The sequence below is a fragment of the Callithrix jacchus genome, chromosome 13, assembly GCF_049354715.1.
Source record: "Callithrix jacchus isolate 240 chromosome 13, calJac240_pri, whole genome shotgun sequence".
NCBI lineage: Eukaryota > Metazoa > Chordata > Mammalia > Primates > Cebidae > Callithrix > Callithrix jacchus.
The window spans coordinates 114,071,422-114,215,600 of record NC_133514.1 but is presented as its reverse complement, the minus strand read 5'-3'; the positions used below and the strand labels follow the sequence as shown (position 1 = coordinate 114,215,600).

The window sequence follows — 144,179 nt, the reverse complement described above, 5'->3', positions numbered from 1 at the left end:
TCTGTGTTTGCTTTTCTTACTAGTGTTTACCACCATCTTCTAACAGATAATATATTTACTTATTATGATGATTATCTCTCTTTTTCCAGGGATCACAGACTGATGTTTACATTAGTGAATTCTGAGAGTTCATGCCTATGATAAGCATTCAACATTTATTTAAGTACACACTCAATTCTCTGAGGTGGATTACTAGTCTCTGCCACTCTACAGCTTCTAACCTGGTCTACTCACATTCAGTAATCTTTATGATTCATGCCTAGCCTCCTCCAAAGTACTTTTTCTTCCATCATAAGGGAGAGCTTTCTAAATCACATTTCTGATCCTGTTATGTGCTTTAATTAAAACACCTGTAGCCGTTTAGTGTGTTAGTAAAATAACATTAAACCATTAAATTTACTTATGTGTTTTGCTATTACTTGGCCATTTTTTCTTTCCTAGTTTCATTTTCTTATTATAGCCTTTTTTTTCAAACCAGAGTCAAATCATACTGAACTTTTTTTCCCTCGAAAAAAATATTATCTTTATTTATTTTTGTTTGTTTGTTTCTGATACTTCTCATGGGAAGATTTTTTGCCTGGCTCTTTACTTGATTAATTCTTACTGTATTTCACATTATCTTCTTTTTTTTCTCCAAAAGAAAACCTGTATTGATGCAGTTCAGGTTAGCTGCTTAGCTATAGTTTACATCTTTAAAAATTTGTCAGTGAATATGTTGCTTGTTCAATGAACTTATAATATCAAAGTTTAGAGAGTATATGTATACTTTAAATATGAAAACATTTTATTTTGTATTTTAAAATATACATATACTTTCTATAACACATTCATTACCTAGGACAAACTGTTCTCTCAACATGTATTTATTGACTAATTTATATGAAATTGTGTTGGCCAAAGTGTATGAGTTTATGGGTCTTGAAAATGATTTCCTTTTCTTCTTCTTTTTTTTTTTAATAAATCTTTTGTTTCCAATAAACCATTCCATTATGTTGTGATAATGGTGAACCATGTTCATGAACTACAGCTATAGAAATAAAACCCAGGAAATTTTCATCAGAATTAGCAAGAAATGTGGCTCTAGGATTAAAGACTTAAATCAGAGCCCAGAAACTATGAAACTACTAGAAGAAAACATTAGGGAAATGCTTCAGGATATTTGTCTGGGCAAGGTTTTATTGTGTAGAACCTCCAAAATCTTAAAAGGTGCCTCCCACTTATGGTTAAGTAGAGAATTGTAAAAGGCAGAATTCAAGGCTAATCCCCAAGATTTACACCTACTGCTCTACACTCCTTGTATAATCACCTCCTATATAAACTTGGATACTTTTCATCTATCTACCAAGGCCTGGATTTCATATATTTATTTAATATTGTTTCTTATAATAAATATTAACCTAATTTTGCATTGCCTGTTTTAAAACACTAAAGCACACCATTTGATCCTAAAGTTGCAAAGGATGTGATCTTAATTAACAGTTCATTGGGGATGCCTACGAAATTAAGTTCAATAAATCGTATGTTAACTGAGAAATAGGTACAACAAATATTTGACAGAATTGCAATTTTAGTTTGACAGTCCCTCTATTAAACTGCAATGTATCACTTGCTGATGCTCTGTAGGACAGAGCACAATATCTTCAAAGGTAACTTTCCCATAATATTTTAAGCCACGTGACACAGTTAATATACAGTATTCGAGCTAACAAAATATTTTTGAGAACTAAACATTGTGCTTAAACTTTAAATAACCCACATAATTTAATATTATTACCTTAAATATAATATAAATTATACTTTTTCTTAGGTAATGTACATAAATATTTTGAAATTGAGATTGAAATCCATTCTACTCCATTAGAATAAAATATATTAATTTAATTTCTTAAGTTTATTTTTCAGGAAATTTGAATTAGTCACAGTAGTTTAAAATAGTAACTTATATTTATATAATAACAGCACAAATATATGTATTATATACATATATTTATATAATAGCTGCAATAGATATTGATGGCAGCATTGGCCTGTCTGGAGCAGCCACTGCAGGGACACAAGCTGCAATGGGGGAGGCATGGCTGGGGCTTCACACTCTGCAAAGCTGGTATGGGCTGGAAAAAGGTGGGAGTCCTGTGCACTACCAAGTTGGCATGGCAGGAGCCCCATGCTCCCAGGTGCAGCTGCAGCCACTTAGCCACAGTACTGGACATGAGACTCTCTGCACTCTCAAGGGTCCAGAAAGCCTTCTGCCCCTCCAGTTAAGAAGTGCCTGTTCCCACTCCCTGACCTCTCTCTACTCCCAGCACCCTCTCCACTGCACAGCAAAGTCATGGCCAAACCTGGGCATTTTTGTAACCCAGCTGGGTGTGCATACACTTGGAATGGTACTGACATGCCAGCCTACTTCTACCTTGGTCTCCTCTGGACTTTGAATGCCAATAAGCATAGGATAGAGGCTGGGGGTATCTGAGGGTAGCTTGGCACAGGACTGCAGGTGCCCCTTTGGCAAATACAGCCTGGGTACCATGGACAACTTGTTGATGGTGGCAGGAGGCAGATAGTTTCCTAGCTGTGAAGGGGCAGGTCTCCCATGAAGCATCACATTCAAGCCAGGAGCCACTTGAAGCCTGGCAGCTGGGCTACCAGTTCTTATTAGAGTCTGTGACCCAGAGCACCAACTTAAGGTGTGTTTTCCAGGCCTGCCCATGGCCTCTCATGGACCAATCAGTCAGCACATATGTCCACCCTCTGAGCCCATAAAACCTCTAGACTCAGCAAGACTCATACACTCTTGGGTACAACTTGCCTGTCAAAAGAAGCTACTCACTTCAGGTCTCCCGAGTGGTTATGTCAGTCAATATAGCTCCTCTCCATCTCGTTCACCCTATAGTTATCCACATAACCTCATTTTTCCTGGATGCAGGACAAGAACTTGGCACCCTCAAAATGGCAGGAGTGAAAGGAGCTGTAACACATTCCTGGTCGGCTTGCTGTGCTGCAGGTGGTGACACACTCCCTGGCTGTGAAAGTGAAGAGTGGCAATCCTTCTGGGGGCCCAGACCTGGGAGTCCCCCAAGCCAGAGATGCTGTAACACTACAGCCCTCTCACCCTCCACCAGCACCCAGTGACTGCGCCACACAACAGAAGCAGCGGTGGGGCCCTGCCAGCCCAGGAACCATAGGCTGGAGTGGGGAAGCAGCATTGAAACAGCTGTAACAAAAACAAGCCAAAACATGCTCCCCCACTCGCCATGCTGCCAACAGTGAGAAGGTGAAAAGAGCTGTGGCCCTTCCGGAGGTCCAGACCATGGGGCTCCCGAGTGCTGGGCTATGATATGCTGTAACACCTTCTTTAGGGCTCTGTAGTTCCTGGCATCTCTAAGTTTTTGGCCACCACAGTGTTCCCTGGTGTCCACACTGGAAGCCGCTTGCAGTATGCCTGATCCAGCCACAGTCTGTCATGGAGCTGGCACCTTGCTAGCCCCTGGAGCTGCTCTTCCCACGACAGCTAGTGCTCCTGGCTGTGCACAGTGGTCAGACCCCATGCTTGCATGCTCACACACCTCTCACTGCTCCAAGCCTGTCTCATCTTTGACAGGTGTGGGATCCAGGCCAGTAGCTCAAGCTGAGTTCAGCCTGTCAGGCTGAGTGGACAGAATCAGCCCAGTAGATGTGACTAAAACTCCAGCATAGGTGCAACTAGCCACAGAGGTTTCTGGCTGGCAAAGTGACACCCTAAGGATCCTGTGACAGTATTATATATATATATATATATATATGTATAATCTAAGTGAGGTGGTAATGGTGAAGAGAAAAGACAACTCTCTCTTTATCTGTGCATTCCTCTGTAGACAGAAACAGTTCTCCAGTGGGAACGTAAGGCTCTCACTTATTTAGGAGAAAGAAAAGTTGTGTAGTGTATCTAGGAAGAAATGAAAGACAATTGACACACTGAGCGAGGACCCTATTTTCCCTACTTTAAATAAAATCTTAATGCAAAATCACACACGCAGAAACTGTTGATTCCCCAAGAGAGACAGAAGACCATGTTAAGAAGAAAAAAGAACTAGTGATTTTGCAAGAGAGCACGTGGCACCTAGGGATGCTTCCTCTTTTAACAGAGCTATTTATGACTCAGGGTACAGGATCGGGTAATTCTGTAACTCGAATTTGGAGGTAGTTAATAGAATTAGCTCCATTGTTGTGCAAAATAATGTGGCAGGAATACTTTTACTGTTGCTCTGAGGCAGCCAATGGGAAAAAAAATACACATTTGATTGGCTTGAGTGTTTTAGGGTGCGGATACTTAATCCTTGATATCATTTAATGCTATTTTCTACTCATTGTTTTTAGCCTATGTGGGAGAATATAAAAAGGATTTTAAGTTCTACATTCAGGTAGGTATAAGTCAAAAAGATGCTAAGAGACGTTCATAATAGATGAGATACAAGTGATAATAATTACTACTGTGAAGGCAGAATTCTCAGCCAGAAACACCCTTAAAAATACACACCTTGAATCTGGTGAAATGATGAGGTGGTTGTGATTTAAAAGGCTTAAGTAATGGAGGCATGACCCTCTGGTGCCATTGAAGGACGGCTCCTATGTACATAGGATCATGTGGATAAGGACACAGTATTTTTCAAGTACTATGAGTGATTATATAAAACAGAGACACAGGTTTTCGTCAAATGCTATTTAAGTATTGTTTTTAGTGACAATGAATGATTGAGTCTGCAAAACGCTCATCTTACACTGTTCTTATGATGAGCAAAACCATTGACTGTTAATGCTTAATAAAAAACTTGCTTAGCATAATTCCTGAATGTTAATTTTATCCAAATGATTTAAGAAAGATTTTTTTACCAGTATAATACAGTATAAAGAATGTTGAGATGCTTGCTTGTAAACATTTCAGAGGAAAAATAAAAATTAAATGTGATTGAAAGAAACAATTACTTCATTACAGTTTATATTAGAGTAATATATGCTATATTAGTCTATTGTATATTTTCTAATTATTCTGAAATTTATTTCTACATGTACATTATAATGTCAGTTATAGAATATAATATTACACTGTATTATCAAACCCCAAATAAATTTCAATCCATGGAACAATAATGTATGTATAATATAAGCAAATTTGGTTTCATAATCATCCATGCCATTGATATCATCTATGTTAATTGAATGAATTAGCGAAGAAGTCAAAAATATATCCTATTTTTCAAGTATTTTTTGCTCAATTTTTGCTTTTTTATAAAATGAAGTATTTATACTCCTAAAAATTATGTGATAAAATTTAAAAGGTTGTACCCATATGGCTAATTACTTAAAGTAATAATTAAATTAAGTAATTAAAATATTTTTATTATTTTCTGATGTATATCCAAATATACTTTTTGCTAAATCATTCATGGTGAGTTTTATCACCATGTGGCATTTTGATTACTTGATGGTACATTTATTCACTTATCATTTTCACATGTTTGTAGATCATCCAGTATTTTTAACTAGGAGTGATGAATCACCCAGATGATGCTTCTTTTGATGCATCAACAGTAATTGAGTGTACCATCACTATTGTTTATTCACAATAATCAAACCAGTTATATAAGAAAGCACAGAATATAGGGGAGATGCAGATTTGGAACTATTAAATAAATTCAAGAATGGTCAACAATCAATTAAAGATGACATTTAGTGGTTTTCACTCTAAGAAAGTTTACAGGATGTGACCAAGGAGACAAATAAATTTTAAATGAAAGGAAGACTTTTTCAAGAACCATCAAAGACTTGGTATCCAGAGCATTGTTAGGTAGTTTCAATCGTTTCTATGAAAGGTCAGACACTCTCTTGTGCTGTTATTTTAAAAATACAAAATGTGCTTTATAGGGGATAATTAGTTTATAAAAATATATATACTGTTAGTAGGGGATTTTGTATTAGTAATTAACATGACACAATAGTTTGAAATGTTATACTTTAGGGTTCATAATCAACTATGTTAATTGAATGAATTAGCGAATAAGTCAATGCTTCACAGGAAATATATAAAGTATTGAATATTATATTTTCTAAAATAAAAGGAGATAAAGAAAAACATTATCTACTCTTTATAGAGTAATTGAATAGATTGTTTATTATAATTTACTAGGTTAAAGGAAGCTGCTACAAAATTAGATATTTATGCAGGTGAATATGATCTGCTTTATCTCTGCTTATAATAAAAGTAACATCATAACCAAATGGCAATTAAAACTCTACATTAATATCTCACAGTACTACACAATCTAGGAAGAATATTAGATAAATGATGAACTCCTTGATTTCAGTTCCTCCATTAACAAAATAAAGGGTGATGTCACTTCTAGACATAAAGTTTAACAATTTATTATTCTCTTTTTGAATAAGATAATGGCTATATTTTCCAAATGAAAATAAGCCATTTTAAGAGACTTCTTTTATATAACAAAATATTATTTAAAACTGCATACCTGTGTATACCACTTAGTTTGCTATATAATAATGTAAATCACATCTCAAGTTTATAGGCTGCTAGTAGCCTGAGATCTAAAGTGTGTCAACTTATTAGCCTATAAACATTTATAACATTCTAATATTCTTATTATTTCAAAATTTGATTTGTATTTTATTGGCTGAAAAATGTAATGTAAAAATAAAGTTAATTGAATTTTTTAAAGTCAATTATTTACGGTAAAAAAATCAAAATGTAATAATAAATTAAGTGAAATCTTACTGCAAAATAGTACTATATTTTAATTGACAAGTATTGTCAATTAAAAATAAATTGCAAAGTTAAAAAATTTAAAATAAAATTTAAATTTATTTTAAAATATATTTTAAAGTAAAACTTTGAGTAAATAAAAGTATAGGTAATTGGTAATCCTGAACATCCTCCATTGAGAAAAGTTACAACAGTATTGAGATTAAACTCTCTCTACCACTTAAACCTCCCATGCCATAATGAGTATTTTTCATAGTTTAGATGCTGCATCTTAGGAAAATAAATTAGGTACTAGAAATTTATCGTTTATTTTCATGCAGAACATGGCTTGGAAATATCTAACATTTTCATCCACACATGGTGGCTTATGCTTGTAAGCCCAGCACTTTAGGAGGCTGAGGCAGGCAGATCACTTGAGGTTAGAAGTTCGAGACCAGCCTGACCAACATGGTGAAACCCTGTCTCTACTAAACTTTCAAAAATAGCGTGGCTTCATAGTGCATGCCTGTGGTCCCAGCTACTCAGGATGCTGAGGCAGGATAATTACTTGAGCCTGGGAGGTGGAAGTTGCAGTAAGCTGAAATTGAGATCCTGCCATTGCACTCCAGTCTGGGCACAGAGTGAGACTCCATCTCAAAATCTAAAAAAAATTAAAAAAGAATAAATATCCCAAATTTCCAATGTCATTCTCACTGGCATATATCAGTGATGTACTTTGGTTTTTGCCCCATTTAATATTTGTCTGCTGTTAAATTTTTTGTTTAATTTAATTTTGTCTACTGTTAAACTTCTGTAAAACAAAAAAAAAATTTGCCTCAATGAAGGCTATACATTTTGCCTTTGAGAACATTTTCTCTTCTTTCAACTTTAAAGAACATACAGTTAAGTATATCAGTCCTTAATTTTTAAACGGTGCAAAGAAAAGGAAGAAATTAATTTGTTAGTTTTCCTTATCAAAATGAAATGTTTCATCTTACATACTTTGTAATATTTTGAAGAATGCTCAGAATATCATTTGATTATGCTTAATAAAGAAGTGAGAATGTAATTCAAAGATGAGAGTGATGAAACATATATAACTCCCCCCAGAATATACTGAGTTAAGAATTAAAGTTTGCTGAGTGTTAGTGAAACACTTTAGAATAAATCCACAATAATGAGTAAATCAACAAAGATTCAATGGGCAAGGGTTTTCTGCTACAACATCTCAATAAAAGACAGAAAGCTACTCAGCATGTTAGTTCATAAACAGTCCTTCTAAAATCTTTTTAAAATGAACTTGTTCACGTTCAACTAAAAAAAAGAGATTTTTTTCAGTTTTATTCTGAAATAATTTCTGTGGAAAGGAGAAAGTGAAACATAATTCTATAAAGGAAATTGGTAAGAAGAATGTCTATGAGAAAGCTTCTCAGCCAGGTTATTTTAGAAATATTTTAACAATAAAAATAAAATATGTTCTTTATGTCTGCTAGAGCTAATGTACAATTAATTTAACAAAGTAAATTTTAATTGAACAAAGATTGTCATAGACGGTGATGGTCAACATTGACTGTCAACTTGATTGGATTAAAGGATGCAAAATATTGTTCCTGGGCATGTCTGTGAGGACGCTGCTAAAGGAGAGTAATATTTGAGTTAGTGGACTAGAAGAAGCAAATCCAACCTCAGTCTGGTTGAGCACAATCTAATCAGCTGCCAGTGTGGCCAGAATAAAAGCAGCCAGAAAAACCTGGGAAGACTAGACTTGCTGAGTCTTCTGGCCTCCATCTTACCCTGTACTAGATGCTTCCTGTCCTTGAACATCAGAATTCAAGTTTTTTAACTTTTGGACTCTTGAACTTACACCAGTGGTTTGCCAGGGACTCTCAGGTCTTCAGTTACAGATGGAAGGTTTCCTCACTTTTGAGGATTTGGGACTCGGACTGGCTTCCTTGCTCCACAGCTTGCAGACCACCTACTGTGGGACCTCACCTGGTAAACATGTGAGTCAACACTCCTTAATAACCTCAACTTTATATACATCTACCCTGTTAGTCCTGTCCCTCTAGAGAACCATGACTAATACATAGATTATGTATGTCAGTTTGCATAATTTTTACCTGTTATTTTTCTCATCTCTAAATTTAAAACAGCAGTACCCACAACCGTACAAATACTATGTTCTCCACAAGAAAAAATTATTGAATGCATTTTAAAGAGCATTAAAAACTTGAAAGCAGCTGATGTTGTATTTGTTAATTAATTATTATTTTGTATATGTACATAGAAGAATTGGCAAATAGGCTTAGTGTGAGAGTTACAACCTCAGATCTTTGTGTAAAGCCATGTGACATACCCTTCCATTGCACTACAGGGCTGGGTATTATGGACAATATTGAAAAATATTTTTTAATTATAAATTTTAAAATAAATAACACTAAAACTATATATTTTCATATTCTTTAAATTTCTAATTTGATGCCTCTGGAGACTGTAATCTTCATTACCTATTTCATCAGGACCCAACGTCTCCTGCTAACCTTTGACAATATCTGAACTACATCTAATTGTGCACTTTAAAATGAAGACGACAAAGAAAAATAGTTTGTAACAACTAAATATACACATGTCATTAAAATACACTAAACTACACATGTGATGCCTGAATGCATATTTATATTTAATTATTGTCAATACAATGCATCAAGTTAAAAATAAATATACATAGTAATGTACAGGTACATAAACAATAGAATATACATAGTAGAGCGTATTATTTTGTTTTCACTCTATTGTTAACTTTTATGAGATTAGCATACTTTTAGATTCCATGTGTAAGTGAGATCATGAAGTATTAGTTGTCTCCTTAATATAGTAGGAAACATGTCAGTCTCATATCTGAAGGTCCTGAGTCTATGGGGCTGTTAATATGGGAGCTTGAGGCAACCTAGCCAGTGGTTCAGCTGGATTTGTGTTCTTTTATTGCCATTAACTTCTGCTTCTTTTTGCTTTCTGTGATGCCTCCAGTGCTGAAGACTTTTTATTCTGTTCCTGCTCCAGCTTTCAGCAGGCCCTGTACACAGCCCAAAGGGGACTTATTTTCATCCCTTGCTCCTCCACATTCAGTAGATTGCTGCCATAGTATTAGATGCAAACTAATACTATGATGGGGCAGGGGAACTACTACCAGGTCTTGCAATGTAGGCTGAATTTTAGGAAGCCAGGTGTGCCCAAGTGTCTAGGACGGGACTTTTACAGCATTTCTGCCTCACCCTTTTATGGAAAGCTTGATTGTGATGAAGAAGTCATCAACACCTGCTCATCAGGAGAGAAACGGATCTTACAGCTGGACCCCAAGCAACTTACCAAAACAATGAACAAGCAATACAACGGTAACAATAACAAAAGCCTCCAAAAAATAGAGCCCCAGTCTCTTTATAGTGTATTACCTGGGATGTCCAGATTTTAAGTAAGAACTTTCTAGAAGTGAGAGAATCCCAGGGTATCTAAGATGGAGTAATAGAAAATGGATGTACTTTCCCTTATTAAACAACAAATCAATCTGGAAAAACACATTACACAATATTTTCAGACCTTGGACATCAGTTAGAGCAAGGCAGAAATCACTAAGCAAAGAGACGCTAACAAAACGAGCCCTATAATTGTCCAAGCTTAGTACTTGAGAGTTTCTGAGAGGGACAACCAAATAGAATTAGGAAAAAACAGATTTCAAGGCAGGAAGCCAAATGAAATGATTTTCAGACATCTTGGAGATGAAAAACCTCATCACTAGTGCACTTGCACTTAAAATGAAGTTAAGGGAGATCTTTTAGATAGAGTGAAAATGACACCAGATGGAAATATGTACATGCACAAAGAATGAAAACTACTTCGCGGTGTAGGGTTCAGCCTTACAGGGACATGGTGAGTCCCCTATCGCTGTGCTGAGGTGCTGGATCCAAGAAATAAGGAGACAAGACACAGAAGGACAAAGAAAGTACAGCTGGGCTCAGGGAGCCACGCCACTCATAGCAGAGACAGGAGAGGCCCAAACAACGTACAGGAGCGTCTGTATTTACTGGGTATAGGTTAGGGGGCAGGGTAGTGAGTGAAATCATCTTAAAGATAGAGATAGGGTCAAGACAATCACGTGAGCAATAAACAAGGGGCCTGCCCCCATTAGGTCACCTGGCTAGGAGGTGGGCAGTGTGCAGCTGGGGTCCACCCCCATTAGGTCGCCGAGGCAAGGAGGTGGGCCGTGCGCAGTGAAGAGGGTGCAGTGTGCAACATCTCTTATCTAGGGGCAGGCTACTTCTAAGGAGTTCTGTGGGAGGTTGCTTTGAGTCAGCACAGTAGCTGAAGAGCTGACAAGGTATACAGCCACTTGCTGAGAACTTCCATGGTTTCTATAGGAGGATGCTTTGAGTCAGCACAGTAGCTGAAGAGCTGACAAGGTTATACAGCCAACTAGGCGAGATTATATACGGACGGGTTTTAAGCCCTTGAATGCCTCGGCCTTGCCAACCTAAGGCCAGCTTTCCATAAGAACTGGATGCATGACACAGTCTTAACACAGGTAAATGTAAAATAAATTATTATTAGTTATTTAAAATCTTTAAAAGATAACTGACCAAAGAAAGCCAAAAATATTAACTATTAGTATTTTTTGTTGTGGTTATATCTATATATCTACACACACACACACACACACATTTAAGGGCCTAAAATATATACGCTCTCCCTCTAAGCACTGTCCTCTTCCCTCATCAGGGTGAAGCTCTTCCTTCAAGGCTACACACACACACACACACACATACACACACATACCCTTATATATGTGTGTATGTGTATATATATATATATATGATACCCATATACTTTGAAGGTGTATATATATATATATATACACACACGCACACACATATATATTTAAGGGTATGTGTATATCATATATATATATACATACGTACACACATATATTTAAGGGTATATACTTTGAAAGTGTATATGTGTGTGTGTATACCATATATATACACACACACATATATTTAAGGTTATATATGTGTGTGTGTGTATGTATATATATGATACACACACATATATACCCTCAAAGTATATATGTATCTCATATATGTATACACGCACACATATCTATTTAAGGGTGTGTGTGTGTGTGTGTGTGTAGCCTTGAAGGAAGAGCTTCACCCTGAAAAGGAAAGAGGACAACACTTGGAGAGGAGGTGGAGGGACGGTGTTCGATCACTGCTCTGGTGCTGGGCGGGGGCTTAGTCAATCCAAAGGCACTGGAGACACTGGCAGACTCTCCTCAGGGATCAGCTCCAATACGGGCAGTAAGAAATCTGTGAAGCCAGCTGCCTCTTCCTGAGACTACTCCTATTTCTCCACTAGAACCTCAAAAACCCCCAAGGTTTTCAGCTTTGTGATGTGTTTCAGGTAACATTTTTTGTAAAACATTTCTTGGAATACTTCCCTGTCACAGTGAGCTTGCAAAGCACCTTCCCCAGAAGTTCTATGATCAATGCAATGTGATCTTCATCATGAGTGTGCTCTTCCCCCGACAGGGGTTCAAACGAAGAGTCACCTGTGGCCAGCTCAAAGGCCAGGCATGCTGGGCTCCAAATGTCAGCAGGGTGTTATAGCCAGACTGAAAAACATACAAAGCAAGGCCCTGTTTTCACAATTGACAGGGCATTTTAATAAGGAGAGAGAAGCTGGAGATTCCTTTGGAAATGCTACTTCAGCAAATAAGCGCTTTCTCCACTATCACTTAAGGAGCCCAGTGAATCAGAAGATGTAGAAAGCAGCCGCTGTAGAACCTGCTCTTCCAAATACTCCATGCACCTTCACTGAGCTTAATTATAATACTGTCAAATTGCCGTGATCTCACTAAAAGATTTCTATCTGCTGTCTGTTAAAAATAGAACCCTGAATACATTTATTCTTTCCACTGAGTGCATTATCTCCTTTCTTTGTAAATGCAATACAATAAATAAATTACTTAATAACCTAAAAGTTATATTAAATACTACGGATCTTAAAACAACAAAAAAGTAGAAATTCCTGGTAAATTATCAAAAGTGATAAAACCATCCATAAAAAATTAATTCAAAGAAAATAAAAATGAGGGGGGGAAAAGAAAATAAATTCAATTAAAAATAATTACCAGTATGTTGATGTTTTGATGTTTGGAATTAATTCCATCACATGCAAATAATCTAAGCACTTCAATTATATGATGATTCATCCATGAGATCAAGGTCAACATCAAAATGTTATGTTGATATTTTATGTGTTTAAACATTGTTTATTCATTTTATAGTCAATGACCTTTTTTCCCCAATTACGGGCTATTAAGTCTTCTATGAGCGTTCACATGTAGGTCTCTGGAAATATATGTTCTCATATTCCTTGGATAAACAGAATTAGCATCAGTGCCTTGCATGGTGGCTTATGTTGATCAACTTGTTTGCTCAGCTTATGTGTAGTTTTCAGGGATGTAAAGCAACTGGTGTCCATACTTTGCTTGCGGTTCTTATGGTACATTCACATTTTGTTGAAAGCAGCTTTGCGGTTTCTTGTAAAAGTAAACACACACTTTCTTTATGATCCAGAAATTCTCCTTAAGGTATTAATCCCGGACAGATAAAAATGTACATGCATGTAATGGTTCACCACAGTATTGTTACAAATGACCACAAACTTGGTGGTTAACACAATTTAGTTTTCCTTTGTAGGTCTTGAGGCCAGAAGTCTGTTTCACTGGACTAAAGGTGTCAGCAGCACTGCACTCCTTCCAGAGTCTCCAGTAAAGAATGAGAGGTCTTTGCTTCTTCCACCGCTGATGGCTGCCAGTGGAAGCCATCACCTCCATGGCCACACTGCATCTTTTTTAGCTTGTGTGTGGTGTCTCACACTGTCTTTTCCTTCTTTTTTTTTTCTTTTTTTGAAGCACAGTCTCACTCTGTCACCCAGGCTGGAGTGCAATGGCGAGATCTGGGCTCACTGCAACTTCTGCCTTCTGGGTTCAAGTGATTCTCCTGCCTCAGTCTTCCAAGTAGTTGGGATTATAGGCATGCACCACCACACCCAGCAAATTTTGCTTTTTTAATAGAGACAGGGTTTCACCATGTTGGCCAGGCTGGTCACGAACTCCTGACCTCAGGTGATCGACCCACCTCAGCCTCCCAAAGTGCAGGGATTACAGGCATGAGTCACTATGCCCTGCCTCCACTGCCTCTTTCTTATAAGTACACTTGTTATGGCAATTTGGGGCCCATCCAGATAATCCAGGGTGATTACTTCATCTTGAGATTTTTTATTTAACCACATCTGCAAAGAACATTTATTTTTTTCCATGAAAGGCAATTAGGTCCTAGATACATTATGAGTATATTTTTCAGTGTGTACTAAAATACCATACTTGAAATACTATACTGGCCTGGACTTGAATGCTTATTAAACTTTATTTATAAAAGCCTCAAATTGAAAATAGCCCATATGTCAACCAGCCAGGGAATACATGAATAAATTGTGGTCTATCCCAAAAACAGAATGCAACATAGTACTGAACTTGTGATGCACACATCTACATGAATAGATTTCGAAAGCTTCATGCAGAATGAGTAAAGGCAGACCCAGAAGGGTAAACACATGATTCCTTTAAATGAAATACTAGAATTATCTTGGCATTCATTTAAAAGTCAAGCACATTTCTGTGGTGATAGAAATCATCTATATCTTGATCAGGGTATAGTTACATGTTGCATACATTTCTGTAAACTCATAATTTTGTACACTTACAATATTCTTTTAGTTGTATATAGATTTTACCTAAGTAAAGTTGACTTGAATTTTACCTAAATCATATTGATTTAAAATATTAAAACTATACAATCTTTGATAAACCTGACAAAAACAAGCAATGGGGCAAGGATTCCATGTTTAACAAATGGTGTTGGGAAAACTGGCTAGCCATGTGCAGAAAGCAGAAACTGGACCCCTTCCTGACACCTTACACTAAAATTAACTCCAGATGGATTAAAGACTTAAACATAAGACCTGGCACCATAAAAACCCTAGAAGGAAATCTAGGCAAAACTATCCAGGACATAGGAGTAGGCAAGGACTTCATGAACAAAACACCAAGAGCATTGGCAACAAAAGCCAAAATAGACAAATGGGACCTAATGAAACTCCACAGCTTCTGCACGGCAAAAGAAACAGTCACTAGAGTGGATCGGCAACCAACAGAATGGGAAAAAATTTTCACAGTCTACCCATCTGACAAAGGGCTGATATCCAGAATTTACAAACAACTCAAGCAGATTTACAGGAAAAAAACAAACAAGCCCATTCAAAAGTGGGCAAAGGATATGAACAGATACTTTACGAAAGAAGACATATATGAGGCCAACAATCATATGAAAAAATGCTCATCGTCACTGGTCATCAGAGAGATGCAAATCAAATCCACATTGAGATACCATCTCACGCCAGTTAGAATGGCGATCATTAAAAAATCTGGAGACAACAGATGCTGGAGAGGATGTGGAGAAAAAGGAACACTTTTATACTGTTGGTGGGAGTGTAAATTAGTTCAACCATTGTGGAAGACAGTGTGGCGATTCCTCAAGGCCTTAGAAATAGAAATCCCATTTGACCCAGCAATCCCATTACTGGGTATATATCCAAAGGACTATAAATCGTTCTACTATAAGGACACATGTACACGAATGTTCATTGCAGCACTGTTTACAATAGCAAAGACCTGGAATCAACCCAAATGCCCACTGATAATAGAGTGGATTGGAAAAATGTGGCACATATACACCATGGAATATTATGCAGCAACCAGAAATGATGAGTTCGTGTCGTTTGTAGGGACATGGATGAATCTGGAAAACATCATCCTCAGCAAACTGACACAAGAACAGAAAATGAAACACCGCATATTCTCACTCATAGGTGGGTGATGAAAAATGAGAACACATGGACACAGAAAGGGGAGTACTAAACACTGGGGTCTATTGGGGGGAAAAGGGGAGGGCCAGTGGGAGGGGGAGGTGGGGAGGGATAGCCTGGGGAGAAATGCCAAATGTGGGTGAAGGGGAGAAGAAAAGCAAAGCACACTGCCATGTGTGTACCTACGCAACTGTCTTGCATGCTCTGCTCATGTACCCCAAAACCTATAATCCAATAAAAAATGTAAAAAAAAAAAAAAAAAAAAATGTAAAAAAAAAAATATTAAAACCTTATAAAATATTTTAAATATTCTTACGTGTAAGGGAAATTCTAAGTGTAAGACAATTAGACACCAAATATTTTTTAAAATGGCAGTTTAAAAATGGCTCCAAAGATGGCATTGAATGAATTAAAGATGTGCATTGACAGATGAATAAATAAAGGACATGTGGTATATAGAGTGGAATGTCATTCCACCTTACAAAATAAGCAAATCCTGTTGTAAGTGACAACATGGATTAACACAGAGGACATTATGCTAAGATAAGCTACTTGCAAAAGAAAAAATATTGCATGATTCAGTGTATACAATGTTATATTAATCTGTTTTCACACGGCCATAAAAAGTACCCAAGACTGGGTAATTTATATTTTAAAAAATAGATTTAATTGTTTCACAGTTCTGCATGGCTGGGGAGGCCTCAGAAAATTTACAATCATGATGGAAGTGGAAGCAGACACCTTCTTCACAAGGTGACAGGAGACAGGAGAGTGAATGAAGGAGAAACTTGTCACTTATCAACCATCAGATCTCAAGAGAACTCACTCACCATCATGAGAACAGCCTGGGAGAAACCTCCCCTATGATCCAGTAACTTCCCACTAGGTTCCTCCCTCAACACCTGGGTATTACAACTCAAGATGAGATTTTGGTGGGGACACAAGGTCATACCATGTGAGATATATTTAAAATAGTAAAACTCGGCTGGGTGCAGTGGCTCATACCTGGAATCCCAGCACTTTAGAAGGCTGAGGCAGGTGGATCATGAGGTCAGGAGATCAAGACCTTCCTAGCCAACATGGTGAAAGCCCATCCATACTAAAAATACAAAATTAGCCTGTAGTCCAGCTACTTGGGAGGCTGAGGCAGGAGAATCACTTGAATCCAGGAGGCAGAAGCTGCAGTGAGCCAAGATCTTACCACTGCACTCAAGCCTGGTGACAGAGTGAGACTCCACCTCAAAAAAAAAAAAAAAAAAGTGAAACTCATAGTAACAGAGAGGAGAATGATGGTTTCTAGGAGCTGGTAGAGAGAGAGAGAAACAGAGGGTTGCTGTCCAACAGGTGTAAAGTTTCAGTTAGATGAATACCTTAGAACATAAGAAAATGTGTAAGTATAGAACTGTTTGCATATGTGTATAACAATTATTTTTATGTAAATGTTGGTTGCAAGCAGTGCCGCATCATCCAGCAACCCAGTGTTTCTCAATCTATTTCATTTGCAAAGGTATATTTAAAATTTAGGCACCTGTAAGATTTGAGGACTGAAAATATTTCAGGCTTCATCAGTGAATTAAGTAGCCATGTGAGGAAACTGGAATTAAGCAACGTTACATTCCTCATTTTACATTTTTTTCATCTATTCATCAAATTTATGTCAGTCTAATCATGACAAGGTAGAATTAGACATTAGTCTAATCCAAAATAAGAAAGCATCTCATTCCAAATAATCAGAGATTCCTGAGTGTAGGAAAGTGCAACTTCCTGCCTGACTGGCCAGGAAAACTTCTTGTGAAATAAGCACCAAGTGAACAGTGTAATAGTTTAAGGTCTTATAGTGTGTAAGTTAGCTAAACACTACCAGGATCTCAAAATAATAATTTAATCTTAGAAGTGACTGATCTTTAATTATTTCTTCCAAATGCTCATGGATGGGCAAGAGCTTCAGTAGTCTATTCACTCCACATCTAGTACAGCACTTATGTATCTGTAACTTTTGGCAATAATAAAAATAATAACGTTTATAAATGTATCGTTATGGTGGTGTTAGAAAGTCCAGTGTAGCTACCACATCCAGAAAGAATAAACAGTGGGAGAGAGGATGGAAAGGATAGCAGGGCAAGACAGGATCCTTCCTTTCCCAAATTCTGAAATGTGCACCAGACTCTTTCCTACCAGTAATTTTGCCGTAGTACATCAGTGCCCATGATAAAGTTAGTGGGAATCTATATTTAGCTAGGTGAACGTAGGCTGTAAGCGATTACTTTTCTTAGAAACAAAGGCCATGTAAAGCTCAAGGACAATAAACAAATAACCTAATGTTCTTGCTGGTAGTCTTCTCTATAAGCTTTCAAATAGTAATACAAGTGAACGTGGCTTAAAATGGACTACAGCTCGAGTTCCTCATGTGTAACATGGGCTGAGAAAACCTAGGAGCATTGTTTTTAGTTAAACACTTGCCAGAGAATGTTGGTAGAGCTCCCCAAATCTGATAGAGATATATATTTTGGGGTGGAGGTGTTCATTTTCTGGGGGTATAAGGGATCAACGGTAAAAAACATTATATCAAAGGATACTGCTCAAAGTGTTATTAGACAATAATAAAGCATGTGTCGTCTCTTTCATTTTAATTAGTTAATTAAACAAATATACCTGAGCAAGGCACTTTTATAAGAGCAGGGTTATAGAAGTGATGTGATTCGGGTGTGTCCCCACCCAAATCTCATCTTGACTCGTATCTCCCGTAATCCCCACACGTAGTCAGAGGAACCCAGTGGGAGGCAACTGAATCATGGAGCGGTTCTTTCCCATGCTGTTCTCATAGTAGTGAACAGGTTCCAGCAGATCTGATGGTTTCATAACAGGGAGCTCTCCTGAACACCCTCTCTGGCCTGCTGCCATGTAAAATGTTATTTTATTCCTCATTCGCCTTCTGCCATGATTGTGAAGCCTCTCCAGCCATGTGGAACTGTGAGTCTATTAAACCTCTTTCCTTTATAAATTACCTAGTCTCATGTATGTCTTTATTAGCAGGGTGAGATCAGACTAACACAAGAAGAGAAAAAAAATAGACAACTTTTTCTGGCCTCATTGAGCTTATATTCTGCTGTGAAATGCCTGTGGATGAGTGCATTTTAATAATATGTCAGTAGAAAAAAGCTAAACAACAAAATAAATCAGTGAAGGGAATTAGCAAGTTGGCCGGTACTGAAATTTTAGAATGGGCTTATAGCACAATCTTTGCAAAAAAAAGTGACTAGAAAAAAAGTTGAATGATGTCAGGGAGCATTCCAGGTAGAAGAAACATGCCAGACACTGAGTTCTAGAACGTTCTTTGGTGTTCAGTATGCCTCAAAAGAGTAAGTAAGGATGAAATTACTTTGTCAGAACAAATTGGGAAAGGAAAAGGGTCATAGTAAACATAGAAATGGAAGGGAATGTGGTCATGTTAATAACTTAGGCTTTTGTTATTTTCTGAGTAAATTTGGGAGTATTTTGAATCGAGAAATAAAAATGATTTGGAATTTGTCTTTACATTATTACTGTGGCTTCTATTTTGAGGATATCCTGAAGGGAAGTGGGTATTAAAAGCAGGAATACTCTTTGGAAAGGTTTTGCAATATGTCGGGCAAGACGATCTCATGGTGACTTGAATCAGGGTTTAGGCAGTGATGACAGAGACGTATTTATATCCTTGATATATTGAAAGGGTATAAAATAATAAACTACATGTGGAATGGGAAGAAAGCAGAAGAGTTGAGGATGATACCCCATGGCTTATGACTGAGAAAGAGTAGAAATAAGTGGCCATTACTGGGATAAGAATCTATGAATTACTGTTTGAAGGGTAGAAATGATGAATCAGTAAATTCAAATGAAATAGTAAGTTAGGCAATTTAGATTCTCATATATGGAGTTTAGAGAGGAGATTTAGACTGGAAACTTACACACACACACACACACACACACACACACACACACATATATATGAATTACCCAAAACATGAAATGCGAGCCTGAATAATATCACCTGGGGACTGGATATAGACAGAAAATAGAAACTGACTGCTCCTGAACAGAATCCTGAAGTTCTCCAGGATATAAAGATCAGATTGATGAGAAAGACACATTGAAGGAAAAACAAGTATTTTTTAAAAACTAAGTGGTAGGAAAGCAAATATGGCATTCCAGAAGCAAGATTTTTTAAAAAATGACTCAATGAGGAGGGAATAATCAACAACCATTGCTTATAAATAAACTATGATGATGAATAAAAAATTAATGTTGGATTTATCATAGGATTGGTGAATGTTAATCATGACAACAGTATTTTTTCTATAGTGGAAGAAAAAAATCATGAATGGAATGGGTTTGAGAAAAAAATTGAAAGAGGAAAAAATTCACGTAACTCTTAGAGGGAGTTTTTGTCTGTTGTCGGGGGGCAAGGGAGGGATGGTGGGGGTTAGGGAGGTTGGGGAGGTATAACACAGAGATAAATGACAGATGTAGGTGACAGGGGAATGGAGGCAGCAAACCACATTGCCATGTATGTACCTACGCAACAATCCTGCATGATCTGTACATGTACCTCAGAACCTAAAGTACAATAACAGAAAAAAAAGATTAGAAAAATAGAGTTGTGGCTCAAAGGGAAGTGTCACAGAAGCAGCTCATTTTAAAATAAAAGTCATAGCAACATTTTATATGCTAATGTGAGTAATTCAGTAAGAGATAAAAAAGTTAAAGCAGAAGATCAGAGGCATTTCTAGAACAAGAGAGGATGAATCTATGCATAATTAGAGATGTGGAGCTTACCTGGACATGGCAAAAATTTATTTAGGAGTGAAGGGGGAATATGTGGGCTCAGCACCAGGTGGTGAGTTGCTTTCCAAAGTTCTCTTTAAACTGCTTCAAATTCTAAGTAGGAAACTTGATGAGCAACTGAAACTAGAAGGGGAGGTTCGTAGAAAGGCTAGAAACATTTAACAGTCATGTATGCTCCTATGAGAATCTAATGTCATACTGGTTTGGCAGGAGACAGAGCTCAGGTAGTAATGCTCGCTGACCTCCTACTGTGTGGCTGAACTCCTGACAGGCCATGGACTGATACAGGTCTGTGGCCTGGGGCTTCGGACCCCTTCTTTGGCCAACAAGTCCTCAACTCTCTTCACCTTCAGACCCTGGTAACCATCATTCTACTCCCTGCTTCTTTCTGAGCTTGAATTGTTTCACTTAACATAATGTCTTCTTGATTCATCTATGTTGTCCCAAATGACAAGATTTTCTTCCTTTTTAAGGCTGAATAGTATTTCATTATGTATGTATAACATGTGATCTTTATGTATTCATCCAGTGATGAATACTTAGACTTACTCTATATTTTGGTAATTGTGAATAGTGCTGCAATGAACATGGGAGTACAGATACCTCTTCAAACAGGTATTCCTGGTTTTAGTTCCTTTAAAACCAGTTGATTAATCTGCATATATCCTAACCTGGATATTTCTTTTTAGGGCACAGACATTTCACATTCATTGAAAACATGCCAGCAAAGATCAGTCCATAATCTTCCTGATCTGACCAGGGGTACCCTGCCCTCTAGGCAGCCCTCAGATGGAGTCATTTTCATCCATAGTAAAAAGCAGTGGTTGTGCCCAGAATCTTCTGGGCATACGTGAGGTGGTGAGAAGCCATTGTCACCTCTGTGTGGCTCACAACACACAACCTAGTGGCTTACTGGAGAAGATACCTGAAGTATCTTTTGGTTTAGATGCTTTTGCTGCCTTCTCCTCTTGGTAAAACTGTGACCCTGAAATAGAGCAAGTCAATGTCTACTTATCTAAAAAAAAATAACAAAAAATAACACAGGAGTTCTCCTGCGGAAATAAGCTGATTTTCCTTACTCGAGAGTTGCTTCTGACATGTATTGACTGCCCAGGGTCTGAATTAAAGTCTCTAGAGTCTCCCTGAATTTTATGCAATTGCTAATACAATCAAATGACAAAATTCAACTACCTTCTGAATCACTACATAAAATGTGATAATGAAAAGGAATATTTATTTCATCCAGTTTGATCACAGGTTTTAATTCAAAAAGATGTGAACCTACACCTGACAGCAACTGGCATTTGAAATAACTACAGGTTTAGATGGTGTTGGCCTTTTGATAATTTTTGTGACTTGCCATTTTTCTTAAAAAATTAAATGGTCAAAATTGTTGCAAGTCTACAATAAGATCATGGATATTATCTTCTGCTATGAACTTTTGATGGCCTATTAAATAATGAAAGTTGCTCTTTATGAATATCCAAAGATAAAAATGTAAGCAGTATTATCTTTCTTTTCAGATGTAGTAGTGGATCATTTATGAAAATATAAATAATAATCTACAACTATTTCTAGACACTTTTCTGATTTTCTAAGGTTAAAAGATATGCTTTGAGTAGGACTCCTTGGAGAAATGGCTGAATAATGGACCAAGGCAAAACAGATACAAAATAATACTGGATTATTTGGTTATGACAAAAAGTAATTTGCTGACCTCCTAAAAATGAAGAGGACATGCCAGATGGACAGAGGAGCTAGACACAACTGGGTCAATTTGAGCAACATCATGAGAACATACAATAATAAATTAAAAAGCATTCGATATTTGAAATCCGTAAGTCTTAGGTTATAATCAGTAAATAAATAATATTCAATTAAATAGAGACTTAAGAGTACTGTTACTTACAGAACTTGAGTGGCACTAGGTAAATCCGTATGGAAGGCTCAAAATAGAAAAGTATTTTGTGACATGGCTGTGAAGATTGACTCAGGCAAACCCATTAATGGATGCTAATTTTCGGGGAAACTGTTGACAAGAATATGCACACAATCTTAAAATGTCTTTCCATAGATTGCTTACTAATTCCATGAGAAAAGAAGTCTACAGTGGATAGATCTAATGACATTGACCAGAGAATGAGAATTAGCATATCACTGATGGACAGATGGCCATTCTGTGCCTCCAGATGGATACTGTGAAGACACAACATAGCTTACGTAGCATAAAAGTGTGGAACGCAGAACCTAAACTTAACCATGAAGAAATGACCTACAAATCGTTAATACAAATATTTTATATTAAAAATAAAAAGACAGAATGATTCTATTTCAACATACTCGATGTAAAAGATAAAGAATCATTGTGGTAATGCTCCAGGGTTAAGAACACTAAAGCTATGTGGCAGTGAAATGAGAAACTTAATCTTTGATCAGACTCTTAGAGAAAAATAAAATGCTAACAAAGCATATAGTATGTCCAATTAAAAAATATTATAAGCCTGGCCAACATGGTAAAACCCTGACTCTACTAAAAATCCAAAATTAGCTGAGCATGGTGGCATGCTCTTGTAATCACAGCTGAAGTGAAAGAAACTCAGGAGGCTGAAGTGAAAGAAACACTTGAATCCAGGAAGCAGAGGTTGCAGTGAGCCGAGATCACTCCAGCCTGGGCAACAGAGTGAGATCCTGTCTCAAAATAATAACAATTAATAATAATACTATGGATGGTAGATTAAATAAAATATTATGTCAATATTATGTTTACTGAAGTATTGTGGCTATACGATTTCTCTATTCTTAGGAAATACATACTGAAGTATTTAGGGGCAAATGTCCAGGGTGCAACTTACAAATGGCTTAGAAAAAATGTGTGTGTATATATTTGTATATAAACATAAACATATATGCAACTACACCTGTGTGAAACAGAATTCAAATCATGAAACAAACGGTAAAATAATAATGAGTCTATCTGGGTGAAGCATATATGGCAGCTGTTTGTACTGTTTTATTTGTAACACATTTTAAACTGTTATGTTTACAATTTTTGAACATAAAATATTTAAAAATATTTTAAATGACTTGTAAATATGCTCTCAATAGGATTATAATTCTACGAAAATGTGTGAGCTCCTATTTCATCTGTCATTATATATCTTTTCAAATTATCAAACTTGCTATCCAATAGATGAGCTCAGGAAGAAGAAGAGATTCAAAGTTTCAGAGCTCTTGAATGATCTCACATAGTGTATATCAGACAAATCAAATACATGATATTCCTCACCCAGCAGAAAGTCTCCATTGACAAAAATTAATGATTTATGAATAGTATACATTTGATTTATAAAATTATTTAATTTTGCATGTTGTATAATTAATTATATATTTTTTAATATTAGGGTTCAAAATAATTTTTATCTGAATTTTTCCAACTTTAATTTTCTATTTTAATCTTAAATGTGACCATGCAATATTTTTTTAGAAAAATGAGCTTTATTTTATTTATTTATTTTTTTAATTTTACTTTAGGTTTATAAACTGATTGTAATTTTTTCTCAATTATATTTATGACAAAGTGAGCATATGCTGTTTATCATGTTCTCTATTTGTAAGGGTTGTTCAGAGAAACAGAACCAATAGGATGTATGTGTATACATATATGCATATATGTGACATTTATTATTTGTATGTATACAAAGAGAGTGAGTGTGTGTGTGTGTGTGTGTGTGTGTCTGTGTGTGTGATGGGAATTCTCTCAAGCCATTATGGAGGCCTAAGAGTGTCACCATCTGCTGTCTGCAAATTGGGGAACTAGCAAAACTAACAGCATAATTTAGTCCTGATTGGAAGGCCCAAGAATCAGGCAAGTGAAGAGTGCAATTCCCAGTTTGATTCCGAAGGCTTAAGAATCAGATGCTAGAAAGGCAGGAGAAGATGCGTGTCCCAGCTCAGAAGAGAAAGCGAGAATTTATCCTTCCTCCACCTTTATATTCTGTTCAGGCCCTAAAGGGATGTGGGTGCCTTCCCAGCAGTGAGGATAGGTCTTCTTAACTCAGTCTACTGACTCACATGCTGATCTTGCCCTAAACACCCTCACAGTCACATCCAGAAATCATGTTCTACCAGCCTCTGAGTATCCCTTCACCCAGTCAAACTGACACCTAAAATTAACTACCACACATTCCTGGACAGAAAGGCTTCCTGGTGTACTCTTCACTCTTTTGGTCTCTATCTCTCTCTCTTTTTTTTTTTCCTTTAGTTAAACTCAGGTCCATTCAATGCTGACTGAATCGTGCTATAACTCTCTAGTTAGCCCTTTGAATTCCTGTTGCATAGAGAATAGAATCACCACTGGTCTTGAACCTTTCTTTAAGATTTTATCAATCCATTCTTGCATTGCTATAAAGAACTATCTGAGCCTGGGTAATCTACAAAAAAAAAAAAAAAAGAAAAAAGAAAAAAAAAGAGGCCTTATTGGCATAACCCTGCAGGCTGTACAGGAAACATAGTAGCTTTTGTTTCTGGGGAGGCCTCAGGAGGCTTCTAATCACAGCAAAAGGCAAAGGGGGAGCGAGGTGTCACACACGGTGGGAGCAGGGGCAAGGTGTGTGTGTTGCGGGGTTGCTACACACTTATTTATTTATTTATTTATTTATTTTTTGAGATGAAGTCTTGCTCTGTATTCCAGGCTGCAGTTGCACCATCTTGGCTCACTGCAACCTCTGCCTCCCAGGTTCAAGCATTCCTCCCACCTCAGCCTCCTGAGTAGCTGGGATTACAGACTCGAGCCACCACACCAGGCTAATTTTTGTATTTTTAGTAGAGATGGGGTTTCACCATATGGGTCAAGCTGGTCTCCAACTCCTGACCTCGTGATCCATCCACCTTGGCCTACCAAAGTGCTGGGATTACAGGCATGAGCCACCGTGCCCAGCCCATATTTTTAAACAACCAGATCTCTCAAGAACTCACTCACTATTGCCAGGACAGTACCAAGGGGATGGTACTAAATCATTCCTGAGAGACTCACCTCAATGATCCAGTCATCTCGCAGCAGGCCCCACCTCCAGCACTGGGGATCACAATTTGACATGAGATATGCATGGGGACACAAATTCAAACCGTATCGTACATATCTAAGACTTGGAATAGTAACTGAAAAGTTGACCTGACAATATGTCCCAAGAAACTTTCTCAGCTGTAGCTGCTATGATCTTTTGTCCAATATAGTTTCAAACAAGGGCATTATAGGTTTTGCTACAGTTCTGCTTCTACTCAAAGGTTTTATATCATCCATAAGTTTATCTTCTTTTTTATTGTTACTTTTTTAAAATCAGATTTAAGACATTGCAATAATTGTGCTCCCAACACATTGAATTACATTACATCTGTGCAAGGTCTTTCTGGTTAATTGATTCATTAATTGGAAATTGCTCCTTTCTTTGTGACATCATTCCTTTCTGCCCAATACCTACTCCCCATAAGTGACTGTTTTCATGCATTTGGTATGTCTCACTGAAATTGTGTCCTTTATAAATAGTGTGATTTTTCTTAACAAAATGTGTGTGCGTGTGTGTGTTTTAATCTATGTTTCTTAGGGTAAATCCAATGCTTCTAACTGCTATATTGTATTCCATATATGATATACACCTGATTGGATTCAGTAACCCTAACAATAATGAGCACTTTAAATGTCCTCATCACTCACAACCACCACTATAGGTGTAAACGTTGCAAGATCAACCTTTTAAATGGACCACTGTGAACTCATGACTAGAAGAGTGGTTTACTGGCCAATAAATATAGCCATAAGTTCTTGAATATAGGACATAATTGTTTTATTTTGTGTGTTTTGCTTGTTTGCTCTTTTTGAGATAGAGTCTTGCTCTGTTACCCACGCTGGAATGCAGTGGTACAATCTAGGCTCTCTGCAACCTCTGCCTCCCAAGTAGCTGGAATTACAGGCAACGGCCACCACACCCTGCTAATTTTTGTATTTTTAGTAGAGATGGGGTTTGACCATGTGGGCTGGTCTAGAACTTTTCTACAACTACTGACTGTAAGTGAACCTCCTGCCTCAGCCTCCCTCTTGGGATTACAGTCATAAGCTACCATGCTGGGCCTTATTTTGTGTTTTCAGTTAATATAACCCATGAATCGAATTGTTCAACAAATAACAATGTGATGTGGAAACACTTTGCAAAAAGTAGAAAGCCAAAAATCAAAGATAAATTAAAAGTATTTGCAAATAATTTTGCCAAAAGTTAATATTTTACTTGTCAAAAACAATGTTTAATGTTGAGAAAACCCACAGAATTAGGTCAATCAGAAAACAAAATTCTTAAATCAGGATTATGCCTATAAAATTATCTCATTTAGCAAATACTGATGAAAAATCACTTAGCTTCTTGGCTGTCTACTAAAAATCTTTTAAAAATATCTATATAATTTTGGAATGGTGTGTAAGGGTTATGATTTTATTCTATATTTTATTAGGATTATATATGTGCACAGATATACATGCACACAATTAATCCCATTTAAGAAAGTAAATAAATGTTTTTGAATTCACATGAAAAGCAAATTTAGTTATATTTAATCATAAAAGTAAATAAAGACACATGCACACATACGTTTATTGCTGCACTGTTTACAATAGCAAAGACTTGAAACCAACCCAAATGTCCATCAATGATAGACGGAATAAAGAAAACGTGGCACATATACACCATGGAATATTATGCAGCCCTTAAAAAGGATGAGCCCATGTCCTTTGCAGATACATGGATGAAGCCGGAAACCATCATTCTCAGCAAATTGACACAAGAACAGAAAACCAGACACCACATGTTCTCACTCAGTGGGTTTTGAACAATGAGAACACATAGACACAGGGAGGGGATCATCACACACTGGGGCTTGTTGGGGGGTGGGTGGGCTAGGGAAGGAATAGTGGGGATGGGGAGATTGGGGAAGGCTAACATTAGGAGAAATACATAACATAGATGATGCTGGGGGATGAATGCAGCAAACCATCATGGCACGTGTATACCCAGCACATTCTGCACATGTACCCCAAAACTTAAAGTATAATAAAACAAAACAAAACAAAAACAAAAATACATTTTTAAAAAGTAAATAAATAAAAGTGGTTTAAAAATATGCTACAAATATTCTTTTTAGAGCAGCATGTAATTTTCCCTATTCAGGACATCATCTTTAAATGTTCTTTAGTCTTCAGACTTCTACAAAATAACGTGTAGATATACATTTTAACATTCACTATTTAATAATGTATATTTTACCCATATTCTATACTACTGTGAACATTTTAAAATTATACTTTTATTCACACAGGATTATACTGAGCTGACATATTAGAATAGCATGTTTGGTGATTTGAAGATATGTCTAGTTACAGCTGCAAGGAAAGGAAAAAAACACTTTCTCAAACCTGCCAGAAATATTTTTTGGGAAATTTTAAAAAAGTGAAAAGTTTGACATATTTTCCAAAAAATTTGGCAAGAGACACAAAATATTTCTTGAATGTAAAAATTGCCTTTTGTCCAAGAAGTATATTTCTAAAAAAGGAAAAACAATTAAGAGTAGGAAAAAGAGTCTTTTTTTTTTATCGTCTTGTAATCAATGTCCAAAAAAAAAAAAAAAAAAAAAATGAAAGAAAGAAAGCAAGGAAGAAGGAAGGAAGGGAGGGAGGGACGAAGGGAGGGAGGGATGGAGGGAGGGTGTATCGCTATCACCAGCCTGAAGTTCTCTCTTTCCTTCTACTTTATAAATTGGGTTATTAATAGTGAGTTCATTTAGGAGAACAGAAGCTTTTTCCTTTAAATAGTTGACCTTATTGATTTTTTATTATTTCTTCTTTTGTATTTTGTGAGATTTATTTAACTCCTATGTATTCTTGAAATTATTACTCCACCTGCAGTTGGCTTTTGCATATCCTCACAAAAGAGCAGCAGCGTGGGTGTCTGGAGTGTTTCTGGAAGCAGCAGGAGCAGCAGGTAGAACATGAGGTGTGTGAGTCATGAGACCAGGTGCACAGGGACTGGGTGCAAGCTCTCCTGTGGCCAGGTGTCCTAGCAGCCAGACCACTGTATACCTGATGACGTGGCCTTCATTATGAAATCCACAATGGTGCCCTAGTGCCATTACTTCAGCAGAGGGAGAAATCTCCTTTTTGATGTCCACAAGACTATGATTTGCACCTCCTTTGGAGGACGTTCAGTGACAACAAAGAGTAAACCACCGAGCAACAAACCAAATGTGCTCTGTGCCAAATATCTTGCACTTTCTGCTTCAACTCAACTTGTATGCTTATTTCTATAGTTATAGCTGGACTTAATGCTAGTGCCACTGTTGACATTACATAGTGGAAATGAATGTGTTATTTTAAAGATTTTTCTGGTTTTACTCAAAATAATGTCCTTAAAATTTTTCATAAAGCATTTTGCTTGTTCAGTTAAGGTCCACTCATTGCCATGTAAAAATGATCTACATCCTAATTTCTGCCAAATATTTTTGTCTCACTGAAACTATCCCCAACTGTGCTAGACTATAATACTTCTTTTATAATTAAATATTCTCCCGGAAACATCAGCTAAGGAGCATAAATATTTAATGACTTCATGCCCTATATTTTGTGTGTTACAAAAGCAGTACACAAGTCCAAAAGGTTATTTTTATTTTACTAGAATCTCAACGGAACTTCCAAAGCTATCTGGTTTTTTTTTTTCTGTAGTTTTGAGTAGCCTACTTCTTTCTGTTAAAATCTACTATTTTTTTTTACATTTTCTTGTTTAATTTTATCTCATAGATTAACTCTTTACAAAGTTGCAATAAACTGTTCATTTTTCTTATTTTCATCTAATCACCAGCATACCTCATTGTATGCTTCAGGCAAAGGTATCCCCAGCCAATTGGCACAGTGGCTGGACCTGCGCACCAGTGCAGCTCAAGTTCTATGAGGGACTGCATGCTTCAGTGCCCTACAGAGAGGCTGTACAGCTTTCACAGGAGGTAAAACTAATTCCACCCACCCTGGAATATTATCACTTTCTAGTATCCCAGTGAGATAGGTCATACAGCTGTAATTATATGTGATTAAACCCATAAATACTGGAGAGCCACTATGTGCAAAGCATATATCTTTCATGTCTCTGCCCCTGCTTACTTTTGGTATTTGTGACCCAAGGGGCACATTCAAGCGATTACATCTAATATCTACAGCCCAGCATCAGGGAAAAGAATGACACCCGCCAATTCCTCCAGGTACTAAGAAGGATATATGTGATTATTAATTGAGGTAATTATACTAAATTAAAACTTCAAGAAGTATAGAACCATCAAATTTTACTTCACAGAGAAAGACCACAGAAAAATAAAGTTGTAACAATAACTTATAATTGAAAATAAAACAATAAATTTGTTAGCTCCTGTTTGGTGGTTGTTTTGGTACATTCTTCTCGCTCTCTCTTTTTTTAATGAGACTTAGTCCAGTTTACCAAAAAAGGTCTTGAATACATTTTGTTCCCAAGATATTTTTATTAAAACAAAAATCAAATCAAAATAAATAAGTGTGTGTTTATTCAATTCTTTGGTTCTCCACTATCACATCTAAAACGTTTTCTTCTGAGTTCCTAAAAAAGAAATCCCTTTGCAAAAAGGGAAGTTAGATGCATTTTCCGTTTTTAAGTATATATGCGTTGGTATCATTTACCTATTTGTAGAGGTGGTGGATAATAGACAAAAACTGTTTAATAATTCTACAAGTTTTAAAGTTATGATTTAAGTAGAGATAACCATCAATAAATTATGTAACAAAATTTAACTAGACGTTTTAGTTACTTTCTTCTACTATGTACTACATCTAAATTATTTAGTGGTAATACAGATACAAAGATATTTTGAGAAAAAAATTAAATTTTCTAATTATAAATTACTAGAATAAAGAGTATTTATCACTAAGAAATTAACCAGAAATAAGAGAAAGGGGGAAATTCCACTTTCAATAACATTTTTTGACATTAGCAATCTTCAGTTATTCCATGGGAAAACCCTACAGGGCCAGTGAAACTCAGTTAGAGGAAATCAGAGAATTACTATCAGAAAACTGTAGGTGCACCTCTCACATAAAGTGGCAAAATGCATTTATTAAAAAACTGCACGTGGCATGCACCTGCAGTCCCAGCTACTCAGGAGGCTGATAAAAAACTGCACGTGGCATGCACCTGCAGTCCCAGCTACTCAGGAGGCTGATAAAAAACTGCACGTGGCATGCACCTGCAGTCCCAGCTACTCAGGAGGCTGATAAAAAACTGCACGTGGCATGCACCTGCAGTCCCAGCTACTCAGGAGGCTGATAAAAAACTGTACGTGGCATGCACCTGCAGTCCCAGCTACTCAGGAGGCTGATAAAAAACTGTACATGGCATGCACCTGCAGTCCCAGCTACTCAGGAGGCTGATAAAAAACTGTACATGGCATGCACCTGCAGTCCCAGCTACTCAGGAGGCTGATAAAAAACTGTACATGGCATGCACCTGCAGTCCCAGCTACTCAGGAGGCTGAGGTAGGAGACTTTCTTAAACCAGTGAGCTAAGACTGCACCACTGCACTCCAGCCTGGTTACATAGTGAGATTCCACCTCAAAATATATAAATGAACAAACAAATAAATCAATCAAAACAAAACTGCGTGATGTACTGGGAGTAAAACCAACAAACTTTGGAAAAATGAGTTGCATAGAATATAAGATGTTTTTTGAAGTTAATGTTGACACCACTTGGTAATGTAGAACTCATTGAGAAAATGTATATTCTTTATACATAAAAGAAAATTTATGAAAATAAGTTTCCTAGATTTTGAATTCTGAGAAACTTTGTAGCAGATGTCTTCACTGAGGTAGATACAGGTATAATGTGTACATACATATACATACAAAGACACAGAAACACGCACTCCATAAGATACCACCATTAGATGATTCACTGTGACCCAGGAAGCATTCCTGTTAGCTGAGGACATAATTATTCCTATTTTGTCTTAAATACAGGCTTCACATTTTTTTAAAGAAACAAAGAAAAAGCCAACTGGAATCCATCATATTGTAACTAGGCTCTTAGAAAAAGAAATGAAGATTTTACCTGGGAAAATGTCAGAAATTGCCACATTCAAAATATGCAATGTACTCACAGGTCTTAGTGAAAGTAGCAACATGTTTGTGTCGGAGATATAATACCTCTGCAAGAGCAGGCAAGGTCCAGAGGAATTACAGTGGAGTGGGGATGGTTAGGGTAAAGGTGGTAATTGAAAGGAAAATAAACAGCAGTTACAAATTCCCTAGGGGAAGCAGCACAAAGAATAATCTTATATGTGAAAAGCACAGTAGACAAACAAAACAAAAGGGAGTATAACTAACACACTTTGAATTTTTAGGTTTAAAAAAAAACTTCTCGATCAAATCAAAAGAATGCAAAAATGAAGACAAAATAATATAGATCATATTACATTAAATAGGCTCAAAATTTAAATCCAAAAAACATTCAGTAATTATGTTAAATACAAGTGCTACATATACTTAAATAAAAAATTAGGCACAATACAATTTGTTATAACTCTTTGGAATGTAATTTTCTTGCACAAAAGCATAAAGAGAGATGAGTAAACAAAGTACTCACAAAATATTTATTAGTAAATCGTACTTTTAAAATTGGTAAATAAAAATTATATATATGTACCGTGTGACATGACATTTTGAAATACGTATACATTGTGGAATAACTAATTGAATTCATTAACAGAAGCATTACCTTACATACTTATTTTTGGGGGGGGATAAAAACACTTAAAATCTACTCTCCTGGTGACTTTCCAGATGACAGTACATTGTTATTAAGTGTATCCACCTCTTTGTATGATGAACGTTTTGTACTTGTGGCTCCTGTGGAGCTGCAAATTTGACTCTAACTAACAGCTCCCCAGCCCCAACCCCATGCCAGCTCCTGGTAACTGTCATTCTGCTCTCCTCTTCTAAGATCAACTGCTTCAAAGTCCCCATAAGTGAAGTCAAGTAAACTGGCTTTAGAAGAGAAGCAGAAGGGAAAATTTGTAGGCAACTCATAATCTAAAAATTTTCCAAAAAGAAAAAAAAAGATAGAGGCAGCTTGGCCATTTTGCTTCACAACAAACAAGGGCTATTCTCATGACTTTTTACTTGAAGAAAAATGAAAGAGATAAATAAAACTCTTTTAAAGGCAAGATCCCCATCAGTAAATAGAAATGTAGCAAAACAGCTAACAAAAGAAAAAAAAATTTAAGATTTTTTTTGGAAAGGCAGGGGGAAAAAGAACCTCCAATTATTATCCCTTCCCCACTTTTATAAACTACTGAAGCAAGATCCAAGAGGAAACATTCACATGTCTTCATCCCTTCTTTATTTCTTGGAACGCTGCAGGCTCATGCTCATTTTGGGTAAAAATATGTAAATATAAGGTAACTCTCTTTGAAATCAGATTTTCTCAGATCAGTAGAGGAGGAAACATTCTGGAGCTCAGTGTTTCCAAATTTTGGCATACAAACACCGGCAAAGTCTGTCTAGTTTCTATACCTCCTCTGGGAAATCAAGAGCTCTGGTTCTTAAACTACAAAGCTGTTGAGGATCCCATAGGCCAAACTCAGATACCCAGTGCTCAATTAGTCAAACATGGAATCAGCAGCACTGAGGGGCAGAGAAAAGTTTACTCAGTATGGCCAAAGCAAGAGGACAAAGGAGGCAAACTATCAAATCCTTCCTGCCTTTGAAAATAGCTGGAGTTTCATGAGTAAGGTAGGAATGCCAGATCCCGGATGATCAAGGCTGCCCATGCCTCTCAGCAGATCGAACTTCTGGATGCAATTAATAAAGCGTGCATGACCTCAGGATCATTGTTATTTGGAAGAAAAACAATTTCATTCATCATTGCGGGCAACCCCTGGGGGTCAGGATATGAAGGTAATAATATGTATTTTTTGTCTTATATTTGTCCCATACAAATCATTTCTTTTCTCTTCTATTTATGTCTTAATTTGGAAAGTTTTAACTATTCTGTTTTAATATCCATCAATCACTTAACTGCGTATTTTACAATATGCATCCTAACACAGTCTGCATTCAAGTTATACCTCTTCATTTGTGTCTTTATTGCAGTATATTGTACTTCTACTTATGCTATAAACGTCCAAAACCATTGTAATACTTTTTAATATAAGTAGTTAAAATTAGTTATTATAGTAATGGGTAAAATTCTTTTTAAGTAATTAAAAGTTATGAATAAGTATTTTATATTTATGCTCTATTTATTATTCCAATCACTTTTATTCCCTTGTATAAGTCCAGATTTCTATCTGGCATTATTTCTCTCTTATATGCAAAAACATAGTTTAGTATTTCTTATAGCATGAATACAGTAGCAACGATTTAGCTAAATTTTAAAACTTGATGAGTTTTTTAACTTTATATTTAACATATATTTTCTCTTGGAAAAAAGTTTTAGATTTAACATTGTTTCTTTGTTATTGTTTTCTTTCTTTAATACTTTAAAGATGACATTTCATCCACATTTGACCTTAATGAAAAAAATTGCACCTGAGTCTGCTGGAGTCTTTGGATTGAGCAGTTCCTTGGGAAAAAATAAATAGCAGAGAAAATCCTTGTGCAGTCAACAAATTCTACATGTCAAATACCTCAGGTTCTTTTAAAAAGAAATTTTAAGAAAAAGATAGAAAGGAAGGGGAACTTACTGGTTTAAAGGGATTTATGAGTTATCTCTAACTGAATAAGAATAAAACTGATACACAATTGAGTGATAAAATACATTTAAAATGTTAGGAAAGAATTCTATGATAGTCTGTATAATTGTTAAGATAAACTATGACTGTTACACAAAATGGATACACATACCTAAGGACGTTTTATATTACATGGCAGAGTTTTGTTTCTTAACCATTGTGTTCTCATTTTATTTTATAATGATAATAATAATGATGATAATCGTGATGACAAGAGATCTTTAATAGGCTATTAGTTTATATATTTTTTAATAGTGAATATATAAGAAAATTTTGGCAGATAAAGCCATTCAAATAATGACAATGAAAAAAATTTTTTTTGAAAAAGCAGCTAATTTCAACTAACATTTAAGTCCAAAGTAAAACAACCAGAATTTCTGTGTATATGGGTCTCCCCCAGAATAATTTAAAATAATCTAAACTTTTATTTCGATTTATGTCCTAATATAAATTTACTTGAAAAAAATTTATATCTATAGAACTATTATATTGGTACATATGATAGATTAGATAGATAGATAGATAGAGATTTAGTTCTGTTCAGAAAATTCAAAGTGGTGTTTGGTTAAAAATGTAAGCAAAACTACCTTTTGCCAAACAAGGGAGTATGTTTCCCTTCATGTGCTTTTGTCTCTCCTCTTAATTAATATAATTAGTTCAATTAGGCATCTAATTTCTGTTATCAATGAGAGACTCCAATTACCTATGTACCATTGAATTTTTGTGCCTATTTGAACCCACAACTAGCTAGCTATTCTGCTTATTTTATATAGGAATTTTTCCCTCTGGCTCTGTACACACCTTAAAAATTCACTTACCCTTTGCAAATTCCTTCACAAATCTTTTAGTGGCCAATTATTTAATATGAAAAATCGGTTACATTTCTAATAATGACAACTATGATTCATTGAATATGTAGTGTTAAGTTCTCTCAAACTGCCCTGTATATATCATATGCGTTATATAAATTAATAGCTACAAGCTACTGTGAGGTAGACATAATTCCCCCAATGCAGAGCCAAAGCTAAATTCAGAGGATTTAAATAACTGCCTAAGGGGCCTAGAACCAGGAAGTTTGAAACTATGTCACTCACTCGGAAGCCAATGTTCTTTCAACCATGCTGTGTTAATGGATGATGCCCCAACATAGCACACTGATATTAATACACATCTCACCAGCAGTGATATCTGTATTAACAGGGCTAGCCTGAAGGGTTATTTAACTTCCAGAAATACCATTATATTGTGTTACATTAGAAACTTTCTCATCTTCACTTCCATTTAAAGGTCAGTCAGATTAAGGCGAGTAAAACTCACGACACAAAAGGAAGAAGCCACCTGTTTTCTTTACCCAGTTTTCTTAAGCTCCTTCATAAGGACTCACAGAGAGAGGATGATGGTGACGCTTACTGTGTTACCCTAGCTCAGACCAAGGCTGGGGTCCACATACTCGGCGGAACTTGTTTATAGTGTGTGTTTGTGTGTGTGCGTGCATGTGTTTATCCAGGTCCATTAATTCCATTTCAGTTCCTCTTTTTATATGTGTGTGTGTGTGTGTGTGTGTGTGTGCGCGCGCGCGCGCGTGCGTGTTTACCCAGCTTCATTAGTATCATTGCAATACCTCTTTCACACCCTCTCCTCTTATTTGTCCCAAGGCCTACAGTGAAAACTCTCAGTCTTAAAATTGAGCTTCTTTTAACTGTCCTTCACTTATAAATGAATCCTTCTGAAACGCTGGGACTTTTATTCTGCAGACTATATTCTCCTTTTGCAGGTGATTTCCTATGATGCCCATGTATAGTGGACAAGAGAAGGATCCTGGAAGACTGGAGGAGAGAATGGGATCGTGTTTTCCCTTTTGCTTTCTCTTCCTGTAGCTTCGCATAATGGCCCATTTTGCTGGTGGTGCGAGCCTGCTCTTTTCCATCACTGTAGTGATCGCCATCGACCTTCCTAACTCTCGTCATGGCAGGTACCCTAGGCTTCCTACAGGGTATGATCCTGTGGTCACGGCCAATGCCCTCTGTTTTTTCCACCTTCAGACTGTCTCTTCTGTGAATTTCTCAGAAAAATAATGTACTGTTGATCAAAGAAGTCATTACCTTTTTCCCTGAAAAATGCACATTTCAGGCCACAGAATCCCAAGTTCCCGTGAGAATCCAATCCGGAAGACTTGTAAACACCTTGTGTGTCACGCAACTTGCCATGTCTTTAGAAGAAAGCCAGAATGTGCTACTGGGAAATTCATTATCGAAAGCCCCTGATACCTCCCTGAAATGTTCTGTAAAATGTGTGGTCTCCTTAATAAGAAGCTGTACCACCAATTGCCACTTTTCACTGACATTTGTCATGCAGGGCATATGAACCTTAGAGGTTTCAGATCAGGGTTCATTTCAAGGATGTTGGGACCAGTAGATTACTACGTATCCCACTCTCAAGACTCTGGTGAGCATAAGAGTATAAGCATGGTCCGTGACATGTTTATGGAACTTTGGGATCTGGCTACTTTCCTGAGAATCTACCCAGACTGTGACCTATAAAGCACTTCTGCTCTCTGCTCTCATAGGCTGCTCATGGGTAGAGCCTGACATCTAAAGCTTGTGACCTCTTCCTTAGGGCCAACTAATTCTGTGTTACAATAATTCTGTATTCCCTTCTTTACCCACAAATTCACCCTGTCAGAACGTGGCTGGGGCAGGGGATTTTTGCTTTGTTTTTTACGTATAATCCCAAATCCTTATATGTGTCCTTTCTTTTTTATGTAGGTGATTATACTTTAGGGGAAAAAATTAGCCTGCCCGTGTTATATTCCCTCTCTGAGAAAATGAATAAAATATAAGGTGCAGCAGGGATGAGAAAATGCCAGAAGTTTTAAATATTAGTTTGTCTTACTTGATAAGAACTCTTTAGTAGCATCCTGTTCTCAAAATAATGACATTTTTAAGCATACACGATTAAGCATTGAATGACCTCATCTTTTTCTGGACTCCTCTTGTTCCTTGCCTCTCTGCTTGCTGTACTGAGCCTCAGTGGTCGTACTGTCGTTCCCTGAATGTGTCCTGCTCCTGCTATGCACACAATCCTTTCCATTCACTCTTGCCTCTGCCTGGATGGCTCCTCTCACAGATCAGCCAACCCCCTTGCTGCACGACATCCAGAAACCCACTTTCACCTCCTTAAATAGCCAGTAATTCTCCAATGAAAATATTTTTCTTTAGAAATATGCTCCTATGAAATCCAGTCCCTACACAGCATGTTTTCCTACAGAAACTCTAGATTCATTTTTCAATGATATTTTTGTCAATATTATTGAATGACCAGTGTCTGTTATCAGTGCTTGATGGGACACTCCAAGAGGCAAGGAACATATCTGCATTCACTCAATATGTTATCTTCCACCTCCAGTTTGCTCCTTAGGACTTATGTGCTAAAGAAATACCTGTTGTGGCTCACGCCTATAATCCCAGCACTTTGGGAGGCCGAGGCGGGTGGATCACGAGGTCAAGAGATCGAGACCATCCTGGTCAACATGGTGAAACCCCGTCTCTACTAAAAATACAAAAAATTAGCTGGGCATGGTGGCAGGTGCCTATAATCCCAGCTACTCAGGAGGCTGAGGCAGGAGAATTGCCTGAACCCAGGAGGCGGAGGTTGCGGTGAGCCGAGATCATGCCATTGCACTCCAGCCTGGGTAACAAGAGTGAAACTCCGTCTCAAAAAAAAAAAAAAAAAAAAACAGAAAAGAAATACCTGTTAAAGTAATGAGAGAATCAATTCAAGGAAAAGACTCAAGGCTTCAGTGACACAAATGACTGATGCCACCTTGGAGAAATACCTCCATACTTTTTCTGAAGGACGAAGGAAATGGTTCCCAAAATGTTATGTTTGGCATTTAAGGACATGGAAGGTATTTTTAAAGACAGTAATATTAATGAACTTTACTTCTTTTCCTACCACCACCCCCATTAATTTATCAATGTAGAAGTGAATTCTGTGTGGTCACAGATCTCTTGTGCAAAATATCCTTTGTAATTTTTTCAAACTCTTCAGTAACCTTTTGACTGTGAAAACCATCCATGTCCCACCATTTTTAAGCAGCTTTTTTTGAGATAGAGTCCAGGTATTAAATAATTCATCTATTTAAATTGTGCAATTCAATGCTTTTAGTATATTCACAGATTTATACAGCCATTACCTCAAACAGTTGCAGAATATTTTCATTAACTCCAAAAGAAAGTCCATGTCCGTTAGCAGTCTCTCCCCAGCACCTCCACTCTCAGTCCAACTCTAGGCTGTCACTTGTCTACTTTCTGTCTCTTTTAGTTTGCCATTCTGGACATTTCATATAACTGGAATTACATAACACGTGACTTTTAAAGACTGGCTTCTTTGGCTTAGATAATGTATTCAAGTTTAATTCATGTCAAGATGTGCATCAGTGCTTGTAATTTAATTTTAAGATTGCCAAATACCATTCCATTGTACGGATTTATCACATTTTGTTAACCTGTTTATCAGTTGATGAACATTCGCATTTTGCCTGTTTTTTTGACTAATCTGAATAACAATGTTATAAATAAATGTGAACAAGTTTTTCTGAACATGCTTTCATTTATCTTGGGTATACATCTAGAATGCAATTACTGTGTCAAGAGGTAACACTGTGTTGAACCTTTTAAGAAACGACTAGGGAGGCCAAGGCGGGTGGATCACAAGGTCAAGAGATCGAGACCATCCTGGTCAACATGGTGAAACCCCGCCTCTACTAAAAAATATACAAAAAATTAGCTGAGCATGGTGGCACGTGCCTGTAATCCCAGCTACTCAGGAGGCTGAGGCAGGAGAATTGCCTGAACCCAGGAGGCGGAGGTTGTCGTAAGCCGAGATCGCGCCATTGCACTCCAGCCTGGGTAACAAGCGCGAAACTCCGTCTCAAAAAAAAAAAAAAAAAAGAAGCGACTAGATTGTTATCTGAAAAGACTGTAAAATTTCACGTTACCTTAAGCAATATATGAGGTTTCCAATTTTTCCACATTTTGTCAACAGTTGTAACTGTCTCTCTCTTTTAAAAAAATCATTATTTTTTTTGGGGGGGTCTGATCTCTTTTCGATAGTCATCCAAATGGTTATGAAGAAGTGTCTCAATGTAGTTGCTATTCCTATTTCCCTAATGGTTAATAACATTGAGCATCTTTTCTTGTGCTTATTCACTATTTTTACATTGAAGAAACGTCTATACAAACTCATAGTCCACCTTTTAATTGGACCATAAGCCTTTTGATTTTTAAGTCACAAGCATTTTTACATACCTTGGATAAAAGTCCCTTATCAGATAGATGATGTGGTAAGCAGAATAATGCCTTCCCTCTGCTAACGATGCCCACATGATAATTCCTAGAACCTGTAAATATGTTACTTTTACATGGTAAAATGGACTTTGAAGATTTGATTCACTTAAGGGTATTGAGATGGAAAGAATAATCATATGGGTGCTTAGAAAGGAAAGTGGGAGGATACAGGAGATTACAACAAATACGTGAGATGGAAGCAGAGGATGAAATGAGGCATCTGCTGGCTGGAAGGCAGCCACAAGCCAAGGAATGTGAGCAGCCTCTATGAAGGTGGAAAAGGTAAAGAAATGGGTATTCCAGACATTCAGATGGAATGTAACCTTCTGACTTCAAGAAATCTAAGATATTTCATTTGTTGTTCTTTTAGCCAATTAAGTTTGTGTTGATTTTCTACAGCAGCAATAGGAAGCCTAGATCTAAGATTTGCCAATAAAGTCTTTTATTCACTGTTTGCCTTTTCTCTATCTTGATGCTGTCTTCAAAGAATAGGTTTTTAAAAATTTTTGATGAAATCCAATTTATGTATTTTTTTGTTGTTGCTTGTAATTTTCATGTTGTCTATTAAAACTAAATTCATTATGATTTCATCCTGTATTTTCTTTTAAGAGTTTTATAATTTTTCTTCATAAATATGAGTCTATGACTTATTTTATGTTAATGTTTTTGGATGCAGTGAGGCAGGGGTCCATATTTATTATTTTCCATATGGTTATCCCCATACTAGTTGTTGAAAAGGTTGTTATTTTCCCATTGTATTTTTTGGCACTCTTTTCAAAGAAAACAATTCAAGATGAATGTAGGATTTTATTTCTGGAGTGTGTATTCTATTTCTTTGATATGCATGTCTCTCTTTATGGCAGTGACACACTCTCTTGATTACTGCAGAACTGTAATAAGTTTTGGAATATGGGACTATTAGTTCTCCAACTTTGTTTCTCTTTTTCAAGACAGCTTTGGATATTTTGTATTCCTTGCATTTCTATATAAATTTTAGAATCATTTGTCAATTTATACAAAAAAACTTGATATGGTCATAATACAGATTATGTTAAATCTTTAGATCAATTTGATGAATATTACCATCTTAAGATTGCAAGTATTCTTACTTATGGACATGAGATTTATTTCCCTTTTTCTGTGTCTTTTTATAATCATTTCACTAATGTTTTGTGTTATCTGATGTACATGATTTGCAAATATTTTGCTAAATTTATTCTTATGTATTTATTTTTTGCAATGTTACAGTAAATTAAAATGATTTTATAATTTTCTTGATCTACTGATCATTGCTACTATAGAGAAAACTGATTTTCGAATATTGATATTATATCCTGCACTCTTGCTGAACTTTTTAATTAGTTGCAGTAATTTTTAGTGGCATATGCACTATTTTCTATACATAAGAATATGTCACTTGGAAATAGAAATATTTTAATTTATTCATTGCCAAACTGAATGCTTTTAAATATTATTATTGCCTAATTTCTCTACTTACATCCTCCAATATAATGTTGAAGGCAAGTGAACAGAGATTGTTATCTTTTTCCAGATCTTACAGGGAAAGAATTCCTAGAAATATTATGTTAGTTGTGTTAGTTGTGCATTTTTCATAGCTATCAGGATGAGAAAGTTACCTAAGGCACTAAATCTAAAGTAGATGTGGGAAAAAATATTGAAGTTATTTGCCTAGGTACCAAAGAAAATGTGTCATTAACAAGATAAGAATAATGAATAAAATTATGAAATCTGGAATGACATAGATTCCAGTTCACTTTCTGGCTTCACTGTATACTGAAGTGAATTATCTGTCATTTATTATGAATGACATGGAACTGGATTTAATGGGAAATTAGTTTATGTTTGCATATGTCAAGTTTTTGAGGTTTGTGAAACATTCTGATGGGAATACCTAGTAGGCTCCTTTGACTTTAGATAGATAATTTAGGGAAAGAAATTAATACATATAATCATCTGAAATTCCTGATATGTAATGAAAGTGATCCTCTTTGGATTAAACTTAACAAGAACGTCATAGTAATTAAGAAATGTTAAATCATTTTCTGAATAAAAGAATAGAATCTAAAGTAATAGGACCCGTGTTATATCTATTAAATAGAACTCAGAAATCAAATTATACATTTATTCATCCAAGGATATTCTGGGTAAAAATGCAAGCATTGTGCTCTCCTTGTCACATACATCTCTGTGAAAGTGGTACATAACTCATTAGTCACTGTAATATTCCTTTTTCTTAGATGTTACTGTGCAGTATTCCAATAATCATTTGTTTCTTCATTTGTTTTTCCTACATGAATATAATGCGGTAATCAAGTAATGTGAGGCTCAGGATCAGCTTGACATTCCCCTTATAGCTTTTTTTAATTGCACTTTAGGTTCTGGGGTACATGTGCAGATCATGCAAGATTGTTGCATAGGTATATACATGGCAACGTGGTTTGCGACCTCCATCCCCTGGTCACCTACATCTGGCATTTCTCTCTATGTTATCCCTCCCGACCTCTCCATACCCCACTGTCCCTCCCTTGGCCTCCCCAACAGACCCCAGTGTGTGATGCTCCCCTCCCAGTGTCCATGTGTTCTCTTTGTTCAACACCCAACTATAAGTGAGAACATCCAGTATTTGATTTTCTGTTCTTGTATCCGTTTGCTGAGAATGATGGTTTCCAGATTTATCCATGTCCCTACAAAGGACGCAAACTCATCAATTTTTATGGTTGCATAGTATTCCATGGTGTATATATGCCACATTTTCCTTGTCCAGTCTATTGTCAATGGGCATTTGGGTTGGTTCCAGGTCTTTGCTATTGTAAACAGTGCTGCTATGAACATACATGTGCATGTGTCTTTATAATAGAATGATTTATAATCCTTTGGGTATATATCCAGTAATGGGATTGCTGAGTCAAAAGGCATTTCTATTTCTAGTTCCTCGAGGAATCGCCACACTGTCTTCCACAATGGTTGAACTAATTTACACTCCCACCAACAGTGTAAAAGTGTTCCTATTTCTCCACATCCTCTCCAGCATCTGTTGTCTCCAGATTTTTTAATGATCGCCATTCTAACTGGTGTGAGGTGGTATCTCAATGTGGTTTTGATTTGCATTTCTCTAATAATCAGTGATGATGAGCATTTTTTCATATGTTTGTTGTCCTCATATATGGCTTCTTTTGTAAAGTGTCTGTTCATATCCTTCCCCCACATTTGGATGGGTTTGTTTGTTTTTCTTGTAAATCTGTTTTATTTCTTTGTAGATTCTGGAAATTAGCCCTTGTCAGATGGGTAGACTGCAAAAATTTTTTTCCCATTCTGTTGGTTGCCAGTTAACTCTAATGATTGTTTCTTTTGCTCTACAGAAACTCTGGAGTTTAATTAGGTCCCATTTATCTATTTTGGCTTTTGTTGCCAATGCTTTTCATGTTTTAGTCATGAAATCCTTGCCTATGCCTATGTCCTGAATGGTTTTGCCTAGGTTTTCTTCTAGGATTTTTATGGTGTTAGGTCTTGTGTTTACATCTTTAATCCATCTGGACTTAATTTTTGTGTAAGGTGTAAGGAAGGGGTCCAACTTCCGCTTTCTGCACATGGCTAGCCAGTTTTCCAAACACCATTTATTAAACAGGGAATCCTTTCCCCATTGCTTGTTTTTGTCAGATTTGTCAAAGATCAGATGGTTGTAGATGTGTGGCATTGCCTCTAATGCCTCTTTTCTGTTCCATTGGTCTATATGTCTTTTGTGGTACCAGTACCATGCTGTTTTGATTACTGTAGCTTTGTAGTATAGTTTGAAATCAGGTGGCGTGATGCCTCCGGCTTTGTTCTTTTTGATTAGGATTGTCTTGATTATGCTAGCTCTCTTTTGGTTCCATATGAAGTTTAAGGTGGTTTTTCCCAGCTCTGTGGAAAACGTCATTGGTAGCTTGATGGGGATAGCATAGAATCTATAAAATACTTTGGACAATATGGCCATTTTCACGATATTGATTCTTCCTAACCATGTTCATGGAATGTTTCTCCATTTGATTGTGTCTTCTCTTATTTTCTTGAACAGTGGTTTGTAGTTGTCCTTGAAGAGATCCTTTACATCCTTTGTTAGTTTTATTATTTGTTAGTTGTTTTATTTTGTTAGTTGTACTCCTAGGTATTTCATTCTCTTTGTAGCAATTGTGAATGGGAGTTCACTCATGATTTGTCTCTCAGTTAGTCTGTTATTGGTGTATAGAAATGCTTGTGATTTCTGCATATTGGTTTTGTATCCTGAGACTTTGCTGAAGTTGCTTATCAGTTTAAGGCAATTTTGGGCTGAGATGAAAGGGTCATCTAAATATGCAATCATGTCATCTGCAAATAGAGACACTTTGACTTCATCTTTTCCTAATTGACTATACTTTTTTTTTCTTGCCTAATTGCTCTGGCTAGAACTTCTAATACTATATCAAATAGGAGGGGTGAGAGAGGGCATCCTTGTCTAGTGCCAAATTTCAAAAGGAATGTTTCCAGTTTCTGCCCATTCAGTTTGATAGTGGTTGTAGGCTTGTCGTAAATAGCTTTTAGTTTTAGATATGTTCCTTCAGTATCTATTTTATTGAGAGTTTTTAGCATAAAGGGCTGTTGAATTTTGTTGAAGGCCTTCTCTGCATCTATTCAGAAAATAGTGCATAGAGTTGTTTGTAGTAATCTCTGATTGTAGTTCTTATTTCTGTGGAGTCAGTGATGATATCCTCTTTATCGTTTTTTATTGGATCTATTTGATTCTTCTCCCTTTTCTTTTTTATTAATCTGGCTAGGAGTCTATTCTAGTTTTTGTCTTTGGTTCTGTTTATGTGATGGATTATGTTTATGGACTTGCATATAGTGAACCAGCCTTGCATGGTTCCATGAATGAAGCCTACTTGGTCATGATGGATAAAAAATTAATGTACTGTTGCAATCAATTTGCCAGTATTTTATTGAAGATTTTTGCATCTACGTTCATCATGGATATTGGCCAGAAGTTTTCTTTTCTTGTTAAGTCTCTGCCAGGTTTTGGTATCAGGATGATGTTGGTCTCATAAAATAATTTGGGAAGGATTCCCTCTTTTTGTGTCATTTGGAATAGTTCCAGAAGGAATGGTTCCAGCTCCTCTTTGTACGTCTTGTAGAATTTAGCTGTGAACCTGTTTGGACCTGGACTTTTTTTGGTTGCTGGGCTATTAATTGCTGCCTCGACTTCAGCCCTTGTTATTGGTCTATTCAGGGTTTCAACTTCTTCCTGGTTTAGGCTTGGGAGGGTGCAAGCGTCCAGGAATTTATCCATTTCTTCCAGGTTTCCTGGTTTAAGTGCATAGAGTTGTTTGTAGTAATCTCTGATTGTAGTTCTTATTTCTGTGGAGTCAGTGATGATATCCTCTTTATCGTTTTTTATTGGATCTATTTGATTCTTCTCCCTTTTCTTTTTTATTAATCTGGCTAGGAGTCTATTTTATCTTTTCAAAAAACCAGCTCCTGGATTTGTTGATTTTTTTAAAGGACTTTTTGTGTCTCTATCTCCTTCAGTTCTGCTCTGATCTTAGTTATTTCTTGTCTTTGCTAGCTTTTGAGTTTTATTGATCTCGCTCCTCTGGTTCTTTCAATTTTGATGATAGGGTGTCAATTTTAGATCTTTCCTCACTTCTCTGGTGGGCATTTATTGCTATAAATTTCCCTCTAGATATATCAGAATTCCATAGATTCTGATATGTTGTGTGTTTGTTCTTGTTGGTTTCAAATAACTTCTTTATTTCTGCCTTCATTTCATTGTTTATCCAGTGGACATTCAGGAGCCAGTTGTTCAGTTTCCATGAAGTCGTGAAGTTCTGAGTTAGTTTCTTAATTCTGAGCTCTCATTTGATTGCACTGTGGTTTGTGAGACTGTTTGTTATGATTTCCATTCATTTGCATTTGCTGAGGAGTGATTTTCTTCCGATTATGTGGTCAATTTCAGGGTAGGTGTAATGCAGTGCTGAGAAGAATATATATTGGGTGGATTTGGGGTGGAGATTTTTGTATATGTCTATTAGGTTTGCGTGGTCCAGATCTGAGTTCACGTACTAGATATCCTGGTTAATTTTCTGTCTGTTGATATGTCTAATACTGACAGTGGAGTGTTAAAGTCTTTCACTATTATTGTGTGGGAGTCTAAGTCTCTTTGTAGGTCATTAAGAGCTTGCTTTAAATATCCGGATGCTCCTGTATTGAGTGTGTATATATTTAGGATTATTAGCTCTTCTTGTTGCATTGATCCTTTTATCATTATATAATGCCCTTCTTTGTCTCTTTTGTTCTTTGTTAGTTTAAAGTAAATTTTATTAGAGACTAGGATTGCAACTCCTGCTTTTTATTGCTCTCCATTTGTTTGATAAATCTTCCTACATCCCTTTATTTTTAGCCTATGTGTGTCCTTGCACATGAGATGGGTTTCCTGAATACAGTCCACTGATGGGTTTTGACTTTTTTTCCAATTTGCCCAGTCCATTTACATTTAAGATTAATATTGTTATGTGTGAATTTGATCCTGTCATTTTGATGCTAGCTGGGTGTCTTTCCTGTTAGTTGACATATTTTCTTCATTGTGTCGATGGTCTTTACCATTTGGTATGTTTTTGGACTGGCTGGTACTGGTTGTTCCTTTCTATGTTTAGTGCTTCTTTCAGGAGCTCTCATAAGGCAGGCCTGGTGGTGATGAAATCTCTTGGCAATTGCTTGTCCATAAAGGATTTTCTTTCTCCCTCACTTATGAAGCTTAGTTTGGCTGGATATGAAATTCTAGGTTGAATGTACTTTTCTTTAAGGATGTTAAATATTGGCCCCCACTCTCTTCTGGCTTGTAGAGTTTCTGCTGAGAGATCCTCTGTGAGTCTGATGGGCTTCCCTCTGTGGGTAACCTGAGCTTTCTCTCTAGCTGCCCTTAGCATTTCTTCCTTCATTTCAACCCTGGTGAATCTGATGATTATGTGCCTGGGGTTGCTATTCTTGAGGAATATCTTTGTGGTGTTCTCTGTATTTCCTGGACTTTAATGTTGGCCTACCTTGCTAGGTTGGTGAAGTTTTCCTGGATAATATCCTGAAAAGTGTCTCCCAGCTTGGATTCATTCTCTCCATCATATTCAGGTACACCTATCAAACGTACATTAGATCTTCACATAATCCCATATTTCTTGGAGGCTTTGTTCATTTCTTTTCACTCTTTTTTCTCTATTCTTGTCTTTTCATTTCATTTCATTGAGTTGATCATCAGTCTCTGATATGCTTTCTTCTGCTTGGTTGATTTGGCTATTGAAACTTGTGTATGCTTCACGAAGGTCTCCTGCTGAATAGAACACCTCCAAAGTGCAATTCCCAGCAGGAACAGTGCAGAGGGTGAGTGCTCACCACATTTCCAAACACAGTTTCACTGCCCACAGAGCAGGAGATTCTCAAGCCGAAAAGGGCCAAGAGTTTTCAGAGCAGCGGTTTCAGCCAGTGCCAAGTCAGTTCATAGAAACCTACACAAGCCTGGGCAGCTGTTTTGACTGGAGCACGGTATGCCTGGGAGACAGAGCCACCCATTCAACTGAAAGGGAGGGGGCTGAGACAGGGAGCCATAAGATCTGGCCCAGTGGGTACCACCCCCACAAAACAAGCAATCTGAAACACTCTGTTTTGAGAGTTTTGCAACAAGCACAGCTGGACCCAGGACAGTCCAGCTCAATGAGGGGAAAGGTGTCCCTCATTACTAAGGTAGTCCACCACTACCAAGGCAGTTAACACAGCAGCTGGGCAGAGCCTGAGGCAGCTCAGCAACACCTCTGCTGGCAGACTGTGACGAGACTACTCTGTGTGGGGCAGGGCATCTGTGAAAAAAAAGGCAGCAGCATGACAGGAACTTATAAACAAAGCCGACCTTCCTAGAACAGAGCACCTGGGAAAAGAGGCAGTTATGAGTTTAGCTGCAGCAGACTTAAAGGTACCTGACCAGCAGCTCTGCACAGAACAGCGGAGTTCCCAGCATAGCACTTGAGCTCCTATAAGGGATAGACTGTCTCCTCAAGCAACTCCCCGACCCCTGTATACCCAAGGAGGCACCTCATAAAGGAGAGCTCAGGCTGACATCTGACAGGTACCCTTCTGGGACGAGGATAGCAGAGGGAGAATCCAGTGGCAACCTTTGCTGTTCTGTAGCCCCTGCGGGTGATCCTGAGCCGAGTGGGGTATGAAGTGGACCTCCAGCAATCCTGTAGCAGAGGGACCTGACTGTTAGAAGGAAAACTAAGAAGCAGAAGGAAATAGTTTCAACATCAACAAAAAGGACGTCCACTCAGAGACCTCATCCAAAAGTCACCAACTACAAAGACCACAGGTAGATAAAGCCACTAAGATGGGAATAAACCAGTGCAAAAAGAATGAAAACACCAAAACCCACAATACCTCTCCTCCTCCAAGGGATCACAACTCCTCACCAGCTAGGGATCAAAGATGGATGGAGAATGAATCTAATGAATTGACAGAAACAGGCTTCAGAAGGTGGGTAACAACAAACTTCTCAGAGCTAAAGACACATGAGCTAACCCAATGCAAAGAAACTAAGAACCTAGAAAAAAGGTTAGATGAGACACTAACTAGTGTAAACAGCTCAGAGAAGAATATAAACGACTTGATGGAGCTGAAAAACACAGCACGAGAACTCCCCTTATGTTTTTAAGACTACTGGATATGATACTGGCTACACATTAGTCTAACTCTAGTAGATGGACAAAATTTAGTTTTCAAACCCCAAAAGCGGCAAACCCTAAATTAGATGATAATAGAAATTTGATGATACTGTCAGTGTCTATCTGGCTTGATAACTGCGCAGGTGTCACACTTAATTCCCACCATCTGATAATAGCTATATACATCTTTATAATGAAGTATGATCATAAGTACCTTTTGGCTATATTAAGTAAATTTATCTCAACTAAAATATTCCATGATTTATTACACTGATTGCAGATATGTGCATCCCTTAGAATTTCAAACTCTTTTAATCCCTCCCCACCGTCCTCTTTTCTCTAGTTTATTTAGCTTTACTCATGATTAGAAAAAGGGCTCAAAAGTAATACTTTTCTGGTTGTTGCATATTGAATGAGAGATAGTCTTCTAAATGTATCATACCTATAGATAGAGAAAAAAAGCACATTAGTGTGCATTTCAAGTGAGCCCTCTCTTTATGTTAGCACTTAAACGATTGAATTGCAAATGAAATTCCAGGCAAGATGTGAAACCTCCTTTTTCATTTAACAAGATATCTTTAAAACTCATGAGATTCATAAGAAATTGGATGCTACCTGAACAGCAAGGATTTGTATTAATGGCCCAGGCATTATGAGGATTAGAAGAATCTGAATGAACAATCCCTTAGCTCATAAAGAAAATGATAAAGGATAAAAGGTAGCGTTAACTGTTCAGTGATGTGGGATGTTCACTGTATGCACAGCTGCATCAAATTAAAAGTCACTTACTTGATTAGTTACTGAATAGAACAGCTTTTATTCTGCACCTACCCAAACAGTCTCCTAAGTCACTAAGGGCCTGTGTATTGTGATATAAAAGGAAAGTTTTAAATATCAATCTTTACTGAAAAATAATATTTAACATATTCTTTTGTTATTTCTTATTATTTATTTTTAAAAAATATTAAAGAGGTGGATGCAGGCTTACCTTGGAAAAAATTCTAAATATTTGGTCAAACTTTCATTTGAGGGTATCTATTTGACCAATATTCACCACTGTCAGTGTAAACCAAGCAGTTATGAATAGTCTGTCTTAAAACTTGCTAAGGGCTTCTTCACTCTCCCCTTTAGGGAGAGTGATCTAAGTTACCTATCATTCTTGCATGGTGGTGAAATAAAATACTAATTTCACACAAGTGCCAATCCTTTTCTGAATTAACATTTTAAAAAAATTCTTGGCTCTGTTGAAGGATATTGATGAATTAAGCTAAAAATATGTTGTCCAAGAACCTACCTTGGCATTTGTAAAATTAGAATAACCTAAGATCTCTAGTGTTCTTTCTTTCTTTTCTTTTCCTTTTTTTTTTTTTTTCTTTTTGAGATGTAGTCTCTCTCTTTCCTCAGGTTGGAGTACAGTGGCACAATCTCGGCTGACTGTAACCTCCACCTTCCAGGTGCAGGTTATTCTCCCGCCTCAGCCTCCTGAGTAGCTGGGACTACAGGCGCATGCCACCTGCTCAGCTAATTTTTGTATTTTTAGTAGAGACGGGGTTTCACCATGTTGACCAGGATGGTTTCGATCTCTCTGCCTCATGATCTGCCCATCTTGGCCTCCCAAAGTACTAGGATTATAGGTGTGAGCCAATCTCTAGTATTTTCTACACTAAAATGTGAGTGTTATTTTGAGTAATAAAATGGCAGATAGAAAGTATTCATGATGTAGCAATCAGGAGACCCTTCCTGACCTTGCTTTTCAAAGTAACCTGGTTTACTTTTGGATAAAGATAATAACACGTTTTGGAGGAAACTCTTGTAAATGTTAGGGTTTTAAAAATTGGACATTTTCCCTATTTATATAATTTTCTTGATTTAGCACAATATCTACTTCCATGAGACAGTGAAAAAAAAAAACCCTAATCTGTAATTACATTTGAATCCCAAATACCATGGATGTAAAAAGCTATTTCTCAACCCATTGTTATTATTATTATTATCTTACTAGACAGAGAACATAAGAGCTCCCCCAGAGCCAAGGCGCTGAAGTACTTGGTGTTCTTCTCTGGTAGCCAGATGCAGCTGTTTGGCCTGTTTCAGCACATAGGTGTCACTTGTGTTTTGTGTTCTTCTCATTGCCACTCCAGAACAAATAGTATATTTAGAAAACACAAGAAAACAGTGTAGGAGCATTATAGGCTTGTGATTAGATAAGCTGTCTAGGAAGGTAGGAGGGTGCGTTCCAGGCATTGTTTAGGAGCCCAGGAAACTAGAGAGCCTCAGTGTTCTCAGGCTGGCTTCTCAGCCCTCGTGAGACTAACAAGCTTACGCCACCTCGCTAAGAACCAGATCGGCAACCTGAGCCTACATTCCTCACAAGCAGGAATTCAACTTACCTGAAGCAGCATCCATCCTCTTATCAGCCTCAGGTAGACATCTCCACGGATCGCCAGCTGCTATGCCCAAAGCCGGGCTGTGACTTGTACCAGACCACCTCCAGCACTGCAGTGAAAGTTCCCACCTGAGCACAATGTGAGGGTCCCGAAGTGAACAAGCATAACATGGTGGAGGGTGGTGTGAGCATCACTTCTGGCTTTGGCTCTTCATATCTATTACAAGAAATACACGAACCAACAGAGGCTGAATCAGAGTGATATGGCTATCTTACCTACTGGGTTATGAATCCCATCAATAATTTCTCATTCAAGTTTTGTCACTATTGTCAAAAAAAATATTCAAGAGTTTCTAAAGCATGGCTATAACCATTTACTTACTTTTCCATGATTTTATGTTAAGTTTTTAATGATTAAGCATTACTGTTGTGGTTTTTAATGACAAGGTTTAGTTTAGAAACAATTTTCATTTGCTAAAAGTTTTTGTTTTGAATAATTTTATAATAAGCATAAGAAATATAAATGTTTACTTCTGGTTAGTTTTCATTTCCCTGGACATTTTTCACTAAAAGTCTTATACCCTTTAGTTATGATCACTTTGAAAATGATGACCTAATTCCTTACTTCTCTCCTAAGTTGATATTCAGCATCTCAGTGGATACTTGTGTCTTCCTTAGAACGTGCTGTAGTTTTTGACACCCAGGCTTTACCTACATAGTCAATCCAGTCTCTTACCATTACACATATCCTAAACTCCAATTAAAGGGAGTGGAAATAACTACAGCTTTCCAGCTGATTGTATCTCAGAGACTCTTCCAAGAATAAACATTACCCTATTTAATCTTCTTTTAAAACCCCTTAATTATGACCAATATTCAGAAGAACATAAATATTAGATAACCCAGTATAAATATAAAAATACATAAAATTATAAAACCACAATTTGCAATCAGACAAATACTAAGGTCTTATTAATGGACTCTGTTCATTATTCTGAAAGCAAGTAATACTGATGGCTCAGTTGTCCTCTGTATGCGCTGAAGGAAAATAAGGATTATTATGGACTAAACTGTGCTTTTTCCCAATGTGGCTGTGTTTGGAGATTAGGCCTTTAAAACAGTAATCCAGGTATAATGTGGTCATAGGAGTGGGGCCCTAGTCCAAAGCACTAGTGTCTTTATGAGAAGAGGAAGCCACATCAGGAGATCATGCTCACAGTAAAAAGGCCATGTGAGGACACAGTGAGAAGGTATTCTCTGCAAGCCAAAGCAATAAGCCTCAAATAAAGCCCAACTTCTGACAGCTTGAACTTGGACATCAGTCCTTAAAGCTGTGAGAAAATAAATTTCTGTGCATGAAACCATCAAATCTATGATATTTGATTATGGCAATCCTAGCAAACTAATACAAGGGTGTCTTAGGTCATTTTCTGCTGCTGTAACAGAAAACTACAGACCAAGTACTTTGCAGACAGAAGTGCTTTGTTATTTCTCCCAGTTCTGGAAGGTGGAAAGTCCAAGAGCATGATGCTGGCCCCTGGGGACGGTCATGGCATGGCCAGAGGGTGGAAGGCGAAAACGAGCACACAACACAGTTAAAGGAAATGAAGGCCGGGCTTGTCCTTTTACCGGCTCCCTCTCCTGTCACAATGGCACTCATCCACATATGAGGGCAGAACCCTCATGACCCTTCCACCTCAAAGGCCCCACCTCTCCATGGTCACAGTGGCAAAAAGATTTCCAACATGCAAACTTTGGGGGTTATAGTCAAGCCATAACAAAAGATGCAAACACTTGAAAGGAAAAATAAATGAACCAATAATTATCAATGCATAAGTGGCAGGCTTTTAGTTTAAGAGCAGCCTGGGTGTGTACTACACTCTTGCACGCTCCAAAACAGATTGTGAAACTTCTTTTGAGGGAACAATTTGCCCTATTGGAGACATCTCATGTTTGCCCCTAAATCTTTTCATTCTCTCCTCCCTTTACCTCATTGTAGTGTTATCTTCCACCTCATCACGTTATCTACACTCACCAAGATAACCCATAATATCAAATTTTATTTTATGACATTATAACCTACAATAATTAAAAATGAAACCTCATGAAGATAACCCAAGGTGTGTATGTGCGTCTATAAAATTTCATCATTTCTTTCCTTGTATTACATGATGCTGTTGTGGCATATGACACGATTTTCCAACGCTTTTTGATACAATTTTGCCCAAGGCAAGTACCTCTGCTAAACAACAAGTGTCTCTGCTTCTAGCGATTGTGTCCCTTGACAGCTTCGTTTCTACCTGCATGGGAAGTACGGGGGCACCTCATTTAAATCTGTCACTACATAATCAAGACTTCCTGGCAGCACCCTGGTCCACAGGGCTCCTCAGACTGGAACGAAATTTTCCCCAGTCAATAAGGGGGAACCGTGTTTTATTGCACTTTGCTATCCTGGGTTTCACAGATATTGTAGAGATTTTCTACCAACTGAAGATCTGTGGCAATCTGCGTAAGGCAAATCCATTGGCACCACTTTTTCCACAGCCGATGCTCATGTCTCGGTCATATGTTGGCAATTTTCACACAATTTCAAACCTTTTTATTACCATCATATCTGTCATGGTGATCTGTAATCCATAATCTTTGATGTTATTATTCTAATTGTTTGGGGACACCACGAGCCACACCCATGTAACACAGTAAACTTAATAGAAAACTGTTCAGTGTGTTTGGACTGCCCCACCGACAGGCTCTTCTCCTATCTCTCTGCCTCTCCTCGAGCTTTCTTATTCCCTGAGATAGAACAATATGAAATTTAGACAACTTAATAACCCTACATTGACCTCTAGGTGTTCAAGTGAAAGGAAGAGTCACTCATCTTTTACTTTAGTCAAAAGCTAGAAAGCTAATTAAGCTTAATGAAGAAGGCCTGTTGAAAGTTGGGACAGGCCAAAAGCTAAGCCTCTTGGACAAACAGTAAACCAAGCTGTGAACGCAAGAACAATTGCTTGAAGAAAATTAAAAGTGCTACTCAAAGAACACACAAGTGTTAAAGTGAGACTGCCTTTCTGCTGCTAGACAGAAAGTTTCAGTGGCTTGCATAGAAGTTCAAACCAGACACAACCACCTCTTTAACCAAAGCCTAATCCCGAGCCTATAAAATCCATAGCTACGGAGGCTGAGAGAGCTGAGGAAGCTGCAGAAGAGAAGCATGAAGCTAGCAGAGGTTTCAGTGAAGTTTGAGAGACTAAGCCCTCTCCATAACATCAAAGTGCAACGTGAAGCAGCAAGTGCTGAGACAGAAGCTGCAGCAAGTGATTCAGAAGATGGAGCTAAGATAACGGACGAAGGCGGCTGCACTGAACAACAGCTTTTCAGTGTAGGTGAAATGATCTTCTCTTGAGAGAAGATGCCATCCAGGACATTCATAGCTAGAGAGGAAATGTCAATGCTTGGCTTCAAAGCTCCAAAAGAGATCCTGACTCTCTTGTTAGGGGCCAGTGAAATTGGTCACTTTAAGTTGAAGTCAATAGTGATTCACCATTCTGAAAACCCTAAAGCCTTTAACAATGATGCTAACTCTACTCTGCCTGTGCTGTAATGGAAAACAAAGCCTGGATGCCAGCACGGCTGTTATAGCAGGTCCGACCATATATTACACGCTCACTATTGAGGCCTCCTGCTCAGAAAAAATATAAGATTCCTTTCGAAATATTACTGTTCATTGACAATCTATCAGACCAGGCAAATATCTGACGCAGATGTGCACTCCGGATGAACATTGTCTTCATGCCTGGTTACACAATGTGCATTCTGCAAAAAACTGATCAAGCGTTTATTTTTGACTTCCAATTTTTTTCCTTTTAGAAATACATTTCATAAGGCTATAATTGTCATAGATATTAATTCTTCTGATGGGTCTGGGCAAAGTAAATTGGAAGCCTTCTGGAAAAGAGTCGCCATTCTAGATGCCGTCAAGAACATTCGTGATTAATGGAAAAGCGTCATGGTGTCAACATTCACAGGAGTCTGCATGACGTTGCTTATGGCGCTCATGGATGACTTTGAGGGCTTCAAGACTCCAGTGGAGAAAGTAACTGCAGATATGGTGGAGTTAAGAGCAGTTCACTTGCATCTACAGCCTCCACCTCTAGTTCTAGCTCTCTTACAAATAGCAAGAGAACTAGAATTAGAGGTGGAGGCTGTAGATGCAAGTGAACTGCTCTAATCTCATGACAAAACTTTAACGGATGAGAAGTCACTTCTTATGGATGAGCAAAAACAGTGATTTCATGACATGGAATCCACTCCTGGTGAAGACGTTGTAAACACTGCTATATGGCAATAAAGGATGTAGAATATCACATAAACGTAGTCGACAAAGCAACACAGGGTGTGAGAGGATTGACTGCAATTTTGAAAGCAGTTCTGTGGTAGGTAAAATGTGATCAAACAGCAACACATGCTACAGAGACATATTTTTTGAAAGGAAGAATAAATTATCCTGGCAAACTTCACTGCTGTCTTGTTTTAAGAAATTGCAAAAGCCACCCCGTTTCGGCAAACCGTCATCCTGATCAATCAGCAGTGGTCAACACCAAGGTGAGCCCTCCACCAGGAAAATGGTGATGACTTGCTGAAGGCTTCCATCATTACCCGCGTAATTTAGCAATGAAGCATGTTTAACTGAGGAATGTACACAGTGTTTGAACACACTGATTTTGCACACTTAATAATTGCAGTGTAGCATAAACATAACTTTTGTCTGCACTGGGCAACCCAGAAACTTACGACTAGCTTTACTGTGAAGTTGCCTCTGTTGCGGTTGGGTCACAATGGCTCCCAAGCAACAAAGATGTTGCTTTGGCAAAATTTACAGAATTCCTGTACCACGGGGACACATTGTGACTTACATGGTAGAAGAGGCCACTGCGTGCATATAAGCCTCATGAGCTTTGTGGGAAATGCACTCTCCGTGGCTCCTAATTTCCACCAGAGAATGTCGAAGTACAGCCGATTTTATCAAGGTCATTCACAGTTAAATCTGTTCCGCATAAACCTTTTCAAGTGATAACAATATTTTCCCTCTTAAAGCAGGAGTTGCAATTCTCATACTTAATAAAATAGATTTCAAAGCTACAAGGATGCAAGGGTAAAAGGATTAATGTAACAATAAGAGATCTTAACACCCAGATACATAAGACACATAATGAGATTTAGATTCAACGAGACAACAAATTGACAACGATATCTAGGACTTGAACTCAGAGCCAGAACAAATAAACACAATAGAGGTCTCCATTTAAAAAAAAAAAAAAAAAAAAATTTTCCCTCTTTAGTCATTCCCCTTAATAGTTACAATGCTGTGCTTTTGAACTTTCCTGGCATTTGTGCTGCTTCTCTCTGCCTCTTTGAATCATCTTTTTCCTTTATGGCTCAGTCAAAACTCCAGTGTTCTCTGAAACTTAGATTATCATTTTAGTTTCCATTTGTTTCTCATGGCCACAACGCAGGTAGACTACTACAATGTTTCGGACTGTTTAATCTCACTTGGTACAAGATCACCTTCCATTTGCTTCTCCTAGGTGGGCAGAATGTAGAAAATATTTATCTGGTTTCTTTCCTCTTAGTTCCCCCAGTTTCCCAAAGCGTAGAATGCACACCCAATATATAACAGGCACCCAGCGCATGCGCACTGGTGGAAGGCTTTTCAAGATCGGCTTTCTTGTAACTACTGGGTTTTTTGTTTTTGGTTTTTCTTTAAATATCCTATGTCTCAGGCTGAGCATGGTGGCTCATACCTGTAATCCCAGAAATTTGAAAGGCTGAGGTGGGAGTTTAGGAGTTCAAGACCCGCCTGAGCAACATGGAGAAACCCTGTCTCTACAAAATTAAAAAAATTAGCTGGCCATGGTGGCACATTCCTATAATCCCAGCTTCTTGGGAGGCTGGGGCAGGAGGATCGCTTGAACCCCCGGGAGGTAGAGGTTGCAGTGAGCTGAGATTGTGCTGCTGCACTCCAGCCGGGGCAACAGAGCAAGACTCCAGTCCCCAAAAACAACAAAAAAAGATTTTTTTAAAAAGTCCCAATACACTGCCTATATAAATAACCTATATTAGTTACTTATTGCTACTTTTATATTTCAAATGTTAAGCCTACAATTTAATATGATTCTTGTAGTATGCCTTCATTTTAACAGAAAAGAATGAAATTTGTTATGAAAACTCTACCTTCAATGCACATAGCTACTCAGTTGTGTCATGCCATTTTCTTAAATCAAGATAAAATTATCTTTTTTCCATCACCTTAGAGCCATCTAAGATTCTCTATTTTGCATCATATAGATCGTGACATACGTAAAACACACCCTCCGGTTCAGGTATGCTTCGGAATTGCTGAACTTAGAGATCCCTACAACTTGTTGAAAGACAGATTTCTGTGGGTCTCTAACCATCTCTACAAGTCTTGAAACAGCCACCTAGGCCTTTGTTCCAAACGATCTTTGCACACTATCTGTGTCTTCCATGGTTGCTTCCTACATAGATGTTCCTGAAAAGGGTAAAGGGTAGGCTGGCCTGTAGCCTGGGAAGATAGAAATAGTGTTTATCTCTAGAGCTACGGGCATTCATGCTTCCTGCATATTACTAAAGATTCGGGTTTCTTAAGCTCAAGATTTCTCTTCCAAAGCTCGCCCTGCTTTGCGTGATGACATTCATTGTGACCAGTCCACATTTCCCTTGTAGGATTTTGGTGCAAGACAAACTGACACAAATATTCTGCTCAGGTTAACTTTTTTTTTTTTTTTGCCTTGAGTAATACAGTCCCTCTTCCCTAAACCAGGAATCTTACTTCTCCAGCATCTGTGAAGCTGTCATGTTAACTCGATAGCTTGTAGGTAGGGTAAAAATCTTAGACTCTCATAGTTTTTAATTTTTTAAAAATTGATACATATTAATTGTACAAATTTATGGTTTACATGCGATACTTTGATATATGCACACGATGTGCAACGGTCACATCAAAGCAGTTAGGATATCCGTCACTTCAAACATTCATAATTTCTTTGTGTTGGGAATATTTCAAACCTTTCTTATAACTATTTTGAAATATAAAACGAATTGTCATTAACTGTGTTACCGAACACGAATTTATCTCTTCTCTCTAACTGTATGTTTGCACCTATTAACCAGTCTCTCTTCATTCCCCATGCTATTCTTCCCAGATTCTGATGACTATTATCCTACTCTCCATTTCTATGAGATCAACTTTTTTAACTATCACATCAAGTGAAAACATGCAATATTTGTTGTTCTGTGCCTGGCTTCTTTCACTTAACATAATGAACCTCAGCACCACCTATTTTGTTGCAAATGACAGAATTTAATTCCTTTTATGGATGAATAAGATTCCATTGTGTCTGTCTATTGTATTTTCTTTATCCATTTGTCTGTAATGGGCCCTTAGGTTGATTCTATATTTTGCCTATTGTAAATAGTGCTGCCATAAACATAGAGGTGTAGGTATCCCTTTGACAGACTGACTTCCATTCTTTGGATAAATGCCCAGTAATGGGATTGCTGGATTGTATGTAGTTCTATTTTTAGTTTTTTGAGAAACCTCCATAATGTTTTCCATAATGGCTGTACTAATTGACATTTTCACCAATAGTGTATGAGTTCCCCTTTTTCTGCATCCTCAACAGCCTTTGTTTTTTTTTTTTTCGTCTTTTGTCACAGCTCTTTCCACACATCTGAGCACCTGAGAGAAAAATACTACTTGGACGTTTTGGAAGCTTTAACTTTTGCTTAGCAGTACTGCTGCTTTACACTATGTATGATTCCATATGTCATCCCAACTTATGTTTTCTGTCTTTCTCCCCAGCCAGCTAGACTGTTACTATTTTTACAAAACCTTATGACATTTCCTGCATATAACCAATCTCTAGCAACACATGAACATCTGCAAGATATCCTTTAAATAATAACTGACTATTTAACCCATATAACCTGGGTTGAGCTTTCTAATTAGTCTTAAGAGAGAACTTACACTGTCCCTGTCCAATCTTGAAGCAACCTCTTGTTACAAATTATAATAAGGAATATGTAGATAGAGACTCATTACTATAAAGGTTGCCAGAATTGTGTTCCCCATCATGGAATAGGTACATTGTGTTCACGTGCAGTGTAACGTGTTTTAGTAGCAAATAACATTTAGTGTTCCTCCAGGAGACACAAAATTCTTCAACATTCAGTTTTCCTTATAGACGACAATACATAGAAGGCATCCTGCTAGCTGAAGAAGACACCAATCACATGAAAATATAATAGAAAAAATAATTAAAGCACAGGAATCTTCTTTGTGCCTAATCATGAAATTTCAATACTTGAAAGTCTTCCTTCACCCACAGTCCTCCTCTTCTCTTTCTTCTCTCCACATTTAATACAGGAGAAACTAGAGACCAAAAGATCTTTAGCATCCTCTCAAAGTCCCAAAATGTGCCAACCGTAGGGTTGTGTTATGAAAGGACTTTAGACATTGGTCTACTGGCTGATGGATTCATCACGCAACAGTTACTTCAGAGACACTTATAAGAAATTCCATGCGTAGATTCTGTGGGCATCAGTTATTCCTAGTTTTATTGCAACACTAAGCAAAAAAGAAGGTATAGAAAAAAACAGCTGAAAATGGTCTTTTGATTTTTTTTTTTTTTTTGGTTCTACGGATTTAGTTTATGTCAACAATAGATAAAGCAAATATTTACCATTATACTCAGGTTCCATAACTAAAAGTTGTTTTAATAATTTTTATGTTGAAAATTTCTATTCATTCATTTCAAATTCATGGAGGTTAGACCAACTATCATTGGGTTTTTAGATTTATTCACTCTTTCTATTTAGTTCAAACTCTGGGCTTTTATTTTAAATTCCCGATTTTCAAGTTAATATAACAAGATATTAGAAATTCTAATGTTCTCAGAAATGCTTTCCAAGGTGTGAAAATCAAATCTGAGAAAAAATGGTTCTTAATTTCTTTTCTAAATCTTTTCACTGTAGGTAATAAAACTACGAACTAGTTTGCTAGGTACCGGAAGCCTGAAAAGTTGTTGAATGGTAGTGTAGAATCCAAATTAAGGTATGAAGAGGATAATAATTAACTATAAAACCACTTAGGAGAAAATCTTCCCAGCAATAAAAAAGAGTTATATAGAAACAGCAGCACATTTGGGGCCAAACTGCAGTCATTAGCATATCTTAAAGAGAAGTGTTCTCCCCTGCATTCTTCTTATTTTAATATCAGTTCAGGGTGCAAAACATAAAGTTTAGCTAAATGCAGAAAACTATATTCTTCCCAAGATTTTCTGCATTTTTTAGCCTGAAAACATCTCAGAGTCTAATGAATCTGGGGACAGAGAACAAGCAAGATTTATAAAATAGGAAGCCTGGGTATAAGGAAAACGCTTAAAATAAAAACCCCACCAAAGTCTAATGAGTTGATGAGAAGTCTCTGTAATACAAGGCTGCTTCCTCTCTCAGCACAGCAGGAAGTTTTTCTGCGTGGAACTAGGTCACTGTTTGCTTCAGTGGACTCCGTGCTAAGCAGCACTTGAGGGTGGGTCATTGAACTGTAATGAAAATATATTCTGTTTTTGGAATCAACTTGATTTGTCAGGCATATTATCTTCTAAACAGAGATTTTGCATTAATCCCAAGAAAGACCTTCTAGCATTCAATCTCAGAGGAATCCAGTCGGGAGCCATTTCTTTTGAAAAGATACAAACCAATAAAAGCAGCTTAAAAAATACAACCCTTCGGTGACATTATTATTTTCTTCACTGGAATATTTTCTGATACATTGGAGAGAGTTTTGAACAAGCTGCAAAACTTCATCCACTTTTTCCTAACCAACAATCGGATAAAAATATGCACTGCCCTCATGGTTCAACTAATCTTAAAACAATCTAGATTTTGCAGAAAGACCACATACTCGGGAATACAAAATTACTAAAAATAGAAATATGACCATCTTTTTATAAATGCTCTACATTGTGATAGCTAAAAATAAGTAAGAGGTAGCACACAGATTCAGCTTTCCAGAGCTGTCTAGCTGGTCAGGTTAGTTAAATCAACCTTATCCATCCAGGAAAAGATAACTTAGAAGTAACGTTTCAGCCACACTCAGCATTAGAGATGGGATGCCAAAGTAAGAGAAGTTGTTTTTAGTACAACGTTAATTTGTTGTGTTAACTTTTTTTCCTTTTGCTGAATACAAACAAATTTAATATCTGTCCTTTTAAGTTTGATAAAAATCAACCTTAATACCCTTAACCCTTCCTTAGCTAGAAAACTTCATTTCAGTCTCCTTCGTAGCAGGGTACTTTTCTATCTGGATCTCAAATTCAGTCTCAGATGACCCTAAGCAAGTATGAAATGTGCTCTCACTACACACTGTGCTTTAATTCTTAGTTGATTTGTCTGCCTTTCTTAACCATTCAGGATCATTTAATTGACATTTTTGACTTTGTATTACTGGGAACTAGCACATTCTTGGCATATAGTACACAACATGTTTATTTTTCTAAATGAATAATTGAACTGGTGTATTAATTGGGATTGGATTCCTATACATTATTATATTCAGACTATTGATTTTTCCAATTAGCTATTCTTAAAAAAAAAAACATTTAGCTAACACTGACAAAAGTTTACATTACACACAACATAGTTTTCTTTCTCAGAAATTCTTAAAATGTATTTTTAAAAATTTACCAGTCATTAATAAATTCCATATTCCTAATAACTATGGCATGCTTTATTTTAAAACAATCCAGAATAATAAGTTTAATACTTTAAATATCATTTCTTAAACATAGGTAAGTTACTCAAAATAAAGGTTTGATTAGTGTGAAACATCAAAACAACAAACCCATGGAGTTTTAATAGATATAAATTATAAAATATAACTGAAGCAGATTCATTCAACCAAAAAATAAAGTTTCACACAAAGGGACAAATATATTGGAGAATAAGAAGAATATAACACAACATTGCCACCAGTGGTTTACAGTACCTTGAAATGAGTATAGCAAAGGGTACATGAGCTAAATTTATTCTCTTCAAGCCAATTAGGCAATGAGGTAGACGTAATATATAGAGTCAAATTTAACTCTGTGGAAAATCTTATCTGCGTTAAATAATACATTTTTAGTATAATGTTTATTATATAAGTAATATGTATTTATATGTAATACAAATTCTGTACCCCTCTTTATACTTCCTGATATGTGTAACTGTTGTGTGTATTCAGATAAGTAATGACAGACATGATTGTCATGACCACAAACATACCCTGTGGTTGTTGATATCTAGTCATTCTGTTGGTAAGAGCAAAGCTCTTTATGTAGACAGAACAGACAGTGTAGAAAGGGCAGCAGGTGATGTAAAAACATTGTATATCAATATAATTCACAACTATAATTAAATTTACTCATTATCAACATAGAGTATATTTGAAGAAAATTTAATTTTTGAACTATTTACAGCTAAGTGTATATTTACTTCTTCGCATGCTGTGAATTTATTTCAGCATACATTGTCAAAAACATTTGAAAAAAACATTGTTTTATTTAGACCTAAGACATCTAATAACTAAATTGAGTTATCACTTTCCAAGGCTGTAAACAGAAGTTCAACTGTTATTTCAAAGTTTGCCAACCCAGATTGATTTTCATCATTTATATCAGCATTATAAGATCATCTACTGGAAAAGTCATGATAATATTTCTAGGTAATTTTCTCAGTTAATCATCTATTCATGATCTACTGGCCCCAATATATCTGAAGTAATTGTAAATGATCCTTATGCAACACTCAAGTTTAAAAGAGTTGTTAAAATATGCATTCATCTCAAGTGCAAATATTTTTTGCATTTCAATAACTGCATCATATACTTTCTTAAGGATCCAGATAAGGTGAAGTCCCACAAACACCTTACCTAAGCAACCATCATTTACTTCATATCAACGACAGGGTCAGTTTTAGAGCAGTCACCTGAGTGGCCACCAAGGGCCTGGCACTCAGAAACGGCTTTTGCTTTGAGTTTAATGCTCTCAGTCACTGTTTCGAGTTTTGATGGTAAGATTTGATGGGACAATGTGCGTTTTCTGGAGCTTGAATCCTAGGCCCTCAGAAGCATAATATTTCCTTCTGGAGTCTCACAGGTGGATTTTGGCTGCCTGCTTCATGGCTTCTACTCCCAAGTCCCAGCTGGCCTCCCGTTAAACTGTTTGAGCCCCATCACCACCTCTACCTGACTTTGCCCAGGGAGGTAACTAGGCCACCTGGGGGCAGGTAACTGATGTTCTATCATTATCCTCTACCGTTAGTGGGGGCTTGGATGCAAAGCAGAATTAGGTCCCATGCATGCTCTGGTAGAGGCAGAAAAGCCATTGCTTGTCCTCATTCCAGGATGGCCGTGACACAGCACATTCACAGAGGCTACTTATGGGGTCCTCATCCAACCGTCATGCAGGTCCTGAGAGTTTTGGTTTAGAGATTGCAATCCCATAATTTCCTGTGTCTGTTCTGGGCTGGAGAAATGAGCAGAAGACATTGACTTCCCAGCCCTAACTTTAGTCCTGAATTTTTATTTTGCTCTAGATCCTGCAATTTATGTTGCTAGAGTGGATCTAATACAAGAATAATGTGTGTTCGAGTCTTTAATCCATTTTGAGTTGTTTTTTGTAACATGGTGTGAGACAGTCTAGTCTCATTCTTCTGCACATGGATATCCAGTTTTTTCCTCCACCATTATCAAAGAGTCTATCCTTTCTCTGTGTTGTGTTCTTAGCTCCTTTAACAAGAAACAGTTGGCTGTAATTGATGGATTTACATCTGGGCTCTCTATTATACGACATGGAGATTATAGTAGGTAATAATATATCATATTCTTGAAAAATGCAAAGAGGGTGGCTATTAAGTGTTCTCACCACAAAAATAACTATGTAAGGCAATGCATATGTTAATTCGTTAGACTTAGTCCACTATGATGTGTATATATTTCAAAACATTATGCTGTCCACAATAAATTATATAATTTTATCTGTCAATTTAAAAAATAAAATAATAAAAAATAATAATATACACTAGTACACTGTAAAGGACATCTATATAAAACACAACCCTCATGTTTAGATGTAATTTATAATCTACTAGGAGTGATATTAATTGTTGTGCAAATAACTCATAGTAAGATATGTTAAGAGTATTGTGAGTGTTCAACCAATTACTTAAGAAGACAGAGTAATGCAAAGATTTATTTGAACAGATAATATAAAATCTGAATAATCTAAAAGATGAGTGAAGTTCAATAGGCAGAAATTAAACAGAAAAAGCTATTGTAGGTATTGGAGTGAAATGAGCATAACTGAGAACATGGGAAATCCAAACTTTTATGTGGTAATTCACTGTTTGGAGTCCAGACTGCCTGTAGTAGTAGTAGAAAATAGGAATGGGCAATTGTAGACAGATGAGAATATTATGTCATTGGACACTAGAAAGTATCTCATAAATTGTATCGAGCCAGAGTAGCCTACCCCTCTGGGGGGATCAGCAGCAAGGTTGCTGTGAACTTTGGATGAACTCCAGAGAAGCGGAACCGTAATAGGTGAATGTGTATGTCCTGGAGAAGGGCAGATGGACCTAGTGAAAGATAACCAGCTTTCACTGACCTTGCTGCAAGATAGTTGTTAGCTGAGGTATGTTAACTGAAGTATGAGGATTATAACCACAGGCTGTTCTGGGTAACTGCACCCTCTCTCTGCTATGTGCTTTGTGAGCATATAAAGTACTCTGAGGCAGGACAGGGCCAGAGAAACTGGTATTTTCACTTTCCCGCACCACCTGGCCCCACTTTTCTCTATGTCTGTGTTTTTCTTCATCCCCTACCGTTCCCTCTTAGGTCTTTAAACCCATGAGCAGTGTGGGACACAGCACACACCAGAATAAATAATATTTACCATCAAAGAGTTAATAGAGAAATGGTATAATCATTCTAGTAAAAGCACATATTTGAAAACTGGACTACAATTGTAGGTCAACATTCCCAACAGCATGGACATGTTTTAGGTTGATTTCTTGTAATTGGGCATAGAACCATCTCTTCCGTCCTGACTATCAACCTCTTGGGAGCTGTAGTCTGAGCAAACCAGCTCTAAGATATAAATTAAAATCTCTCTGGTCCTTGGGCTGGGTGTGGTGGCTCATGCCTGTAATCCTAGCACTTTGGGAGGCTGAGGTGGGCAGATCACAAGGTCAGGAGTTCCAGACCAGCCTGGCCAATATGGTGAAACCACGTCTCTACTAAAAATACAAAAATTATCTGGGTGTAATGGTGGGTGCCTGTAATCCCAGCCACTTGGGAGGCTGAGGCAGGAGAATCACTTGAAATCTTGAGGCAGAGGTTGCAGTGAGCCGAGATCATACCATTGCACTCCAGCCTTGGCAACAAAGCGACACTGTCTCCAAAAAAAAAAAAATTCTGGTTGTCAATGGCTTTGACACATAGAGTGAGCTATGTGAGATGCATTAATTGGTAGAGAAAATGTTGATTATTAGGAATTATCTTTTACTTTCTTTACGAAATAAAGCCTTTAATGCTTAAGTGCAGTAAAAGATTAATTACCTTGTACTGGATCCCTGGTGAGTCTAAAAGCAGAAATTTTTATAGAATCGTTATAAAACAAACATCATATTCAATAAGACAGCATATTTAGGTGGCTTCTGCATCATGATGAATGAACAATAAGTAAAGTCTACACTCATTATTGACAAGGACACATAATCTTATGAATTCTGAATTCCCTGACACTGAGGTAAACCTCTCAACTACTACTTAGACTCTGCTGATGTCTTAATTTTTCTAAAGCCTATAGAGAGTTCTGAAATAACATTTCACATATTAGGAAAGTGATTTGCTATATAGATGCCTTCACTATCTACTCATCCACAGTTGACAACACCAGTAACAAGTTATATGAAATTCTTTGCAATTATATGACTAAGGGGTGTTTCTGGGTATCTTCAGTTTAAAATCAAGAAATTTCCTTTAACACAACAATTATTTCGGTTGGAATGCAGATATGGACAAATAATCCCATTGGCTCTCATGACAATAAGCATCATTTTTAATGCAATCACAGTAGTCGTTAGTGTGCTGGAACAATCCAATAATCACAATTTATCTACTCGGAATACCAATAAATATGCTCTTGGTGTCATCTTACAAAAACTACAAAATTTCAGTCCAGTTGGCTCATTTAAATCATGTATTAACTAGAATCAAGGGGTGTGGTCATCACACTGGGTCATGAGAAGCAGCTTATTTGTGTCATGGAAAATGGTTCTGATACTGCAGGCACCTGGCTTGGCTAAAACAGAATACTTTTATATGAGGCATAGAATTATTCTACAGTTTCCACCGTCAGAATCTAGCACACGTCCTCTAAGTACTCTGCCTGAGGAACTATGTTGTCAAATACCTTCAAAGAAGCTGTGATACTTAAAGTTCATTTAAGGCCAAGCGAAAAGAAAATGAAACAGGACCTCAATTGATGCATTCTCCCTCTGCAGGGTGGGTGGGTTGCAATTTCCCCTGCCTAGAATGCTCTCCACAGATGCTTCACTTGAGATTTGGTAAGAAAAACGAAAACCACTATAGGAATTCCAAGTGGACACTGTCTCAATAAAGATAATTGGAGACTTACTCTACACTATTAGAATGTCATTGAATGAAAACAAAGGCGACAATATGACAAACGGGAGCTCACTATTTTAGGTGCTCAGTAAGATGCTTATGTGAAACTCCAGAATTTTAGTTAGTGCTGGGGATTGAGTGGTGGTGGTTACATGGTACCACCCTTAAGAGCTTTCGGCATGAAAGCTAGTAAGAGTGACTTACTATGTGCAAGTGTGGTGGTGCTCGGAATGAGTTCAGGTAATAATACCTTCTCTGTTTCTTCTGTTTTCTTTCTTTTTTTTTTTTTTTGAGATGGAGTTTCGCTCTTGTTACCCAGGCTGGAGTGCAATGGCGCAATCTCAGCTCACCACAACCTCCGCCTCCTGGGTTCAGGCAATTCTCCTGCCTCAGCCTCCTGAGTAGCTGGGATTACAGGCATGCACCATCGTGCCCAGCTAATTTTTTTCTGTATTTTTAGTAGAGACGGGGTTTCACCATGTTGACCAGGATGGTCTCGATCTCTTGACCTTGTGTTCCACCCGCCTCGGCCTCCCAAAGTGGATTACAGGCATGAGCCACCGCACCCAGCCCTGTTTCTTCTGTTTTCTAAGTCTCATGGGAAATCCTCTCATTGGAAGAATCTTTTCCATACCTAAAATGGAAATCCGATACTGAGAAAGATTCTTCCTAGATTTTCCTCGGCCATCCAAGGAGACTTTAAATTGGGGTGTTAGAAAGGTTAGGGTAACCACAAAAAGCCCAGTATAATTCATTCCTTTGTCAATTCAGCATCCATATATGAACTTTTAACAAAATTTCAGCTACTGAACAATTAAAAACTGCATTTTGTTTCTGTAGAATATGACATAAGTTTTCCTCAAAAAGCAAAAGTTGGCCGGGCACAGTGACTCATGCCTATAATCCCAGCACTCTGGGAGGTTGAGGTGAGCAGATCAAAACGTAGCCTTGCCAACATGGGAAAACCCCATCTCTACTAGAAATACAAAAATTAACCAGGCACGGTGGCATGTGCCTGTAGTCCCAGCTACTCAGTAGGCTGAGGCACGAGAATCGCTTGAACACGGGAGGTGGAGGTTGCAGTGAGCAAAGATAGCACCACTACACTCCAGCCTGGGAGAGAGAGCAAGACTCCATCTCAACAAGCAAAGATTGCACTCTCATAAGTCCCTGTACCCCTCATTGAGTACTTTTTATTTTCTTCTATCTCATTTACAAGGTGTCTTTCGGATATCCAGCAACTTAAAGACAGGGTTATGAGTTTAATCACCAGCAGTACTTTACAGAAGAGTAGAGGAAGGGTATTAGAAACTCTGGTTATAATACAAAACATATAAAATTTTTATTTATTTATTTTTTTTGAGAGGAAGTTTTGCTCCTGTTACCCAAGCTGGAGTGCAATGGCGTGATCTTGGCTCACTGCAACCTCTGCCTCCAGGGTTCAAACAATTCTCCTGCCGCAGTCTCCTGAGTAGCTGGGACTACAGGTGCACACCACGGTGCCCAGCTAATTTTTGTATTTTTAGTAGAGACAGGGTTTCACTTTGTTGACCAGGATGGTCTCGATCTCTTGACCTCGTGATCCACCTGCCTTGGCTTCCCAAAGTGCTGGGATTATAGGCATGAGCCACCACGCCCAGCCCTACACAATTTCTTAAATACACTATCATCAATCTCTCTATCAATACATATATATTTGTATATATAGATGTATATAGGTGTGTGTTTGAAGAGAGAAATTAAATATATCCATGTAGTTCTGTACTTCTCTTCTTTATTAACTGTTCCTATGGTAATAACTGGTCTGCACAACTTTGTTCCCTGTCCAGCCAGTGTTTCCTTTGGCCTCAGCAAGCTCCTCAGCTGACAACACTTTATTTTATGGCACAGTGACTCCAAACTCCTGCTCCTGAATAGATGAGGTCATTTGTGGTTCTGCCTAAATTGATTTGCTGTTGCCTTTTGGTAATATTTACCAATGCCCATAGGAATCTAGTGAACACCTCAGCTTACAGATATCCTCAAAACGCCAACATTGTTTTTCCAGATAATCGCAATCCGTCACCGCAGTTTGTGCAGTCATCGCTCACATGCTTGCTTTTGATAGTGCGGTACGTGGAGCCCAAAGTGGCCAGGTTCGCAGTTTCAGCTTCAGGTGCAATTGAACTGTTTTGGATCCCCTGACCGAAGCATTTCTCCTTTATTACTATGACATCTAGACCCACAAATCCCAAAGATAAAAGAAAAATTTTGCAAATAAGAAGTGAGCATTTGCTGTAATGAAAACAGTTACGCCCTCTCTTCCGCTGTTCGCTTTGCAGAGCCCGTCTATAGAAAAAATGGCACTACATATGGGTGGCAAGGTGAAAACGTCTATGTCACCTTAGCGGACAGCTCTGACCAAGTGTCTATCAACATCGAGTGCCATCACTGAGTCTTCAATAGGCCACCTCACCATTCTGTCAGCTGCTCAGACTGAAGGGGCTCATAGGAAAATCAGCTAATCTCATAACGGAGAGCCGGTGACTTCTATACTTTTGTTTTGTTGTAACTGAATTCAAGCTTTTTCTTCATAGATGAAGAAACTATAAAATAATCATCACATCCAAAAAATCAAGCAAAGCAAATGTGTTCATAATTTACGGCTCCACGTTGAATCTATTTTGAATTTTTTTTATGCCTGTGCTACACAAAACAGAGGTTTTTCCCTTTCCCGTCGTATCACATCTTGTATGGAACCTGCTTCACTTCCTTTGCTCTCCTTATCATCACTCGATGTATTTTATACCTACTTACTTCGTTTCTCTCTTGAGGTTTCTCTCTCACCCCAAAAGACGTATATACTGCATATAAGCAGTACTGCTTTTTGCTATTTTACTAACTGTTGAACAAATTAACGAACATATTAATCTGCCTTATTTCTACCCTTCTGCAACAGGAAAAGAATGTAGAGTAGCAGCAATTTCAGCAGAAAAGTCAGGTAGTTTTTGGCACAGAGCAAGAGTATATGGAACATCAATTAAATATAAGTGAGAAAACTAATACTTAGAATACGGTAGCTCTTGACTTGACCATTGAATATCCATGGTGTTAGCATGAATCTAAAGATTTATTTAAGTTTATCCTTCATGACTTTACTAAGAGACAAATTTAAATCTGCTTCTTCTTGAGCTGCATTATGTAAACGCTGACCCTGAAGACGTTACATCAGCATTTTACAATGAATAACCTGGGTATGGTTTATCTACTTGCTGTTGCAAAAATTTACCACCCATCTCGGATTTAAAATGTTCCTACTTTATAAAACACAACCATTAAGTAAGGTAAAACATTGGAAGTAAAAAGTCGAAATGGTCTTGTATGTGATAGAAGGAGATGTATTGTTAAGAGATAGTTTTGAACAGAACTGTATCATGAAATAAATCTAAGAATTCGCACCTTTGTTAATGGGAGAGTAAATATACGCTATGTCATTTGGCATTATGTAGACACTACCATTACCAGAAAATCACAAAAATTATTTAATTAATCACAGTATTTAAGGCAAAAAGGCAATATATTGTATACATTTTCTTCAACTTTTATATCTTAAACTGTCTCTATGCTTGTGTGTTTGTATATATGTTGACATACACACACACACACACACACACACACACATAGACACAAAAACACACATAAATTCATCATATCTCTCCATCTTACATGAACACATACTACCAGAATAATGCTGAGATTAGGTAGAAGGTTCTACCTTCTTACAAGAAGTGCAAAAACTGTCATTCTGGCGCATGGGAATCGCCCACTCAGTCATGCGATTAGAGAGTTCAATCCTGCTAAAGGATTTTTGCTAAAATTGAAGCAAAGGTAAAAATCAAGAGTAGCCACATATTTTATATTAAAAATTAATCCAATCCAAAGCTTCGGGTTTGCATGTACTGGAGATAAAATGATTAATATTGCACTCTTTATGATACCCAGAGACGTCAAAAGTTAATAGGTTCAAAATATATCCAAACACACAAGATAGCGATTATGACATATATTGTATATAATTGGGTTTAGAGTTACTTGCAAAAAAAATATGAAACTCAAATAACACTAAAAGATGAAGAATGTAGTGTAAGTCACTAGCTACAGTTATTGATCTGAATAAAGAGGCTTGTATTTGTAATGTGAATATTCTTCAATAGAGGCCTACTTATACTCCTGCCAGCCCCAAGGAAAAAATGAGAATTGGATATTTCTTATAATATTCCTAAAGTGTCACACTTCAGCACATGTTATGAAGAGCTTTAGAATATGACACAAATGGGTCTCATTCATTGTTTTTCCACAAATAATTGCTCACATTCAGAAGCCCTTCTTGTCACAGGTCTTCTAACCCTCTTTATTTCTGTTGTTTCACACAAGTTTCCAGGAACTCTAAGCCATTATATATCAAAGGAGTGAGGACCAGTACAGCTTCTATATGCAATTAGAGAGAAAACAAATATATGTTTGTTTTCTCAATGACGATCCTAACATCCAGATACATGAGACTCATAAAGAGATTTAGACTCAACAAGACAGAAAATTAATAAGGATATCCAGGACTTGAACTCAGATCCGGAACAAATAAACTCAATAAATATTTATAGAGCTCTCCATTTTAAATACACAAAATATACATTCTCCACCTTAAATACACAAACTATCGATCGGCCATTATTAATACCCATTTTTAGAATAAAGCTACATTCCCCATTCCCGTTTCTCTCCCTCTTTTTCTTCCTCTTTCTTCCTCTCCTTCACTCCTTAAAAAAAGAAAAGAAAAGAAAAGAAATATTTGATTAGTCCCACACTGTTGTTTCTTCTCTGCACTGTGGGTAATAATTCATCCAAAGTGACGCGGATCTGGGTGTATTCACAGACTGCAGTGGCTGCTCAGGGGAATATGATCCTATTTCAGCAAAAGGGACTTCAAATTTGCAGCTCGTCATGTCCAATACTTGCAATTCTCCAACAAATGGTATCTCAGCATACAGGTAACCTTAATTAGAATAAGTGAATTTAGACACTATTCCCCTTCCTTCTTATTTGTTTGTATTTTATAATACAAGGTCTCGCCATGTTGCCCTGACTGGTCTGGTAGCTATCTACAGCCTCCAATGCCTGAGCTAAAGTTATTCTCCCAAGTAGCTGGGACTGAAGGCACATGGCTAACATTTTCCTTCTTACTTAGTGGGTATATACTTTGAGGTGATTGTAATCTTTCTTTTTTAACTACTAGTAAGTGGCAGTTGTCCTTTCTAACTATGACTCCCATTGTTAACAGTATCTAATTTTTTTCAGGCATAGTGATTGTGAGTACTCCACTTACTGAACTTTGTTCTATGCATTCAACGTTTATTGAACCTCATACAAGTGAGTTGATCACAACTGGAGTCTGATGGATAAGTGTGGTTGGAGACAGCACACCTAAATCTATTTGTAGTGACTGCAAGATTTTCTGTGATCATTCCCAATTAAATAAGAAATAGTAGCAGCAACAACGTAAGTTAATCTTTTTAGAATAATTTTGCTGACTGATAATAGTTAGTTGAAATGTTTAATAAAAATTGATTGAAATTTTGATTTAAAAGATTCTATCAACTTTTAAAATATTTACATTGCATGTGTGATTGTGGTTAAGATATAAAACACACTGCCATGTGTGTACCTATGCAACTGTCTTGCATGTTCTGCACATGTACCCCAAAACCTAAAATGCAATAAAAAATTAAAAAAAAAAAAGATGAACCAAGCTAGGATGGGAGATCAGAATGGAAAAAAAAAAAAAAAGATATATTTAGGATAGCATTTCCCATTTTACCAATTGTATAATTCAGTGGCATTGATTATATTCACAATGTTGAAGACCGTCATCACTATCCAATCAATGTTTCCAAAATTTTTCATTACCCCAATCAAAACTTGGTACTCTTTATGCAATCTCTCTCCACCCCCACTTTAATTGTAGCTCTCTAGACTGCTTCCTGTCTCAGTAAATTTGCCCATAAAACGAATCAGACAATATTTGTATTTTGAATCTGGTTGATTTCACTAAGCATAATGTTTTCAAGGTTCATCTACAATTATTCAATGTTTAAGAATTTCATTATAAATAATAGTTCACAAAGAATAGTTCATTATAGGTATATTACTACATTTTGTTTATTCATTGATCTGCCGACGGTCGTGTAGGCTGTTTCCACCTTTGATTATTATTAATAATGTTACTGCAAACATTAGAATGCATACATCTGTTTGAGTACCTGTTTACAATTTTGGGGTACATATGTAAAAAGAAATTGCTGAGCCATATAACAATTCTATGTTTAACTTGTTGAGGAATTGCCAAATTGTTTTTATAGCAGTTTCACTATCTCAATATTGCAGTTACAATTTTGGCATTTCAATTTTGAAATGCCTCTAAAGTGTATAAAATGTATATAAAATAAGTTTTAAATTTTTAGACATATATTTGAAATGCATAGCATAATGTTTTGCTATACATATATGTAGTGAAATATTACTACAGTGAAATAAATAAACTTCTCACATAGTTAACTTTTTGTGTGTGGTACAAGTACCTACAGTCTACTTTGTTGGCAAATTTCCAGGGTATGATACTAAGCATAGACCCTGTGCTGCACGTTATTAGGTCCCTACACTTCTCCATTCTACGTAACGATACTGTTTGTACCATTTAATGAACGTCTCCCCATTTCTGCCAACTTTCTACCCCTCGTGACAACTGTTCTACTCTGTTTCTACCTATCCGAGTTTTTGGTTTACAAAAACAAAAACAATCTGTAATTACAGATATAAGTCAGATCACCTTTCTTTCACTGTGTTTGGCCTATTTCACTTAGCATAATGTTCTCTAGGTTCATCTATGTTTTCCTAAGTGACAAATATCCTTTGTTTATAAGGCAAAACAACGTTCCATTGTATAGACAAGTGCCACTTTTTCTTTATCCATTTATCCATTGATAACCATTTAGATTGATACTATGTCTTGGCTATTATAAATAACACTGAAATGCACATGGGGAGGTAAGTTCATTTCCTTTGGGCACATACACAGAAGAAGGATTGCTGGGTCTATGGCAGTTATATTTTTAGTTTTCTGAGAAATCTCCATATTGATTTATGTAATGGCAGGAACAATTATCATTCTCACTTTTCACATCCTTGCTAACACTTGTTACCTATTGTCTTTGATAATGGCCATCACACTAGGTGTGAAGTGATATTTTATTGTGGTTTTTATTTGCATTTTCCTAATTATCTGCGATATTTAGAATCTTTTTATAGTAATATATCTGTTGATTATTTTTATGTCTTCTTTGAAAAAATGTCTACTAAGGTCCTTTGCCCACTTTTTCGTGTGTGTGTGTGTGTGTGTGTGTGTGTGTGCTTGGTATTGTGTTGGTTGAGTTTCTTATATATTGTAGTTATTAACCCATTATCTGATATATGGTTTGCAAATATTCTCTTCCAATCCACAAGTATTAGCTGTTGTTGATTGTTTCCTTTGCCCCAAGAAAATACATATGGGAATGCACTAACCATATCAAGTTGAGTTACATTTTAGTTTTAATGAAATGAGATAATTTGACAGAAATATAGGACTTGGTAATTTTCATGACAGCATAAAGGAAAAAAAAAACAATGAACTTGCCTAAGTATTATTATAGACTTTGTCTAGACTTAGACAAAGGAGGGAAATAAAAGGTAAAGATAAACATGCAATATTTGTTTTAGAAAAAAATTAACTGTAAAGAATGCATTGGGAATGTTGACCAGAATGAGCTTGCATTTGGAGCATAGGTGTTTCAGTGCATGCACGTATGTGTTTGGAAATTATGAGCCAGAAAAAGCCACTGTTCAACATTTTGGAGCATTGGTTGCAAAGTATGCAATAGAACATAGAAAGGAATTCAATACAGAAGGGATCATGAAAATTACTTGAAAGATAGTAAAAAAAAAATAAGAGGCCAATGTCAGATAGAAAAAGTGTGCACAATATTGCTGGTGGAATAAACTGTATCCTAAAAGTACACACGCACACATGTATGCATATACACATGCACACACACACATGATGAACTCACAGTTAATTTCAAGTTACATTCAGAAAAAAATATTTTATACAAGAAACTACATGGTTAATACGTCTTCATATGCCCCTAATTTTTATAAGTAAAGAGAATACAAAGATTTAATTAATTTGAGATTCTAAAGCAAAACTCAATGCTAGGATGCAGTTACACCTCCAAGATGACTCTCAAATATGAACAATAAAGATGTAGTGGATCATTCCCTCAATAGTTCAAAAGTTCAAATTTACACTCTCTGGGAAATCTCTATTTTAACATTTTGGATATGTACAAATATACCTACATATATGCACACATGTACTAGAAATACTAGAAAAAGAGGTTGATTCTTAGCCCTTTGCTTCCAGGGTAATATTTACAGTGTTAACTGACAAGAGAGATATAGATAAATTTCTCTTGTAACCACTTCAGTCATCTTGTGAGGGCTCTGTCTGAATCAGCTGTGTGGAAAACCATCTACTCCCCAAATGCATTCCACCAGAGGGAATTCTTCTACTACCTGGCTGAACATGTTTTTCAGAAGGCAGAACTGATTATATACATCATGTTTTCTGACATTAGAAAATGTGTTCTACCCAATGGATCGTGTAAGGAAAAAAAACTATTTCACTTAAAGTCTTGATCTAAGTAAGTGTCAAAATGCAAGAAAAAAAATCTTTTCCACTAAAAGAAATGGCGGCTATAAACAGGGAATTTTTTTGTTGTTGTTCTTTTCTGTTCAGTTCAATATTGAAAATGGTGAAAATAAAATGTGATGACTTTTTTTCTGCTACAGGAGCTTTCCAGTTTTATGACCGAAACTGGGTCTCACACATTATGTACCTGGTTTAGAAAAATCTCTGTGTTGACTCTACATGTTAACTATATAATTTACAGAGCCCTGTCTTTTTCTTTGATTTCTCTTTCACACCAGAAATTATGTTATTGCTAAACTGTAAATGGGAGGAAAGCATCCTTGACTTGCTCTTATTTTTTTAATGCTCTCTTTCTATTGAGTTGGTGCTAACTTATGACTACAGTTGTCAATGGATTCAAAAATCAATGTTCACAACCATAATTTATCTCATAAATTTGTTTTCATCTTGTCAGCATAATATAACTCCATCAATATTCCAGAGGAGAATTAATGCTCTTTTCTTTAACCATCACTTCTTTCTTTTCAGACTTTGTGCCATATATATATACACATATATATATAATTAGTGTTTTGTATTTTTATTAGAAATATACAAGTAGTGTCAAATTCTGGTAATGTTCAATACATTACTTTGGTTTAAACAGAGAAGTTCAAAATAAGTAAATCTGAAAAGGTCTCCTAGCTCTTAAACATACAAATCATTTTTCCAAAATAACCATTATTTCTCTTCCCACCCTGTTACTTCCTCTTGTCTAGAGTCTTACCAATTGTTCTTCTGTTCCTAACTTCTTATGTATTTTTTCCTACTTGCAAGAACACTGACATATTTGTCAACCTAAGATAATCATTTATATACTCTATATTATACTAATAATCAAATAGCTTCACAGATTTCTACAGGATTAGTTTCAAAAACTACAATATAGTTCTATATTTCTCTTTCCCCTTTAATTTATTTAGAAACAAGCTAGTGTCTCTACTATAAACTGAAGATACCACAATTAGTCTTAACTCTTCCTCCTGTGTCATCGTACCCATACCATTCTTTCATGTGACTCCTCATTTTTCGCTGCAAAAATACTTCTTTAGATTTCTAAAGTATGAGTCACATGCTTCATTATATTGGGCTTTATTCAAATATCTATAAAATTACAGGCTCCTAGGTATTAAGCTCATGTTTTTGTAACTCCAACTGTGTCTGAGATTGTTTGTCTTTCAAATAATTAGCACTAATATTTTGATAACTGAGTGTCTAGTTAACTACTTGATGTTTGCATATCTTATCTTTTGAAATAGATTATAATTTCCTGCATGATAAACAGGCACAAACACCAAACAGACTTTAAAAGGATTAATGTACAATCTACATTTTTTATAATATAAAGTTATTTCTTCCTATATGAGAATTGGAGTAGAAAATGTTGTTTACCCTTAAACTGGATTTTCTAGCTCATGTGGGGCATGCCTCCATGGGAATGCATGCAGACACAGAAAATAATACATTCATAATGTTCCCTCATGGATATTCTTGCAGTCTCAACAGATATTTCTGAGCCTCTTATTACATCTTGGCACATAAAAGATTCACAAGTAGTGTGGAAATGCACTTGAAAATTTCCTAATATTAATGTTACTGTTCAGTATGGGCTTTGATGATGTTATATGAAGAACTGTATTGTATTAACTTAATGCAATAATAACACGGAACAATACTAATACAACTTGATGAATGGGGACTAAACTTCCCATATTGCATTAATAGTACATTAAGGATACTACAAAACAACAATAATACGATGTGATGGATGAAGTCCATGTTATTATCCACACTTGTGTGTATAAAAAGAACGTGCCCTTGTGTATTTCAAACTAACTTGAATATACTGCATGCTGTCACTGTATCAGTCAAAACATATATGCAAGTGATTGCTGATTTTTCTTTACCTATACTCGTAATTTATTTCACATGAAGGTACTGCAAATGTTAAGTGTACCTGATTTCTTTTTAGGACAGCAGGGACATAACAAATGCCATTTACGATGCCTTCCTGAGATAGATTTTAGAGAGCACCTTTAATTCTAGGATCGCTTTCTTCCACTGTTCAAATTTGTTTTCAATTCTGATAATTGAACTTGAGAGGGAGAAAGGTTTCTCTGTATTCTGACCTCTCAGAGGCTGTGACAAGAATTTGTAAGAGAAAACCTTCTTAGTTAATTTGGCTGAGTCAAAATGTATAAAAACAAACATCATATATTAATTTATCTGTCCAACTCCGAATCAACGAACCCTTTTTATTCTATTAAAGTTGACAATATCCTCTCAGGCACTTAATTCCCAAAGCCTCATATTAACTTTTTATTTAGCCCTTTTGCACTACATGCCTACTTAGTGCATTGCTATTTTCTGTATTATAACCTTACAATAACTCACAATTGCCTCTTCCCTTCAGTCTCTTTCCAAATCATGCTTCCTGCCAGTTCCCTAATTACTTACTTTCTATAACCTTGGCATTATGTTTTTTACCTCCACTTCACGTCAAGTCAATCACACAATCTTTGACCATGCTACTCCTGGACATATAAACTTGTATCCCAATGTTCATATCTTATCATATAATCTAATACATGGAAGCATTGTTTTCTCACCAAGTCATACATATACTTCAGCTCCCAAGACTTAATATTAACCAGAATATCTTTCAAGACTGTTTTTCCGTAAGTGAGCAAAATACGTGAACAAACATTTCTCAAAAGAAGACATATGTGAAAATATGTTCAACATCACTAATGAACAGGAAGATGCAAATCAAAACCACGATGTCACCTCCTTCATTTAGAATGGATATTATCAAAAAGATGAAACATAACAAATACTAGTGAGGATGTAATGAAAGGGAAAATCTTATTGCCTGTTGTCGGGTTGTACATTAGTACGACCATTATGAGCAATACTATGGAAATATCTCAAAATATTAAAAATACAACTACCACATGATCCAGCAATCCTACTACTGGGCATCATATATTTTTAAAATCTGTGTATAAAAGAATATTGCACTCCTATGTTCACTGCAGTACTGCAAGCAATAGCCAAGGTATGAAATCAACCTGTGTTCCTCAATGGTTAAATGGATAAAGAAAGACAATATGGTATGTGTGCATAACAAAGTACTATTTAGCCATGAAAATGAATAAAACTTTGTCATTTGTGGCAACAGACAGGAACCTAGAAAATATGTTAATAAGCCAGGCACAGAAAGATAAATACTACATGATCTCACTCGTATGTGAGAACTAAAACAGTTGATCTCATGGAGATAGCAGGATAAAAATAGTTACCAGAGTCAAGGAAAAGTGGAGGTGGTAGGCGAAGAGTAGCTAGTTATTGGGTTCAAAGTTACAATTATAAAAGAAATATCTTCTAGTAACCTATTGCATGTAGGTTGACCCATTAACAATTTTCAAATAGCTAGAAGGGACAATTTTAAATACTCTCATCACCAAGAAATGATAAATGTTTGAGGTAAGGGACATACTAATTATCCTAATTTGATCATTACACAATGTAAACTCACCCATTGAAACATCACACTGTGCCCCATAGATAGGCACAATTATTATGTGTCAATTAATAATAACGATCTTAAAGTCTTTGCTTTTTAATTCCTTAATGCATTATTCAGGCATTTTCCAAAAACTGATTTTATTTCTACCTGTGTTTTCATGGCATTTTCTATATTTGGAGATTTTCCTCTAATATTTCACTTGTAGAAATCTCATGTTCAAGTCTCGCTCAAATAACTAATTTCTATTCTCCCTCCTAGGTAGGCTAACCTATAATTAATACCGCGTGTCGCTTCGACTGTTCTTTCTTGTACTCGGCCTGCTTGTTTTGTCCTAGTGAGGTTACTGACCTTGTCTCTTGGTAAATGTTAAGTTGTTTAAAATGTAAATTGTATATATTAATAAATGGTTTGCATTAAAAATTTGAAATATTTGAGTATTATTAAGTAATTCCTGTGGCACAAACACATGTTTTATTCATATCATAACATATAATACTATATATAAAAGTTGACTGCTTTCATATATCTAAATCTACCACCTTACAAAGGCAGATTCTGTAACCTCCTTCTTAAGATACATTCCTAGACAACTGATGACACAATACACCTTTAATGATCAGAAACACTGAATTTTCTACAAACATTGACTAATAATATGAGCACAATGTCTTTTGTCTTCTAAAGATTTCTTCATGCTCTGTACCCAAATCTAATACATATGTTCTTTGTTTATGTGGACTGGTGCATTTATGGAAAGAAGTTATTCAATATTTTTGGTTATTTTCATTAATTCAGTAAATAATATATATAGAAAGGCAAAGATGCTTTCAATATCCTAAGATAAATAGGCCACATAGTTTATATTGAACCTGTCAACTCTCTAAGAATTTCTGATGCTCAAAATATACTTAAGTGTCTGAATCGAATAAAAATTCTATAAAGAAACACAGTACAATAACTATGTAAAAGAAACACAATCTCACAAATAGCAAAATACATGCAAAGTAAAACTAGAATAAGACCTAATTCTTCAACACCCAATGTTGATAATAGTCTGGGATAATTATGATTCTCATTTATTGTTGGTATTTAAATTGGGATGACATATTTAAACTATACTTTGGTAATATCTATCAAAGTTTAAAGTGAGTGCCCTATAATTCAGTAATACCACCACTGGGTATGTACTGATATATTAGACGCACCGTGGATTCAAATAAGGATGCTCATTGCAAAATTGCTTACATTTCTAGAAAATATGTACATAGTTAAAATGAAATGCCTAGCTGTTACAATACATATATATGTACAAATAGTACTTGAAAATATAATTTCTCTGATCGCTTTAATGAAGATAGGCACTTTAGTCTCTCATGTAATATGCAGGTGTGGTTAACTCTAGGACATTAAGCACAGATGATAACAATTTTTTAAACTTCATCGGTACATTTGATGATCTCCCATTTTGTCTCTTCCCTGATAGAATTATAATTCCTTGTGTTGTTGGCCTTTTGATAAATTAAATGCAAACCTCAAGTGACGTTTGCCATGTCTGAGCAGAAATAATCTAAATCAATATCTGGTTCCACAATTTTTTCTCTTCCCTGCATCCTGAGACAACTTCATCTTGGAAGGGCTGCTCCTTCAACCAGAATTCCAGAATGATTGAGGCATGCAGCTTATCTTCAGCCAAATCTTAGCCAACATAGAATGTGAATGATGAAATAAACGTGTGTCTTTTGTTTAAAAGTCATTAATGTTTGTGAATTGGTTGATTTGGCAGCATCAGCTAACAGAAAAAGAGGGCTGCAATATGAAATAAATAAAAACAAGGCATATACACGGAGTATAATTTAGTCTAATATGAGAAGTCCTTTCTCAAAACCCTGTGAATTGCTCAATTCATATGAAGTACTATGGGCTTGATCCATTTATTTCTGGTAAAGACACCAGCAGAACAATTTAATGGCATCCTCCCTGAAAGTCAACCATTAGACATAAAATGGCTTAGAATGAGCCTCGGAGCAATAGCTATAGGTTTCCATAAACTCCATTCATTTTGCTTTAGTTGACTTCTCTGAAAATATATTTTTAAATAAATTCTAATAATCAGCTTGCTGACAAATTTGGTAATGATGTAATTTTGCTCTTTTTCTTAATCTAAATGTTTCTTATGGAAGTTGTTTTATTGAAAATATTTCCATCACAAAGGTTTCCTCTTGTGTAATTACTCATTTCATTGTGCTTAGAGTAAATTTACTGTGAATGCATTGTGAGATATCACCTTACAGATCTTCAGTTACTGTGAGAATTTTCCATTCACCTTACAGGTTTGCAGCCCAGGAAGAATATTTATGTTTGACTTCCATCAACAATTGTATCATTTTGCCTATTTAACATTTCACACTGGAAGTGATTTGTTAAATTGTATTTCCATCAAATTGAAAACATCACCTAACTCTGCAAATATATTTGTATCAACATAATGTACAACATGTATTATATTTTTACTTGACAAATAATTATACTTATGGGGTACAATGTGGATACATTTATACATTGTGGAATAATAATCAAATCAGGTAATTAGCATATTTATCACCTCAAAATTTATCATTTATCTGTGGTGAAAACATTTAAAATTTTCTTTTAGTTGTGTTGGAATATACAATACATTGTCATTAATTGAAGTCACTATGCTGCACAATTCATCACCAGAATGTATTCCTCCTGTTTAACCAAAATATTTTACCATTTATTCAATGTAGTCCCTTTTCCCACCCACCCTCCCCAATAGCCGCTGGTAACCACCAATTTATCACTACTGCTATGAGTTTAACTTTCGAAGATTCCACATGTAAGTGATATCATGCAGTATTTCTCTCTCTGTTCCTGGCTTATTTAACTTAGCACAATATTCTCTAGGTTCTACTATTTTAATCAAAATGTTACCTCTTTGCAGTCAGGATGCCCTCATATCATATAGGAAACCACTAATTCTGTGATTTGATAGCATCTGACTTATAATCTTGAGAAAGTATCAAGACCCTCTGATCATCTCTTTGATTTCAGCAATTTACATAAACCTAATTCACTCAAAATTATATTCCTTCTCAATGTGTCTTCTCTATTTTTGAATGGAATATTTAAAACAAATAGTTTTTTTGGAAAACTTTTCTCAGAAAATATTTTGTTGCTAAAAATATCTTTTTTCAAAGCTTTTCTGGTTGACTTCAAAATTTTTGTGAATGTGTACAAGTTATTATTGAATACTATGAGTGACGGGTAAAACAGAAGAGTGCATCATACATCATACACCTTTACCTTCTTTCTTTCTTTCTTTCTTTTTTGAGATGGAGTTTCCCTCTTGTTACCAAGGCTGGAGTGCAATGGCGCAATCTCGGCTCATTGCAACCTCCGCCTCCTGGGTTTAGGCAATTCTCCTGCCTCAGCCTCCTGAGTAGCTGGGATTACAGGCATGTGCCACCGTGCCCAGCTAATTTTTTTTTTTTTTTTTTTGTATTTTTAGTAGAGACGGGGTTTCACCATATTGACCAGGATGGTCTCGATCTCTTGACCTCGTGATCCACCCGCCTCGGCCTCCCAAAGTGCTGAGATTACAGGCTTGAGCCACTGCGCCCGGCCTACCTTCTTTCTTTTTAATTGCATTCTTATTTCCACTGGCCTCACTTTTCTTTGGCTTTAACAAGAACGTTTTGTTCACATTGAAGTTTCAGAAATTATCAAGAATGCATTTTAAACTAGCACCACATACTAATGCCTGAAATAAAATTCTGGCAAACGTATTTTTTATACCACAGGCAGACTTTTTTGCACAACGAATCTACTTTGGTTTTAGGTGAAAAATAGAGGATACTTTATGCTTTGTTCGTTGATCGCAAACCCATTTCTTCTCTCAAAAGTGCTGGAGTGAAATTATTTTGTAAGATCTCCTTTAATAATGTTTCCTGGATCCTCTAAGCTAGTGATAAGTCGAGATGACCCAGTGAGACACAACCAAGGCCCACAGAGGTTTCAGTTTTCAACTGGGCTTGGTTAAACAGTGACAACTTCATTGTTAGCTAATCCATATGAAAATCGTGAGGATTTAGTGACTCCAGTTAATTCACATAGTGCTGCATATTTCTGGATCTTCTTCTGGAACACTGGCAAGCTATTAAAGATTGGAAGATTTAATCAGACCTATAGCTTTAAACAGAATCTTAATTAGAATTTTCATGGATGAGAATGAAATGGAATGAATTCGTAGTGATTGTGTCCTTTTTTCTTTGACTTGCTTAGTTTAGTGTCTTCTAGATTGCTCCAGCCTCTCGAAAATCACTGAATGTGGTCCAGATTTCCTAGTGGATGGAGTTTGTGCCAAGTTGTTTCCAATGTATCTGCAAAGGCCTTAAGAATATAACCTATTTTCTCTAAGTCTCAAAATGTCTTTCAAGATTCTCAGTGCAGAACTACACTCCTAAGTTCTCTGAAGCTTCATCACTCTTTTGTCACTCTTTTGAGTCACTTATTGACCACTATGAATTATGGGGATAGGAAGCGTAACAAAAGCATAGCTTTCTCCTGTCTCTGAAATCACCCATATCATCCTCCTATGTAATTCTCATCACACTCTGGTCTATTATATTCTATCCTTCCACCTCAAGCAACTTAAAATTGTTTAAGAAGAAAAATATCCAGGTTTCTAACACTAACTCTGGCTAGTATACTGTATTAGTTCGTTCTTACTCTGCTATCAAGAACTGCCCAAGACTGGGTAATTCATAAAGGAAAGAGGTTAAATTAATTCACAATTCAGCATGGCTGGGTAGGCCTCAGGATACTTGCAATCATGGCAGAGGTGAAGGGAAACAAGGCACCTTCTTCACAAGGTGGTAGGAGGGAAAATGAATGCAGGAGAAGTTACCAAACCCTGTAAAACCGTAAGATCTCATGATAACCCACTATCACAAGAACAGCATGAAGGAAACCACCCCCATGTTTCAATTGTCTTTACCTGGTCTCTCACTTGACACATGGGGATTATAAGGATTATGAGGATTACAATTCAAGATGAGATTCCGGTAAAGAAACAGCCAAATTGTATCATCTGTAACATATGGCAGGCTTGATATCTACTGGAAAATCATGAGGGAGGCAACTACAGATCAAGTGATAATATTACACATTATTTTGACACTAAATTTCATTTTTATTGTCACTCTGGGCTTTACCTCTTACATCCTTGTATCATTGAGAAATTATGCTTAGATGCACCAACTAAAATTATTTCTCTTCTTTTTTTAATTCGTGCCTAAAACCAAGAACCCCGGGCAATTAGCCATGGTATTTTCTGATCATTACCTCTAGGAAGTTATATAGAATAGTGTAAATGACTCATCCTTAACCTACATTACTCAATTTACAGTGTAAATTGGTTATAATAGATAATGAATGTTTTAGCTATTTATGTTTGTTAATCCACTTCAGAGAAACAGCATTATTTCTAATCAGTATGAATGAACACCTGAGAGAAATCTAGTGAACATGTTCTCTTGGTGAAAATAATCTGTGGTTTCCTTGCAACACACACTGTTTCTGGCAATTCGGGTACGCAGTGCTCATTTCCAGATCTGAAAATTAAAAAAAAATGGTTTTGCTTTATTCCAAAGTGTATTTCATGCATTCCAAAGATCTCAAGAAAGCTTAATTAAATTTCTCTTTATTTTCTTTCTGTGAAATACAAAGGAAAATTATTACAACTTAAAAAAATCAAGTTATTTGTTTTCATTAAAATGTAATGATATTCTAAGAATATTTTATTCTTTGTTTTTCTGACACAGTACATTACACAGAAGTCACCCAAGATTAAGAACACTACAAAACATTTTATGTGCCTGAAAACTTTCTTTCAAAATAGTTTTCTACCTATGAAAGGTTTGATATTCAACAAGGAAAATGTAAGTTAATTGTGGCTGGTTATTTTTGATTATTGGCAAGAATTGTTGGAGTACATCATAAATCTTCGTGTCACTAGAGAAAAATGCATTCACCTATATAGTTGTATAGATGTACACAATAATATACTGTCCTTTGTGGCCTTCCTGAAAGAATAAGAAATAAATCTGGAAAAATAAAACAAGATTTCAAGAGAAAAGATTTTATTCTCTATGTAATCAGTGTGAAACCTGTAAACTGAAAAAGATTAGTCCTGATTTTCATATAAGTGCTTTTTATAAAAGACTACAGACCTGTGTATCTACATATGTGTCTCTGTGTGTTTAATAATAAAATTGGGTCCACATTAAGCATAGTTATTGGGAATATTAACTTTACTCATTTAATAAGCTGGTTCTATAAGTGGTATTTTTGATGAGTAATAATCATTAGCATTCAGGAAAGAAAAATTAGTTTTAACTTATTAGTGAAAGACACTAACAGTATCAAGAGTAGGTTGCTAGAAATGACATCTACATAAAATTATTGACTAATTAAAGTAAACAGAATGGGAGAAATGAAAACACCATTTTCCCAAATAGGCAGTTGGTTAAAGTTGTTATGAGGCCATAAAATAATTGAGCAAATTATAATGCTTACAACTGAATTGAGCTTACAGACACAGTGAAAATGAACAGCACAATTCTGGGGCTACTTGTGTATTTTGCAGCTCTTTTGTGTAGCTTTTAGTAAGTTTTAACTTGAAAGTCTGGTTTCTCCCCAACATGGGAAGCAGGGGAAAGAGCAGGAGATAAGATTGGAACATAATTCACATCTAATTTTCCTCTGAGTACCCTCTATTTGGCATTCTTTTCCAAATAAATGAAAACAGTCCACAGAAAATGAATATGTGATAAATAGAGACAAGGACTTCCCCCCGAGACTGCATGTCCATGGTCTTTCATGATCATTAAACCGATTATACAAGCTATAAACGAACGCAGAGTACTTTGGCCAGGACACTGGATTTCCAAACAGAAAAATGAGCATTTTGGATGGGGTTGTTAGCTGAGAATTGACTGGACACAGATGTAAAAGTTTAAGTGTTATGTGAAGAAACCCTGGCCAAATGACCAAAACTCCTAACTGGAAAGAAATTTCCAGGCTACTATATTCTCACAGTCAAGAACAACTAAAATGCTGGTGTAAGCTGGGTTGACTCACAGAAAACAGAGTCCTCCCAATGTACATCTCAGATTTGAACATTAAGAACAGTGGACAAGAAAAATTCCCTTAAATGCAGAATTAAGAATTATGGATAACAAAGGAATTGGGAGATTTGACCAGAAAGTAGAAGTTAAATACATGCATTGGTCAAGAAAGCAAAGAATAACCAAAAATGCTCATATGCATCCCATAAGAATCTTCCTTCTTTTCTTCCATTAGGGATAGCTTCTAAACCCATGATACATGCTGTATGTCAGGGGTTGAATATTTAGTCTGTGGGCCAAACATGGCCTGTCTCCTGTTCTTGTGAATAAAGTTTTATTGGAACAGAGTTATACTCATTCATTAATTTATTGTGTACAGCTACTTTCACTCACAAATGAGTGAATAGATACAGCTCAGTTCCATTAATTCTATAACGGAGGAGTTAATTTGTAGCGGCAGAGATGGTATAGCCCACAAGCCTGAAAATATTGAGTCCTTTACGGAAAAAAAAAGCATACTGAATTCAGCTATAGATTCATAAATTTTCTTCTATTTTCTGAATGGAAGTTTCTGAATCATTATATCAGGAATTGCTGCAAAAACAATCCATCTGAAATTCAGTGACTTAATAATAATCTACCATTTATTGCCCATTATTTTCCATTTCATTTGGTTTTTTTTCTATTACCAGAACTCACTCATGCATATACAGTCAGATGTGGGTTGGACAGCTGGCTCTTTTCCTCTAAAAAGTTAAGAACCAGAAATATTTCAGTAAAGGACTAAACAGTAAATATCTTCGGCTTTCTATGCCATGTATGGATCTCTATTGCACATACACTTTTATTTTTTTTTAACACTTTACAAATGTAAACTTAAATTGCCAACCCCTGTCCTAGGATATACTCCCTCAAATATTTGGGGTTGGGGGATTGGTCAGCTGACTGCAGAGGGTTATAGCATGTTGACAGCTGAGCCAACTGGATTCTCTTCTCTGTGGTTTCTCCTCTTCTATAAGGCTCATCTGGGCTTTTCAAGTGATAGTTACAAGACAAGTCAAGATGTGCCTACTTTCTTGAGACTCTAGGTTAGTATATACAATGTTGGAAAGTCTGCCATGTTGTTTTGATCAAAGCAAGTTACATGGGCAGTCCATTTTTGAGTGCTGAACAAACAGACTCCAACTTCTGATGACAGAAATTGCAAAAGTTAGCTACAGAAAGAGTGTTTTTTTAAGATGACTATTTTTGAAAACTGTCAGAGTTTATTTGCTCTCTTTTCTCTATGTTGGTTATCTAGTGAATAGCTGTACCAAGATGTAATGAGAAAGACGTGAGCATAAACCGGAGTTCCTAATATTGGAGCTACATACACTAGAAAGATGAGGCTTTTCTCACATTCCAGATGAGTGAGTGTATTACCTGCAGGTAGCTTTATTAATGAGAAAAAGGGCATGAGTGAACATCTGGCATGCACTGTAGTAGGCCCTACAAATTGAATCTATTAATGTTTGACACTCAAGTTCAAATTCAACTCTTCTTCATCCCTTATCTTCTACGCCAGCAGTGATTTCTTAAGCTAGCCATCATTCTCTATGAAGCCATGTACTTACAGGAAGACTGAACTTGACTCAATCCATGGAAGGTAGATACTGGCTGGACTAAGCCATTTCAGGTGCTTACGCTGTTCTAAGTCATGATTTGTTAAGGTCAAGGCATATGGGGCAATGCTGGTCAGTGAGACAGGTCTCCTGGTTTTGATGAAAGTGACTTTGCAACTGTTAAGATTAGGAAAGGAGGCAGAAAAAGAGGATGGGGTAATCTCTTATCTACTGGATATTGCTGTCTAAATAGGTTGCCTGAACTACTGTAGTCATTTACCCATCTTGTCAACTCGAGAACATTTATTCTGAGAGCATTGCCAATAATGGAGAGAATAACATAGCTGAAAGATTTAAAATAATCTGAGTCTTGTTATTTTTGAGCTATGATAATGAGTCAGTTCTGACCTCTGCTCTTATGCCGGGATATAATAATGCATTCTTTGATTACTTAAGTAATTTTGTTCAATTTCTAATATTTGCAGTCAAAGGCACTAAATCATCTTACTCAAAGCAAAAATGCAGCAACAGAAACTTTTGGATGAGATGTAAAGAGACTCCAATCTCTGAATACCAGGTACCTAAAACAGGAATGGGTGCGTTAAAAAGGGGTGGGATGTGGGATGACATCTCTTCCTGAGGGAACCCTCTGATAATGTGGATGAAGAGATACCAAGATGATGCTAGAAGTCATTTGAATTCATAATAACCGTTTATACCCATACCCAAGTCTATGGTAATCAATACTATATATATATATATCTGTTAAAGAGTTTTCATGGAAGGGAAAAGGGAACAGCAGACACATGCATATAAATATCTTGCATGAAAGAATAGAGAGATGAACTTTCAAAGAAAGTGCATCCTCCTTATCATGACACACGAACTGCATGCAGGATTTCAGGAACAAGGCAGCTATTACAGTTGAGACAAAAAGTTTGGTCATTGTCAGATGATCCAAAAACGTGACTTGATAATGTACTCCAAAATGAATACAGTCTCCTTAAATTCTCACTGTGCATGATCCAAGAGAGGCTAAGATTTCAGATGAAAATGAAGTATGCCCTCTGATGAGACAGGAGAAATGTAAACTTTGGGCACCAACAAGAGCCTTGAAGTGATTTCAGAAATAGACTACTTAACAAGAATGGCCCTTAAAAGAATGCCTGTTATGTGTACAGATAAATGTCGCCATCTCCCAGGCTAGATAACCAACGTTTTAAAGACTAATACACAAGGCGGGTATACCACCAATGTATCCAAAAGCCCTGTTGGGGTACTGTCATTCTGAAAATACTATGAAAATAGTGGTATTGAAAAAAACTCTTCATCTCAAACCTATTATATGATATAGTTTTCAATATTTTTGGCAATTTCTATCGTATGTAATTTTACTGGCATTCGTTGTTGTCCAGTTTTCATACTAAACTGTAATTCTTAGAGCAGAATATCTATTTGCCATATAAGGAAAGGGAACTATCAGGTTTCTAAAAAGGCTCCTAATGAGTGTGTGAATTTCCCTATTATTTCTAAAGGAAGAAGAGAAATTACAACTTAATATAGCTTTTATTCATTAAAAAATTAAATGATAAGTAAATAACAGAGTATTGAGTAATATTCTATCTGATTTTTTTTTCATTTTGGAAGAAAACAAATGTTACAAAAATACATTACTTAATGTATTATCAAAATTCTAATGTAGAGAAGAAACGATATTATTTAATTCCAAAATCCAGTGGCATGTTACAAATACAGTGTAACACAAAGATGAAAAATGTAGGAAGCATGGAGCTCCAGGAAAAAGGAACAATGCCTAAAATCAATAAGTACTTGCCACATTCTAACAAGGATATGTTATTGATTTTCCAAACTTCAGTGTGTTTTCTTTCAGAAACTTGCTCTTGGGTATATATCTATAGACTTTTATTAATATATAGACATTACATAATATTTAACTGTCCATCTATCAAAATAAATGATTTAACACTGATGAGCAGATATAAGTCAAACTTTTATTATATGTTAACAATGGATATTCTCAGAGAATGCCTAAGAATTCTTAATACTGTGATAAATTTCCTTAACAATAGACTATACACTTACACAAACACACATACACCTTCAACTTACTTCTAGAATTTTAAAACATGATCAAGTTTGTTTTGAAAAAAATCTTGGTATCAGCATATAACTTTATAAAATATTTTATTTATTACTTGTTATTTGCTTTACTGACAACACTTTTGAGTATTTTGAAAATTAAATGTATCTATTTATATGGTTATACAAAACTAGCATTTTCATTAAAAAGCTGAAAGCATAGTTAAGGAAAAAAAATTAATGGATTAATGAACTATTGAGCCATAAGAAAATTAATGAACAATTGAGCCATATGAAAAATATTTTTTCTACATAATTTGGTTTGGAAGTCAATTTTGTATAAAGTTGAAAGAGTAAGTACTAATAACTCTTCTGTGGCACTGTGGATAAATATTATATAATTATTTAAAGTAGTCTAGACTTCAATAGCTGTCAAACATCCAAACTAATATGAAATTTTTAAATTATATTGGTCATATATTATTCTACAAGAATTTGGAAAACAAATTAATGTAATGTTCAAAAGGCAACAGGTGATTAGAAAAAAGCAAAAACAAATTACTGTAATGCATTAAATAAACATTTACTGAAATCCTACAGCCCCCAAGTAACACCATTATCTCAGTCAAGGTTTTTGTAGATGTTTCCTAGACATGCACATATATATTTAAATTCATGTTTTAGTAATAAAATCAATTTATCATTGTGTCAAAAAATTTGCATTGCATAAACTGAGAAAAGTACAACACTTCTGTCTTTCCCTTTTATATTATTTAGATAAACTTCTATATGCTAGAAAACAGTATTAAATTATCTTACATCACATCTCCTTTTTCAAGAATATTTTATCATTGCATTATATTTAACCCAAAACATCCATTAAATTAATCTCAAAGATTATAAGTACATGACCTTTTAAAACTCACAATTCCTCCCCAGGCATGGTGGCTCGGCCAGTAATCCCAGTACTTTGGGAGGCCAAGATGGATGGATCACTTGAAATCAGTAGTTCCCGACAGCTGGGCCAACGTGGTGAAACTCCGTCTCTAATAGAGGAGTTAGCAAAAGTAACCATGGGTGGTGATGGGCACCTATAATCCTAGCTACTTGGGAGGCTGAGATGGAAGGATCCCTTGAACTTGGAGGCAGCGGTTGCAGTGAGCCCAGATCCAGCATCTATACTCCAGCCTGGGTGACAGAGTGAGACTCCATTTCAAATAAAATGAAATAAAATAAAATTTACGACTCCCTATTACTGAATTATTTACCTTGACTAACCTTTCAGATAGCTGAAGTCTTCAATTAATATTTTGTCACTCTTGTTATCTCAGTACATCTGGGCCCAGTGAGGTTAGAGCCATTAACCTGTGTACGCTTTCTTATGTTATGATTTTAAAATTTATGATGCAGTATCTTCTCTTATTCTATGTCATGGATAACTTTTACAAAATTCTTCTGATCTTTGTACTATAACTTTGTCTTCAAAAAGCCATGGGTAAATTTCTCCCACTCTTTTGCCTGGTATTCTGCAATTCTCTTCAGCTTATATGCCAAAGGGAATTAATCTTTCCTTATATTTTTGTCAGTTTTCCTTTTCTGCAATAGGAGTTATTAGTTGCGTGATCCTCATAGAGTCATGTGTGGTTGTGGAGGAAAATATTAAATTTGAACACAATAGAACATAGATACATACAATGGTCACCAGGGCCCAGAACAGGCTGTTTGAGTCCCTTGAGGTACTCATCCAGCTGTTTCGGAGAAATCTCCATTTCAATCTATTCCTATATATTTGTTAATTGAAAAACAACAGACAATCACTAAACCAAGTTGACATTTTTGTGTTCCTTGAACTCAGTCGCGAAGGGCCCTCATGACTGGGCCTCATGTCAAATAACCTGTTACAGAAAGAGCCAGGGTACCAGCCTGCGCCCAAGCTTCATGAGACCTCTCCTCATCTGTTCATGGATGAGTGGAAAACTCTGGAGCCCAGGCTACTGCCTCTTCCCAGTCTGGTGGTGAATCCGCCATAGTTTAGTGAGTGTAAATATATATATATATATCTTTTCCTTCTCCCCTTCCCATTGCAATTTGCTTATTGTTATATCATTTGCTTGTTCTATCTGCATTGCCATTGACATGGGATCACATTTTTTACCCTTAAAGGTACCGTGTGTGTGACATTTATTCCCCACTTGTGCGTTTCCCGCACGGAGCAGTGGTTTTCAGCTGTATTAAGTAACATGAGTTCATGCTGATGTCTTCAGATAGAATCATTTACTTTCTCCTCCTTCTTGTCTGTAACCTCCCACTATAAAAATAAATCTTGACTCCCACCTTCTGACATTCATTTACTTTATTTTTAAAATTTCAGCATGAATGTGCATGGATTCAGAATTAACACATATTCCTTCAGGAAACAATTTTACCTACTGGGGCCATTGCTATGTACAATTCCCTTTCCTTTTAGTCTTCAAACTCTGTCATTTTCCAATTTACTTAGGTCAACAACTTGGCCCCCCACCTCTTTCAAGGAGGGAATTTTGCATACTGTGATAAAGTAAGATGGTTTTTACAGTTTGCGTGTCATCCTGTGATTTTCCTTTCTCTTAAAAGTTTTTCTTTACATTTCTTAAGATTCATCCTTGATGCTATAAATTTTATAAAACCTCATCATCTGGGAAAGGATAAAAATGTATATAATCTCTTAACTCATCCTAATTATTACTACATTAGAAATGTAAATATAAATTGGTGCAAAAGTAATTGCAAAATGTGATTACTTTTGCACCAACCTGTACAATCATATATACTATTTGCCTTGATGTAAGCATCTATTATATATTTCATATAAATCAGTATAATTAAATACAATGTAAAAATTAAGTTTAAAAAGGTGTTTAAAGTAATATAAAATGTTTGCTCATGAGAAAGATGCTAAAAATTCTTGATTTATTTTTTGTTTTCTCTTGGGGAATAAAAGCTCTCTAAAAACGGAGTCAGGTACACTGTATGATTTGCCATATTCCATGTGAATGAAGAATTCATAATTGATTTGTTATCAACTTAATAGGCACATCCTGGTGGGTAGTAATGTCTCAAGAGAAAAAAGTCATCAGTAGAATAAAATTATTGTTTCTTTTACTATGTCACAGATAAAGTCATTAGCTAAGTATTATATTGATTAAGGTTAATCTAGTAAATTTGTAAATAAAAAGGATTATTTTCTACTGCCTTATCGGTTCAAATAATGTTTCAAATGAAATATTGATTGTGGCATTTACATGCAGAGTTATTGGCATTATGTCATAGAATAACACTGCCTTAAAAGATGAATCGCAAACCATTTTACTGCCGTGCTTATTGATTATCCTTCAGATTATAAAGAGCTTGTAAGGTTAAAAAGCATTTAAAGATTTATTAGCAATATTGATCCATATTTTTGCAGTGTTGAAACATAAATCCAGTTCCAGCAAAAGATACAGTAAACATTAGTGTTTAAATGCCAGAATTTAGCTATTTAAAGAATGTTTTTACAATGCATTAAGATGTATTTGTTTACTTGTAAAATGTATAGATTAATTCTTATTTGAACATTAGAGTTCTTATGCCTTTGATGTTTATTATCAATTTAGCTAAAAATACACAAATCTCAATTGTAAATCATAGAAAGCTTCTTTAGTTACAGGCATGTTTTCATAATTGAACTTAACTTCCCTAAAATATGGTACAGATCATCTTTCTTGTTTTACATTTTACATGAAACAAAAATCACCTTTATTATATATTCTGTGCATGTATATACATGTTCATGTGTCACCTACTCATAGAAACACAAATGGCCACAATTTGCAATTTTTAATTAGATTTGTCCAGTGTGCTTTTTGGACAATAAATGACAAAAAAGGATATAATTCATGGGAACATAAACATTCTTTAACAAAATGTATATAATATCTAGTATTACTAGATGATATATATTATGCTATACTTGATTATGTACCAAATACATTTGATAAAGGATTTTTAAATTTTAGCTTTTAATTTTGATACAGAGGTACATGTGTAGAATTGCAACATGTACGAATTGGATTCAGGTAGTGAGCATAGTACACTTCCTAGAGAATCTATGCTAGAGCAGTGTGGAAGGGTAATGGGGGATCTGAGCCCCCACAGAAAGCCCCCTAGTGGAAGCTCTGCCTATTGGAGCTGTGAGATAAGCCAAGGTCCTCCAGAATGCTAGAGCCATTGAAAGTTTGCACTGTGCTCCTAGAAAAGCCACAGACACACAATGACAGTCTGTGAAGGCTGCTGGGAGGGACAGTGTACCCTGCAAAGCCACAGGGGTGGAGCTATCCAAGACCATGAGAGCCCACCTCTTGCATCAGCATGACCTGTATATGAGACATGGATTCAAAGGAGATTATTTAGGAGCTTTACAATGTAATCACTGCCCTGCTAGATTTTGGACTTGCATGTGGCCTGTAGAACCTTTGTTTTCACCAATTTCTTTTATTTGGAGTGTACACCCATTGTATCTTGAACGTAACTAATTTGCTTTTAATTTTACAGGCTGCTGTGGTTTGGCTATGTGCCAAAATCTCATCTTGCATTCTCATGTGTTGTGGGAGGGACCAGGTGGGAGGTAATTGAATTCTGGGGCAGGCCTTTCCCTTGCTGTTCTTGTAATAGTCAATACAACTCATCATATCTAATGGTATTATACAGGGGAGTTTCCCTGCCCAATCTCTCTCTTTGAGTGCTACCATCCATGTAAGACATGACTTGTTCCTCCTTGTCTTCTGCCATGATTGTGAGGCTTCCCAAGCCACGTGGAACTATAAGTCCTATGAAACCTCTTTCTTTTGTAAATGGCCCAGTCTCAGGGATGTCTATATCAGCATGTGAAAACAGAATAATACACAGGCTCATAGGAAGAAAGGACTTACCTTGTTGCAGATGAGACTTGAGACTTAGACTTTTGGGTTAATCCTGAAATGAGTTAAGACTTTGGGGAACTGCTGGGAAGGCATAATTGTGTTTTGAAATGTGAGGACATGAGATTTGGGAGGGGCTGGGGCAGAATGATATGGTTTAGCTATGTCCCCACCCAAATCTCATCTTAAATTATAATCCTCATAATCCCAATGTGTCAAGGAAGGGATCTGGTGGGAGGTGATTGGATCATGGGGACAGTTTCCCTCTGGCTGTTCCTATGATAGTGGGTAAGTTCCCACAAGTGCTGATGGTTTTATAAGGAGCTCTTCCTCTTTTGCTCATTTCTCTCTCCTGCTGCCATGTGAAGAAAGTCCTTCTTTCCCCTTCATCTTCCACCATGATTGTAAGTTTCCTGAGGCCTCCCAAGCCATGCAGAACTATGAGTCAATTAAACTTCCTTCCTTTAAAAATTACCCAGTCTCAGGTAGTATCTTTATGGCAATGTGAGAATGAACCAATACAGTACCCAATAGGTAGTTTTTCCACCCACACCTCTCTTCCTAGCTCCATCCTTTAGTAGTTCACAGTGCTTGCTGTTTCCATATGTATGAACATGTGTACTCAGTGTTTACCTCCCACTTATAAGTGAGAATATGTGGTATGTGGCATTCTGTTCCTTGCATTCATTTGCTTAAGATGATTCACAATAGCCATAAAGAAAGTGAAATACCTAGGAAAACAGGTAACAAAGGAGGTGAACAATGTCTACAAGGAGAATACTGCAGAAAGAATTCAAAGATAACAGAAATAAATGAAAAAACATCACATGATCATGGATTAGAATAATTAATATTAAAATGGCTGTCCTTCCCAAAGCCATGCACGGATTCAATGTTATTCCTATCAAACTACCAATGTCATTCTTCAATTAATTAGAAAAAAATGAAAATTCATATGAAACAAAAAAGGAATCTGAATAGCCAATGGAATCCTAAGCAAAAAGTACAAAGCTAGAGGCATCTCACCACCTGAATTCAAACTATGCTATAAGGCTACAATAACAAAAACAGCATGGTACAAGAACAAAAACAATGGAACAGAATAGAAAACTCAGAAATAAAGCTGCATGATGAAATAAACCTACAATGATCTGATCTTTGACCAAGGCAATAAAACAAGCAATGGGGAATGGACCCCCTATTCAATAAATGGTGCTGAGATAACTGTCTAGCTATATGCAGAAGAATTAAGTGAGACTCTTATCTATCACTGTATATAAAAATTAATTCAAGATGGATTAAAGATTTAAATGTAATGCCTTAAATTACAAAAATTCTGGAAGAAAATGTAGAGATACTCTTCAAAACATCCTTCTTGCCAAGTCATCTTTTTGAAAGTGCATAGACATGCTCTTTTTACCTCTGTCTCCGTGGCTCTGTCTCTATCCTTATCCCCTCTTTCTATACTATACTTGTACCTATCTATATGTTTCCATTTTTCTCTATGTTATCTGAATCACTATACCTATATAATTATTTATTAAAATGCATTATTAGATATATGTATCATATCACATGTATACATATATGCATATATATTGGTTTGTGTGTTTAAAAGAAATTTTCATATAAAAACATAATTTAACATGCTGCTAGTGTGATACAGATTTTTAACATAGAATTTTAAATATATTTTTCTTAGTTCCTAGCTTATATTTTTTATGTGATCTTTAAATTATGCCATAATCATTACTTCAAATTAGTAAGATGAGCAAGAGATCTTAAATAGTGGAACAATTTTCATATTTTTTTGTTTAGGGATATAATTTTAAAAATATAATTATTTTCATAAACTGAAACATACATCAATTTTCTGTAGGATCATTGTAAATGTCATTTTAAGAAGAAAATGATTAAGCAAACACATAATTTGTGAATGTTTGCACATTGTATACACTCTTGGATGCAGGTGAGCACATCCAAGAGGAAACATGTATCTCCATTATTTTCTAAACTTATTATGCAAAGGAAGCCTGTCTGTGTGTTTGCATTTCTCATACTACTTAATTAATATTTTGCAATTTTAAACATTTGTCCATTTTTTCCACATACTCAATACAGTATTTTCCTCTTGGCCATACATCATTTCCCATCTCTGTGCTTTAATATTATTATCTAATTATAATTTCAAAATTAAAAAAATATCAAATACATACACATTTAGCATATACACTTTTAAATTTCTAGATTTTAGCATATGAGACATGACATGTTATTATCTAATTTAAGAATATCGAAAACTTCATTGGAATTTATCAGACGTACCCAATTCATGTACTTAACTATGCTTAAAATCTAAATGTCCTCTTATTTTTGAGACTATATTTTTAAAACCAAATAATAATCATAAAATGACAACCCCAAAAGAAATAAAATGCATTTGAGAGTAAATTTGAACAAGAATACATATATGTATAAAATATGAAAAAACATGATTCTAAAATAATATGCTAACTTTGAATCTTAAGTAATGGATTGATAAAATCAGATGTGGCTACTAGCAATGTTTTTTTATCTCATATCTTTATCTCATATAGTCAATGGCACAACCTATATGCTAGAGATGCTTTGGAAGAATTACTCTATTGAAGCGTTGGTCTTAAGAGGCTTCACTGAGAAGAAAAAGTGTAATGGGTTACTGTTCTGAGTTAGACAGACACTGATACAAGTATTCGTTCCTATTAAAAGCATGAGCCAAAGAAATCTAAAAATATATGAGGCATAATTGTCCTGACTTTCAAATGCAAACATCAATGCTATCTATCTCAACTACAAAACAGACTTAAATAAATAGGATTTTAAATAAATGTGTATTACCTGGAATATACATAAAAACAAATACACATTATAGAATATATTTATAATCCATAGAGAAAAACATACACAGAGAGAGGTTATAGAAATACAGAGAATTTTATTTTATATAATATTAATGCATCAGTTGTCTATTATTTATGTACATATAACATAGAGTTCATGCAAAAAGAAGCTATATAAAATTTAAAATGCATTTATAAACATATGCATATATAACAATACAAGTACATGTACACACACAAATCTTAAGTTACTCATAATAAATTTAGAGAATGTGGGGATGATTAAATTATTTCACAGATAAGTAAAATTGATATTTTTTTCTTACTATGAACATGAGTCTACATTATCATGGTCGTAGTGAATAAAACTGTTTATATTAGTATTGGTTATTTTTAAGGTGACATTAAAAAGAAGGGCTACAAAAGATACAATAGTTGAAAGAATGATAGGCAGTATACTGTGAAGTATTTCTGTGCAGAATGTAATAACTTGCTACTAACTTTTTAAAGTTCAAAGCCTTGTGATCTAAAATGTGCAATTGTTGAATTTATACATATTAGGGTTTTCATATCTACTACATACAGTATCAAAATTTCCCATTTTCTAAGATGTTCTGCATTTTTACTGTTTAAATATTTAATGCAGAATATATTGTGACTTCTTTTATATTTTTTAAATGTTTATCATTGCACAAATAACATCTTATATTTTTGTTTTGTTACATAGTACATTATTATTCAATGTGTTTGTTCATAATATAGTTTTAACTCTTATTATTATTATTATTATTTTTTTTTGAGACGGAGTTTTGCTCTTGTTACCCAGGCTGGAGTGCAATGGCACGATCTCAGCTCACCACAACCTCTGCCTCCTGGGTTCAGGCAATTCTCCTGCCTCAGCCTCCTGAGTAGCTGGGATTACAGGCATGCGCCACCATGCCCAGCTAGTTTTTCGTATTTTTAGTAGAGACGGGGTTTCACCATGTTGACCAGGATGGTCTGGATCTCTTGACCTCGTGATCCACCCACCTCGTCCTCCCAAAGTGCTGGGATTACAGGCGTGAGCCACCATGCCTGGCCGTTTTAACTATTTTAATAATAACAAAATACATTTTTAAGTATTCTAATTTATTAAAACATATTAATGTCATTAGATTTTTAGAGCAATATGAGTTGTTTGGCTCTTATAAATAAATTTTGACATATAACATTTATTTCAGTTAATTTATAGCAGTAAGAGAATCCCCAGCAGTTATATTCTTATGTAATATTTATAGACAAATTTATTATTTTTGGCAATAATTTGTTATTTTTCTGTCCCAGTTAGTAAAGCGAAACAGAGTGTTTGTAATAATCCTACTTCAATTTTCATTAAGGTTTCAAATAGCTGGGTTCTCACTTCTAGTTATCAGGAGCCATCTGTGAAGTTATATATTTGTAGGACTGAGACACAGGACACTACAGAGGATTTCTAGTTCTGTACCTTCATTCAATCACCCAGAAATGCAAAATAATAAAGAATGATTAGCAGAACTGTGAGTACAACTTATTTTATGCCTTCTAATATTTTTTTCCTGTTGGGCACTTGAGTCCTTTCCTTTGATTTATGTCACAAACACAATAACACAAGATATGTTAAAACTGACATAATTTTATCAATAAGAAAAATTCCCAACTTGTTAAAACAATGAAATCATTAGAGTGATTTAGAAGACCACACTCCAAAATGAAAACATTGCAAGTAACTTCATGTAGTTTTCTTTTGTCAATTCATGAGGTTGTGTATTTAATAACCTTCCTTTACCATTTCTCTAATGATCCAAACTTAGAATATACTCAAATAGGAGTAAATTCACTGGAATTAAAGTATTTCACTTTTCTGAGTATGCAGATGGCATTTGCTTTTAACTTTAAATGCAATGTTGACTTGTTTTCCATGATAATATGATTTCAAGTGTTGTGGGACCCTAGACAAATTAAATAAATTGTAACATCACTACATGCTTTTGATATTATGGTGCCCATATCATTAATTACTGACAAAAGTGTGTATAAATACACATATGTTCTAAGGGTAAAATGTTTTACTATATTATTTAAAGTAAATATTTGTAAAAAAAAAATTGAAGTGATTTTAGAATTTACAAAATTATTTCCTAAACTTTATTTTGCTATTATAAACATTTTAATCCTCTCACTTTTATAAACATGATGTTTATATTTTTATGTTCAGGAGAATGTTAGAAAAGCATCACTCTCTTATTTTCCTACTTGTTATTTTCCGAAAACATCCAGTGGCATTACTAGCAATTTAATATAGAATATTGATTAAGAAATTCATACTGTTTAAAAAACATGAGAAGATATTTTCTACTCAAATTTTTCCTAGCATGATTCCGGTCAAAGGGTGATTTTCTATTGTCATTGATGGCCACTGTCTGAATTCTCATTAGGAAACTTCAAAAAATAGCCCACACTCATTATTAAATTGCTATTTTTCTTGTTTTCACAAAAAATAGTTCAACCCTATTTTCCCTTAATACACTAATACCCAAAAGTAGTGTCATTTGAAAGCCAGAATTGTTCTTTGATCTCAAAGCTATTTTAATTTCTGTGAGATTAGATATGCAGTTGAAAAATACACAGTCACATGCAAACAAACATTCAACACAAAATTTTGCATGGTAAATAGCAAGCCTAAATAAGTTTTCCTTATGGAAAAAGAAAACAAATTATAAATAGTGTGAAAATGTGAAATACCAGTCTATCACCACATACAACATTTTAACACTGAATTAATGTACAAGATTCGAAGGTGCCGGTTACACAACTCCTACCTACCTTCCATCCACTATCAGTTCACCCAAATGTTGGCTCCAAGTAACATAACACTTCTGAGGTTTAGATATTTTCTATTATCTGGAATTGAGATATTTGTATCTATTTTTGGATGCATTTTGCATTCTGTATGTGTGTGTATGCATGTGTCCATTTATATACATGTAAATAAACATACATATTAATATATATATATAACATATATCATTTAATTCAATAACCTATCCTTTACTCATGCATAAATACTGGTTCCCCACTTTACCCTTTTATTTATAATGGGATTCATCTGTATAATCTTTCAAGTTTTCCTTTTTTAGGGCGGTTGCTTGTTTTTGGTGAAGAAAGGTAAGCTGAGTTAGTTCAGTAACAATTATTTCAGTCAAGACATAATTCATTCAGTGTCACAAAGCTGCCTCTCAGTGACTTACATTGTGCCTAGCGCTAAATAGTTTGTATCATGTACACCATCCGAAGCTTTCTTCATATTGTTCCCTGAAGGCCTATCCAGTTCACATTGCTATAACATTATTGAAGACAAAATTTTGTGACAATAAACTCTCTAATTTAATTGATTTATGTTTACACATTAGCTATTCCACTTATGAGGTGGAAATTTTGAACATTTTTAAGTTCTCAAATCCCCATTTTTTTCATTTGTGATGTGAGAATAATATCTACTTCACAGATATGTTTTAGTATAATAATTGTGTGTCTGTGAAATACATAACAGTGTCTTTAAATGTTAACCATTTAATGCATGTGAGCAATTGATATAAATTGCTCTTAAGTAATGTGCATATTCAGTTGATATGTATCCTAACTTTAAAATACACAATATTAAACAGAAAGAAGAAATACATAAAATATATACGGATGTTGGATTTCCTCATTTTTATAGTAATATATAGATATCTTTAGACATCTTGTTCTACATGTACCAAATTATGAGAGATATGTAAAAACAAAGCAGGTAGAATCATGACCAAAGACTATTACTCCGTTATCTCTGGACAAAAGACAAATGGAAAATATATTGTTGTCATATTAGCTCTGTTAGGGCATGTGTACTCACCAAGCTTTTTGTTTGGCTTCTATTTGGAATATATAGTCCTCATATTATTTTTATTAAATAGGCCAGCCCCAGTGAATTAAATTTAATAAAAAACATGTCAATTAGGTAATTTATAGCTGTTCTTATGTCATGTTCCATAGAAAAGCTGTATAAGAACAAAAATACAGTCATACAAATGCCAAGGGCAGTTGTTTCACACATTTGCAGTACCTTATCCACTTGTTGTTATTTTGTATTTTGGGTTTTTTTGTTTTTTTTTTTTTTTTTGAGACAGAGTCTCACTGTGTCACAAGGCCGGAGTACAGTGGTGCAATCTGAGCTCACTGCAACCTCTGCCTCCTAAGTCCAAGTGATTCCCCTGCCTCAGCCTCCCAAGTAGCTGGGACTACAGGCACATGCCACCATGCCTGGCTCTCTACTTATAGTTAAGGGCTTTATTTTTTTTTTAAATCAGTATTTCTATTAAACATGGGAATGTTCTAGCCATGAATAAATGATCTTCATAATGTCCATTTGCATAACTAATATTAGACATATAGAAAAATAAAAAATGTTTCCCAATTATCTAAATTCAACTGCAAAAGGAACAAAGAAAATATTTGTAATTTTTAATGTAAATGCATACCCCACAGAAAAATGAAATATTGCTTAATCACAATCATAATGCATCAGCTGAATTATAAATGAAAAGAGACATCCAGCTAGTCAGAAACCAGTATGTAGAGAAAAGAAATACCAACATTTTAAGATCATTTAAAAGATATACTGTACAAGATCACTACTTTTTTAAACTCTGAGAATACTCCCTTCAACTGACATTTTTTATATCCTGTAAATGGTCAGATAAATGTCATTTTATGTTTCAGAACTAACTTCAGACTACTCATATCAAAAGATGATTTCATTACTTCTCCTGTATGCAGCGCTCACCCTCCTTCGCTCCTTCTAAACATGCTTTACCCTTTAGGTCCTTCCTATCAAGCAGACTTCCAACTCTTCTTCCCTACACAGATTGTTTAAACACTCTTTTTCCGTAGCCTTTAAACTGCGATTTTCCTTATGTAATTTTAATGTTTTCCTCTCTAATTCCTTCTCCCATTCTTCTTTTCACTCTTTCGCTTTAAACATAATTGCATCTAAAAAATACACCTGTCTTTGGTCTTCATAACTCTCTAGTAATTTCCCTATAATAAATCCTACAGATTATCTGCTTTAGAATAAGAAACGGAGATTTAGGCACTTGTAGATTCTCTAGCCTCCACCCAGATCTACCTAATCAGAAAGCCTGAAGCTGTAACACGGATAGATTGTAACACACACTCAGTGATTCTTATGTGTACCCCTTAGAATGAAAATCACTGCTCTATACACACACCACCTTGGGCAACACATTTAATTATGTAATATGTTGAATCACCTCTGTGCGGATGACTCTGAATTTTATCCAGACTCCTGACCTTATTTCTAAACTCTTGTCCCATGTTTTCAACTCCCTGTGAGATATCATTACATTTAATCTTTGCCAATAATCCCTGATATGGTTTGGTTCTGCATCCCCACCCAAATCTCATGTGGAATTGTAGTCTTCGGTGTTGGAGGAGGGGACTCATAAGAGGTGATTGAAGCATAGGGGTGAACTCCCCTTGTTGTTCTCTTGATGGTAAGTGAGTTCTCATGAGACATGGTTGTTTCAAAGTTTGTAGCACTTTTCCCTTTGTTCTCTCTCTCCTGCTCACCATGTGAAGACATGCCTGCTTCCCCTTCACCTTGCACCATGACTCTAAGTTCCCTGAGACCTCCGCAGCCAACCTATCTGTACACCTTGCCAAACCCTGAGCCAATTAACTCTCTTTTTAAAAAAATAAATCACACAGTCTCAGATAGTTCCTTATAGCAATGCAAGAAGGGAAAAATACAATTCCATAATATTAGATATACTCAAATCAATTTCCTCATTAGATATTACCATGGAATGAACATTCATTTTATTTCTCATCAATGTAGATATATTTTTAATGAATGTGGCTGTAATGACTTGATGACTAGACTGAGACTAGTGAGTTCAGTTTGCCAAAATTTTATCATCAACAGGAATAAGGTTTGGGTTTTATGTTTATAATAAGTTCCCTTTTCCTTTCATCTAATTGAAAAATTTATTTACTTTTAGTCTTCAAAATGAATAGATACTGGACTTCTCCAGATTTCTATACATTCCAAAATTAACTAGAGCTCCTAGAACTTTCAAGTGTCTAGGTGTGCATTTGTGTGTATGTGAGTGCACATGTGATTTCCCCTTGATGGATGAGATTGGATGTTTTCGAAACTTATAAAATGGTAATGTTTTTTAAAACAATGTCTTATTTAAATACATTTCTTGATCACTTTAAGAAAAACATCTTTACATGTTGTTGTGTTTTGAATTTCTTGAATGTAATACTCAAGCAACAAATATTGTATATTAAATTGCCACTTGCCTCAGGATGCAGTGTTAGATTCACATATTCTTGCATATTTTCTATTAAATTTGAAGTGAGTCCAACATTTTTATAAACCTTAACTTCATGTGCAGGTCTGATAGATAAAAGAGTTATTTAAATTACCATAACCAAGGATGAATGTACTTTGAACATCACTATCAAAATGTTATAAACAGATGTGACATTTATCTGCCCATTGTATAAAAGAGAAGAATTTAAATATAAAAAAAATTAGCATGCTAAAATAACATCCTAAAAGTGTGTATGATTAAAAACAACCTTTCAACATTTTCATGATATATAAGACAAATTTTAATGTTCCATTGTAAGGTCATTATACTTGAAACATATCAGAATTCAAAGGACAGTGTATACACTTCTCTTTTCCAGTGAATCATATTTTGATGAATACTTTATTTCAAAGTTAATTAGGAGGGATAAAATTGTATCTCATATTACTGTCCTTCAAGTCATCCAGTAAGACCCTCCATAAACCATAAATATTGTGCATTATTTCCATGCACAAATTATACACAAACAATAAAGCTATTGCTTGGTCTGCAGTGAGATTATACAGAAAAGTGATGGATGCAAAATGATTTCATGCAATCACATGTCTCTCCAGGGTCCATAAAATCATTTAAATGTCTTAAAGTCTTTGTTATCTAAAGGATTTTTGTGCTGAAAACCTAAGTACACATTATTCATCTATTTCATTAAATTTTTGTTACATTCCATGGAAGAACAATAATATATCTGTAATTACAAAATGCCTATGCTACAGGTTGGATTATTACATTTGGCCAAGTAACTTAATAAATATTAGTATATAGTACTTTAATTCATAACTTCCATTTAAACAGAGACAGCCAGTGATAATTCAATATGCCTAAAAAGGAGATGTAGAGAGACATATTCTATCTTCATTTCTGACATATGTAGAAGAGAGACCTTGCTTAGGGTCTGTTGATAAAATTGGCACCTTAATAAAAGATAATAAATAGGGGAAAATCCTATTTCTGGACTTCCTGTAAGGAATGAATAAATTATAATTTCCATTTGAAACCAAATTCTGTTTTATAAGATTCCAAGTAATTTTCTTCTGATGATTACTATATTCTTAATATCAAAGACGGTTTCTTTTATTTAAAAATTGAAATAAAAAGCATACGTATGTGAAGTATACAGTGTAATGTTTTGATATACATATATGGTGAATTAATATGGTAAAACTAATTAGTATATTTATTATCTTATATAGTTTTCTTTCTTTTGTGCAGTGAGAATGCTTTAGGTTTACTCACATAGTTAATTTTAGGTATACAAAACAGCATTATTAACTATAGTTACCATTACCATGCTGTACCCTGGATCACTAGAATTTACATAGCCAAATTTTTGTCCCCTTTGATCAACATCCTTTTATTTCCCCAATATCCTGACATCCGGTAACTATAATTTGGTTCTCTGCTTCTATGAGTTTGCAGATTTTATTTTACTTTATTTTATTCTACTTGAGAAGCAGTCTCACTCACTCTGTCACCCAGGCTGGAGTGCAGTGGTGTAATCTCTGCTCACTGCAACCTCCTCCTCCCAGATTCAAGTGATTTTCCTACCTCAGCCTCCTGAGTAGTTGGGATTACAGGCATGCACCACCACCATTGGAGAATTTTTGCATTTTTTGTGGACATGCAGTTTCACTATATTGGCCAAGCTGCTCTTGAACTCCTGACCTCAAGTGATTCACCCACCTTGGCCTCCTAAAGAGCTGGGATTATTTCATTAAATTGTTGCTACATTGCATTCAAGATGTAAGCCACCATGCCTGACCTGGAGATTTTATGTTCCACATGTAAGTGAGATCATGCGGTATTTTCCTTTTTCTGGCTTATTTCACTCATTTCACCCTCCAGGATCATCCACATTGTCACAAATGTCAGAATTTCCTGATATTTTAAGGCTTACAGTACTCCACTGTGTATATGTATATAGCAACACATGCGTAATATCATATAAGTTATCTATCTATCCCTTTTTATTCATTTGTACACTAAATGACATAGGCTACCATAAATAATCCTTTAACGGGCATAGAAGTACATATATCTAATGGAGACACTGATTTCATTTCTTGGGATATATACCCAGAAGTGGAATTTCTGGCTCATATAATAGTTTTATTTTTAATATTTTTAGTAACTTCATTACGTTTTTCCATAATGGCTGTATCAATTTCCATTTCCGCCAACAGTATAGAAGGGTTTCCTTTGCTCCACATCCTTGTCAACATTTGTTAACTCTTGTCTTTTTCGTCATCGCCATTCTAACAGGTGTGAGATTGTGTCATTATGGTTTTGGTTTTAATTTCTCTGAAGATAGCGATGTTCCAGATGTTTTCAGATACCTGTTGGTCATTTGTAAGTCTCCTTTGAAGAAATATCTATTCAAGTTTTTTGGCCAACTTTTTTTTTCTTTTCTTTTGAGACAGAGTCTCAATATGTTGCCAGGTTGGAGTGCAGTGGCACTATCTCAGCTCACTGCAACCTCCACCTCCCAGGTTCAAGTGATTCTCCTGCCTCAGCCTCCCGAGTAGCTGAGACTACAGGCGTGCACCACCAAGCCCAGCTAATTTTTGTATTTCTAGTAGAGACTGGTTTCACCATGCTGGCCAGGATGGTCTCAATCTCTCAACCTTGTGATCCACCCACTTTGGCCTCTCAAAGTGTTGCAATTACAGGTGTGAGCCACCACACCGGCCTGTTTGACCCACTTTTAACTGGATTACTTATTTATTCTGTTGAGTTGTCTTATGTATTTAGGAGATCAATTTCTTATTAGATGCACTATTTGCAAATATGTTTTCTCCATTTTTAGATTCTTTTTATTTTGCTGATAGTTCCCTTTGCAGTTCAGAAGCTTTCTAGTTTGACATAGTCCTGCTTGATTATTTTTGCTTTTTTGCCTGTGAGTTTGGTGTTATATCCAAAAACTCATTGCCAATATAAATGTCAAGGAGATTTTCATCTATCTTTTAGGAGTTTTGGATCTTGTGTTCAATCTTTAATCCATTTTGAGTTTATATTTGTGTATTGTTTAAGACAAGGGTCCAATTTTATTCTTTCATGTGAATATCTAGTTTCTCATCATCACTTACTAAAGAGACTATCCTTTCTCCATTGGATATTGTTGGTACCCGTGTCAAAATTTAGTTGACTATATAAATGAGAATTTATTTCTAGTTTTTTTTTTTCTATTTCATTGGTCTATGTACCTATGATTATACTGGTGTCATACTATTTTTATTACTATGTCTTTGTAACATAATTGGAAATAAGGAACATATTCTGCTTAGTTCTTGCTCAAGATTTTTTTAGCTATTTAGTGTCATTTATGATTCACTAAAAAATTTAAGATTATTTTTTCTATTTCTGTAAAAATTGCCATTGGAATTTTGAAAGATATATTGATTCTGTAAAAAAACTGCATAATATGGACATTTTAATATTATTAATTTTTGTAATCCATGAACATGGGGTTTTAAAAATTTATCTCTGTCATCTTTAACGTTTCCATCAATGTTTAATAGTTTTCAGTGGACAAATGTTTCACTTCATTAAATTTCAATAGAAGTATTTATTCTTTTTTATGCTATTGTAAATGAGATTGGTTTCTTGGTTTCTTTTTTGAATATTTTATTGTTTTTATTTAAAAAATACAAATATTGACTTTGTATCCTGCTCTTATATATATATATATATATATATATATTTCGTGAATAGAGTGCTCTAGATTTATATAAGGGAGAGTGAAAAACTTTTAGCTATTGGCCTATGAACTCATCGCAACTGAATAACAAGAAAACTCTCATACTATTTTTTATAAACATCATGGCGAACACTCACTTTTTGTAACTTAATGACCATTGATGCTTTCTTTGCATAATGTTTCTATTATTATCTCTCCAATGTTAGCATTATAAAACAATTATTTGGAAGAAATGTCAGAAAATGAAGAAAAGCAAAACAAAATAAATTTTGTTTTGGGTTTAATCCCCTACGGTGTTTCTCACATCAATGCATACGCTCTAAAATTCCTGCTCTCCAGGGCTGGAAGAGGTGTCCTGGGGATAAGATGGATTACCAACAGACTCTAGTTAAGCAGTAGGTAATATATCTCTTTAGATGCACAGCACATATGAGGACAAATATGAGGTTCAGACAAAAAAATCTCCAATTGTGACATCAGTGGGTGATTATCTCCCAATTTCCCAAATCAATATTACATGCTTAAAGCATATTGTTTATTACTATGAACTTCAGCTTCCTCATTTAAATAAAAGTATTATCCCAATACTGACAGTGTAACAAATTGAGACAATTAAAGTGGTGTCTATCATTTGCATCTTCCCACCACCTCTCCTCTACCTCTTAAATAAAAATAAAATCACATTCCACCAATTCCACGGGAGGGTTTGTGGCCAAGGTTGCCAAAACAATACTTCACCTTCTACCTACATGGATGATCCAGGGGCAGGTACACTGGCACTAGGAAAACCAGTCAGGAAGCACACCTATGCCTTTTGTTGTGGGAAGAAGATCCCACTTCATACCTCATTCATGGGGATCTGAGGAGCCACTTCACAGCCTTAGTTTAATGCCCATTGATACAGTGATAGGAGAGAATAAAGTCAACACCTTGACTAAAACAAAAATAAGAGGAATAAAAATTTACCCAAATGACTTGCCTAAAACAATATGTACAAGAGAATCCTTTGAAAATTGCAATGCATTTTGCATCCTATAAGACCATTTTGTGTTTTTCAAGCTCGTTCTAAAGGATTCAGTTTTCTCTCTCTCTCTCTCTCTCACACACACACACACACACACACACACACACACAACTCATTTATGATGTGCAAAACCTAAGCTACGTGTTGAGTTTAATTTAGGCACATTTACTGAGCTTAATCCTAGAGTGCATTCTTACTATGGGGGATGGGAGGCAAATAAAACAAGAAATGATGGTAACATGAGATACATGGCAAATGAGGAAAATATCAAGGTGCTCCAAGAGCAACTCACTCCTGGCTTCACTGAGAAAAATGAGTTTTATACTGACACTCGAGGGACAATTAGGGCAATTAGAAGTTAACTGGGTAACTGGCTGGGTGTGGTGGCTCACGCCTGTAATCCCAGCTCTTTGGGAGGCAGAGGTGATTGATCATCTTAGGTCAGAGGTTTGAGACAAGCTTGGCCAACATGGTGAAACCCGTCTCTACTAAAAATACAAAAATTAGCCAGGTGTGGTGGTGGACACCTGTAGGCCTTGCTCCTGAGGAGGCTGAAGCAGTAGAATTGCTGGAACCAGGAGGTAGAGGTTGCAGTGAGCCGAGATCACACCACTGCACTCCAACCTGGATGACAAGAGCGAGACTCCGTGTGAAAAAAAAAAAAGTTAACTGGGTAACTCCTAATTTGGTGGAAGGAATGGTGAGAGTAATGAGGAGACGTTTCAGACTTGGAGCCATTCATGTGAAACCGTGAGCGAACAACCGCTTGGTAGCCCTAGGAGCTAGATTTACTCGCGTGCTTTGAAATGTAGATCAGGAAGGAATGGAGGTGGCTGAGTTGTGAGAAATAAGACCAGAATAGGCAACACATATCCACGCATGGTTACCCATGAAAATGACACACTTGTTCTCTTCAGCTGCGATGCCCCACTCACTCCTCAGCTTAGATTCCAGTGTTTCAGTGACTTCCTCATTAACACAGCCTTTGCTCCCCAACACCTTCCTTTCCACCCCACCCCGCCCCCGTGCTTCCTTCCTTCTCCCCATGCTTCCTGTGGCAACATTTTAGAAGTGGAAACCAGATTCACTAACAATAAGCCCTATCCTTTTGTAATTTCTTAGACAATTTAAGGAAAATAAGTACTTAAACATCAGAAACAGAAACCTTTGGGCCAAATTTACATGAAACAACGTCGAGAAATACTGTGTCCTCTTTCACAAAATGTTGTCGTCAAGTTCAACGCTTAAAGACATGCATTGTGTATCTCATACTTAATGTTCACTTTAATATGCTTACATTATGAAAGTACTATAATGTTATAGCAGAGAAATTAGGTAATAAAGGAAAATAATTCTATATGATCACACTAACCTAACAAAAACACATACTTTTCTTGTCATGTATCCATTTATTTATTTGAAATTTTATTCAAAATTGATTTCTTCATTTAAATGGAAGTGTTTCAATCTATACAATGCACTTTATTTTAAAAGTCACAACTTAGTACATGAATTTCTATTTTTAGAGGAATGTGCGTACACTTTCACTTCTTTATAGATATTTAAAATGCAGCATTTAGTGTTCTCAATACTGGTCAATGTTCAATCAATTAATTGCTATCCATAGTTATCAATGTGGTGGGACGCAGTGGATCATACCTGTAATCTGAGCAGTTTGGGAGGCCCAGGCGGGCATATCACAAAGGTCAGGAGTTCGAGATCAGCCTGGTCAACACGGTGAGGCCCTGTCTCTAGTAAAATACCAAAAATTAGCTGGGCATGGTGATGGGTGCCTGTAATCCCAGCTACTCGGGAGGCTGAGGCAGGAGAGTGGCTTGAACCCAGGAGGCAGTGGTTGCAGGGAGCGGAGATTGTGCCACTGCACTCCAGCCTGGGCAATAGAGTGAGACTCTGTCTCAAAAAACGAACAGTTATCCATGCCAGTAGAATATAATTTCTAAAATTGTGCACACTGGAAAAATTATTTATAAACATTTGTAGGTAAATATTTTGAGAAGGTAGGGAATCCAATGGTTTGATAAGACACTGATTCTTATTTTGAGAAAAAAATATTTTTGGAAAATGTCTATGAGTCAGAGAATAAACTATACATTTTCTTTTTATGAATTATTCCTCCCAACCAAGGAATAATTTTTACAACTCTATAGCAAAAAAATTAATATCTCTGTATTTCCTCTAAAATGAAAATAGAAAAACAGCTTGTAGACGATATAGAAATTTTTTTCTTCCTTTCTTTCCTGAATTATACCACTGCTAGTTTTCCATAAAACTTAGAATAAGAAATAATTTTGTAAAATCATACATTTGACATTTTTATCCTTTAAAAAAAACCTTAAAAGCACCATTTGTTGCCCATTAGTAATATTCAGAAGTCACAGATCTAATATGCACATAGTCTCCAAAAAGATTTTGCCTTTTGAGAGTTTCCAAAATTGAGTATTTGTGCATTGTAATTTCACAGAGCATCATTTTCTTTGAGAGAAAAGGAAACTGTATTCATTTTAGCTGTCATTTTTTTCAGTCAATCCCAGTACTTTTTTATGTTAACATTTTAATAATGCATCACATTTTTAACCACGTTTTATCGGAAACAAATTTGTTCTATTGCCCAAAAAAAAATCACTTACATGAGGTATTTGTTGTCATGCATTGTCAATAGACAGATGTAAATATATTTATCATTTACATATAAATGAATGTTGGAACACAGGCACATGGCTTTTGACATATACATAAATGCGAATGTGAATGAATGATTACAGAGGTGATCAGGGCCCCTGGAGGTAGCAAGGTGTCTCTCAGACTTTCAGTTGTTATTTTCTGTGTTTCCGTGAGTGTCATGAAAGCTGCTTTTTTCTCCCATGGGTACCACGGGCAGAAATACCAGGAAGCTAACTTACTCTGGGAGCTGTCCTCAAAGGGTTACTCTAGGAAGCTGATGTATAAATACCCTAACCTCCTGGCTCCTTGAGCGAAATCGTTCAGAGACATCTATATTAGACAACTCTCAGAATTTCCTCACAGCATTAAGTTCCAAGATATTCACAGTGGTGCCTAGCTTCATAGCGCTCCATTTAATGCATATTCTCTACGTCACTTCCCAACCTTACTACTGGTCTTCCCGTGGCTCTGTATTAGGCCATTCTCATATTGCCATAAAGGAATACCTGAGACGGAGTAATTTATAAAGAAAAGAGTTATAATTCGTTCCTGGTTCAGTAGGTTGTAAAAGTATAACATGGCATCCACTTGGCTTCTGGGGAAGCCTCAAGGAGCTGGCACTTATGTGAAATGTGGAGCAGGAGCAGGCATCTCACATTGTGGGAGCAGAAGTGAGAGAGAGGGTGGGAGGGGTACCACACACTTAAATAAACAGACCTTGTGTGAACTTTCTGTTGCAAGGACAGCACCAAGCCATGAGGGATCTGCTTTCATGACCAAAACACCCCACATCAGGTCCTACCTCCAACACGGGGATTTTATTTCAACATAAGATTTGTGTGGGGACAAATATCCAAACCCTTGTCCCCCAGATCTCATATTTCTCTGATTCTGCTCCTGAGTTTAGGATGTTAGAAACAGGGCATATCTTGAATACTTTGCTGCTTAGAATTATTTTCTGCAAAACACCTTAAATCATTATTCTAATAGTCCAACTTCCACAGATCTCTGAGGTGTGGACATAATGCAGCCAAGCTCTTTGCTAAGGCACAACACACATGACCTTGCTCCAGTTCTCAATACATTTCTCATTTCTATTGGATAACTCATCAGTCTGGATTTTATTGTTATTATCGCTATCAGCATTTTGATCACAACCATTTAAGAAGTCTCTACGAGGATGCAAACATTCCCTCATCTTCCTGTTTCCTTCTGAGTCCCTCAACCTTTTCCAACCTCTGCCTGTTACCCAGTTCCAAAGCTGATTCCATATCGTCAGGTATCTTTATAGCAATGCTCCACTCGTTGGTACCAATTCTCTGCATTAGACCATTCTTTTATTCTATAAAGAAATATCTGAGCCTGGGTAATTTTTATTAAAAAAAAAAAGTTTGATTGGCTTACAGTTCTGCAAACTAAACCAAGCATGGCACTGGCATCTGCTCAGTTTCTGGGAGGGACTCAGGGAGCTTGTGTACTCTGGTGGAAAGTGAAGCAGGAGCACACATGTCACATGGTAGGAATAGAAGCAAAGAGAGTGAAGAGGGAGATGCCACAAACTTAATCAGATCTCACACAAACTCTTTTACTATTGCAATGACAGCATCAAGCTATAGGGGATTCATCCCCATGAACAAAATACCTCCCACTAGGCTCCATCTCCAATGCTGAGAATTACAACTCAGCCTGAGATTTGGGTGGGGACAACTATTCAAACTATATCACCCTCCCGGACAAACCAATCAAAAGCTCAGTGTCAGTTATTGGAGGAAACAAAATTAAGATCTCTTGTGTATATTTTTATCTTGCCTCATTAATAGTAGACACTGCAAAAATATAGTATACATACACACACACAGTCCGTCCGAATCCACGGTTTCAGTTTTAAGTACTATCTTCTGCCTTAGACATCAGGAATTTGGAAGGTATCCTCCACAGATAAGGGGGGATTATTGTAATACACTCTACTTGTAATATATACAGGTATACATGTGCACCTGTATGTCAATATTTATATGGGTGTACACTTCTATATCTGTATTTATCGATATCTATATTTTAAAAGGTTTAAGTAATCTACATTCATCATAAGAATACATTGTAAGATATGGAAACTATTTTATATCATTCCAGTCTAATGAAATAATCATGAATTTTTGTTATGTGAATCTGTGGTTGTTAAGGTATACCCAGTTATTCACAAAGCTTTGAAAAATAAAAGTTGTGAAAAGAAAAAGTTCACAACCATGTAGTTTGAAGGATATAGCAGCCAACACTTTGCAAAGTGACCCATTGTCTATAAATGACCCCATTTTTGCATTAATTTCCATCAGAAATAACATATTTCTATGAGTAGGGTTGTTTTAGCACATATATGTTCCATTGGAATTGTAGTAGTCTTTGGCAGAAATTGATTATTTTATTTTTGTTGATAAATTAATATGGTGAAAAAGAACTTAACCTTTTGGTAAAGTATGCACTTAATCAAATTTCATAACTGAAATGAATAAATTAGTACACATAAATTGTTTCATCTTTATTATCTCAATTTTCAAATATAAGCTTCTTATCACTCAAGTTAAATAGGAAAAAATAATCTGGCACTGAAAGATGTTAATTATTTATAAGGGTACACTTGTTTGCTGTTTCTCAGGAATGTCTCAGGTTTGTATAGACTTACATGAGGCATTATTTAAACTGTGACTTTATTCGTTGTTATGTTGAATGTTACAATTAATGCTCAAATAAGGTGTATATACTTCGGCAGATTAGATAACTTACTAAGAAACTTGTAATCTAAGATCTTAGTAAACAGGAAAGAATACTGAGTAAATACAACTTTTTTTAATGACAGAAAATCATTGCATGTATATGTTTTAATTTTTGTGCCCACTTATTTTTACAATGTACATTTTTTACATCTGTGGTGTTTGACATCCTTACATTCAGTGCCTGTCATAAAGCATTTTAAATTCTCTTGTTAAAGAACAAAAACGCATCGCCTTTAAAATGACACAAGTTTATGAGAACATATGACGAATGTGCAGAATAGACCTTTCAAGTGGACTTTTGCTCCTTTCTTCAGCTCACCAATGTGAAATAGATTCAATCTGAGAAAACAATGCTTGCTCCATCTTCCAAACACAAAATTGGTTGGAGCATTTTGAATGTCCAGGGATGACTTGAGGATCATATATCTCTGTCTCTAGAATAACATTCTCCTACTTTAATACCATTTACTTCATGCAAAATAATCTGGAAGATGTGGAATTACTGCTGGTTTGAAATGTTTCTCTGAAAGCTTTTTAAGCCTTTGAAGTCTTTATGTACATAGTTTTCAAACTTTGCAAGTTTCATGAGTTCAGGGATTCAGGGAAGAACATTTATTCTCTCAAAAAACAGGAAATGAACACTCAAAGAAAAGACTCAGTCGCTTATTCTTCATCTTAAGGATATCGGCTATTTGGTATTTCCTGGGGATTTAAATGAGTAATACCAATCTCATAATATTTTAGCATATTATAACCATCATTTCCTTGTAAAATTACTTGGAATAATGGTCTAGGGAAATCTTTCAATGTTCATTCAGACTGTTGGTGATGATGGGTGAGCTTAGCAAAGGCATTTTTTAAAAAACTGAAAAACAATGTTATTATATATATGTCTGGGTACTATTTGCTAATATATGGCTTTAAGTCAATGAGAAGACTCAGAGGGGTCTGGGCAAAGTAATTTAGAAGCCTTCTGGAAAGGATTCACCACTGTTGATGCCATCAAGAACATTCATGATTTATGAGAGGAGGTCAAAATATCAACTTTAACAGGCATTTGTAAGAAATTCATTCCAGAAGCAAGCACAGCTGAACCCGGGAAGGTCCAGCTCTGTGGGGGAGGAGTGTCCACCAAAGGAAAACTAACAAACAGAAATAACTTCATCACTAACAACTGGATGTCCACTCAGAGACCCAATGTGAAAGTCAGCAACTACAAAGATGACAGATGGATAAATCCACAAAGATGGGAAGAAACCAGTGCAAAAAGGCTGAAAATACCCGAATTCAGAATGCCTCTCCTTCTGCAAGGGACCACAACTCCTCACCAGCAAGGGAACAAGGCCTGATGGAGAATGAGTGTGATGAATTGTCAGAATCAGGCTTCAGAAGGTGGGTAATGAGAAATTTCTGTGAGCTAAAAGAACATGTTTTAACCCAATGCAAAGAAACTAAGAACCTTGAAAAAAGATTTGACAAAATGCTAACGAGAATAGACAATTTAGAGAGGAATATAAGTGAATTGATGGAGCTGAAAAACACAACATGAGAACTTCGTGAAGTATGCACAAGTTTTAACAGATGAATTGACCAACCAGAAGAAAGGATATCAGAGGTCAAAGACAAACTCAATGAAATAAAACGAGAAGACAAGATTAGAGAAAAAATGGTAGAAAGGAATGAGCAAAGTCTCCAAGAAATATGGGACTATGTGAAAAGATCTAATCTATGTTTGATAGGTGTACCTGGATGTGATGAAGAGAATGAGTCCAAGATGGAAAATACTCTTCAGGATATTATCCAGGAAAACTTTCCCAACCTAGCAAGGCAGACCAATATTCAACTCCAAGTAATAAAGAGAACACCACAAAGATACTCCTCAAGAAGAGCAACCCCAAGACACATAATCATCAGATTTACCAGGGTTGAAATGAAGGAGAAAATGTTAAGTGCAGCCAAAGAGAAAGGTCAGGTTACTCACAAAGGGAAGCTCATCAGGCTCACAGCAGATCTCTCTGCAGAAACCCTACAAGCCAGAAGAGAGTGGGGGCCAATATTCAACATCCTTAAAGAAAAGAACTTTCAACCCAGAATTTCATATCCAGCCAAACTAAGCTTCATAAGCGAAGGAAAAATAAAATCTTTTGTGAACATGCAAGTACTCAGAGATTTCATCACCATCAGGCCTGCTTTACAAGAGCTTCTGAAAGAAGCATTACACATAGAAAGGAACAACAAGTATCAGCCATTCTAAAAACATACCAAAAGGTAAAGAGCATCAACATAATGAATCTGCATCAACTAACGGGCAAAACAGCCAGCTAGCATTAAATGGCAGTATTAAATTCACACATATCAATATTAACCCTAAATTTAAATTGACTAAGTGCCCCAGTCAAAAGACATGGACAAGCCAATTGGATAAAAAGCCAAAGCCCATCAGTGTGCTGTATCCAGACCCATCTCACATGCAAGGATACACAAAGGCTCAAAATAAAGGGATGGAGGAAGATTTACCAACCAAATGGAGAGTAAAAAAAAAAAAAGCAGGAGCTGCAATTCTCATCTTTGATAAAATAGACTTTAAAGCAACAAAGATCAAAAGAGACAAAGAAGGAAATTACATAATGGTAGAAGGATCAACACAACAAGAAGAGCTAATGATCCTAAATATATATGCACCCAATACAGGAGCACCCAGATACATAAGGCAGGTTCTTAATGACTTACAAAGAGACTTAGACTCACACACAATAATAGTGGGAGACTTTAACACCTCATTGGCAATATTAGACAGATCAATGAGACAGAAAATTAACAAGGATATCCAGGACTTGAACTCAGACCTGGAACAAGCAAACCTGATAGACATTTACAGAACTCACCACCCCAAATCCACAGAATATACATTCTTCTCAGCACCACATCACACCTACTCTATAAGTGACCACATAAGTGGAAGTAAATCACTCCTCAGCAAATATATGGTATTTCACAGGTTTAAATGAAATATTGGTTGGCTGCCTGTTTGTTATCTTCCTCCCTTACTCCTTCTTGTCTCCATTGTTAACCACAATTACAGGCATAAAAGAGGTTTTGAATACCAATTTTTAGACTGCATTCCAGCCTGGGCAATAGAGCAAGACTCCGGTTCTCTCTCTCTCTTTCTCTTTTCTTTCTTATTTCCTTTCTTTCTTTCAAAAAAAAAAAGAGAGAGAGAGAGAGAAAAAAACTGCTACACAAGAGGGAAAGAAGATTTTTTCTATAGCTGGGAACACCCCATTCAGAACACCGCCAGCCCAGATCAGTTTGAACTGCTGAAGACGCTGGGCACCAGCTTCTTCGGGTGGGTGGTGCTGGTGAGGCACCAGGAGAACTGCGGCCACAATACCATGAAGATAATAATAAGCAGTAGGTGGTGAAGCTGAAGCAGGTCGAGCATGTCCTGAACGAGAAGCACATCCTGCAGGAGACAGACTTCTCTTTCTCGTCAAGCTCCGGTTCTCCTTCAGGGACAACTCCAGACTGTACCTGGTGATGGAGTACCTGCCGGGTGGGGATATGTTCTCCCACCTAAGGCGCGTCGGAAGGTTCAGAGAGCCCCATGCCTGTTTCTATGCTGACCAGATCGCCCTGGCCTTCCAGTACCTGGTGATGGAGTACCTGCCGGGTGGGGATATGTTCTCCCACCTAAGGCGCGTCGGAAGGTTCAGAGAGCCCCATGCCTGTTTCTATGCTGCCCAGATCGCCCTGGCCTTCCAGTACCTGGCACTAGCTCGACATCATCCACCACGACCTGAAGCCCAAGAACCTCCTTATCGACCAGCAGGGCTACCTGCAGGTGACTGACTTCGGTTTCGCCAAGCACGTGAGGGGCCGCACTTGGACCCTGTGCGGGACCCCCGAGTACCTGGCCCCCCGAGATCATCCTGAGCAAAGGCTACAAGGCCGTGGACTGGTGGGCCCTGGGGGTGCTCACCTACGAGATGGCTATGGGTTGCCCACCCTTCTATGACGACCAGCGGATTCAGATATGAGATCGTCTCTGGGAAGGTGCGGTTCCCCTCCCATGTCAGCTCTGACCTCAAGGACCTGCTGTGGAGCCTGCTGCAGGTGGACCTCATCAAGCACTTCGGGAACCTCCGGAATGGGGTCGGTGACATCAGGACCACAAATGTTTCGCCAAAACCAATTGGATCGCCATCTTTGAGAAGAAGGTGGTGGAAGCTTTCTTCATCCCGAAGTTTGCAGGCCCTCGGGATGCCAGTAACTTTGACAACTAGGAGGAGGAAGAGATCCAGATCTCCATCAACGAGAAGTGTGCCAACGAGTTTTCTGAGTTTTAGGGGTGTGCTGTGTCCCTCCCTCCCTCCCTCCCTCCCTCCCTCCCTCCCTGCCTCCTTCCTTCCTTCCTTCCTTCCTTCCTTCCTTCCTTCCTTCCTTCCTTCCTTCCTTCTTTCTTTCTTTCTTTCTTTCTTTCTTTCTTTCTTTCTTTTCTTTCTTTCATTTGGTGGGTGGGTGGCAGGGTTGGGCTGAACAGCCAGAGGGCCCCAGAGTCCCTTGCCTCTAGTTTCACCCCCCACCCCACCCTCCAGTTTCACCCCCCACCCCACCCTCCAGGGTTGGGGTAGCAGGAAGCCCAGATATTTAGAGGGACAGAAACACCAGCTGCTCCCTCACCCGCTATGCCTTCCTGGGCCCTCTGTGCTTCTCACATCCTCCTCCCACAGAGTCCCCCTTGCCCCAGCCCACTTTTACCTGTGTTTCTCAGCTCTATTCAGGCCAGGTCTTGCTGGTGTATGAAAGAGGGATTCAAACTTAATTCCAGCACCGAACAGCCACCACTTGCTAAGAGAGGATGAATGAAAAGCGCACCTGCGTTTCAGAGTAATCCTGCCTGGGAAGGAGAGAGGTTTAGTGCCATGTTCAGTGGGCTGCTTGCTAAAATTAAAAATTAAAAAAACAGAGTTCCTGTCCGGCAGAGAGCGCAGAGAGACGCAGAGCGCCGAGAGGTCCCACTGGGCCCTCCAGGCCCTCCAGCCCTGGGCTGGCCGGTGAGCTGGGGGGCCCCAGGACAGGCCGCGCCCTCTGCCCTTCAGACACTGGAGGCCTCCGCTGTGGCTGCGCGTTGGCCTGGCCAGGATCAGGCCTTGAAGCCGTGGTGAACCTCTGTACCCCACGCCCCTTTGGTGATTGATGGCGGCGGTGGCTTCTCCCAGCCAGCACCCCAGCCTGGACCCTGCTGGCCACTGGGTCTCCCAGCCCAAGCGTGCCCGGCCTCGACAGAGCCCCAGCTGAGCTGCCGGGATGCAACGCCTTTGGGAGGACCAGGAAACACAACACGGCGGCCGCTCGAATGCTGCGCAGCGGAGGCCGTTAGGTGGTAGAGGGCTTGGGAAGGCGGCCTAAGGACGCAGGGAGGTTCGGCTGCCTCTTTAGGCCACGGAGCCGTGCAGATCCGGGTCTCCAGTGACCACTCTGTCCCCATTGGGCGAGACCAACTCTGCCCCCAACGGACAAAGGCCTTAACAGGCCTGGGAGGTGAGCAAAGTTGCGAACGACGACGGGTGGAACAGTTACTGGCCATCGGGCCGTTAGTCTTCATAAAAAACTAAAAAAGACTGGCTGGATTGTTTCTGCTAATACAGGACAAAGTAGTAAATCCATATGATGGTTATTCAGAGAGAGCAAATGAGAGGGAAATGTGTTTCCGTATCTTCGGTGCCACTGGAATCTAACATATTTAATTGAGGTGAAAAAGAGATTGGTTTTACAGACTGCTTAAAAACGTATAACTCCCAAAAACTTCACTCTGTCACCCAGGCTGGAGGGCAGTGGCACAATCTCAGCTCACTGCAACCTCCGCTTCCCGGTTCAGTGATTCTCCTGCCTCAGCCTCCTGAGTAGCTAGGACTACAGGCGAACACCACCACACCCCGCTGACTTTTATATTTTTAGTAGAAACAGGGTTTTGCCAGATTGCTCAGGCTGGTCTCAAACTCCTGACCTCAAGTGATCCGCCCTCCTCAGCCTTCCAAAGTGCTGGGATTACAGGTGTGAGCCACCGTGCCCAGCCCATCCATTAACCATTTATTGTCTATGATGACATTAGTCAGGGTCCAGTCAGGAGACAGAAATCACACCAATCCTTTGAACAGGGGGAACATTTTAATGGAAAGAATTGTTTTTTTTTAAAATTTTCTCTTGCATTTTAGGTTTTGGGGTACATGTGCAGAACATGCAAGACAGTTGCACAGGTACACACATGGCAGTGTGTTTTGCTTCCTTTCTTCCCTTCACCCACATTTGGCATTTCTCCCCAGGCTATCCCTCCCCACCTCCCCCTCCCACTGGCCCTTCCCTTTTCCCCCCAATAGACCCCAGTGTTTAATACTCCCCTCCCTGGGTCCATGTGTTCTCGTTTTTTCATCACCCGCCTATGAGTGAGAATATGCGGTGTTTCATTTTCTGTTCTTGTGTCAGTTTGCTGAGAATGATGTTCTCCAGATTCATCCATGTCCCTACAAACGACACAAACTCATCATTTCTGATTGCTGCATAATATTCCATGGTGTATATGTGCCACATTTTCCCAATCCAGTCTGTCATCAATGGGCATTTGGGTTGATTCCAGGTCTTTGCTATTGTAAACAGTGCTGCAATGAACATTCGTGTGCCTGTGTCCTAGTAAAAGAGATGAACTAGTAAGTGGGGTAAAGCGCTCTCTAAAGAACATTGGAATAGCAGATGTAGGGAGCAGCTACTATCGTCAAGGCTGAGGAGGGTACTCAAGGAAGGAACCCACTTGAAAGAGGACAGCCTCTCACGATGAGCTTCAGACTGCATTTGAGATATGGCCGTGGCCCACTGGATGGTGAAGAATTTCACTGAGGTGCTTCATTCCCACTAGAATGCTGGTGAAACTCTCTGGAAGCACGTGCTGGGGTGCCAGCCAAACTCGCCAGGAGGTGTGCACCAGCACGTCTCCACAGGGAGCTGCCCAGCGGCCACTGTTCCATAGGAGCAGGAAGAAAAGTACAAGAACCCCAAAGAAATGCCCCTTCTTCTGATAGTGTCCCTGTGGTCCCTCTACTGACAAACCTTACTTCAGGCAAGAGAGAGTGCCTGCACGGGAACTGCCCTTTATAAAACCAGCAGATCTTGTGAGACTTACTTTGATGAGAACAGCACAGGAAAGACCTACCCCCATCATTCAATTACCTCCCACCGACTCCTTTCCATGACACATGGGAATTATGGGAGCTACAATTCAAGATGAGATCTGGGTAGGGACACATCCAAACTACATCATGGGATCTCATCCTGTTGCCCAGGCTGGTCTTGAATTCCTGGGCTTAGGCAATCCTCCTGCCTCAGCCTTCCAAAGTGCTGAAATTACAGGCATGAGCCACCACACCCAGCCTAATTATTTAGATAGCTCTAAAGGATTATTCCAGCTTCAGAACCTCTCACAGGGTAAGCAGAGGCCTCTATTGGGAATATCCCAACTTCTCCCTCTGCCCTGTTTTGCTTCCTTCTCTTCCTCAGGTGCTCTAAGAACACTCTCTAATAAAGTTCTAATAAAGATGCTAATCTGCATCTCAGAGTCTACTTCCCAGGGAATCTATCCTGTGGCAATATTTGCCCAGGATGCTACTGAACTGTTCTGAGCAGGGTAACAGGCATGGTTCCCCGCAGCCCTGTGACTGCCAAGTCTCTGGGCATCTGAAGTGAACTCTCTAAGTCTACAAAGTTCTAGCCTATTTCCTGTCTGCAATCTATATGGATGATCATCAATAAAACCTCAACCTTCTTTCTAATCACCTGTCCTGATGTTACTTGGGAGGGACACTTGTTAAATCACTAGGTTTCTCAAAAAAAAAAAAAAAAAAAAAAAAAAGGTAGAGAAGTTATGCTACTTGCTCATAAAAAAAGAAAGAAAGAAAGAAAAGAAATTGATTCCAAATCTCATGGATGAATTTGAGGAGTTCAAGACTTCAGTGGAGGAAGTAACTGAAGATGTGGTGGAAACAGCAAAATAATTAGAATTAGGAGTGTGACTAAATTTCTGAAATCTGATGATAAAATTTGGATGAATGAGGAGTTGTTTCTATTGATGAGAGATAGAGAAAAAAAGAAAAATCTAAAAGTGGACTCTATTCCTGGTGAAGAATCTGTGAACATCATTGAAATGACAAATGAATTTACAATATTGCAAAAACTTAGTTGATAAAGCAGCAGCAGAGTCTGAGGGATTGACTCACAATTTTGAAAAAAGTTCTATATAGTGGGTAAAATGCTATCAGACACCATTGCATTACTACCTAGAAATCTTTCCTGGAAGAGAGAATCATTCTGAGTATCAAACCTGTTGCCGTATTTTAAGGATTTTCCACAGCCACCAATACTTTCATCAATCTGACCCTGATTAGTCAAAGCCATCAACAGAGACCCTCCACCAGCAGAAAGACTATGACTTGTTGGATGCTTCAAGGATCTGGGAATTTGTGGTAATAAAGTATTTTTAAATTAAGGTATGTACTTTGGTTTTAAACATAATTCTCTTGCACATTTTTATATATAATAAAGTACAGTATAGTGCAAATGTAACTATTAGATATAATAAGAAATTTACAAACATGAGTCTCACTTTTTTTGTAATCCTTGCTTCACTGTGGTTTTCTGGAACTAAATGCACAGTATCTCTGAGGTTTGCTTGAATGTACTAATATGTATGTGTGTATATACATATATAGATTAATTTAACAGCTAATAAAACTAAAAGTTAGCAATAATGTTAAACATTCAAATTCAGTATGTTTGACAGCACAGGTATAATTTCTTCATTTAACATTCATCCAACATGTTTTGATAAACCAGATTTAAAATAAAAGGAGATGAGGCACAAGAAAAGATATTTTTCTAAAGAATACCTTATTCATAGATTTCTAATATAACTTGAGATTTTGGACTTTGATATCTAGGGCTTCAGCTCCCTAACAAAAGGTTATTGTTGCTTGGCTTTAAGAAATGTTATCATTATTTTTCCATTTCACATGGTAAGATGTGAATACAGGCCAGTGTCTATGACAGAAGAAGATACATTATACATGTGAGTTTCATTGCCAATGCTAATAGTGGTCATTGGTGAACTAAGATGTTTCAATATCATCCATTTCATTTAACAGCAATCACTGTGGCTATAGCATTGCTAATATGCCCTGAAAATCTGAGGTGTAAGATTAGAGTTTAATACAAACTAAGTAATAAATATTTTCACTAAATTGTTACTGAAAAATAGTAACATAATTTTTCCTAGAGTAGATATTTTACAGTATTTTTAATAAAATCATGAGTATTAATTAGAATTTCAAGAATGTGAACAATAAGTGTCTGCTTTTTCAAGCCCAGATTAAATACTCATATTGTATCATAGAATTCTTCTAATGCATAGACTTGAATGGATAATACATGGTATATTTTTATTGAGAACACAGACTAATGAATTTCCTCAAAATTCATAGCTGAAAAATTTAACTAAAAATTTCAAGTCCACCCTAAATGATACAATCAAGCCTTTTTATTAAAAGAGTATGAAGATGATTAATGTTAATTTGTCTTAATAAATTAGTTTATTTGTTAGTACACATTATAAGTTCAATATAACTATCAATCATTCAAACACTGGAGACTGTGAGAGGGGGAAAAAGGGAAGGGGTCCAGGGTTGAAAAACTAACTTTTGGGTACCGCGCTCACTACCTGGGGGACAGGGCCATTGGTATTCCAAATCTCAGCATCGTGCAATGCAGTAATGGAACAAATCTGCACATATACTCCTCAAATCTCAAATAAAATGGAAATTATTTTGAAAAGTATGAATGTCACCAGCTTAAAAAATAGACTCATTGATTAGTTATGAACTCAGCACTCTTCTAGGGTTATGGGATACATAAGGAACAAAGACAGATCAGCCTCTATTCTCAACAGTTTTCACTGCAGAGTCAGTTTGCATTAACAAAATAATGAAATTAATTATAAAATCACCACCATTCTTTTAAGTTTCCCATATTCATTCTCCTCTCTCCATCCCCATTAAATCTATCTACTATCATATGTTCTAATTCTAGTTTCAGCCAAGCAGATTTCCTTGTCCCTTTGCCCTGCCAGGTTTTAATCTGTCCCTCAAATGCTACTATGGTACCTGCCTGAAATATAAAATCATCAAAAGCTAGCAATGGTTAAACTCTTCAGTAGTTTCCTGTTATTCTGAAGAAAAAAAAAAAAAAAAAAAAAAACCCAAGTTTTGTTGCATGAAATACTAGGGCCTTCAGGACTACCTTTTCACCAGCTCTGGTCCTTTCTCACTGTTCATCCTCTATTTTCCACACAGATTATACAACTAAGTCCTTAACATGTCCAGGCCTTGAGGATTGACCTAGTTTCTTCTACCTGAAATTCTTAATCCTTCCTTATGGCTAATTTAGTGTTAGAAACTCGCTCCATGTTTGCATAGTTATTTTTCTGCTTCTCATATTATGCTGTAATTTGTATGAGTCCAGAGATGTGTCAATGATATTAATATTCTATCACCAGTCTATAGCTCAGTGCTTATGCTGGAGGGCCCCATGACTTCATTTCAGACATGAAATTGTGAATGTACTAATCGATATAATCATTCATGTTAATTTTATGGTAGAGGAGTTATTTGCTATTTTTAGTTTTTTAATCCCATTGAAATTTTTCTTCTCAAAATTATTTGTCATTTTGGATAACTTTTCAAGTACATAATAATACTGTTTTACAGCAGAGAAGAAAGCTACTCCAAACAATTCTCTTTTAAGCATACCCTGAAGTATTTGAAGCTCTAAACCATTTGGGTCATTTTAGCTCCAGCTCTCTAAGAATAGCGTTTACACTGCTAACACTTAATATTTTATCCCTGGAAAAAAAAAAAACAGAAAATGGAAAGTACAAAATGTATGTTTCCCCTGACTATAAATGAAAAATCATTTTCAGGAAACCTTTTGACATCTTTATTCAGCATTTTTTCCTAGATATTTGTCAAGGTTCGATAGTTTACAGTCTCTTTGTACTTGTCAGACTGAGTTACCTAACAGTAAGTCAATAATTTTATGGCTTTAAAAAAAGGACTAAATTAATGGACAAAGTACTGATTTAAAAATTTTTTCTAGCCTACTGCATAAAATACCACTAGATGTCAAAATAATTAAGACATACAGATTTAACAAAAATACATCTGACTTAGGAGTATGAGTTGCTATTATTCACAGTAATTTTAACAGCAATTTTATTTAACATATTCAAAGACTTATTTATAAATTCTAAAAGTAAGCAGAGAAACTGTTTATTTTTATTCATGCCAAATTGTGAAGCCTGTAGCTTACAAGATATAGGACTTGGGTGAATGTGTTTGTACCATTCACTTAAATGCATAAATATCCAATGGGTAAGTTAATTCTTAAATCAGGTTTTAGGCACATGGTTAAAAACTTTTAAGTGACAAAAGTAAAAAGAAAAAATTATAGTGTTTATTTTACACAGCACCAATTTATTGATTTATTTTTAATTAATTAATTAATTAATCATTTTTGAGACGGAGTTTCACTCTTGTTACCCAGGCTGGAGGGCAATGCTGCAATCTCGGCTCACCAAAACCTCTGCCTCCTGGGTTCAGGAAATTCTCCTGCCTCAGCTTCCTGAGTAGCTGGGATTACAGGCACGCACCACCACGCGCAGCTACTTTTTGTATTTTTAGTAGAGATGGGGTTTCACCATGTTGACCAGGATGGTCTCGATGTCTTGACCTCATGATTTACCCACTTCAGCCTCCCAAAGTGCTGGGATTACAGGCTTGAGCCACCGTGCCCGGCCAGGTATTTATTTTTATGGATATATTCGCTGATATATATTTATAGTTTAACAGCCATTTTCTTTCATCCTTTTAAAACGTCCATCATTGTCTTCTGGCTTCCATTCTTTAAAAATTCAGGTGTCACTGTTACTGTTTTTATGGTTTAAAAATACATAAATATGCTTTCTAATATTACATTGCTTTTTAAGTATTTCTTTTTGTTTTTTCAGCAATCATAGTGTGAAACACTTTCATGTAGCTTTATTTGTATGCCCACTGCTCATATTTGCAAAGCTTTTGCGTATGTGATTTGTTGCCTATATCTATTTTTTAAATTCTCAGGCATTGACTCTGCAAATATTGCTATTTATTTGTATTAATTCTCTCCATTTCTACTTAAATTCCTTGCTTTTTATTCTTTCTTTTTTATCATTGTTTTGAATACTTATTTTAGAGATTTCATCTTCACCTTGTCTTCCACCTTACTAGTCTTCTCATTCCTATTGAAGATAACAGCACTAGTATTTTTTTATTGCATTTTAGGTTTTGGGGTACATGTGAAGAACATGCAAGATAGTTGCATAGGTACACACATGGCAGTGTGATTTGCTGCCTTCCTCCCCTTCACCTATATCTGGCATTTCTCCCCATGCTATCTCTCCCCAACTCCCCACCCCCCCGCTGTCCCTCCCCTATTTCCCCTCAACAGACCCCAGTGTGTAGTGCTCCCCTCCCTGTGTCCATGTGTTCTCATTGTTCAACACCCACCGATGAGTGAGAACATGTGGTATTTCATTTTCTGTTCTTGTGTCAGTTTGCTGAGAATGATGTTCTCCAGGTTCATCCATGTCCCTACAAAGAATACGAACTTATCATTTTTGATTGCTGCATAATATTCCATGGTGTATATGAACAGCACTAGTATTTTAAGACCTTGTCTGATAACAGAGCCGAAACCAAAATATCCATGGGTCCTTTTCTAATGTCAGTTTGCTTTTTGTTTTGTTTTGTTTTCTTTCTGGTAGATTTCCCTTGTTTGGTCGGGTTTATTACCCTACCTTGTAATTTTTTAAGAGACATCAACAATTTGATAGTTGTCATTTGTACTGTATAGCTGGTATTTGAGAAATCGTGGGGGGCTGCAAATGAGATTACTTTCCTCCAGAAAGCGTCATGGCTTTCTCTGCTCTCATGGTTTCTTCAGGATTCTGATCCCTAAAGTCCTTGTTCACTAAATAGTTCTTTAATGTACTCAAATAACTTTTTGTTTGATACTTTTAATGCACTTTTATCTTTATTTTCTACTTTTTAAGATGTTTACAGAGGGGTATGAATCTTCTACAAGCAAATATATCATGGCCAAAAGCAGATGATTTTAAAAATGTACCCCTGTTAGATTGGTAAATAAGTAATATGAAAACATATAACAAAACTTTCTTTTCACTCTAAATGATTGTATGCAAATTGGTAAGAACCTTTGCTAATATATTTTAATAATATATTTAAAATTCAGAATTACAAATAATTTTAACTACCATTTCTTCTTTTTAGAAATTTATACTTCAAAAATCCCTGTTCAATGGTATAAAGATATATGTAAAGAGTTTTTAAAATGTAGTTACTGACATAAATACTGATTGATGCAGACTGTATGTTTATACAATATGTTATTAAAAATGAATAGAATGCTTATATCATTAAGTATGGAATTTGATCACTGGCTTATTTTCACAGTATCCAACTTACATAACACATAAAATCAAAAACATTTGATGGGGTAGGATATCTAAAGATTATTTGATAAGTATAAAAAAACTAAAATAGAACTCTTTCATACAGGCTACATAGACTTTAAAATTACATAATTCAGACACAAAAGCATTAATTTGATTTGCTCCAGGTGTTTCCAGTAGTTAATGACAAATTAAAATGCAAGTTAAATTTAATTTACTTGTTTTCCTCTACCACGTAACTCCTTTCTATTTCAACTTTCAATGGCTCTTTGAACTCTACATAATTATGCAGTATTAATTTGGTCTCTTTAGGGGAAATCATTTTCAAAAGATTAGATTAAATAACATTCATGTATAAGATGCACGGAAAGAAAAAATGATTACATTATTATCGACGGACAGTGTTGATTCCTTGCCAGTAGACTGGAATCCTTTCCTACTTATCTGGATTTTGCTATTCCTTTATTTCACTGTTTGCTCTCAATTAAACTTAGGCGAAGAAATAATACGGATATGGTAATTGATGTAGAAATAGGAAACATATTTTAGATAGCAAGTGAGGGAAGCATTTCATAGAGGTATGTCCTTAGCTGTTAGGAATTCATCTTTCTCAACGTTTCACATGATGATAAATAATATAGCTGCAAATCTTGAATTTGACTGAAATAAAAATTGATGCATATTTTGTGTAATAAAAATTGAAAGCATGAAGATATCATTGAAGTTTAATTTTCCTTCTTCTTTAAACATTGCTGCTAATAAGTATGTTGAATATTCCTTCTATACCAGAGGCTCAGTGCTTTCTGCCCACTACAGATTGTTAATAATTGATCAAGCAAATCTATCCATTCTAGAGCTGAATGAATTTTTAAAATCAGGGTTTAAAATGAATTTCATAGTCATATATATTATTTCCAGGTTTTCTCTTCTTTTGTGTTATTAACTGTAAAATGTTACCACTTTTTTTTTTAGGTAATAAAAGTCGGAGCTAATAGAGAAAAAAAGCCTTCAGCAGGGACAATGAGCAAATTAGATGCCTCTCTGCTCAGCGTGAGGTTTTTTCAGCTGCAAAAGTAAAATGAATCAACCACGGAATTACCCCAAGAAACTAATAGCTACTGCTGTAGTGGTAGAACATTAAATATCTGGGCAAATAAATTTTACATGTAAGTAACTTTATAAAATAGGTCAATATTAAATTGTAAATATAAAAATCAAATACAATTAAAATGATTAAAATAAGGTTGCTTAACTTGTAATTCACAGTTTACATAATTATATCATGGATAGGAAGATAGTTATGCATGATATTCTTTTTTTGGGGAGATGAATATTTATTCTTAAATGCATCAGAAGCATATGTATCATTTAAATAATTCCCACAAAGTGCTTCCTTGCCTGTCTTCTTATTAAAAAATATGTCTGTACTAGTACACTATTTTAAAGGTATTTGAAGTAGTTTTCACTTTGGATAAGTCATTACTGAGTTAAAATTGAGGCATTTGGGATTTCATTTTAGTACAGATAAATTTTACTTTTTTTCCTCATACTTTTCTTGTTTTCACTTACCCTAAAAGCTTCATTTTCATTTCAATCAAAATGACTTAGAAGAAATATGCTAGGAAATCTTTGTCTATTGCTGTATCCTAAATGGTATTGCCTAGGTTATCTTCCAGAGTTTTTGTACTTTGGGGTTTTACATTTAAGTTTTTAATCCATCTTGAGTTAATTTTTGTATATGGTGTAAGGAAGGAGTCCTGTTTTAATCTTCTGCATATGACTAGCCAGTTATGCCAGCACCATTTTTTGAATAGGAAATCCTTTCCCTATTGGTTGTTTTTGTCAAGTTTGTCAAAGATCAGATAGTTGTAGGTGTTCAGTTTTATTTCTGGGTTCTCTATTCCTTTCCATTGTTCTATGGGTCCGTTCTTGTTCCAGTACTATGCTGTTTTGGTTACTGCCGCCCTGTAGTATAGTTTGAAGTCAGGTAGTTTGATGCCTTCAGCTTTGTTTTTTTGCTTAGGATTGCCTTGGCTATTTGGGCTTTTAATTACATTTGAATTAAAAATTTTTTTTCTAGTTCTGTGAACAATGTAAATGGTAGTTTAATGATAACAGCATTGAATGTATAAATCTCTTTAGGCATTACGGCCTTTTTCACAGTACTGATTCTTCCTATCCATGAGCATGTAATGCTTTTCCATTTCCTTGTGTCATCTCTGATTTCTTTGAGCAGTGGTTTGTAGTTCTCTTTGTAGAGGCTTTTCGCCTCCATAGTTAGCGGTATTCCTAGGTATGTTATTCTTTTTGTGCCAATTGTGAATGGGGGTTCATTCCTGATTTGGCTCTTGGGTTGACTATTGTTGATATATAGACATGCTAGTGATTTTTGCACATTGATTTTGTATCCCGAGACTTTGCTGAAGTTGTTTATGAGCCTAAGAAGCTTTGGGACTAAGATTATGAGGCTTTCTAGGTATCATGTCATTTGCAAATATGGATAGTTTGACTTCCTCTCTTCTTATGTGAATGAACTTTATTTCTTTCACTTGCCAGATTGTCTGGGCTAGAATTTTTAATACTATGTTGAATAGGAATCATGAGAGAAGGCATCCTAATCATGTACTGGTTTTCAAGGGCAATGCTTCCAGCTTTTGCCTGTAATGTTCACTGTGGGTTTGTCAAAGGTGGACCTTATTATTTTGATGTATATTCCTTCAAAGCCTAGTTTGAGAGTTTTTAACATGAAGGTTTGTTAAATTTTATCAAAAGTCTTTTCTGCATCTGTGGTCTTTGTCTTTAGTTCTGTTTATGTGATGAATCAGATTTATTGATATGCCCCGAAAATCAATGTTGAACCAAACTTGCATTCAGGGAATGAAGCCTACTTGATTGTGTTGGATAAGCTTTTTGATGTGCTAATGGATTCAATTTGTCCGTGTTTTGTTGAGGATTTTTGCTTCAATGTTTACCAGAGATATTGGCCTGACATTGCCTTTTTTTGTTGTACCTATGTCAGGTTTTGGTATCAGAATGAGGCTGGCCCCATAGAATGCGTTAGGCAGGAGTCTCTCCTCCTCAGTGTTTTGGTACCGGCTCTTATTTGTACCTCCGGTAGAATTCAGCCATGAATCTAACTGGTCATGGGCTTATTTTGGTTGGAGGGATATTTATTACTGCCTCAGTCGCAGAACTCACTGCTAGTCTCTTCAGAGATTCAGTTTCTTCCTGGTTCAGTCTTGGGAGGGTGTATGTGTCCAGGAATTTATCCATTTCTTCTAGAATTTCTAGTTTATGTGCATCGAAGTATTCATAATATTCTTTATAGCTGTATTTCCGTGGGGTCAATGGTAATATCTCTCATGATTACTCATTATGTGTATTTCAATCTTCTCTCTTTTCTTCTTTATTGATGTAGCTAGTGGTCTATCTATTTTATTAATTTACTCAAAATACCAACTCCTGTATTCATTGGTCTTTTAAATGGCTTTTTGTGTCTCTTCTCCTTAAGTTCAGCTCTGATATTGGTTATTTCTTGTTTTCTGCTAGCTTTGGGGTTTGTTTGCTCTGGTTCTTTAGTTCTTTTAATTGTGAGTTGGGTTGTTACCTTGAGATCTTTCTAACTTTTTGATGTGGGCATTTAATGCTATTTTTGCTATTTAATGCTATAAACTTCCCTGTTAACACTGCCTTAGTGATTTCCCAAAGATTCTGGTATACTCTATCTTTGTTCTCCTTTGTTTCAAAAAACTTGATTTCTGTCTTAATTTCATTATTTACCCAAAAGTCATTCAGTAACAGGTTATTCAATTTCCATGTAATTGTATGGTTTTGAGCTAATTTCTTAGTCTTGATTTCTTTTTTTGATTGCACTATCGTCCAAGTTCTTTTGCATTTGCTGAGCAGTGTTTTACTTCCAATTGGGTAACTGATTTTAGAGTAAGTGTTAAAACTTTAAGATACATGATTACAAATTGTATGTGTGTAGTTTGGTATCTACAACACATGTATATATTTTCAATTGAGATATTTTGTTTGCTGTTTTCAAATCATTCAGAAATTTTACACAGAAAATTTTTACAAACATTAAATTTAAATAATTGTTTTTATATTCAAAGTGTATGTTAGAAGAGATATATACATGTATTGGCACATAATTTGACAATCCATTTATTGGACTACAAACAAAATGTTAAGTTCTTTTAAAAATGAAAAAAAAATGAGAAAAACAAAACAATCCACTATCACCAACAAGGAATGACAGTTTTTGTTGTTGTTGTTGTTTGTTTTTTGGTTATTTTTTGAGACAGAGTCTTGCTCTGTCGCCAGGCTGGAGCACAGTGGCGCAGTCTCAGCTCACTGCAACCTCCTCCTCCCAGGTTCAAGCGATGGAATGACAGTGTTATACTTAATCTTTTAATGAAAATGGATAAATTGCTTAACATTATGGCTGACGAATGATTGAAGAATGTCAAAAGAGTAAAGGAGCCACCTGGAAGGTCTCCCAATGGCTAAAGCAGGAGAATTTTGAGAAGAAATAAATAAAGTAGTATTGATGACAAAGTCACGAGTTCATACCTATATAAATCAATAATGAAATAAATATATAAGTTAGAAAAAATAAACAAATAGTTTATAAAGAATAATTCCAAATAATTTGTCTAGATACTCTACCCTTAGGAATATGGAAAACAAATTTTCACTTCTTAAGTGTGGGCTATACCTGATGACATCCTTTCTAAGAGTATAACATGGAAAGACAGAAAATGGGGTAATTTTATAGTAGACACACCTGACAAATACTGCCTCACTCAGGTGATCAGATTTAACATCCACAGTGCTAAGTCATGTTGACAGCGTGTATGTACTCTTGGTTTAATGTGAAGAGAGTGACACTTTACTTCTTTACTTCTGGTCTTCTTCCCCAAATTCCTTAGCCTCAGGCTGATTGTGAGACAAAGTCAGCAAATTCTAATTGAGGTGCATTCTACAAAACACCTGACTACTACTCCTCAAACCGTCAAGTTCTTCAGAAATAAAGAAGGTTTAAGAAATTATTACAGTCAAGATACATGGCAACTAAACGTGATGTGGTATCCTGTATGGGATACAGAAACTGAAAAAGTACATTATGTAAAATCCAAGGAAACCTGAATCAAGTATGGATGTTAATTAATAATAATATTCAATTTTGGTTCATTAGGTATGATAAATGTATTACAACAGGGGTCCAAAGTGGCTCCCGCCGGAGGTCGTGGCGCTTGCGAAGGCGAGGTCATGAGTTCAAGGCTAACCTGAGCAACCTTATAAGCTCAAACTGATTGTCAAAAAAAAAAATGTATTACAACAATGAAACATACTAACCACAGGATAACTTCCCAATCCATACTAAATGCCCAATAATTATTGTATATGAAAACTATTATGTTCATAACTTTACTTTAAATCTCTATGTGGTGATATTTTCTGGAAAGCATTTCTTGTCTATTCATTTACTCCTCACAAGAATTCTATAGTGTAGATATTTTTCATTTACCTTTGGGTAAAAAAGTAAAACATGATTTTTTTGCATCTTGCTTAACATCACTCAAGTCTTAGGTGGTAGAAATAGGACTTGAATTATATGATTACAAATTCTTTTCTGCAGCAACACAAACCATGAAATATCAACAGCACTGAGAACCTTGATAGCAGGCAATATCTTTGAATAATTAATTCACATTTCTAAGTGATATGTATAGCATTATATATTGTAATGAGTTTTAAATTATGTGTTGACAGGTATCTAAAGATGAAAATAGAGGTCAAGTATTTGGGTTCTGGGAGCAAATTGCCTAGACTCAAATCCCACTGTAACACTTTGCAGCTGAATGACCTGGCCGAAGTTGTCTGTGGTGTGTTTATTCTGTTCCTTAAAACATGATGCTATGGCAATATTTAAAAGGTTTGTTGAGAGAATTAAAATTAGTATACGTAAAGTGTTCACAACTATCCCAAGCCATGAAAAGTGTCCAGTAATTTTTAACTATTATTTATAAATACGTCTTAAAACACTTACCAAAAAGAGCCATCAAGATAATTTGGCACACTTAAGATTATCAATTGGGAATTGTAGCTAAAGGGCAATATAGCTGTTATGACAGATAAGGAAGGTGACTAAAAAACACAATTACAAAACGAAGCAGTCCAAACTGTAGCATGGTGTTATAAGCCCGATTTCACCTCATCAACAAACACAGCTTTTTGTATTTCATGGGGAGGAACAAAGAATCATCTGATTCGTTGTTGAAGTCAATATCCTTCCTGAAGTTTCAGAATGATTCTGTAGAGTAATATTTTGATCACAATCCGCATCCACTCGAAATTACTTAATGTGCTTTGATAGTGCCTTAGGTTAAAATTGATAATCTGTTATTTTCCATACATGGGTTTTTAGAAAATTTTAAGATTCTCAGAGATAGTTTGCATATAGTTAATTAAATTCTAATGGTATCTGCACAGTTTGTTACAGCTATTCAGTGTGCAATTATAGGAATTTTGGACAAAAACTGATATGCGTTTAGTGGATTAACCTTTCACACCCTGTCCAACAACAGGAGCCAAGCCTGCTAACTCAGACAGCATTTCCAGACCTCCCATGGAGTGCATATTCATGTACTGGTGCTTTCGTTTCTTTGAAATAGACTCCCAAAGTGGAATTTATGAAACAAAGGTACTAAGAATTTATAATTTTTATAACGGTGAGCCAAGGTAGTTTAGAAAACGATAGTTACTTTCACTGGCAATATTCAAGTGACATCGTTTTCTCTTTTTTATTGTATTTTTCCATTTTCTCTGCTCCCAATCCACAACCCAAATGTCAGCTAAAAATAATCATTTACATTTATTTGAACCTACATGCCATGGGTTACTAATTAGGTACATATGTTTTCTTAGATTATGGACCATTTAAATTGTCTGATTTCTGATCGCCACTTAATATTTTGTGTTTCTTTTTTCCTTATTTTGTTAATTTTTCTTCTTTTCTTTCTTTCTTCTTTCCATCCTTCCTCTTTTTTCCCCGTCTTTCTTTTTGCCTTATTATCTGTGTGATAAAGTTTTCATATATGCTGTAAATTGTAAACCCTTTGTTCACCAACTTTTCTTTCAATATTTTCACAGTCTGAATTTAACAATTTTAAACATGTATCTAAATATATTATATTTAACATTTATATCTATAAATCTGTTCCCATTTTTCTTATAAATTATGGGATTATAATAAATTATTCCTTTTATGCTTAAAAATATTCTCTGCACCTGGAAGTGCTTTATTTTTATAAAGCACTTAGAAAATTTTATTTTTATCATGTTATACCAAGAATTAACTTTGATAAATACTCTGAAGTTAAGATTTAACTTTGTTTTACTCTTGGCAACCAAATTTATCTGCAATATTTACTAGATACACTATTATTTAATCACTTATAAATAATAACAGGAAATAATCATATAATGATCAGGTAAGTTTCTGTATTTTTTATCTTGTTTTTTTTTAGTGAACTTCAGTGAGTTAAAATATAATTAATCTCTACTGGAATAAAAGCTTCCTTATTGTAAAATATTTACACATTTATTTGGGTAAGACTAATTCTGATAGTGAATGGTTTAGGTTCTCTGTGCCTCAGCGTGGATAAAACATCTCCCTCATAGGGATATTTTGAGGATTAAGTGAAACAATACATGATAGGGTTTGGAACAGTATTCAGCAGAAGGTAATACCAATGAAATAACATGTAATTGAAGATTTCGCTTACCATCTTTATGGGTCATTATTGGTGAATTTCATATTGATTTTTACCACTTCATGTTTAATTCTTGTGTATTTAGGAAAGGAGACTAAATTTTATTTCTGTTTTTAAACAAAATTTCTGCTATTATTCATTTTATAGTATTAATTTTTTCCAAAGTACATATTTTAAACTGTAATATTTCACTTGAGTACTGATTTGGTCACCTTGTATAGTTTTTCCACATTTTCCTTATGTTCAAAATATGGCTAACATTTTGTTTTTGCGATCTTCCCCTAAGTTTTACTTAAATTCTAAACACTTGCTTGCAGGGTACAGTCGTTTTTACTGTCAATGCAAAACACTACATGCCTCTCTTCCAATAATGGTTAGCAGAGGAAACGTACACATGCATGGTCAGTATTTCAATTTCCAAATATCTCTATCAAACGCTCTCTGCAATTAGCAAAGTACTATATGTCACAGAGTAGATGGGGAATGGAGAGTTTTCTAAATCTTCCACCTCTAATGCTTAGAGCACTGTTCTGTTTTACATATGAAGCTTTCCTACTGAATTTGAGATACAAAATGTAAGGCACTGTTAGGAATACTATTCATATAGAGTGAGGAAAACTAATTAAACTAGTAAAACACTTAGCTATTAAGGGTTTGATATGTGTGCAGAGATATTGTGAAACACAGCTTATGGGAATATTGATGCAATTTTATCTTCTTCCTTTTAGGTTAAGAGAGGTTGATTTTACTTTACAAGTTGTGTGTGTCTGTGTGTGTGTCAGTGTGTGTGTGTGTGTATGTGATTGTGACTGGTTATTTTACAGAAGAGAGCATTTCACACATTCATTGTGTTAATTGCAGGGATATAAAAAGGTGACAGTGTTAAAAGTCTGCAACAATTAAGTTGACTGGATAAGCTCCAAGGGAAGAGGAATAAGAACAAAAAAGCAATTTTAAACAATTTAAAAAGTCACAGTAATTGTGAATTTGCCAATGAAAAGAAACACATGTCTCTGTGAAAGTATTTAAAGAGCATGTTTTGTCCTCATTGTAACTAAAGTATAATAGTTATATGTAGCAAATGTCTGTGGACTAAGGGATTTCTCAGAAATGTTGCTCTAAAATGTCAGGTTATGGACAGAGCAAGCTGTGGAACACTCGTTTGTGTCATTCTCGTTTTTAAAAAACTGTATATCAAATAATCAAAGAATTTCATAAGCCAAAACCAAAAATATCCTGGAAAAAGTTTACTAAAAAATACTCCCCTAATTATAAATATTTGGGAGACACAACGGAGAGACTTGGAGAAAAGTCTCATTCTAGATTTTTGCCCGGCAAGTCTCCTATTCTTTGTGCAAAGAAGAGTGTGAAGGAGCGTCTATCAAGCATGGAATCTGACAGGGCAACTCTATTACTCTGGCCTAGATTTTTATTATCTTCTTTCCTTGGTGGGCTCCAGAGTGAACATAAATCATGAAAGGGGCTCAACGAGTTGGTGAGAAATCAGATTTTTTCAGCAGTATTTATTGCCATTCCAGTACTATGGAAATTGTATGTGTGTAACAGCAGATTGAATAGTTCTGCAGGGGTTAGAAGACATTGGTAAGTGACATATAATAAATTTTATAGGCACTTCCTTCTATAGATTTGAGATTCTCCTTTGAGACTCATTTAATTTCTTTCATAACATTTTTGCCTTAGTGAACTTGATAATTCTTTTCAGGAAAACGCAAAGTAAATAAAAATTGCATTGTCACAGAATTCATAACTTTAAGAATTTTAGATAGGAGAATGCTTCTAGATTGTATAGATGATTTTTGGACTGTTAGTAAGGCATTTATGCCTCCATTCAAAGCATTTCTGAACTGTATTTCACTTAGAAGTGCTGTTTATCTTTTTCTATTATCTGTTTTGCAGTTTGAGTTCCTACTGGATATCACATATTTTAATTAACATGATGTATGTTTGACAGGACCATCTTGTATCTTGTGATACATGCACTGTCACAGGAAAAGTTTCCAGGAAAAGGCAAGCCAGCGGCTTCACAGAAGATCAAAACAAAGAGACAAGGAGAAGCCAAATTAGGATTCTCTAGAGGGATAGAACTAATAGAAAACACACACACACACACACACGTTATATAATATGTATATTATATACATATTATATGTGTATATATAAATAAAGGGGAGTCTATTAAGGAGTATTAACTCACACAATCACAAGGCCCCACAATAGGCTGTCTGCAAGCTGAGGAGCAAGGAAGCCAGTCTGAGCCCCAAAGCTCAGAATAATTTGGAGTTCAATGTTCAAGGGCAGGAAGAATCCAGCACAGGAGAAATACGCCAATTGAGGCTTTTCACATTTTTCTGCCTGCTTCATATCCTAGTTGTTATGGCAGCTGATTAGATGGTGCCCACCCAGATTAAGGGTGGGTCTGCCTTTCCCAGCCCACTGACTCCAATGTTACTCTCCTTTGGCAACCCCCTCACAGACACACCCAGGATTAATACTTTGCATCCTTCAATCCAAGCAAGTTGATACTCAGTATTAACCACAACACTAAGCTTAATTGTTACTTTTTAGAAATGCTGATAACCAGAGATAAATAGAGCAACAAATGAATGATGACTCTGTGTTTTCCTTGTATATATAAAGATCAACAATAGCACTTAGGTCAGGACACCCACCTATTTTACAGATCATTACGGAAATAATACACTGCTTCAAAAATTGAGAAACATCCAGATTTATGTGAGAACCAAATTAATGTTTGAAAGCTTGGTTTGAGCTTGAAGATATAATTATAAATTATAATTCTGTGACAGTAATGTATAACAAATTTTACAGACATTTATGTAATTACTAAACAGAAAATCAATTCACCAATTCAACAAACTGAGCACGGTGTTACTTTTCTATTGCTTCTTTACCAAATAAGTACAAGGTTTGCAGTTTCAAACAACAGAAATTTAATTTTTTACAGTTCTGAGGTTCAGCAGTCTGAAACTGATCTTGTGAAGTAAAGTTATATCTTGGGGATATGGGTCTTGACAGGGCTGGTGTCTTTTGGGTATCTGAGGGTAAAATTTGCTTCCTTGCCTTTTCTCCTTCTAGGGAGCCTCTATTCCCTGCCTCCTAGTGGCTTCCTCCCGTCACTCCAACCTCTGTTTCCAGCCTTAGGACTCTTAATGTGACCCTGATGTTTTATCTTCCTTTCATGAGGACCCTTCTGATTTCTTTGAGTCCACTTGATAACTAAGGAAATACATGCATTGCAAGGTCCTTAAGTTAATCACAGCTGCAAAGTACCAATTATCATAAAAGGTCACAATCACTGTTCCCAGGGGTTAGATGTGAACATCCTGGGGTGGAGGGTCATTATTTTGTATGTCACAGACATCTCCTGTGTGTATAGTCCTGTACTAGTTACTAAATTGGATCAGACAGATGTCTTCTATTGTCAAAGGACCTATAATACATATAGAGAGACAGACTTATAATAGCATGAGAAGTGCAGAGACAGATGGGAGCTCTAGATAATCCTTGAGCATGAGAAGTCATAGCTACTATGGTGCTCTGGTAACATGAGGGGCTACGAGGGAACGCAAAAGGGAAGACTAGTGAAGGACAGGGAGTAGGAGATGAGCCTTGAGAAAAGGGACAGGTTGGCGAAAACGGGAGAGGAGCTTCCCAGAAAGAAATATGGGGAAGAAAGAGGAGTTTCCCGGGGAGATATATGGGGGTGGTGATGAAGGTTGGGTGACATGAAGGAGCTCATTGAGGTCAGGAGAAGCTAGTGTTTGTACAAGAAAATGAAGATTCTTGAGCCCCATGACACAAGTACCAGATTATACAAAACTATTTATATGAGGCTGAAAGAGTGGGTCGCAGCTCATCATTATCACCTAGGAAATTTTAATATCTCTGATGTCTAGATCCTACATTAGGTTTGCTTGACAAAAAGTGGGTCCTGATTATAGGCAGTGATTATATTAATAGCATTTAATTTGAATGCACATTCATGCTGAAGAGCACTCTGGATTCTTTTTTAAATTGTACTTTAGGTTCTGGGGTACATGTGCAGATCATGCAGGATTGTTGCACAGGTACATACATACATGGCAAAGTCGTTTACTGCTTCCATCCTCCCATCACCTATATCTGGCATTTCTCCTCATGTTATCTCTCCCTAACCTCCCCACCCCCCTGTTGTCCCTCCTCTAGTATCCCAACAGACCGCAGTGTCATCCTATATTAGTAATTTTTTTAGCTTTCAAAATTAAATTCATAACATTATAATTCTGAATTCCTATGTGTGCATATATTAAGAATCCAGTGATGTGAGTTTCATATGTGTGTGGCTACATATGAAATAGTATTCTAGGTGGCACATAAAGCAGTGGGTTCCATTTGCAAGATATATTTATATTTAAAGTCTTGTTAGAGATATTAACTAGCTCCAATGTTGCTGAAATTATTTCTCTAAATATCCTATACTTAATTGTCATGCTGGCCACTTTATTATAACTTTTAGTTGAAATAAATATATTATGATACATATCCACTGACTAATGTTGCCTTTCTGCTTTCCTGAATTCAAAGTTTGTGATTACTTCCACTAATGTATTTATTAATGTAACAAAGAACAAAAATAAGATAAATAAAATTTCTGTGAGCTTTACACGTCTAATGTACAATGACTATAAATCTGGTTTTAGGCACATGATAAAAAATATTTAAGTTGCAAAAGTATATTTCAGATTTAAGTATAAATCTGAAAAGTTAATGCTCAGATTTAAGAATAAATTTTTAATGACTTTGGCATTTTGGTCACAAAGTTAAATTATTGTACAGTTTTCACTATATCATCTTCCCTTTTGATGCTTCTAGAAACTTGTGTGAGGTCTGGTACTTCATGGATAGTCAAGTATTTATTTTTCTCTTCCTGAACTGTTTGTTGGATTTTATCAATTTTGTGAAATACAACACTTGACATTCCTAATTTTGTGTATTGTTTTTGTGTTTTCTATTTAATTTCTCTTCTTCTTATCCTTATGTTCTATTCCTGCTATATTTTTCTGTTTAACTTAGTGGGTTTTTGTGTGGTTGTTCCTTCTTGGAACAGAAATAATACATTGGTGTGTGCCTGTAGTGCCAGATATATGAGAGGATGAAGTGGAATGATTGCTTGAGTCTAAGAGTTTGAGAACCACCTAGCCAGCAGACACAAACCCTGCCCTTAAAAAAAAAAAAAAAAACTAAAAAGAAAGAAAGAAAATAAATAAAAAGAATAAATAATTAAAAGGACATTGTTCTTAATAATTTTCTCTAATTTTTTTTTGCCTGAGATATCTTGAAAGTTGTAAAAATACATGAGACATAAAATTAACAAGGATATCCAGGACTTGAACTCAGATCTGGACCAAGCAAACATAATAGACATATACAGAAGTCTCCAACCCAAATTCACAGAATATACATTCTTCTCAGCACATCACACCGACTCCAAAATTGACCACGTAATTGGAAGTAAATCACCCCTCAGCAAATGCAAAAAAACAAAAATCATAACAGGCCCTCAGACCACAGGGCAATCAAATTAAAACTCAGAATTGAGAAACTAACATAGAACAACACAACTTCATGGAAACTGAACAACTGGCTCCTGAATGTCAACTGGATAAACAATAAAATGAAGGCAGAAATAAAGATGTTCTTTGAAACCAATGAGAACGGAGACACATAACAGAATCTCTGGGACACATTTAAAGCAGTGTCTAGAGGGAAATTTATAGCAATAAATGCCAACCAGAGAAGTGAGGAAAGATCTAAAATCGACATCCGATCATCAAAATTGAAAGACGTAGAGGAGCAAGATCAAAAAACCTCAAAAGCTAGCAGAAGACAAGAAGTAACTAAGATCAGAGCAGAACTGAATGAGATAGAGACACAAAAAAACCCTTCAAAATTCAATAAATTCAGGAGTTGGTTTTTTGAAAAGATCAACAAAATAGACCGCTAGCCAGATTAATTTTTTTAAAAAAGGAAGAAGAACCAAATAGATGCAATAAAAAATGAAAAAGGGGATATCGCCACAGATTCCACAGAAATACAAGCTACCATTAGAGATTACTACAAACAACTCTATGCACATAAACCAGGAAACCTGGAAGAAGTGGATAAATTCCTGGACACTTGCACCCTCCCAAGCCTAAACCAGGAAGAAGTTGAAACCTCGAACAGATGAATAATAAGGGCTGAAGTTGAGACAGCAATTAATAGCCTACCAAACAAAAAAAGTCCAAGTCCAGACAGGTTCACAGCTGAATTCTACCAGACATACAAAGAGGAGCTGGTATCATTTCTTCTGAAACCATTCCACACAATACCAAAAGAGGGAATCTTTCCCAAATCATTTAACGAGACCAACATCATCCTGATACTGAAACCTAGCAGAGACTCAACAAAAAAAGGAAACTTCAGGCCAATGTCTATGATGAACATAGATGCAAAAATCTTTAATAAAATACTGGCAAACCAATTGCAACAGCACATCAAAAACCTTATTCATCACAATCAAGTAGGCTTCATTCTGAGGATGCAAGGCTGGTTCAACATACGCAAGGCTATAAACATAATCCACCACATAAACAGAATCAAAGACAAAAACCACATGATTATCTCAATTGATGCAGAGAAGGCTTTCGACAAAATTCAACAGCTATTTATGCTAAAAACTCTCAATAAACTAGGTATCAAAGGAACAAATCTCAAAATGATAAAACCTATTTACAACAAACCTACAGCCAATATCATACTGAATGGGCAAAACCTGGAAGCATTCCCCTTGAAATCTGGCACTAGACAAGGATGCCCTCTCTCATCACTCCTATTCAATATAGTGTTGGAATTTCTAGCCAGAGCAATTAGGCAAGAAAAACAAATAAAGGGTATTCAAATAGGAAAGGAGGAAGTCAAATTGTCTCTCTTTGCAGAGGACATGACTGCATATTTAGAAGACCCCATTGTCTCAGCCCAAAATATCCTTAAACTGATAAGCAACTTCAGCAAAGTCTCAGGATGCAAAATCAATGTGCAGAAATCACAAGCATTTCTATACTCCAATAACAGACTGTAACAGAGAGTCAAATCATGAGTGAACTCCCATTCACAATTGATACAAAGAGAACAAAATACCTAGGAATACAACTAACAAAGGTTGAAAAGGACCTCTTCAAGGAGAACTACAAACAAACGCTCAATGTAATAAGAGAGGACACAGACAGATGGAGAAACATTCCATGCTCATGGTTAGGTAGAATCAATATCCTGAAAACGGCCATACTGCCCAAACTAATTTATAGATCCAATGCTATCCCCATCAATGATCTTCTTCACAGAACTGGAAAAGGCCACCTTAAACTCCATATGGAACCAAAAGAGAGCCTGCATAGCCAAAACAATCCTAAGCAAAAAGAAAAAAGCCAGAGGCATCAGGCTACCTGATTTCAAACTATACTAAAGGCTACAGTAGTCAAAACAGCATGGGACTGGTAACAAAACAGAGTTATAGACCAATGGAACAGAACAGAGGCCTCAGAGGCAACACCACACATCTACAACCATCTGATCTTTCACAAACCTGACAAAAACAAGCAATGGGAAAAGGATTCCGTTTAATAAATGGTGTTGGGAAAACTGGCTAGCAGTGTGCAGAAAGCAGAAACTGGACCCCTTTGACACCTTCCAGATGCATTAAAGACTTAAACATAAGACCTAACACCATAAAAATCCTAGAAGGAAACCTAGGCAAATCATTGAGGACATAGGCATAGGCAAGGACTTCATAACTAAAACACCAAAAGCATTGGCAACAAAAGCCAAAACAGACAAATGGGAACTAATTAAACCCCAGAGCTTCTGTACAGCAAAAGAAACAATCATTAGTGGGAACCTGCAACCAACAGAATGGGAAAAAAATTTTGCAATCTACCCATCTGACAAAAGGCTAATATCCAGAATCTACAAAGAACTAAAACAGATTTACAAGGAAAAAAAACAAACAAACCCATCCAAAAGTGGGCAAAGGATATGAATAGATACTTTTCAAAAGAAGACATATATGAGGCCAACAAACTTATGAGAAAATGCTCTTCATCACTGATTATTAGAGAAATGCAAATGAAAACCACATTGAGATACCACCTCATGCCAATTAGAATGGCGATCATTAAAAAATCTGGAGACAGCAGATGCTGGAGAGGATGTGGAGAAATAGGAACACTTTTACACTGTTGGCGGGAGTGTAAACTAGTTCAATCATTGTGGAAGACACTGGCGCTTCCTCAAGGACCTAGAAATATAAATTCCTTTTGACCCAGCAATCCCATTACTGAGTATATACCCAAAGGATTATAAGTCATTCTATTATAAAGACACATGCACTCATATGTTCATAGCAGCATTGTTTACAATAGCAAAGACCTGGAATCAACCCAAAAACCCATCAGTTATAGACTGGCACATATACACCATGGAATACTACAT

At 36.2% G+C, this 144,179-nt stretch overlaps 1 protein-coding gene, 1 long non-coding RNA gene and 1 pseudogene across 2 annotated transcripts; 2 read left to right on the top strand and 1 right to left on the bottom strand.

Annotated features, from left to right (window-relative positions):
• Nucleotides 1-66,777: 66,777 nt before the first annotated feature.
• LOC128928086 (cAMP-dependent protein kinase catalytic subunit gamma-like) lies at nucleotides 66,778-118,585 on the top strand (annotated as a pseudogene).
• LOC144578891 (uncharacterized) lies at nucleotides 117,780-119,841 on the bottom strand. The gene is made up of 2 exons (XM_078347001.1): nucleotides 118,998-119,841; nucleotides 117,780-118,518 (listed from the first exon to the last, which is right to left on the bottom strand). The coding sequence occupies exon 1, from the start codon at nucleotides 119,824-119,826 to the stop codon at nucleotides 119,383-119,385; it is 444 nt and encodes a 147-aa protein (XP_078203127.1). The 5' UTR covers nucleotides 119,827-119,841; the 3' UTR covers nucleotides 117,780-118,518; nucleotides 118,998-119,382.
• LOC100390435 (uncharacterized) lies at nucleotides 119,622-134,969 on the top strand. The gene is made up of 5 exons (XR_013525368.1): nucleotides 119,622-119,991; nucleotides 128,818-129,011; nucleotides 132,783-133,004; nucleotides 133,627-133,789; nucleotides 134,442-134,969. It is a non-coding gene; the product is annotated as an uncharacterized LOC100390435 (long non-coding RNA).
• The last annotated feature ends 9,210 nt before the right edge of the window (nucleotides 134,970-144,179 follow it).

Coding starts and splice junctions, on each gene's coding strand:
- LOC144578891 (XM_078347001.1), bottom strand. CDS start 119,826: ATGGCCAGTAACTGTTCCACCCGTCGTCGTTCGCAACTTTGCTCACCT.